Genomic DNA, 144,179 nt, shown 5'->3' with positions numbered 1-144,179 from the left:
TGTTCTTAGATTGAGAGACTAAATATAATACAAGTGTCAATTCTACCTAAACTAATTTACTTATTCAATGCCATTCCAATTCAACTACCAAAAACTATTTTATTGAGCTTGAAAAAAATAATGATAAAATATATTTGGAAGAACAAAAGGTAAAAAAATTATCAAAGGAATTAAAGGAAAAAATATAAAGAAAGGAGGTTTAGCAGTACCAGATCTTAAACTATATTTAAGACAATAATTATCAAAACTATCTGGTATGTCTGAGAAATAGAAAGGTGAATTAGTAGGACAGAGTAGGTCATACAACACACAATAGTACATAATTATGATTACCTTGAGTTTGACAAATGTAAAGATTTAAGCTTCTGGGAAAAAATACATTATTTGGTAAAAATTGTTGAGAAAACTGGAAAGAAGACTGGCACAATTTGAATAAAGAACAATTTCTTATGCTGTTTATCAGAATGGATTCATGATCTAGATAAAAAGTAAGACATTATAAGAAAAATAAAAGAAAATACAGCCTTAAGAATAGGAGGAGAATTTTTAATTAAAAGAGACCATTGTCTTTGTGTATACCCTTTATACCAGAAAAACCACTAAGTCTGTTTCTCAAGGTGATTAAGGAAAAAGGAAAAGAACCTATACATTCTAAAATATTTATAGGAACTTTTGATGACAAAGAACTGGAAATTAAGAGGCTGCTCGTCAACTGGCGAATGACTAAACAAATTGTAGTTTAGAATTATGCTGGAATACTACTGTGGTATAAGAAACACAGAGCTTGTATGTTTTTTATAAATATTTATAAATCTCCTCTATCTGTTCTCCAGATCAGTGGGCTTTTAGAGAGGTATGTATATTGAAATTGGGACAGTGGGTGAAGTGGGAACTTGAAGGGTGGGGAGAGAAGATAAGTTAGCAGAAATAGGGCAAAAAGAGAGGGTAAAGATGAAAATAATGAGTAAAAATAAGATGGATGGAAATTAACAAATAATCATAACTGTCAGTGTAAATGGGATGCTTATAACTATTCTGTGGTACAAAAGAGCTAGAAACTGCAGGAACCCCCATCATTTGGGGTATATAGTTACTATGCTATAAAAAATGATGAGCTCAATGATTTTCAAAAGGCATGGGAAGAAGTAGTGAAGAGCAAAGTAAGCAGAACCAAGAGAACATTTTATACAGTAACAGCAATATTGTTTTGAGAAAGACTAAGCAACTAAATAATTTTATAAATATGCAAATTAAAAGCAAGACATATAAAAGGTACATCAGCATATGAAGAACAGATGAATAGAATGTATAGAATAATTTTAACATATACACACACAGACATATTTAATAATCATCTTTGGAAGGAGGAGAGATAAAAGAAAAAAAAGAAAAAAGAAATTTACATGATAATTTTGTTTTGTATTTGGAGGAAATAGTAAGTTGTATATAATAGATTTATTGTACTTTTATGGAAATGCCTGTTTTGTTTTGTGAATTAAAAATTTTTTTAAAAAATCTTTGTCAAATGTTAGTCAAATGAAAGAAGACAGCTTAGAATTTAAAATGTGACAAAAATAAATTAAACTAAAAAAAGAAATATTGTCTAAGAAACTTTGAAATTAACAATTTCAAAGTACCTGGGGGGACATTTCTATGTATGGATATGGAGGGCATCTAGTTATAGAGCATAATTAGAAAATAATTTGTATTATTACTATGTTAATCATTACAGTTACATTCAATTATTCATTTAGAAGAAATGCAACTTTAATTATAATTAACAACATTGTCGAGAAAATTAGTTGACTTTAGAAATCTGTTCAATATAATGACAAGAAATATAATGGCAAAGAACTGAGGATAAGGTATTCTACTCACCTGCTTCCCTAGAGATGATGAACTCAAAATGCAGTGAGACATACATTTTTAGATGTGCCAATTAAGAATACATTTTGATGATCTATACAAACATGTAATAATGTAATGCATTATTTTTTCCAGCATTTTAAAAATTGCTTGTTGGTTTCTGATGTAGTAGGAGTGACAAATAAAGGAAAAATATATGTAAGAGTATGGGAAGGGGAACCAAACTGAGAAAATTAGGAATGTAAATATAAAATATATCCATTTATTTTTAAGAAAAAAAATGTTGATAAATTATCTAGTTCATTTATACTGAACAAGTGACATATAATACATTCTTAACAAGTTATTATCCACACTGATAGTTAGCTTTTTAATTGAGAAAACCTACTTTCTGCCAAAGGAAAAAGTTTGAAAGAGTAGAAAATGTTTGTTATTTAGCCACCAGATGGCAGCCTTAACTATCATTCTCAGCCCATTCAACTGGAACTATCTGGATTTGGGAATCCCAGACCCCACTCTGAGAGTTAATGCAGTCTAAGCTCCCAAACAAAAATGCTAAAAATAGGGGAGGGAAGGGTCAAGTTCTCCAGTGGTTTACAGAAATTGAGTAATATTCTGTCTCAACTTCACCTCTCTAGGTGATTGAATGGTCTCATTAGTCAAAGTGTTGTAATTGAAATGTATTTAACAAGTCTAAATTAACTCTCAAATTCATATCTACTGGCCATTGATTCTCCTTCCTGAATTTATTGTATTTCCTTGAACTAGGGATATACTAAAATCAGCTTGTACCATCTTTCAAGAAATGATTGCTCAATGTTTGGTATGAGCATTTATACATCAGAAATTAGAACATGCTACAAATCAGGGTGTAATTGATTGTCTAGACGTAAAAGTGACATGGAGACATATTTACAATCCAGATTAAACATTTTTCCTTTTTTCTTCTTTTCATTTATTATTTATCTATATTGAAAATTCTTTTCTTTTAAAAATTTGAGTTCTTAATTCTCTCCATGCAACATCTTCCTTCATCCACTGAGAGAGATGAAGAAATTAAGTGAGATCAAGTAATAGTCATATAAAAATGCTCTAAAACATTGAAATGATACATGTAAATCACATATGTGAAATCAATTATACATGTGAAATCATGCAAATACATTTGCCTTTTAAACATTTTACAAAAAAATAAAGAACAATACTCCTAATTTTTTTCATCTTTATAATCTGTTTTGTTATTTCTTTATCTCTCATAGTTTCACTGTGAGTAAAACAGGAAACTGAAGACTTCTTAGAATAATAACCTTGGGTAGTATAAACTCAGCATTAAGGATCTGTTTAATTATTAAGACTTTGGGAGAAGAGCAAAGCTTTACTCTTCCAGTAGAAAATATCTGAGGTGTAATCCCTTTTGACTCTTGTTCAACTGCCTAGAGAAAAAAAAAAAAATCTCACCAATTGTTTAATGGCCTAGAGATATCCCAGAAGTTTCCAAAATGGGCTAGATTCAGATCCCTATTCTCCAAAAACAGTCCAGGAGGTCAATGTCTCTGTGATTCCTGCTGAGTCTTGAGGTACCCCAGGGTTCCCCACCTGGTGTTTGCATTAATCTCCAGTCTGGAGTCTTTCTTCAGATCTTCTCAGTTTGGGCCAGGAAGACCCCTATTCTGCCCTAAGTCTTCTTGATTTTTCACTAGTCTATGTTTGCCCTGAGGTGCAAATTGGTTCTATTTGTGGAGAAATCAGGAGAGCTTGGAATTTACCAACCTTTTGCAATCTTCTTAGAATCCTTCCCCCAAACATTTTTATATTGCTTCATTGCCTTTTGGTAAACTATATTTTCTCTGATGGAGGAGCTAAGTGGTGCAGTGGCTAGAGTTCCAGAGTTGTAGTCTCATCTTCCTGAGTTAAAATCTGATCTCAGCTACTAGGTGTATGACCTGGGCAAATAATTTAATCCTTTTGTGTCACACCCCTATGGACTACTCTAACCTGGTAGCTCCCCTTAGACCTACTCTTAATGCCTGTCTGTCGACGGCAAGGCTAGGCCACACTTACCCGTCTTTGGGCACCAACCCGGATCCTACAGAGCCAGACCACCAGGAGGTAGGGGGTGAAGTGAAAGAGAACTTTATTCTTAGATAGAATATATTTATAAACACCCCTCCCCCCCAGGATCTGGCCCAAGAAGTAGGAGGGAAGCATGCTTTGAGAGCACTAAGGAGAAAGGCGTGGTACCCAGGGACAGACACTACTTTCTGGGGCTCCTCCTCCACATAGGCCTCACCTGTGCCTCGATACCTCTTATGCCTCAGGTCCTCCCACATGCCTGGAACTACATTCCTTGCTTCTAGAGGCTTTTTAACCCTTACATCTCCCCCTCTTTTATTATTAAGACCAAATGTTCTCATGTTAACAAATGAAAAGCTCTTCCATAAGCACACCTCTAAAGAATTTTTTTAAAAGAATACATATAAAACATCCTAGCAAAGTAGGCAAAAGCAAAAGAAGCAATAATACAAAAGCTACATAGAGCCCACGGGATACAATAGAAGGGGATGGGAAAGGAAGTATGTTAGATCCAATCACTAAGCTGGTCCGGCAAGGGTAGTCATCTCTCTGTTATGGTGCTGTTTCAGGTGTTTCTTGGGTCATATCCTCTTCTTCTTCAGCCCCTGTTTTAATAGGGGTGATTCTCCTTGTTCTTTTTTTCTGGAATCCAGCGGCCTTCCCCATCAGGATCTGCAAGATATAAATATCCCATCCCTCTCCCAAGTACTAAGGATGGATCTTACCAATGTCCTTCCTCATCCTTCCAAAGGACATTTTGAATGTTCTCTAGCACTTGAAGTGCAGTTTTCATGGAGCTCAGTTTTCTGTCCTGTCTATGAGATTGTGTCAAATGTATCATTCCAGGACAAAGGCTGATATCCCTATCCAGGCACAAAAAATTGTAAGTTTACAAGGTTTTATCCACATCTGTCTTGTGGGCCATTGGGGATTCTGTCTACTTCCTCCCCCTTTCTGTTTAACAAGGGTGGCCTTCAGAGTATGATGGGCCTGTTCCACCAGGGCCTGACCCTGTGGATTGTAGGGAATTCCCATAACATGTTTTATGGCAAATGTGGTGAGGAAGGTGGACATCTGCTTAGAGGTATAAGCTGGTCCATTGTTGGTCTTTATGGTATTAGGAACTCTGAGAGGAGAAGCAAATATACAAATGTTTAATGACCAAAGGAGTATTCTCACAGGAGGCCACTGTGGCCCAAAGGAATCTAGAAAAGATGTCAATACAGATGTGGATGGCCACACGGCTCCCATGTGTCATATCCATTTGCCACAAATCATTGGGGAATAAATTCCTGGGATTAACTCCTTTACTAGGTGGAGGAGGGAGAAACTGAACACATTGCTTCCCTATCTGTTGGGCTTGTTCCCAGGTGAGGCCATAAAGGCTATGTAGCAAAGTAGCGGGTAAGTGGAGAAATTCATGGGCACATTCAGAGTGTGGTGACCATGAGAAGGGAGCATTGTAAAGCATGGTCCACCACGTCATTGCCAGTAAATATGTCTCCTGCAACAGCATTGGTGAGAGTATGCATGCAGGATGAAAATGGGATGTTTCCTAGTCTGTAAAATCAGCTGCAATTCAGCAAGGAGGTCAGCAATTAAAGGATTCTGAGGCTATAGGACAGCATCCTCAATGCCTCTGAGCACTTGGACAGCATATAAGCTATCTGATAGGATGTTAATGGGCTCTGGGTATCTCTTAAATATATCCTTTTAAAATGTCACATAAAGGCTGCATCAAAGAAATAGGAATAGGGGCATGAACCCTTAACCACTGAATTTGTCTAATTAGTTTCTGAAATAGATTCAGAATATTCATCTTGTCTAAGTGTAAGTTAGGTATCTGATTAGTAACTGCAGAAGTCCCCATGAGGAGTCCCAGGTAAATTATGGGATAGTTATGTAGGATCTTTTCTGGGGCTACCATCAGTCCATGTTGAGAACATGAGAGAACACTTATGGTCTCTTTAAGCAGGGCAGAGAGATCTTTCCCTCTGCTTATTGATAACAGTATATCATCCATATAAGGCAGTATCATGGCATGAAGCCATGCCTTCCTAATTGGTTCTAGCACTTGCACTATGTATACCTGACATAAAGTAGGACTACAACACATACCTTGGGAGAGAACTTTCCATTGGTAGCACAAATCCGGTCCTGCATTGTTTATAGAGGGAATGGTAAAAACAAATCTTTTATTATCCTCTGGCGCCAGAGGGATGGAGAAGAAACAATGGGGTGGGGGAAATTATATGTGCAGGAAACTGAGATGGGTCTTGAAATTTGTTTAACTTTCTTCTTGTTGTTTTATTCTTAATTATAAGGTATGTTTCTTTGGGGATGATAAGGTGGGAAGATATCAAATTATTAAAAGAGAAGTACAAAAGGTTTGTTTTTTCCTAGGGAGGGGTGACACACACTTGGGAGACCAGTTGGATCCCATTCTGCAACCTGGTGTTCCCCTTCCTTCTTTGCTCTCAGGATTGTGGTTGGGGTATCTCAGCCCTTCAGATAGTGAGCAGGGATAGAACACTCTTCCTGGGGAACCTTCTTCTCCAGAAGGTCCAGTCTTGGCCTCCTGAATTGGTGTTGGACAAGAATCCTATTCCTCAGCTAGACCTGACCTTCTATCTCCCCATGACCCCTGTAGCTCTGAGCTGTTCCCACCAGGAGATGCTGCCATTTGATTCTTTTTTGGCCAAATCCAGCCAGTTAGAAGCATAGTTGAAGCAGTGAAGATAACAATTCATCATATGAAAAAATCATAACAAATTTCTACATTTCCTGTGGGACAAAGTGAAACAAAATCAACTCCAGAGACAAAAGATGTGGATTTCATGTTGGGATTTGGCACATCATATACCTGTGGGATCTTGGGTCATTCATTCATTCTCCCAGAACCTCAGTTTCCTTACCTAAACAATGAGGCACTTTTAGGAGATAGTCTCTGAGATCCCTTACAGCACTACACATATATTCTATGCAATAAGTCATATATAATTGAAGATTGACCTCAGGAAAGTGATTTGCTTTATTAACATTCTGTATGCTGAACATTGTGAGAAAGTGACTAGGTGGAGGTCCTATAAAAATGGTTTGGCACCAAATGGAGAGGGAGTAGCAATTCCTAGTTCAAACATGATGCTCAAGGTGCAAGGCACATGTGACAAACTCAGAAGGGCTTTCTTCTTGCAAAAAAGGTAATTTTATTTATAAGAAGGAGTTATAGACAAAATGAAAAGCTAATATAGATGCCAGGAGTGACAAATATGAAATAGATTTGGGAGACCATATAGTTAGCAAAGAAAGATTTTTGTTTAGTAATTTGTTTTTGTGTTTAATAATAATTTGTTAATAATAATAATTTAATAATAATTTTGTGTTTAATAATAATTTGTTTGTTTGTGTTTAATAATTAACAAGGGAAAAAAAGAAGTTCCCCAGTGGAACTCACCATTAACCAGGAGAAATGAGGTGGGAATACACAACTGACTGGCAGCCTAAATCCACAGTGGAGTTTATTACTTTTATAGCATTAGTTTTAACAAGGAGAAAGACATTTGGGGAGGGAAGGAGAGTAAGGAGAAAGACACCATGAAGCAGAACACTGAATAGGGATTCAACAAAGAGGGTATAGACCATGCGCAGATTTATAGGGGAAATTTAAGTGGAGGTGGGGTAAGAGGGGGAGAGGTTTAATATCATAACTTCACTTTCTGATTGGATACAATGAGGTAGGGCTTCCCAAGATCTCCACAGGGGTGAGACTGTAAGGCTGAGCTGATTCCCATGAATACCCTTCCTCATTGCCTCAGAAAACATTATGATCTTGTCGGTACTTCAGGCTTGCGTTACCAATGCTACCTAGTTACTCAGGACCGCATCAAAACCACTGCCCTGTATCCTCTCTGCTTCTATGACTGTGTGAGGGGATGGACATTGGATGAGCAGCAGTCTGTCTGGCCTTTCAGGAATTGGTGACATTCAAGAATTTGGCTGTTGACATCACCTGGGAGGACTAGAAACTTCATGACTCTAGTCAGAAGACCCTATACAGAGATGTGATGTTGTCCTGAAAGGGGACTGTGGGGACTAAATATGGATCACAACATAGTATTTTCATCTTTTGTTGTTGTTGTTCACTTGCTTACTTTTTGTTTTCTTTCTCATTTTTCCCCTTTTTGATCTGATTTTTCTTGTGCAGCATGATAATTGTGGAAATATGTATATAAGAATTGCACATATTTAACCTATATTGGATTACTTACTGTCTGGGGGACAAGGTTGGGGAGAAGGGGAGGGAAGAAAAATTTGGAACACAAGGTTTTGTAAAGATGAATGTTGAAAACTATCTTTGTGGGGGCAGCTATGTAGCACAGTGGATAGAGCACCAGCTCTGAATTCAGGAGGACCCTAGTTCAAATGTGATCTCAGACACAACACTTCCTAGTTGTGTGACCCTGTGCAAGTCACTTAACCCCAGCCTCAGAAAAAACAAAAAACAAAAAAACTATCTTTGCATATATTTTGAAAATAAAAAGCTATTAAAAAAGAGAGATGTGAAGCTGGAAAATTATAGAAATCTGACCTCCCTAAGTAAAGACAACTTCTTTCTTTAAAAAATAGATTTTTATTAACATCTTCTGTTCGTGACATTTAGATTTCTTTCTGCATTCCTCTTCTTTCCCACTTTCCAGATAGCCATCTTTATAATAATATACATATACATAATATAATATAATCAAGAATTTTTTTTAAATAAGGGAAAAAATACTGGCAGAATTGATTGACACTTTCAAAAAAACTAGGATTTTCTCTTCAGCATCCCATACCTTTAGATCCCAACCTCTGCATAGGTCTGGGAGGGGAAGGAATCTTCTCGTGCCTCTTCTTGAGGGACAAGTTCTCTTGTTACAGTTTTGCCACATTTTTGTTTCTATGTTTTTCCTTGGTTTTTCTTTCCAGTTACATTGTTATAATCACAATGTAGATGTTTTCTGTATCAGTTCACAGAAATATTTCCATTATACTTTGTATCCTTTGGCATGCTGGGGAGTCTGCTGCAGCCATGGGAGGAGATGCTGCAGTTGGTGATGTCACGACATTTCTGGGAAATGGAGTCCACAGGCGGAGCGCTCCCACCTGAATCTGGCGGCTGCTTGGGGAATGGCAAGCCCTAGAGACTTCTTTCAACTCATTCCTTTAGAAAAGCCCTAAACGGGGCAGCTAGGTGGTGCAGTGGATAGAACACCAGCCTTGAATTCAGGAGAACCCGAGTTCAAATCTTATCTCAGACACTTAACACTTCCTAGCTGTGTGACCCTAGGCAAGTCACTTAACCCCAGCCTCAGAAAAAAATAAAAAAAGTCCTAAAGTCTACAACAAAGGGCTAGAGAAGCCCCCTTTGCCACAGATATGCCAGCTTGCATGCCACTGTGTTGTCCGACCCTAGCTCAGGAGGTGCTCAGAATGGGGGCATTCTCATAGTGAATCATTTGGGTGGGGACAACTAGTACAATGAATTCCATCTTCATTTACTCAGCATGTTCTAGAACAAAGCCCCCCATATGGGGTCCACTAATTAAATGTGGGGATCAAAAAAAGCTTGGCAACCATAAAAGGTATCAAATATTCCCCCAAAATTTAGTTCTTAAATATGAAATCTCATTAATGTAAAAATTTGCTTTTGTCTTTAATGGTAAAATTATATGTATGACCACAAATTGTTTTAAAATAAATATCTGTATGATTTATTATCAGGATATGTTTGATTGGTATACACATTTATATATTTATATCCCCAGGGTTATGTCAAAATTTCTCAGAGGGAAAAGGGTTGAGTGTGAAAAAAGTTAAGAAGGTCTGTTCTAGAATGCCAGTAATTGTGCTAGATATTAATTAGGAAGCCAATGACAAAACCCATCTTAGCCTTAGTGTTCCTGCCCCAATGCAAATGAAGCTCTTGATAAGCACAGGACAAAATCATAGTAAACTCACATGTCAGTCTCCCCACTCATGGAGCTGACTTATCTGTGTTCTGCTACATGGAGTCATAGAACTAATAAGAATTAGTGAAACTATGTGGTGTGGTGCATAGACCACCAGCCTTAAAATCAGAAGGACCTGAGTTCAAATGTGGCCTGAGACACTTATTAATTGTGACCTACCTTCTTAGCTTCAAATCCTTCATCTATCAAATGAACCAAAAAAAAGGAAGTGACAAAACACCCTAGTATTTGGTCAAGAAAATACCAGATGGGTCACAAAAAGTCAGACAGGATTGAAATAAAAATATAATGACCACAATCTAAATGGAAAGAAACACCCTCCCCAAAAAATTGATGTTGTGTATCAATAATGACTAAATCTTGCCCTGGAGAATAGGTGAGAAAATGTGTCTTTTCAGCCATGGAAGAAATATTGTGAGATACCATTAATATGTTCTTTGTTTTGAATTGTCCCTTTAAAAAAAAAAATCTATCTTGTAAGCTGTAAAGATGGGCATCAGCCTAGATATTTATTCCACCCAATTTAAAATAAGCTGCCAAATGATATTTTTTAGAGGTTCCATTAAAGAATAGTTAATCTATGAAATTTTTGTTTTTATTAAATTCTACAGTTTGTTAGCACCCCATAAACTCATCAAAATAAAGCCATCCAGATTATTTTAAAAAGAAAGAAATTTAATCATTCCTTTAAAAAAAAACAAAAAAAAAACACTTGGTTTCCAATCAAGTTTTTCAATTAATTTCATTGTTTTTCATGGAAGCAATCTCCAACACAGCCAACATGAAAACAAAGAGATGAGAGAGAAAGAGAGAGAGAGAGAGAGAGAGAGAGAGAGAGAGAGAGAGAGAGAGAGAGAGAGAGAGAGAGAGAGAGAGAGAGAGAGAGAGAGAGAGAGAGAGAAGAGAGACATAAAGACAGAGACAAGAGAGACAGAGAGATATTGAAAGGAGAAAAGCATAAGCAGGGGTTAACAGGATGGCAAGCAATATAGAATTAGTCATTTTAACCATAAATGTGAATGGGGTAAACTCCCCCATAAAGAGGAAGGTAGAAGACTGGATTAAAAGCCAGAATCCTACAATATGTTGTTTACAGGAAACACACCTGAAACAGGGTGATACATACAGAATAAAGGTAAAAGGTTGGAGCAGAATCTACTATGCTTCAGGTAAAGCCAGAAAAGCAGGGGTAGCCATCCTCATCTCAGATCAAGCAAAAGCAAAAATTGATCTAATTAAAACAAATAAGGAAGGACACTATATCTTGCTAAAGGATAGCATAGGTAATGAAGCAGTATCAATATTAAACATATACGCACCAAGTGGTGCAGCATCTAAATTCTTAAAAGAGAAATTAAGAGAGCTGCAAGAAGAAATAGACAGCAAAACCATAATAGTGGGAGATCTCAACCTTGCACTCTCAGAATTAGATAAATCAAACCACAAAATAAATAAGAAAGAAGTCAAAGAGGTAAATAGAATACTAGAAAAGTTTGATATGATTGATCTTTGGAGAAGGCTAAATGGAGACAGGAGTACACTTTCTTCTCAGCAGTTCATGGAACCTATACAAAAATTGACCATATATTAGGACATAAAAACCTCAAAATCAAATGCAGTAAGGCAGAAATAGTAAATGCATTCTTTTCAGACTAAGATGCAATGAAAATTACATTCAATAAAAAGCCAGGGGAAAATAGACCAAAAAACAACTGGAAACTAAATAATCTCATACTAAAGAATGATTGGGTGAAACAGTAAATCATAGACATAATTAATAACTTCACCCAAGAAAATGACAATAATGAGAAATCATACCAAAATGTGTGGGATACAGCCAAAGCAGTAATAAGGGGAAGTTTTATATCTCTACAGACCTACTTGCATAAAATAGAGAAAGAGAAGGTCAATGAATTGGGCTTACAACTAAAAATGCTAGAAAAGGAACAAATTAAAAACCCCCAGACAAACACGAAACTTGAAATTCTAAAAATAAAAGGAGAGATTAATAAAATTGAAAGTAAAAAAAAAAAAAACAACAAAAAAAACAAAAACTATTGAATTAATAAATAAAACTAAATATAAATATAACAAGCTATTAACCAACTCCCTAAGAAAAAATCCCCAGGACCAGATGGATTTACATGTGAATTCTACCAAACATTTAAAGAACAATTAACTCCAATGCTATATAAACTATTTGAAAAAATAGGGATTGAAGGAATCCTACAAAATTCCTTTTATGACACAGACATGGTACTGATACCTAAACCACATAGGTTGAAAACAGAGAAAGAAATCATAGACATTACAAAAGGAGTTAGTATTATGTGTACACTTGGATCCTTTTTTTTTCTTTAGGGGACTGTGCCCTCTAATGGTACTACCAAGTCAAAGAATATACTCATTTTCATTATTTGGTGGAAACTTCATAGCTTCACCAAAAAACCAAACCTCTTCCCCTCCCTCCTTCTCTCCCCACAACTTAATTAATGTGTTTTTTCCCACAGCCCTTTCTACACTTTTTTCCTTGTTGCCTTTGTCAATTTTATGGGGAGAGGGGAGGTAGAGACTAAGAGTTGCCTTAATTTGCATTATCTTAATTATCTATTTGAAGAAATTTCACTTAAAATTTTTTAATGATATTCCCTCCCCCCACTGATCTGCCCTCTCACAGATGAAAAGGGAAAAAAATATATATAAAACTCTTGTAACAAATATACAATTTAGTACATGACGATTCTTACAATCCATATTTTGGATGCATTTCTTTTCTCATAGAATGGTAGATAATTTGCATTGCTTCTTATATTTAAATTGCTTTAAAATTGCTTATTCACATCCACTCACCATAGTTTTTGTTTAAATCAACCATGTTTAATCAGATTTTCAGTCCTGGTGATGATAGTCTTCCAGACAAACTCCTCTCTAATTAAGGAACTTTATCATGGAAGATTGTCTCCACCAGTTAGACTCCTGTTCTCAAGCCCTATTTCTTCTGAGACAGGGCAAAGTTTAGTTTGAGTTTGACCCCCAGATTAATTTGTAAATTAATCTGAATTTACCATAGGAGTTAGGTTTTGATTAAGTTTACAACAGGTATTGGTTTAAGTTTGCACCAGAAGTTGGGATAGTTTAGAATTAAGTTTTGATTTTCTTTTTAATTTTTCTCTCAAGGATTGTGAAGAAATGTGGATTTCAGTAGTGGTAAAAATTCAAACATGGCACGTCTCTGAGTTACTATAATATAGTTTAAAACTTAGCCTACATCCAGTCATATGAAAAGATGCTCTAAATCACTTTTTATTAGAGAAATGAAAATCAAAATGATTTTGAGGTATCACCTCACACAAATCAGATTGGCTAAGATGATAGGAAAACATAATAATAAATGTTAGAGGGAATAAGGGAAAACTGGGATACTAATGCATTGTTGATACAGTTGTGAACCAATCCAACTATTCTGGAGAACAATTTGAAACTATGCCCAAAGGTTATAAAACTTTATGTACTCTTTGATCCAGCAGTGCCATTACTGGGACTGCTTCCTAAAGAAATCATAAAAAAGGAAAAGGACCCACAAGTGCAAAAATTTTTGGAGCAGTTCTTTTTGTGTTGGCAAAGAATTAGAAAATGAGTAGATGCCCACCAATTGGGGAATGGGTGAATAAGTTATGGTATATGAAGATAATGGAATATAATTTTTTAATAAAAAATAATGAACAGGCTAATTTTAGAAAAGCCTGAAAATATTTACAGGAACTGATGCCGAGTGAGGCAAGCAGAGCCAGGAGGCTATTGTACACAATGACAGAAGGATTGAGCAATGAATAATTATGATGGACTTGGTTCTTCTCAGCAGTTCAGTGATCCAAGGCAATCCCAGTAAGCTTGGGATAGAAAATGCCATCCACATCCAGACAGAGAACTATGGAGACTGAATGTAAATTAACACATACCATTTTCACTGTTTCTTTTTTCTTGTTTTTCTTTCTTGTGGTTTTTCCCATTTGTACTAACTTTTCTCTCCCAACATGATTCATACGGAAATGTTAAAAAAAAGAATGTATAATCTAACTTGTTTTAATATGTAACTGGGGAAAATAAAAATTGTAAATATAAAAAACCCACCTTAGCTTAAAAAGGCCAAGCCCTTCCACTGCATCCAGAGCCATCCTCAATCATCTTGACCTATATCTGGTCACAGGACCCAGACGGTTCTGGAGAAGAAAGTGAGGTTGGTGACCTTGTACAACCCCTCCCACACTAAAATTCAATTCACTTGCATGCCATGCCATCATTTCCCTGAAGTTGTGGTTGTTTTTGTGAATGAAGGACAAACAACAATAAAAGGATGCAAATATGAAAAATCTTACAATTTTAATCTGGATTTGCAATTGTTATAATATAAGAATGATATTCTCCAAAAGGCGAGAATTAAACAAGGTAATAAGACAAAAATGTAATGTAAAAGTTTCCTAATTAAATGGAGAAGTGGATCTTTAGAAAGCAATAGGATTATACTGTTTTTTTGAAAATTATACATATATATTTGTTTAAAGTGTATCCAGCAGAGAAATTTAGGCTTTGCATATGTTTTAGTAATAAATTTTCAAAACTGGATTAAGGATTTTACATATAAAATTGATTTAATAAGTACAAATAAAATGAAAGTATTTCCCCTTTTTGAAATGTCTGTTAAATTTAAGACAGAAGAGTCACATCCTCAATTTTTTTTTAGACTCATATCAGGCACATAATTTAGGTAAAGGTAGAAACAATAAGTAGCATATTAAAAATGAAAATTATTTGAAGTTTAAGAATTAAAGAACCAAATTTAATAGACTGTATTAAATTATACTGAGTCTTACTACTGGCAGATTTTAGCAGAATTATCTAGGGATCTTTACAAGTGATTTGGAACCAGAGGATCAAAGTCTACTTCAAAGCTGCCTTAAGAATGCCCCAAAGAAGAAATTCAGCGACCATATGAGCTATCTAGGACTCAGAATGTGCTGATTAAATAGACTTTGAGAAAGGGTCACAAGGATACAAGGAGACTTGGTGTTAGTTAATATTGATGATATTATTGTATTGCTCTGGTGTTTTGTTTCAATTTTCTTGCTCGCCTTGATGATATGTAAATATATTTTCTCAAAAATGTAAACTAAGTAGTTTGATTTAAAACCTAATTTTTATACTTCTGATTATCAACATATGAAAACTTGTAAGGTTGGCTTAATAATAAATGATTCACAAAGGGAGTGGGTTGCCCAGTCTTCTCTAAATGGAAAGGGGGAATTGAAAAAATTGAAATTAGAACAGCAAATGATGGTGAGAACTGAGTGAAACACAGTGACATCCTGTGACTCAGTTCTGGAGCTAGTCTATTTCCCTTTCTATTCATTTATGGGTCCAGTACAACTTCTGTTCCATAAAAAACCTTAATTCGCTTGTGGGAATTGTGAGAAAATCTTATTACATTTGACCTAGCCCTGCAAGGCCAGGAAGCTGGATCATTTGGGCTTATTGCTTAGTGACTTCTAACTAAAGACCTAAATTATCTGACCTGGTCAGATATAAAGCCTGATGCAAGAAGTTTTCTCATGATTATACATCTCAAGCAATTCATATGTCTTATCTGAAAACTGGCCTTATGCTGATCAACATTTACTGTTTCCATGTTACTTTGATTATTCACAGACAATTGAGGATGAAGGGAGTGGAATGCTTCCTTTTCTGATTTCAGGGAATTGCACCTGTTCATTTTCCACCTTCCAATTTGGAAAGTCCCTAATCTTTCTTCCAATTAGAAATCAGAACACCTAATTTTATACTGTTTCCTTTTAATTAGTTGGCTGTATTTGATTGTTCTTATGTACAAAAGTCTATTTCCCACTGCACTTTAGAATCCAGGAATATGTTGAAGAGGTCTGATCCCAATTTGATAGGCAATTGGTATGCATTGCTTAAGTCAAAAAACGTTCAGAAGCTCAAACCTTTGCTTTCTCAGTAATTTCATCTTTCACCCACCACACTACACATTGTTTACATTCATAAGGTTTCTTTCCCATGTAGATTCTCTGAATTGCAGCCAGATGGGAGTTCTGTGTGAAGATCTTTCCACAATGATTACATTCAGAAAGTTTTTCAACAACATGGATTCTTTGATGTCTAGCAAAACTGGAGCTCTTTGTTAAACCCTTTCTACATTAATAAAACTTCTTTCAAGTGTGAATTCGGATGTTTAGCAAGACTGGATCTGATTCTGAAAGCCTTTCTATATTGATTACATTCAAAATGTTTCTGTGCATGTGGATTCTTTGATGTGCAACAAGATTGTCCATGTGACAACCTTTTCATACTGATTACATTCATAGGATTTCTCTTCAGTGTGGATTCTCTGTTGGGTACCAAGCCCAGAGCTCTTTGTGAAAGCCTTGCCACATTGATTACACTCTTAAGTTTTCTCCTCAATGTGAATGTACTGTACTCATGTACAGTAAGAATGCAGATGATTCTAAAAGTCATTCCCACTGATTGCATCCATAAGGTTTTTCTCCAGTGTGGATTCTCTGACGGGAACCAAAACCAATATGGGAAGTCTTTGTGAACACTTTCCACCTTCAAGTTTCTTCCATTGTATATATCCTTCATTTAGAAAAAGCTAAGAATGGTAACTAAAAGTTCTGCCACCTTCATGACACTCATGAAGTTTCTCTCCAGTGTGGAATCTCTGACATGCAGTAAGTTTGAAGCTCTTTATGAAAATCTTTCCACATTAATTACGTTGATGAGATTTTTCTCCAGTGTGGATTTTCTGATGTTTAGCAAGACTAGAACGGATTCTGAAAGTCTTTCCACATTGCATACATTCAAAAGGTTTCTCTCCAGTGTGAATTTTCTGATGTGCAGCAAGATTGCCCCGTCGTGTAAAAGCTTTCCCACACTGGTTACATTGATGAGGTTTTTCTCCAGTGTGGATTGTCTGATGTACAGCAAGACTTGAGCTCTGTGTAAAAGTCTTTCCACATTGATTACATTCAAAAAGTTTTTCCTCACTATGGAGTCTCTGATGTGCAGCAAGACGGGATTTTCGTGTGAAAGCCTTTCCACACTGATTACATTCAAAAGGTTTCTTTCCAGTATGCATTCTCTGATGTACAGTAAGACTAGAGCTCTTTGTGAAAGCCTTTCCACACTGATTACATTCATAAGGTTTTGCTCCAGTATGGATTCTCTGATGGGCACTAAGATGGGAGCTCTCCGTGAAAGCCTTTCCACATTGATTACATTCATAAGGTTTCTCTCCAGTATGGATTCTCTGATGGGCACCAAGATGGGAGCTCTCTCTGAAAGCCTTTCCACACTGACTACATTCAAAAGGTTTCTCTCCAGTGTGGATTCTCCGATGTACTGTGAGACTGGAGCTCTGTGTAAAAGCTTTTCCACACTGATTACATTCAAAAAGTTTCTCTCCAGTGTGGATTCTCTGATGTAAAACAAGACGGGAGTTCCGTGTGAAAGCCTTTCCACATTGGTTACATTCATAAGGTTTCTCTCCAGTGTGGATTTTCTCATGCTCAGTAAGACTGGAGCTGTATCTAAAAGCTTTTCCACATTGATTGCATTCATAAGGTTTCTCTCCAGTGTGCATTCTCTGATGTACACCAAGATTTGAGCTCTTGGTGAAAGCCTTTCCACACTGATTACATTCATAAGGTTTTTCTCCAGTGTGAATTCTCTGATGTAAAGCAAGATTGGCTCTCTGCGTGAAAGTCTTTCCACACTGATTACATTCATAGGCTTTCTCTCTAATATGGATTCTTGGATGTAAAGCTTTAACTGAAGATTTATCTGAAGCCTTTTCATATCGATTACATTCAAAAGACTTCTTTCCAGTGTGGATTCTCTGATGGGCAGCAAGATGGGAGTTCTTTCGGAAAGTCTTTCCACAATAGTCACATTCATAAGGTTTCCCTGCATTATGGAGTCTCTGGTGTTTAGTAAAACTGGAGTTGTATCTGAAAACTCTTCCACATTGATTACATTTGTAGCTTTTCTCCCTACTGTGACTTCTCTCATGTAAAGCCATATCTGAAACTTTATCTGAAGTCTTTCCACACAGTTTACATTCATAAGGTTTCTCGCCAGTATGGATACTCTGATGGCAAATAAGGAGTGATCTGTAGCAGAAAGTCTTCCCACATTCATTACATTTATAAAATTTCTCTTTAATTTCTCTCCAATTGAAGTCAGAGGGATCATCAATCATGGATCTTTGCAGACCACATTCTTCCACAAAAATGCTCAGCTTTGTAGTCATCTTGTTCACTTCAAGCCCAGTCTCTGTACCTGAAGAAAATCATATATACAAAAAAACACACAGACACAAAATTTCCTCAGTCAAAAAAAAGCTTTCAAACAGGTAGAATCCATCTTTGGAAATACCATTTGGTCACATCTATCAGATGGTTTATTTTAGAAAGAGCTTTACCAACACTGGATCATCACAACAAATCTGTGACACAGCCATGCCCAGCATTCTAATTATCCTCCACAACTCAGGACATAAACTCATATTAGCTAAGTGACCTAGTAACTAAGCATGATCTGTCCATGGTGCTACATGGCTTTTCTCTACTTCCATCTGTACCCTCATTTTTTTTCTTCAAATGCCTATTTTAAACTATATTTATAATTTTGTCAGTCTTGGGTCAGCTTCCTGCTATTCTATATTCATCAGTTTGAAAGCACTACCACAAAGCCATTCTTGGTAAATTTCATATACTAAAGTGAGAAGGCTTACTCTTCTTACTATCACATATTAATTTTCAGTGTTATGCCCAACTTTCCTTCTTTTTTAATCAGATCCAAAGACATTATGTTATTTGCTACACATGTATTATATATTTATATTATTTCATTATCTATCCTATCTATCATCTCATATCATATCCATTTATGATATCCAACCCTTGTTTATTTATTCCTTTGAAGCATAATGGATTTTTTTCTGGCTCATCACTTTTTCGGGATAGCCATTATCCATTATTTATTTTTTAAAAGTTCTTTCATACTGTATTTTGAGTCCATCATTCCGTCAGGAAATAAACAACAAGATTCACTATTGGTCTTTTAGTATCATGTCACATTCAATGTTTCATGAAACCTTTAGAGGCACTTTATTCAGTAAGTTTTGTGATCAACATATTTCTCTAAGAACAAGTATGTGCATGTTTGAAGCATAATAAGTGTCTTTGTGCAGTGACTCCAAGGCATTATGATTAGGCTTATGCCAATAGTGATTTTGGTCTTCATGAAGTGAGTAATCATCAAACTGACCACTTCTAAGTACAACATATTGTTTTGATTTCTCAACCTGTCCTCAGATTGTTTCCATGTTACCAGAAAAGCTTACATACAAGAACAAATCTATGGCACAATTATACATATACCTCATTTGATTTCTATACACTATACCAGCATATCTGCCTTAATCCACAATTATAATCACCTTGTAACCTCATCACATCAGTGCTATAATGACTGCCGTAGTATGGGGAGATTCACAATTTTGTGTTTATGAAACAAGTTCTAAGACTAAAAGATTTGGGGAAATAGTGCTCTGGAGTTCTGCTCACCTCTCCCTCCATCAGTCCAGACTGCTCTTTCCAGCTTTTTCTGACATTTTTCAATATTCCTCACAGCACCAAATCTTCCATTATATTCTTAGATCATTATTTAATCAGTCATTTCCCCATACAAGGGCATCATCTTTGTTTCCAGATGTTTGCAACAATAAAAAGCAGCACTTATTACTTATTACTTGTGTTGTGTAAAGAGATCTTTTCCCGCTTTCTATGATGTTAGTTTATAGGTCTAGGGTTATCATGGCGTCAAAGGGCACACAGGGGAGTGAATGTAAGGGCACAGGTCCAAAATATATTAGAGAATTCCAGCCTTTCATTGTAGAGGGCTAGGAGGTAAGAATCCATTTCAGGTGTTCATCCTTCCAGTAGCTGCCTGGCTCACCAACTTCCCTTTTTTATATACAATAGCAAAGACATATTTGTTAATAAATTTATAAGAAACATGGTGACTGAAGCAAATCAAAACTCAGCTTTATAATGGATCAAAGTCATACCTTTGAACTTAGGAAAAGAAACCCAGAGGAGACTAAAGGCTTTTGGTAGAAAGGGACTTGAGGACATTGGGATAACAAGTTTACTTTGATGTAGATCACAACTATTTACATCTCTGTTGGAGCAACCAAAATTTGAGCTTAATCATTTGCATCTGAGTAGACTGAGCTGGTTAGAAAGTTTATGGAAATACCAAAGAGTGTATTTTTTATTGGCTCTATGAGCATTGAAGGCATATCTATTTGTCCCTCCAGTCAATAAATTTGAAGATTTCATAAGGGATTCTCTCTGCCTGGTCCGTGACTCATACCTTTATTTCAAGACTGGAGCTGGACTTCAACCTTTCATCAGAATGCTTTATGAATCCTTGTGTCAAGGCTGTTTCTTAGACCCAAAATGCTGTTTGGTTCTACTTCCTAATGCATTCTGCTACTGCCTGTTTTTATGGGTGGATTCATCCCATGCACATTTTGATATGACAATAACAATGATATGATGTCGATGCTATGACAATTATATCAATTTTTATGACAATGACAATGTTATGATAATGACAATGAATTATGTTTTCTCCCTGACATCTTCTAGGTATTTTTCTTCTTTACTTCTGCCTCCATCTTTAAAAAAAAAAAAAAAAAAAAGTAGGGGGTGGGCAACTAAGTGCAGTGGCTAGAGCACCAGCCCTGAAATCAGGAGGACCTGAGTTCAAATCTGAACTCAGACACTTAACACTTCCTGGCTGTGTGACTCTGGGCAAGTCACTTAACCCCAAATGCCTCAGGGTAAAAAAAAAAAAAAAAAAAAGGAAGAAAGAAAAAAGAAATATAATAAGAGTGGAACTGTCCTCTCCTCCTCTCTATAACATATTGCAACAAGGTTCGTCTGCTGGCGCAACATCCCTTGTCATATGAATCCATGCTGTCCACTCTGTGGACCTTTGTCAAAACCATAACTTTCTTAGACCCTAGGGTACTGCTGGTCAAATACTGGGGTCTTAGTGGAAGGCCCTGAGAAGCTGCTAAAAGTTCTTATGACCTCTGGAAAGCCCCAGCTGAGCCGACCTGGAGCTGATTAGTGGAGGTCTCCTGGCCTGTGAAATCCTATTGACAAAATAGTGCTCTCTATTTGTATAAGTACTGGTCACTCTCAAGCAAAAAGAAACCTTGATTATGAGGAAGATTTTGGATTCAATTAATTAGGGCCTCCAGGACTTCCTAACAAATTGATTAATTATGCTTGGAGTTCTAAGGGACTTCTGTTACACACTGGAAATTTTTTGGCCCACATTTTGAAGGCCCGGTATATGGTAGTTCTTTTTATCATGATTATTATGATTTTGAATATTTCCTCACCAACCTTACTCTCCCCCCTAAACAGCTCTTCTTCTCCCTCCTAACCACTGATTTCCTCTTGAACTCAATTCCTTTCCAAAAAGGCCCTCCTTTGCTGGCTCAGCCCTGAGGCTTCTCCCCACACCCTCTGGATTTGAACACCAAATAGAGCTCAGGACAGCAGGGATTCACTTCTGCCTTCCTTTCTGCACCAAGGCTTAGTGACCACCAAACCATTTCCACTGTCTGCCTGGGGCCTGGGCGGGGACCAAAGCACAGCCACCAGCCCCTAGCCTGGATGCTGGTCTCTCACCCCCAGCTACTGCCCACATGCTGGTCTTTCACCCCCAGCCATTGCCTGGATACCGGTCTCTCACTCCTAGCCCATTGCTTGGATGTTGGTCTCTCACCCTCAGTCTTTGCCTGGATACCGGTCTCTCACCCAGTCTGCAAAAGTGGGTTTGTGCTTCAGGCCTCGGTCCCTACCTGGTCCCTCCTCAGCTTCCAGCACTCTCTTTGTCTGCTTCTGAAGCTGATGGGATCTGACCGAACTCAAAACTGGAGACCCCAAAGGCTTCTGATTCCCTGGGATTCCCAGGAGTCTCGACCTATCACACAGCTGGGCCACAGAGATGAGGAAGAGGACTCGGGGTAGAGGACTTCCACAAGCCTTGGCCTTTTCTGGCCGCTCTCAGGAGGCAGTGGCCTCCAATCCCAAGGCCTGCAGGGATGCAGAGCCCAGGCTGTCTGGGCCACACAGCATAGATTTTGTGACCTCAGCTGGTCCCACCTGCATCCAGGTCCCCCCCCCCCACCACTCCATGACTGCCTCCTTCTCCCACTCCCCACCACAGCTTTTCCAAACCTCTCAATTGCTCCCCAATTTTCTCTTTGCTCCTCCGAGCAGCATTAAGAGCCCTGAACTCCAGCCTGATGCCTGTGACCCAGAAGAACTCTCGAAGACCAGAAGGAGGAAGTAGCCACTTTGAGGTATCTCTGCCCGACTTCAAGGAAAAGCTGTATGAGCACTTTTCAGAGATTTTCTAGGAAAAAAAATAAGTTCTAACAGAATATCGACTGAATCAAAAGCTCTTAAATTGTGGATCGCAACTCCATTTGGGATTCCATAATTGAATTTGGGATTTGAAATTATGATTTATTGTCAGTAAATGTTTGATTTATATACTTACAGGCGCAGGGTTGCATAAAAATTTCCTGGGCAAAAAGGAGTCGCAAGTAGAAAAAATATTTAACGTCCTGCTCTACATAATCCCCAAGATTCTGTAAGGCTGGTTTGAGTTTTGACCTGAAACTAGCTACAATAGGAAAAGGGAGATTTCAGGAGGACCAACGTCCCAGCTTCCTATCATGTATCCTAAAGATGTCAGATTCCCCCTGCCCAGTCTGGCCTTCTTTTTACTATTAGTGATGAGGGAAACTGAGGCAGGACTGAGTCAGGATAACTAGGGAAACTGAGTCAGGACATAAAACAAACCAGACTAAAACTAGAGAGTGCAAGGACCAGTTTCTCCCTGATAACCCCTGAATTATTAGCTTAGAACAGCACTCCTCATTCAGAGAGACACACGCCTCCCTGTTTGAATCTCTGAAGTTGGGGGGCATCTCAGCCAGAGATGGACAGTCTTTAAGTCTGTGGTCATTTGTGCATTTAACTCAGCGTCTGCTGTGTTGCAGTACTCAAGGGGGCTGCTGCCCTGAGAATGCACCCCAAGGCAAGGGCTCCGAGAGAGACAAAAAATGGAGTTTGAGAGCTTCATTCTCTCTCTCTCTCTAGGGAGATTTCTGAGTAAATTATGCAATTAGACCAAGATGGGCTACTCCAACCATTAGAGTTCTGATCTCGAAATGCTGAAATAATAAGGAATTGGGGTAACAGGGCTGGAGAAACAGATCAGAGAGACTGCCAGTCCTAGGACAGGTGTCTGATTTCTGATTGCTTTTAAAGAATAATCCCAAAGACTGAATAAGGGATTTCAAAGTTAAAACATAAACCAGCCAATCATAGTCTAGCAAATTTAAGCAAAGAGTTTCCAATTTGGCCTGAACTGAAATAAGACATCAGTTATTCCCAATTTCCTGACCAGCTGAAATCTGAGTTTCCTTCCCCCCACTGTTTACAGAAATTATCAGATTATACATAACAGACTCATAAATTTAGTAAACAGGTCTATGCAACAACAGTTAAACAGGTTTATGCAGAGCAATAGTTAAAAGTTTTTCTCATACAGAACAATAGTCAGTTTTTTGCAGTCTCCCCCAGTTTTGAGTCGAGGAAGGTGGGTGGAGAAATCCCACGTGGCCCCTCCCTACTCTGTTAGAAGAGGCAGAGGGAGGGGGAAGCAGCTAGCTACAAGGTACTTAATGCAGACAATAGTGGCTGAGTCCAGGACAAAAACCCTACCCCCACCCTTCTTCTAGTGATTAGGGTGTGGGCATTTAGGGGCATTTAGAAAGGTCAGACTCTAATTGGAGATAAGCGACTCCCGAAGCAAGTTGGGGGGTTGAGCGATTAGAGAGAGATTAGAACTCTCCTTATAGAATTCAGGTGTTAATGTAGCCATTCTCTAAAAGGCAGCTTCTTAATTCTTAATTCTATATCCCAGACTTCCTGGACTGAAGCCAGAGAAATTCAGTCAAGAAAGAGACAGTTTAAGGAAACTGAGGCAGTAAAAAGAACTGTTGCACACCAGAAGAGAGAAAGATTCTAGCAAGGTGCCAAATAAAGTAGTTAAGGGGCACTTAAATAGTTTCAATCACTTTAATTCACCCCTGCCTGCCTGCAGTCAGGATGGGGGAAAAAAGGGAGAAATCAAAAGAAACTATTTTCACTCTCTTAACAATTAATTTGCCTGGATTCAGAATTTTGTTCCTCAGCCCCAATTACAAAGATCTCCTTTCTGAAGCTCTAGCCTGGCCAGGACCAGAATTTCGAAAGGGCATCTTTTATATGAGGGGGGCATCCAATCGAGAGAAACAGAGAGTGCGCTAGGAGCTAAAAGTCCTGGACCAAGAGAAAAGTCAGGAACACCCACCTGCAAGGTTACTGAGACAGAGAAAGGCTTGAACAGCTAGTTTAAATTCTGTTTAGGCTTTAGAAAGCAGGTAAGTATGCCCTGAGGCTTAGAAAGAAAATGGGCAGTTTTTAAATCCTTTATCCAGCCTAGAGAGCATGGTCAGGAAACCGAGTCCCATTTTAAAAGGTATGGGACAAGCTAGTTCTCTGAGAGCTGGAAGTCCTGGCTCCTTTAAGAACCAGGTAAAAGCTATGAGAGGGGTGTTTCTAGAGATCTTGAAAAGAGCCCCCAAATCTCCCCACTGTACCCCAAGAAGGGGACAGGATGGGAACATTTAAATGGCAGGTTAAGCCACATGGGAGAGGTTGGAAAAGAGAGGATGGGGGAAGGGAGAGATGTTATCTTACCCAGTGCTTCTCAGGTGGCGAAGGTGAAGGCTCACGCAGTTGGGTAGAGACACATCTCCAAGTTCGCCCCGATCCACTGACCGTCTCCTTGTAGCTACAGCCTGACCACTATGGTGGAGTGAGAGAGGGGCTCAAACACACATATCTCCCCCAGAAGAGATCAAGGAGACTGCAGGCCTGGGACCCAAGAGGGTTGGCCACGTGGTGGGGGGAGGGGTGAAGACGAGACACTCTCCAGAGTGTCTCCGGCCTGAGGGCAGGCTTTTCTGGCAAGACAAAGGGATTAGAATTTGCTTTGGCTCTAGAAGTGGCCTCTAGAGACAGAGTGAGATGAAAAGAGAACTTTTTCCTGAAAAGCAAGTAGTCTCCACGGGAGACTTTGCTCACACCCCAAACCTCGTCTGGGTGCCCTATGTTTCAGCGATAGAGTGAGACGAGGATAGGAACACAGATATTCTTCCCGGAAGCTGCTCGAGCTGCTAAGGACGAAAATTGGTTCTGAGAGACCTGAAAAGGTTAAGGTTAGTTTTCAGGGTAACAATTTTTGGGGTCCCCGTGAGGACCACCAACTAATAGGAACCCCATTTCTCGGCGCATAGATAATCCCATGAGGCGCAGTGTCCCCTGTAAAATGAATTTACAGGCCCGAAAACCTAGACTGATAAATAAAAGGTTTATTGTAGGAATTTGGAAGTAAAGCTCAGTTAGAAAGACGCCAGGGCCAGAGGTGGCCGCTGGGCGGGCAGGGACCCTCACATGGCTGGAAGGATACCATGTGTTGGCTGGGAGGGCTCCTGCAAAGAGGGCGGTCCAGCTTGTTTCTTTTATACCTAGAAGATGATGGGCGGTACCCAGTTCTCCTAGGGCTTTTCAGTTAGCCCAGGTCAGGTGAGGGCTGGGGAAGCTGAGCTGAGAGTGGGGGGGGCTGGGCCCGGATATTCAAAGGGTGCCTTTGACCGGGATTTGTGAATCAAGGTCAGTCATGGGTTGGGCAATTAGAAAGGAATCTTAAAGGGACCCCAACCCTCATCATTAGGAGACACCCTGCTTTCCAGAGTTAGCGTTCAGCCAGTCAGCTATGGTGAAATAACAATCTCTTCCACTCACCCTCTGTTGGAACTCTGTGACAGCTAAAACACAGAACGGCGGTCCCCGAGGTCGCCCTCTTGGGATTCTGTGACAGCTAAAAACCCAGAAAGGTGGTTCCTGAGCTCAGGCAGACACAGCTGGCCCACAGAGGAAGCCCTGCAGTGAATGGATCCTTTATCACCCGACAGCCCCTCTCACGCTGCCTTTGTCATACCATACTGATTCTTTTTCCAAGTCTCTCTCTCCTCGCCTGCCGGAAACCCGGCACACATCTCCCTCTCCCAGGGCAATAAGAAGCCTTTGCGTCTACACCTCTGTGGTCTAGCCATTCACTTTCAAAGACCTTTCATCAGAAAGCCAGGAAGCTGGAAGACCTTGTGGAGAGACAAACACTTTTGCTTTGAATAACTGATAAATGCCCAACTGGAGGGAAAGGGAGGGCATTGCTTTGCTGGCAGATTACGTTACCAGGGGGAATGGTCCTTACCAAGGCAGAGCAGATTCTGAACATTCTCCAGCGTGACCTCCTTATACAGCTCCTTCTGAGAAGGGTCCAGGAGCCCCCACTCCTCCTCAGTGAAGTCCACCATCACATCGTTGAAAGTCACCAACACCTAAAGAGTCAAAGTCATTTGATTTAGAGCTGAGAATCCAGAATTCATCTGGAAACTGAACCAGAGTTGGGATCTGCCCCAACTCCTATAGCCTTTCAGACTACCAGAGCCAAGACTTGAAACCATTATTTCAAGGCCAAAAACATGTTGAGAAAAGCGGTCTATGTTTGAAGTTTGTATTGTGTTGGAATAATAAAAGTGGAGCAATGTCTCAATATGAAATGCTCATCCCTGTGGAATCAGGGAGAAGGTCTGTGCTCTACCAGTGAGGTATGAGAGCGTGGAGGTGAGAAAAGATCACCCAAAGGATCTTAAGTGAAATGTTAAGAAAATTCTGGGAAGTTTGTGCGAAGCTGGCAAGTGTGCTGTGTATTCTGAGGAGGATTGCCAGTGATCACTGAGGAAAGAACAGAAAAAGGAATTACCTCACTGATTTCCTAAAAGGCTGAAATTGTCTTATCTAGAGAATCATGCAGAGGATCCTTAAAAAATAATAATCACAATCTGGGTCAAACTGAGTAGCCAAGTTGACTGATACTAGTCAGGTCTGTGGATGGTCTACACTTACCTGGGGTGGGGGTCTCTGGGTCCCAGGAGCCATTCCTTCTGATTCCAGGCCTTGAAGGTTGAGTTGGGAAAGAAGAAGCTGGGGTAGAAGTTTTCCTCTTCTCCTCCTAGGCAGAAATTGGCCCACAGCGATTTATAGACTGTGAGGTCCAAAAGGAGTTACCAAGCTCCTGGTCTTGTCCTCAAGGAACAGACGCCAAAAAATAGAGGAGGTCAGCAGGTGTTGTCAGGCTAGGAAAAGAAGGTTTGAAAATGAAGACTATGTTTCAATCTCACTTATTCCCTTCCCCATTTTTATAGAGAGAGCCAAAGGGCAGAAGAGGCTTGGGATCCCAGATGGGCTGAAACCAGTCAAAGCCTCAATGACCCCAGACCCAGAGTTTTCCCTACATCTGATGCTCCGGATGGGCATCCGACAAGAAGGCCGGACAACTGTGACCCAATGGCACTGGGACATTGGGATGTCATGGAGAACCTTAACAAATAGAGGGAGAAAGTCGTCCCAGGAACCAAGTCTGATCAGGAGGCCTGCTCCTGGCAGAACTGAAAGACCCTCACCAAGAGGTCAAATGGGAAAGTTGAGGCCCAATGGAAAAGCAGCCATCAGAAGCTGTGGGCAGGGCAAGTTCTTGCTCAGACCTACCTGGGACTTATACCTTCAGAGCTAGCTTCCAAAAGGCTGAGAGATCTTGGCTCTGAAAGAAAGCAAAAAGATGTCTGCTCCAAAGGAAAAAAGCAGATTTTAGCTCCCAAAGAAGAAGGCAGAGAGAGTTCTTCAAGTATTGGCTAAAATTCCATCTACAACAAGAAGTCTTTCTTGGTCCACCTTTTCTGTTTGATTTCCTGCAATTTACCGTACATACATATGTATGTATGTATGTACACACATACACATATATTTCATGTAAGAGAAAACAAATATTTAGTGTCTACTCTGTGCCAAGTATAAGTATTTTACAAATATTCTCATCTGATCCTAAGGATAATTCCATCACATAGGTCCTACTATCTTCATTTTACAGTAGAGCAAAAGGAGCCCAATACACCAGGAAGGGTCTGAGGCCATATTTGGCCTCTAGGCCTAGAACTCTAACCACTGTGCCTCCTATTTTATAAAGATGGAAATAGGTATGTATGTATGTATATGTGTGTGTATATACATGTTTGTAGTTATTTATAAATTGTCTCCTGTTTTCCGTTTCTATTCCTGGAATCTTAAGAGCCTATGAGTTGCCTTGTCCATATCAGATGCTTAATAGAGGCTTGCTGACTTCTTGACTTGACTAAACCCATTGAAAAGTAAACTTTGTGGGGGCAAGAGTTGTTTCACCTTACTTAGGATCCCCAGAATTCAGCACAGTGTCTGACACATAATCAATGCTTTTAAAAAGCTTGTTAAATGCCATGAGTGAGTGCCTAAGTTGGAACCATTTTCTTATTTTTTGCATTCCAAAATCTGACAGATTAACTATTTAAAAAATGAATCTTAAAGCAAGAATGGGGTCTGTTGAGATGTGTAAATACAATGTGTGATACTTTTATAATTTTCATAAATAATTTCATTACTTTTTTTCCAACAACTTTTCCCCCAGGCAAACAAGATTTTGCTCAAAGAGAAGGCTTCAAGGAACCTGGAAGTCTCCAAAGAACTTCCCACATAAATAGAATTTACAAGGTCTTTTGTACTTTTTCCACACAAAAAGTTATTCTTATTCTTTTTACATCAAAATATACCTAATTGCACATATATGTTTTTTTAAACATTGTTACCACATTCTCTAATAGCCTATTTCGTCATTTCAAAACATTTAGGTCAAAAAAAAGAGTTAATTCCTTAATGATACAATTGGCTCAACTTCTAAGAATTATTTTTCATATTAACAGCATTTTTTATACAGTGGTTTCCCACAATTACAATAAAAGAAAAATCAAAAGCATAATAATAATAATGTTTCCAGATTTAAAACAAATCTTAATGGTTTGACAAAAGAGCCGAAACAAAACTTTTTTGAATCAAATAACTCATTCACTTGAATGCATTTCTGAATCACATAGAAAATCACTTTATCCATTTATTAATTTGATACTCTAGACTGATTGTATTTAGATATCAGTATACTCATTTTGATCCAATGATGCTTTTAACTCTTATCTTTATTATTTCTAAACATATTGCCTTAATGTCAAATTTAAGGGTCTTTTACATGAAAATATGAGCCATCACAATTATCCTAAAATGAGAATACTAGTGAATTTAAATGAGACCACATTATACTTTAGTTTAGGGCAAACACAGTCTCATCAGAAATGGATTTATAATTACAAAGGTCATTTGCTGCCAAGACCTCAAAATGTAAAGCCCACTCCTTTGGGTTAGTTTCCTACCAAAGTTTTATTGGTGGAAGTCTTCCTATTTAGAGGGAAGAATGGTTGAGTCCCAGAGCAGGATGGGGAGTAGGAGGTGATGGACAAGTGAGGGAAGAGCTCCAAGGAATCACTAGCACAATGGGGATGACAGTGTGGAATTCTAGCCTTGTGGAGGAAATCAGTCCACTAGGAGCCGACCAAGGCATTCCCATAGCCATGGCATTGTGACTGACAGGGACCAGGAATAGGGGCAGAGAAAGGCAGGGGTCTGAGTTCCTGAGCCTGAGTGTGAGTGGGGCAAAAAGAATGATCCTGAGACTTTAAGCCACAGGCAGATATGGTCTCTTGGACCCTCCCAGAAAGGGCTTGGCCTACTGAGGCTCCCATAGACTCTTCTACTTCCCAGGGGCCCCAACTACCTAAGTAAGATCTGCTTTGAACTCCTCCTCCTAGTGGCTGGAAGTAGCAGGAGGTCTTTTAGTTGGGATAATTGCCTCCTAGAAATCCTGTGCTTGCAGGTCTCGGGTAGGCCTGGGCAGGCAACAAGAGGTTGGATGGCTTCCCTGTACTCTCAGTGACCAGCCTTAGCCCTTGATGCCCTCTTCATGCCCTGCTTCCCCCTTTTTTCCACCTTCATAGCCTGTTTCCTCCTTTCTTCCATCTTCCTGCTCTGCTTCCCCTTTTATTTAGCTCTCTAGCTCCCACCCAGAAGCCCTGCTCTCCCGATTGGGGAGAATTCTCCTCAACCAGCCCACCCTTATTTCCCAAGGCTGCTCTCTAGTTATCTTCATGCCATTATCTCCCATCCTTTTTCCTCTTTTAATTCTGGGAAACATAATCCCATCTGTTACACTCATATTCCCCACATTTAGCACTAAGGCTTTCGTAAAGTAAGGGGATAATGGCTGTGAAAAGTGAGTTTTTGAGAGAACACAGCCAACGCCATTTAATGATAAAGTGACTGTTCTTCTATCAATGTATTGAATGATGGCTTCAGAGCTCCCTGCCCCCAATCACTTTTAGAAAACTCAGGAGTCACTTAGTGTCCTGTTATTCAGTCTAAGGCATGAAAGGATTAGCAAGTGTCGATTCATCAAGCAGATCCAGTTTTCTTTGGACTGGTATAAGAAAGTATGCTAAAGACTTTTGTACCAGACCTTTCCAACTCAGCCTAAATTTATGTCCTTTTTTCTTTTGCTTTCTCTGTGCCCTAACCCATCTTTCCCTTTGCAGCTGCCTTTTAAGTGTTTGCACCATTCTTTAGAAGGGAGGTCCCTGGAGGACCGAGGGGGTAGCTGGGTGCATCGAGAGCCAGGCCTGGAGTCAAATAGACTCATCTTTCTGAGTTCAAGTGTGACCTCAGACCCTGAGTGATTTTGCACAAGTCCCTTCACCCTATTTGCCTCAGTTTACTCATCTGTAAAATGAGCCGGAAGGAAATGGTCAACTACTCCAAGATCTTTGCCAAGAAAATGACAAAAGAAAAAAAGAGTAGAGGCTATTCCTATTTTGCTGGCGTACTTAGTACAGGGACTGGCACACAGTAAGCACTTAATAAATGCTCCCTGACTGACTGAGGTCCAAGTCATTCCCTTTTTGTACAAAGTTCCTGCATTTTTCTGCAAATATAAAAGCCTTTGGGCCGGGGTCCCTAAGAGGAGTCTTGATGATGTCCTGCTGAAGCCCCTCTCCTGCTCCCATACTGCACCAGGGGATTCTAGGCCCTCCTCCTCCACTAGCCTTTCATCTGACCAGGCCAAAGGCCCCCCCACCTGCTAAGGGCCCCCCCGCCAGGGGGAAGCTTCTCCCCAAGAGTGTCCCAAGACAAAGGCATCTTTAAGTCCTAAGAATGTCCTATGGAAAAGTGGGTCTAAACTGTCCTGTCTTTCTCAAGGTGTGCATACACATGCTTGCTCATGTGTGACATGTTTGGCGCCCGTATCCTGAGGTTGCACGTGTATGTCTGCTGGCATAAGTGTGACATGCTTGGAGCTGGCATCCTGACTGTGCACACGTATCTGCTGGCACATGGAGCTTGTCTCCTATGAGTGCACACACATGTCTGTTGGCATGTGTTATATGTTTGGAGTCTGTATCCCGAGAGTGCAATACATGCATGCTGGCATGTTACATGTTTGGAGCATGTATCCTGAAAGTGTGCTGCATGTCTGTTGGCATGTGTCACGTGCTTGGAGCCTTCTCCTGACAGTGCAGGACATATCTGCTGGCATCTGTTACATGTTTACCTCCTGCCTTGCAGTGCGTGTCTGCTGACATGCTACATGTCTGGCGCCTGCACAATACATGTCTGCTGGCACGTGTGTGTTATATTTGGGATCTGGCAATGTGACAGTCCTGGCACACACGTTTGGAGCCCGCAATCTGACAGTGCTCACGCATCTGCGGATGCACTTGTCCTTCTGAATTCTTCTTTCAGACATTCAGCGGGAAGGCCCTTGATCTTGAACCCCCTCTGGCTCATACCCGCAGGGCCAGCCCACAGCAACACGCAGGGGAAACCAAGCAAACAGGGTCACGGGGACGTGGCAGCCCAGAGAGCTGGGGTCTCTCTGATTCCAGCAGGACTTCTGCGGCTCTGTGGCATCCAGGAACAACGCCAGGCTGGGCTGGGGGCAGAGGGGTGGGGAGGGGCTCCCCAAGGGGAGGGATCACCCCTCCCTCTGTCCCCAGCTGCTCCAATGAGAGGGCCCTGCGGAATCCCCCAAGCCACACGCAGACCCACGGGGACCAAGGGAGAGGCCTCAGCAAAACTGGGGGCTGGGCCCCACTCCCTCAGACACAGACCCAGAAGTCCTGTGTGCAACACGGATACACAAGCTGCCATCCTGCCCCTGCAGAGGCTCGGGCACCCACCCACGAGCAATCACACAGTCACACGTGCACATGCCGGCCCCTCCCCCACCGAGGCTCAGACACCCACGAGGTGCAATCACACAGTCACACACATGCACACGCCGGCCCCTCCCCCACCGAGGCTCAGACACCCACGAGGTGCAATCACACAGGCACACACATGCACACGCCGGCCCCTCCCCCACCCAGGCTCAGACACCCACGAGGTGCAATCACACAGTCACACACATGCACACGCTGGCCCCTCCCCCACCGAGGCTCAGACACCCACGAGGTGCAATCACACAGGCACACACATGCACACGCCGGCCCCTCCCCCACCGAGGCTCAGGCACCCACGAGGTGCAATCACACAGGCACACACATGCACACGCCGGCCCCTCCCCCACCGAGGCTCAGGCACCCACGAGGTGCAATCACACAGGCACACACATGCACACGCCGGCCCCTCCCCCACCGAGGCTCAGGCACCCACGAGGTGCAATCACACAGGCACACACATGCACACGCCGGCCCCTCCCCCACCGAGGCTCAGGCACCCACGAGGTGCAATCACACAGTCACACACATGCACACGCCGGCCCCTCCCCCGCCCAGGCTCAGGCACCCACCCACAAGCAATCACACAGTCACACACACGCACACGCCGGCCCCTCCCCCGCCCAGGCTCAGGCACCCACCCACGAGCAATCACACAGTCACACGTGCACACGCCGGCCCCTCCCCCACCGAGGCTCAGACACCCACGAGGTGCAATCACACAGTCACACACATGCACACGCCGGCCCCTCCCCCACCGAGGCTCAGACACCCACGAGGTGCAATCACACAGTCACACACATGCACACGCCGGCCCCTCCCCCGCCCAGGCTCAGGCACCCACCCACGAGCAATCACACAGTCACACGTGCACACGCCGGCCCCTCCCCCACCGAGGCTCAGACACCCACGAGGTGCAATCACACAGGCACACACATGCACACGCCGGCCCCTCCCCCACCGAGGCTCAGACACCCACGAGGTGCAATCACACAGTCACACACATGCACACGCCGGCCCCTCCCCCACCGAGGCTCAGACACCCACGAGGTGCAATCACACAGGCACACACATGCACACGCCGGCCCCTCCCCCACCCAGGCTCAGGCACCCACGAGGTGCAATCACACAGGCACACACATGCACACGCCGGCCCCTCCCCCGCCCAGGCTCAGGCACCCACGAGGTGCAATCACACAGGCACACACATGCACACGCCGGCCCCTCCCCCACCGAGGCTCAGGCACCCACGAGGTGCAATCACACAGTCACACACATGCACACGCCGGCCCCTCCCCCGCCCAGGCTCAGGCACCCACCCACAAGCAATCACACAGTCACACACACGCACACGCCGGCCCCTCCCCCACCGAGGCTCAGACACCCACGAGGTGCAATCACACAGTCACACACATGCACACGCTGGCCCCTCCCCCACCGAGGCTCAGACACCCACGAGGTGCAATCACACAGGCACACACATGCACACGCCGGCCCCTCCCCCACCGAGGCTCAGGCACCCACGAGGTGCAATCACACAGGCACACACATGCACACGCCGGCCCCTCCCCCACCGAGGCTCAGGCACCCACGAGGTGCAATCACACAGGCACACACATGCACACGCCGGCCCCTCCCCCGCCCAGGCTCAGACACCCACGAGGTGCAATCACACAGTCACACACATGCACACGCCGGCCCCTCCCCCACCGAGGCTCAGACACCCACGAGGTGCAATCACACAGTCACACACATGCACACGCCGGCCCCTCCCCCACCCAGGCTCAGGCACCCACGAGGTGCAATCACACAGGCACACACATGCACACGCCGGCCCCTCCCCCACCCAGGCTCAGACACCCACGAGGTGCAATCACACAGGCACACACATGCACACGCCGGCCCCTCCCCCACCCAGGCTCAGGCACCCACCCACAAGCAATCACACAGTCACACGTGCACACGCCGGCCCCTCCCCCACCCAGGCTTAGACACCCACGAGGTGCAATCACTCAGTCACACGTGCACACGCCGGCCCCTCCCCCACCCAGGCTCAGGCACCCACCCACAAGCAATCACACAGTCACACACATGCACACGCCGGCCCCTCCCCCACCCAGGCTCAGGACCCACACGGCAATCTCACAGTTCCGTGGGTGTGCTCCCCAGCCCCTCCCCTCTGTCACACACCCTCCAGGTTAAGCAATCCCACTCTGGGACAGATGCTTCCGGCCACGCAGCCTGTCATGCGCGCCCCCCACACACACACACACACTCCGGGCCCCGCCCCGTCTCACACTTGCAAGCATAACGGGGCTCTAGGACAAACATTGGCACCCATTCAGACACCGCCCCCGCCCCTCCCCCTGCAAACCCAGGCACACACACAGACCCCTCCCTCCCCCTCCCGCATACATCTGCGCACGAGCACACACCCAGTCCCCAATTCCTGTCCCACACAGCTGAACACGCTTCTGGACCCGTGTGCACCCACACGCAGACCCTCGTGCGGCCCCTGCCCCATCACACACATATGCACCCATGCAAACACGCAGCGGCCCCACCCCCTTCCTCCCTCGCAGACTCAGGGCACACACGGAAAAGCTGGCACGGACATTCCCACGCTCACTAACCCAAGCAGGCTCCAGTGTCTTCCGGTGCCCCCGGGGGGTAAGGCGGAGGAGGGGCGCCCCCTCGGGGCGCGCCTGCGCACTGACTCCCGCCCGCACTCACCCAGGGGGGCCCAAGAACAAAGGGCCGAACAAACAGTCCAGTCCGGAGCGAACCTGCGCCTGCCTAGTATGGACTCCCAGCATGCCCTGGGGCCCTGCAGCGGCAGCTGAAAAAGCAGGAGGGAGTGAATGACGTCACAGCGCAGGCGTTCTGGGAAATGGAGTCCGCACATGGGTCTCATCCTCCTGAACCCGGTGACCACGTGCTGAGCCGCGACGTCCGGGAGGGGTCTGTCCTTCAGCTCAGTCCTTTGTAAAAGCGCTAAGAATTCCGCCGCCCATGCTAGCGGTCCCTGTCCCTGCTCCCACGGCCACTTCGAAGGGACCAGGATCTGTAAGTTGGAAGGCTTCGGCCGCCCGGTGGCTGCTCCCCACCCACACAGCCCGTGTCTTCTATCCCCGCCGCGTGCTGGTGGCCTTGGCAGGCTCGGCACCAGGCTCAGCCTCCTCCAGGGTCTCCCCGCCTCCCGCCCAAACCATCCAGTCCCCGCCTGCGAGGAGACTGTCCCCAAGCCGGAGTCCTCCCCCTCCACAGCTTGGTGCTCCGGGGCTGCGGCTCCTCTTTCCGAGCCCATGGTGGGCTCTCTTCTCCGCTGCCGGAAGTCCTCCCTGAAGCTCGAATCCTTTCCGGATGGAGTATGTCCTCGCACTTTCCCCCCAACTGCGGTGCTTCAAACCGCTGAACGCCTCTGGTCTGGGAGGGCAGAGGACAGAGTTCCAGCTTCCCCGGCCAGAACGGGCAGGTTCCAGGGATCTCCATCTTTCTGCACTTCTGGGACCGGCGGCCAAATGGCCCTGCGTCCTCCGCGGCTCTGCCGCTCTAAAGCCTCTGGGGAGGCCGATTGTCGGCCCAGACAAGAGTGAGCTTCGTTCCAGTAACACGGTCCTGCTGTGTAAAAGGATCATCGCTGGTATCAGCCACATACCAACCCCTTGTCATACGGGATTATATCTCGCGACTACATCAGCCTAACTGGGGGGAAGAGGGAGTTCAGTTACTTAACCCTTACACAAGTCAACTTAAAATGTGGTCAAGATCAGTACCTACACTCCTGGCCGTAACACTAAGAATTGGGAAATGACCGCTGAACGTAGGTTTGATGGGACTTTGGGGTCATAAGTAGGGAAATCAGGAATGACCAGCAGGATGAAGACAGAGAGGTTTGGAGAGACTTGCATGAACTGATTCTGAGTGAAATGAATAGAACCAGAAGATCGCTGTACACTTCAACAACAATACTGTATGAAGATGTATTCTGATGGAAGTGGAAATCTTCAACATAAAGAAGATCCAACTCACTTCCAGTTGATCAATGACGGACAGAAATAACTACACCCAGAGAAGGAACACTGGGAAGTGAATGTAAATTGTTAGCACTACTGTCTATCTACCCAGGTTACTTATACCTTCAGAATCCAATTCTTAATGTGCAACAAGAAAATTGGACTTACACACATATATTGTATCTAGGTTATACTGTAACACATGTAGAATGTATGGGATTGCCTGTCATCTAGGGGAGGGAGTGGAGGGAGGAAGGGGAAAATTTGGAAAAATGAATACAAGGGATAATGTTATAAAAAAGTTACTCATGCATATATACTGTCAAAATTTTTATAATTATAAAATTAATAAAAAAACAATAAAAAAATTTAAAGGTCCTTGAAATATATAACATATATACCTGTTCAATACCCACTGATTATGAATATCAAGCAAAACATGAATGGGGGTGGGGTGGGGATAAGAGATAATGAAGAGTAGAGGATGACTCCTAGGTTGGGAGTCTGAGGGATTAGGATGATGATGTTGCCTAATAATATTACTATTAGTAATAATAATGGAAATAGTAATGGAAAGAGTGGGAAAGATTTAGGCAGAAAGAGTTCTGTTTTCCATGTGCGAAGTTATGATATTGGATATCTAGTTTGAGATGTTTAAAAGGCAGTTAGATATGTGAGATTGGAAGTCAACAGTTTCAGAAAATATGAGCATTATATCAGCATTATATCCATGGGAGCTGACGAGATCACCAAGTGAAATAGAGGGGGAAAAAAGAAAGAACCTGGACTTAAACATGAAGAACACGTATGGCTAGAAGATCCAGTAAAGGAGATAAAAGAAGGGGCAGGATTACAACTCAGGATTAGTCTGAACATGGATTTTTTTTTCTTTTTTTTTTTTTGGAATGGAAATCAGAGATGAAGAACATCTTTGTTACGCAAGGGAGACAAATACATAAGTTAAGATGATCTCTGTACTCTTGGAGTAGACAGATTCAGAAGGGAGAGTTAGTGTTTGATAAGATAGAATACAAAAATTTTCTAGAATAACTCTTGATTTCATAAAAATCCCTGGGAAATTTGGAAAGCAAGTTGCTCAAAATAAGACTTAGATAACTATCATTCAGCAAGCTACACAGCACCTTTAAAATGGATATACAACTTTAATTTTAAAGATCATATCATAAAAATAGAAAAGAAACAGATCCTAAATCTTTCCCATCTAAGGCAAGGAGATGTGATTTTTACCAAACAAAAAATAGTCAATTACAAAAGAGAAAAGGGATAATTTTAAATACTTGAAACTGAAAAACTTCTGAACAGACAACATTAAGGGATCTAAGAGGAAAAGGAAATAGTCAAACGGGGAAAAAAAATCTTAGCATCAAATTTTTCTGAAAAGGTTATTGTAATTGTTGTTTGTCTTGTGCTCTTAAAAAGAGGACCATGATGTCAGGGAAAGGATTCCATGAAGTGCAAGTGAATTGGATTTAAGTGAGGGAGGAACTGTGCAAGGTGACCTGCCTCACTTTCCCCTCCAGAGCCATCTGGGTCCAGTGGCCAGATTAGTGCTTGGGATGACTGGAGATGGTTCTGGATGCAGTGGGACACCTTGGCTTTTGGAAGCTAAGGGCTTCAACGGGTCTCAGTGTGACTGAGGCCACACCCACTTAGTGATTAAGGCTGGTGTAAGACCCTACTCAGTGCAGTTCAACAGCTGATCTGTTAAAGAGTCAATTTAGCCACCACAATGACTTACTTGATTAAGTCCATTAGTGGATTATTCATTGCCTTGCAATGAATGAGTCCAAAGGGGTATTGTATTAATATATCTAAAGTGAAGAATGATACAGATTGACTTTCTGGGAAAGAGGAAATCTGGGGCAAGTTATAAAGATAACTGTCCGAGGAGAAAACAGAAATATTAACACCTCCAAGGGTTTGTTTTGTTTTATACCCACAAGTGAATAACATTTATTTTGTTTAAGGAAAATCAGCTCAAGAGCTCCTTTACATGGGGATGGGGACTGATACTATCAAAGTCATAAAGGGAAAATGAAGAAGGAAATTCTCCTCTTCCTCCTCCTCCTCCTCCTCTTCTTCTTCTTTTCCTCCCTCCTCCTCCTTCTTCTTTCCCTTCTCTTTCTCCTTCACTTCTTCTTCCTCCTTTTCCTCCTCCCTTCTTCGTCTTTTTAAAAATAGCTTTTTTTCTATTTTTTACATTTATCATTTTAAATTTCATTTATTTTTAATACACATTGTTTTATTTTCAAATTATATTCATAGATAGTTTCAACTTCACCCTTGCAAAACCTTGTACTTTTTTCTCTCTCCCTTCCGACCCCATCCCCTAGATGGCCATGTGTATCATGCTGCACAAGAAAAATCAGATCAAAAAGAAAAAAAAAAATTAAGAAAGAAAAAAATGCAAGCAAACAACAACAACAAAAAAGATGAAAATACTATGTTGTGATCTATACTCTTTCTGGGTGCAGAGGGCTCTCTCCATCACAAGACCATTGGAACTGTCCTGAATCACCTCATTGTTGAAAAGAACCACATCCATCAGAATTGATCACTATAGGTCTAGCTGTACCTGATCTAGAACTGTATTATAAAGCAACAGTCACCAAAACCATTTGGTATTGGCTAAGAAATAGACTAGTTGATCAGTGGCATAGGTTAGGTTCACAGGGCAAGATAGTGAATAAAAATAGCAATCTAGTGTTTGACAAACCCAAAGATCCCAAATTTTGGGATAAGAATTCATTATTTGACAAAAACTGCTGGGAAAACTGGAAATTAGTATGGCAGAAACTAGGCATGGACCCACATTTAACACCACGTACTAAGATAAGATCAAAATGGGTCCAAGATTTAGGCATGAAGAACGAAATCATAAATAAATTGGAGGAACATGGGATGGTTTACCTCTCAGACTTGTGGAGGAGGAAGGAGTTTGTGTCCAATGGAGAACTAGAGACCATTATTGATCACAAAATAGAAAATTTTGATTACACCAAATTAAAAAGTTTCTGCACAAACAAAACTAATGCAAACAAGATTAGAAGGGAAGTAAAAAATTGGGAAAACATTTTTACAGTTAAAGGTTCTGATAAAGGCCTCATCTCCAAAATATACAGAGAATTGACTTTAATTTATAAGAAATCAAGCCATTCTCCAATTGATAAATGGTCAAAGGATATGAACAGACAATTTTCAGATGATGAAATTAAAACTATTTCCACTCATATGAAAGAGTGTTCCAAATCACTATTGATCAGAGAAATGCAAATTAAGACAACTCTGAGATATCATTACACACCTGTCAGATTGGCTAAGATGACAGGAACAAATAATGATGAATGTTGGAGGGGCTGTGGGAAAACTGGGACACTGATGCATTGTTGGTGGAGTTGTGAAAGAATCCAACCATTCTGGAGAGCAATCTGGAATTATGCCCAAATAGTTATCAAAATGTGCATACCCTTTGACCCAGCGATACTACTACTGGGCTTATACCCCAAGGAACTACTAAAGAAGGGAAAGGGACCTGTATGTGCCAAAATGTTTGTGGCAGCCCTTTTCATAGTGGCTAGAAGCTGGAAGATGAATGGATGTCCATCAATTGGAGAATGGTTGGGTAAATTATGGTATATGAATGTTATGGAATATTATTGTTCTGTAAGAAATGACCAACAGGAGAAATACAGAGAGGTTTGGAGAGACTTATATCAACTGATGCTGAGTGAAACGAGTAGAACTAGGGGATCATTATACACTTCAACAATGATACTGTATGAGGATGTATGCTGATGGAAGTGGATATCTTCAATATAGAGAAGAGCTAATCCAATTCCAATTGATTAATGATGGACAGAATCAGCTACATCCAGAAAAGGAACACTGGGAAATGAGTGTAAACTGTTATTTTTACCTTCTGAATCCAATTCTTCCTGTGCAACAAGAAATTCAGTTCTACACACATATATTGTATCTAGAATATACTGTAATATATTTAACATGTATAAGACTGCCTGCCATCTGGGGGAGGGGGTTGGGGAAGGAAGGGAAAAAATCTGAACAGAAGTAAGTGCAAGGGATAATGTTGTAAAAAATTACCCATGCACATGTACTGTCAAAAAAAAAAGTTATAATTATAAAATAAAATTAAAATTAAAAAAAAAAAGAATTAATCACCATATAATCTTATAGCTGAGTACAATGTTCCTTTGGTTCTGCTCACTTTACTCAGCATCATTTCATATAAGTCTCTCCAGGCCTCTAAAATTATCCTGCTGATATTTTCTTATAGAATAATAATTTTCTGTAACATTCATATACCATAACTTGTTCAACCAATTCCCTACTGATGGGCAGCCACTCAGTTTCCGGTTCCTCGCTGCTATAAAAAGGGCTGCTACAAACATTTTTGCACATGTGGGTCCCTTTCCCTCCTTTAATATATCTTTGGAATAAAGACTCAGTAGAGACACTGTTGGATCAAAGGATATGCACAATTTGATAGCCCTTTGGGCATAGTTCCATATTGGTCAAAACAGGAAATTTCTAATATGAAATATTCAAATTTCCAGGGAAGGGGCAGGGCCAAGAAGAAAGGGCAATAGACAGCAAAGGGCCATGAAGTTTAGAAAATAAATTGGTCAAAAAAAAAAAAATCACCTCCCCCCCCCAAAAAAAAATAAATCAGAATTTCCCCCCAGTATACAATGGTAGAAGAATAAGGTAACTATCCCTTAGGCTAAATGTCTCTCCAAAGAACCAATTTCTGTGTAATAAAAGGGAGTGATGAGGAGTAAACTGAGGATCTAAACCAAGATGGGTCAGTTCCTTTTCTCTCTCTCCTTCCTTCCCCAAAGTAACCAAGGGCGGGGTTCAGCAGCAAAGGAATTTGCTACTTAATGCTGTATGGAAACAAAGTCTTTATTGATAGTAAAGGGATAGACAGGCATTTGGCCTTCAAGAAGACCCAAACTGCCTGAAAAGGGGGACGCCAGTTGATGGGCATTTGGCTGGTATATACCAAATGCAAAGATTTCATTTTTCAGCCTTCCTTATATACATACATGATGACTAGAGTCATCAAAACAATGTTTGCACAGAGATGTTATCAAAGAGGTTCCAGAGATATTTGTCAATAATACAAGAATTCTCTGTTGTAAATAAGACAGGAATGTTCTTATTATTGTAAATAAGACCAAAATTCTCTATTGTTATCTCCTTCAGTCTCTCCCCAGAAAGGAATCATTAGAATGGGGGCTGAAAACCGAAACTAGCCCAAAGGAAGTTGGAGATTAAACAAGAAATATCAAAGGGGGCTACCACCCCCAACAGGAGCATAGTAATCTAAAAGTGAGTCCCTAGTTCACTGAGCTATATGATATAGCACTTGGAAAAGAGCCGTTGAAATCCTAGCAAAGTATCCGATAATTTCCAGTTTGCCAATCTTATAGTAGTGTAGTTATACTCAGTAATTTGAAAAGTGCAAGAGATGCCCATTCAGATAGATCTTGAAAAGATAGGATTTTTAATAGTGTAATTTGAAAGAGAAGGGAGAATATTTTGTGCAGAGAGAATGTTCTTGCCATCGCATTGAAGCAAAAGAAACCAGTTTATATTCAAGGGAATAGCAAATGGTCTGGATTGGCTAAAGCATCAGGCTCCTGTTCATCTATCCAATCAACAACCATTTGTTAAGCATCTACTATATATATAGCATTGTAGTAGACTTGGGGACAAAGCAAAGATAATTAAAATGATTCTTGTCTTCCTGGAATAACAGTATAATCTATATCTATAGATTTCAAGAGAGTATTAGCTGTATGAAATGCCATGTGAGGCACAAGAAGGCTCAGTTCTATTTGGATGATCAGAATAAATCTCATGGGAGAGTTGTCATTTGAGATAAACTTTAAAGATAAGTACAATTTTAAGAGGAAGGAAGTAGGTATTATTATTCCTATTTTACAGTTGAGAAAACTAAGGCAAACAAGTAAATGATTTGCCTAGAGTCACATAGCTGTTAAGAATCTTATGTTGGGGTAATGTGGGTAGGGCAGCTGGATGGCTCAGTGAATAGAGAACCAGACCTGAAGTCAGGAAGATTTATTTTTGAAAAGGATCAGGTATTCAAAGACATGTATGAATGTGTGTGTGTATAAATATGTATATTTATGCACATATACATATTTATCTATATAATGTAATGTTTACTCATTATTTTGGCTTCATTTTTCATCCCCAGACTTTCCTTTTTCTCTCCATTTCAACTAATAAGAACCAAGATGAAATCCTGCTCTGTCTCATACTAGACCAGTCTATACCCTAAGGGTCCCCCTCCCCAGCCAAAGTACACCCCCTGTCCAGGAGGATGGGGAACAAGATATTCTCTATTGGTGTCTAGAAAAATTTTCAAACACATTGGGTAAAGCCATACAGGCTGCAAAATCAGGCATTAGGTGCTATATGTACCAATGAAATGACATCAAAAACTAAGTGGCCCAGAAATATTTGTAACAAGGAGTCAAAGTTAATCAAACAATGGCTTTCATCTTCCAGATCAGATAAAAGATGGCATCTGGACCCCCCTCCTTTAATGTTTGGTAAGAGCTAGCTCTTTCTGACTTAAAATGAGTATCTTCTAAATAACTTGAATTTGTGATCTTGACTCAAGGAGAGGTAATGATCAGAATCGAAGATGCAATTGTCAACTATCCACACGTCTACATATTAGCCAAAAAGAGAGGATTTTTAAAAAAGTTAGATGCTAAGTGAAATGAACAGAATCAGGAGATCATGGTACATGACAACAGCAAGGTTATATTATGGGGAATGTAAAGATAAGGTGGAGAACTTACAGGAATGTTTAAATTCTTTTTATTCATTTTTTTATTATTCATTATTTCTATGTCTCTGTGATCTGCATAAGTATGGTGTATTAGCCAATATTTACCTAACCTTTAGATATATTTACTTGATCTGAAATGACATTTATCACTATTCAATGTTATCAATATTTAGACTATTAATTGAATGCTGTTAGCTTAGTGATCTAAATTTTGAAGATCTATTGGCACTCATGTCTAACATTCAATTAAGGGGAGAGGGCACCTATTTCTCAATGTTCCCCAACTTATGATGTAATCATTTGCAACAGAAACCTTCCATTCCAATCTCTCCAGATAGCAACAACCCATTAGATGCCTCTCCCTCCCCTTCTCAATTCTCTTACTTGTGATGTAATCTCTTGTATAAAAGCTGTGTATCTTTACTACTTCTTTAGCCCTCCTACAGTGAGCTTATCTTGTGGTTGGACTGCTCATTCTCATAAAATTTAATAATAAACAATCTTTCTGCTTTCTACTTTGACTCATCTCTAAGTAGTCATTTTGGGTAAGGATCGTTTACAACCCTCACAATATGATGATCAATTCTGATAGGTGTGGCTCTTTCCAACAACGAGAGCATGGAGGCCAGTACTAGTACATATATTTTGAAAATAAAAACTTTAATAATAAAAAATAAAAATAAGAAAAGCTAGAATTTGAGAAAAACTGTTAAGGAAACCAACGACTGATCAGTGATTTTATTCATCTGGGGAGCTCCTGGCCCCCTCTTCTGGCACCTTTCCTTTATTGCATGATGCACTATGGTAGCCAGGCTGGGAGGATAGAAAAAGAACCATCCTCAAATCCAGGAGTACTTGAGTTCAGGCCAAGCTCTCCCGTGGCATCCCAGGCCATCCGAAGTGGTTCTGATCTCTACTGGGCCACTGAACCCAGATGGCTCTGGAGGTGACCCTTGCCCAGCCCTCCCTCAACAACAAGATCTGGGAAAAGGCCCCCTTAGGAGTGGGGGTAGGGAATGGCAAGTCCAGAGTGCCCCAGAAATGGGGACAGTTTAGAGTGGGCACATCTGGTCTCCTCAAAGAAGGGGTGAAGGCCTTGGGAGGGGGGACTGGAGGGCGGCCACATGCTGTGAGGAAGAGTGTGGTGGGAGGGTGGGGAGAAGGCTGCTTCTTCTGGGGAATGGCTGGGCCGATGGGGGAGGGGAGCAGCCTGGGGAGTGGGGCCCAGGTGGGCTTCTTTCCCTGTAGTGGAGGCTGGAGGCCTGAGGTGGGATGGGGGGAAGGGGCCTGTGCAGCAAGGCTTTCCAAGTAATGGAGTAGGGCTTGGGAGAAGTGGGTGGGGCCACTAGGTCAGGGCAGGTGAGGCCCCTCCCAGAGATCAGAAAATGCCACAGCAGGACCTTTGGTCACTCCCCCCCCCCCCTCGTTTCCCCGACTTCTCTTCTGGAAGCTGCTTTGGAGGCCAAGACCAGGTAGTTCTGAGGGTAGACCCCCTCACTCCCCTATCCTTTCCATTGAGCCTCCTCTTTCCTGGCTAACATCCTGATCCTCCAGCTGTGGCAGGATCAGGCCTTCCTCCAGATGTGGCTTCTGGGGCTGCTTCACATCCAGGCTTTCCCCCCATCCCAAAGACCTGGGGTGCTATCTCCAGCTTTGCCGTTGGGCAGCTGCCCCATCTTCCTATCCCACCAGAGTATCAGAGGGAAGGAGAGCGCGGGGTCAGGGGTCACTGGGGCTCTGCCTGGTCTCAGTCCACCTGGATCCCTAAGCCCCTTCTGGCTCCTAGGAGGCTGCGCCAGGGGCATGAGGTCAAAGGGAAGAGTTGGGGGGGAGGCGAGTCCTCCTCCTCGGGCCCTCCCCACTGCCTGCGCTGAGAGCACTCTCTCTCTCATTGTGGGCAGCTCCGATCCAGCCTGGGCAGAGGCCCGTCCTCCCTCTCTGAGTACCCAGCCCGGAAGCAGAGCCATGGCCCCCGGCAGCCGGAGCCCCTCGTGCCAGGTGCGTGCAGTCCCCCCGGAGCTGAGCAGCCTGAGCGCAGGGAAGCTTCCTCGGTCAGAGGGAGGGGACCCGGCAGCAGGGCAGGAATCGTCCCCCTGGCACTGCCCCGTTCCTGCCCCTCCCAGGGCTCTCAGCCCCTCTCCTTTGCCAGGTCTCGGGTCCCATGAAGGAGCACCGAGAATGGCTCCCGGGCCAGGCTCGTTCTGTGACACAAACTGTCCGCCTGAGAAACAGAGGAAACCCGCGCCCGCCCTTCGGGACCGCCCCCCAGGGGGGGGACAAGCTGTGATCCTGGGTCCGCTTCAGCGCTGGTTCTCGAAGCCCGCGGAGAGTCCTGGGGGTCTCCGAAACCCTTCGGCGGGTCTCCCGATGCTCGTGAGTTCCGAGTTCTGGGACGATGGACCCCTATGGATATGGCCGCAGAAACAAACCCTCTGCGCTGATCTGCTGGTGCTCTAGGGTCCGGGAAAGCTCGTCCGGAAGTGAGACTAAGGGCGGGAAGCCCGGAGGCAGGGGCAGCGTCCCGGCGTCCCGGGGCCTGGGAAAGGGGCTGGTTACGTCAGGAGCCTCAAACGGGAGGTAGGGGTGGGTGCGGGCCAGCCTAGGGGAGGGGGCAGCCAGAGCCCGAGAGGGGAGAAGCAGCCTGAGGGACGGCGCGCAGCCCGAGTCCGGGCCCAGATCGCTTCTCAGAGCCCGCTGGCTGCAGGCGCCCTGTCACCGCGGGCTTCAACCTCCCGGGGGCCTCCCTGCGTCCCAAAGAAGAGAGGCGTTGGAGCACTTTCCCGGAGGACTTTGAGCTCTGCCTCAGTTTCCCTGCCTGTAAGAATGGGCTGAGGACTGCCCCACGGCTCACGGTGGTGGAGGATCGATCCCTCACCAAGCACTGATTAGGCGCCTTCCGTGCGCCGGGAGTTGGCCTGAACATAGCTGGAGGTCAGACTCCGGACAGGCCCTGCCCTCCTAGAGCGTGAACTCTAAAGGATAGCCCAGAACCGGAAGCAGAAAACGGAGTGGGGAGGACGCCTACGACTGCGGGCCTGGGTGGAGAATTACGTCACTCCCCGCCCCGGTCTCGCCCCTCCTCCTGTGGCCGCTGCAGAACCCCGGAGCATGCTGGGAAACTCGAGATGCGCAGGCGCAACTTCTCCGCCCCTTCCCAGTGGTTGGTTTAGCCCTTTGTTCTTGGGCCCCGCTGGGTGAGTGGGGGGCGGGGAGGACGTGCGGAGGGAGTCAGTGCGCAGGCGCGGCCCGGCTCCCGGCGCCGCAGGGGAGCCCCTCCTCCTTACTCCCCGGGTAGCCCGAAGACACCCGCGGACCCTGCTCGGGTTAGTGAGCGAGGGGGCGTCCAGGCAAGCTTTCATAAAGCTTGCAGTGTGGGAATGCGTGTGCGTGGGTGTGTTCGAGCGTGTGCCAGAGAGGAGGGTCTGGGGCCGCTGCGTAGGTGCATGGGTGTATATATGACGGAGAGGGGCTGTGGGCCGGAGAGCGCGTGCATGTAAATGTGTGATGGCACGTGCGTAGTGCGCGTGCCCCGGTGGGGGAGGGGCTGGTGAGTGTGCCCAAGAAACTGTGATTGCACCTGCGTGGGTGCGTGTGCTGTGATGGGGGAGGGGCTGGTGAGTGCGCCCGAGCCCCAGTGTGAGATTGCACCTGCGTGGGTGCATGTGCCGTGATGGGGGAGGGGCTGGTGAGTGCGCCCGAGCCCCAGTGTGAGATTGCACCTGCGTGGGTGCCTGTGCCGTGATGGGGGAAGGGCTGGTGAGTGCGCCCGAGTCCAGGGGGTGATTGCACCTGCGTGGGTGCGTGTGCCGTGATGGGGGAGGGGCTGGTGAGTGCGCCCGAGTCCAGGGGGTGATTGCACCTGCGTGGGTGCGTGTGCCGTGATGGGGGAGGGGCTGGTGAGTGCGTCCGAGCCCCAGTGTGAGATTGCACCTGCGTGGGTGCGTGTACCGTGATGGGGGAGGGGCTGATGAGTGCGTCCGAGCCCCAGTGTGAGATTGCACCTGCGTGGGTGCGTGTGCCGTGGTGGGGGAGGGGCTGGTGAGTGCGCCCAAGCCCCAGTGTGAGATTGCACCTGCGTGGGTGCGTGTGCTGTGGTGGGGGAGGGGCTGGTGAGTGCACCCGAGTCCCAGGGGGTGATTGCACCTGCGTGGGTGCGTGTGCTGTGGGGGCCGGTTGGGTGCTTGTGCATCGGTGTTTCCCGGTGGGGGCAGGGTGTCTGGGGGAGCGGGGCTGAACCCCCAGTTTTGCATGGGCTTCCCCCTTGGTCCCTGATGGTCCTGCGTGCTCCTGGGAGAGGGGGGAAGGATTTCAGAGCAGCTGCTTCTCCTGCTCGGCCAGTCACCCTGCGTGGGCAGAGAGGGGGTGATAACACTTCTTGGGAGCCCCTTCCCTCCTCCCTGCCCCCAGCCTGGCTGGGTACTGCCATGGGCTGTCACAGCGCCGGCATGGAGTCAGGGAGACCTTGGGCTGGTGGGGGAGGAGGGCCCCAGAACCCCTATGAGTGTGGGAGCGGGAGGGAGGCCTCTGCATGACGTCATCGGGACTCCTCCTCTTAGGGACCCCGGCCTGGAGCAATACGGAAACTTTGTACATTTCTGCCAGTTTCTAAGGGAACCAGCCTTCTAGGGGGAGGGCAGATGGGAGAGTCAGTCTGTGAGCATTTAGTAAGTGCTTGCTGTGTGCCAGTCACTGTGCTCAGCCCCAGGGATGCTTCTGCTGCCAGCACAAAGGAATAGTCTCCTAGCTGAAGTAGCCCAGCTTGGGGGGGGGGGGGGGTTGGGGGCTAGAGAAGACTTGAAGAGCAGCCGCAAAGGGGAAGGCCAGGAAGTGGCCAGTGAGGGGCTGTTGGCCCGGGCCTTTCCCCAGCGAGGACATTCAGAATGCACCAGTGGGAGAAGTGGCCACCACCGGCCTGGTCACGAGGCAGCCGTGGGATGCGGGGGAACGCGTCCCTCGGCATTAGCGCCTTCTGGGTCCACAGGAAGCTCCCCCTTCTCCCAGCACCAGCTTGAGGCCCGTTCGCACCTCGCACTCCCCTCCTGCCTCCATTTCTCAGCAGCCTCTCCTCCTGGAAGTGTTGCTCAGGCCATATTTTTCACCCAGTCGCATTCTTCCTGTTATCTGCTGCCTTTCCCAATTATTTATCTCCTGTCTTTGCCAATTATTTATTAATCAATATCTCCTGTCTTTGCCAATTATTTTAGCGTGGGGCCCACAGTCTGTCTACCTCTACTCTCAGTGGGAGAGCTGGGTGGGATTAGGATGAAATTTAGGGATGGTAGGGTGGAGAGATGGGAATGAGGACTCAGGTGGTGGGGGATATAGAATGGGGTTGGATCTCCTCTCTTTTTGTATGACAATCATTTATGACCTGTTTCCTTGGGCTGGAATCCGGTGCAGAGGAAGATACAAACGTCCAGGAGACACAAATACAAATACATTTCCTGGGCTCCTGCACATACCCTTTGCTGCCTTCTCTAGGAGAATACTGGGTAGAGAAGGGCCTTGGGCTGGGGAGTTGGTCTTTGTAGACCAAAAGGGAGAGGGAAGAGGGGAGGTTTGTTGTAACAAAGGAAGCCAAGACCAGTGGAGAAAGTATCAAAAGTTAGTGTGACCTTGAGTTTCTGCTAAATGGGTTTAACTGATTTTATGCTGTCTTAATTTTATAACTGCTGCATGTTTCCTGAGTTAAAACCCAAGGTAACTTGTTATTCCCACAAGGAATATCGGCCATGTCCTTGTGTCTTATCGTTTTACCTAATCTGACAATCTGACTAGCTCAGTTAGGTCCGCCAGATGCTGAGGGCTCCCATGAAACAGTTAACGTTCCTTAGTAGTCCGAGAGGGGTGGTCACTAGTCCCATGTGGGCACGCTACCTGCTTTAAAAAAAAAAATAACCAGTGTAATCTTTGTCTACCCTGTAACCAATCATATTGTCTTCCTTAACCATGTCTGTATTCCCCAAAACTATATTGAAGATGGTGAGCCCTGCTTTTGGGGTCTTTGATCATTGAGAGAGAGCACCAACCCAATTCATTAGTTGTTGTTGGCCAAATTAACAAACTGATCAATTGTCTCTCAGTTTCCCTTGATTTTCATGCAATACATTGGTCAGGGAAGGGGAGGTTCTCCTGAGTGGAAAGTGAAGTGATGCTTGAAAGGCTGAGGTTGAGTCCCAAGGTCCAGAAGTCAACAGCAGGAGGACTGCAGAGTCTCTAGAAGGGAGGGGTACCCATGGGGTTTTGCCTCCATTGGCTGGTCCCAAACTCCTTTTGCAGCACCTTTCTTTTTGGGCCGTCTGCTTGACTGAAATTCTCGCCACCAAAATTACCTGGACCTCTTTTCATAAAGCTTTTTAACAACTCCATAAAAGTTGCTGATGTTAAGTGATGAGGTAACTCTTGATATGCCGTGTTGCATGCATTTTCCAGGACCTTGGTAGCTACTAAGCTAGAACAAGCTACAGACAGGTCTCCCATGTTTTATTTATCTACTCAACAATGTGATGCACTCCATTAGTAGGTGACAGACATGTATCTGTGTGACAGACACTTCCATAGATGACAAAGAAACACTCTCCTGAGCTACACTACATAAAATTTGCATAGGCCAGTTAGGGCTTATAGGAAGGCTTGCAAAAATCAGGTGAGGGCACTGGGAAAGAAAAAGAAAAAGACTGTGAATTTAGGCTTGGGGTTAGAAAGGTCTTATGGAAGTCTTTAGCTAAGCTGCTTACACAAATCCAAAGAAAATTATCTGCTTCATTAGTCAGGTAGTTAATCAACATTTTCTAATCCCTTATTAGAGATAGAACAGGAAGTAAGTCTGAGTTTTCTTAAAAGTATTGGGGAGGGAAGGGAACCTTCAATACATTGACATAAAAACAGTCACTATAGCAAGGGTTCTCAAACTACGGCCCACCAGCCAGATGCGGCCGCTGAGGATGTTTATACGGCCTGCCTCGTTATGGCAAATGGGCTGAGGGGTGGAGACAGGGTGAGTTTTTGTTTTTACTGTAATCCGGCCCTCCAACAGTCTGAGGGACAGTGAACTGGCCCCCTATTTAACAAGTTTGAGGACCACTGCACTGTAGCATCAAATGGAGTCATTTTCTCAAAAATTCACTTTTGACAACGGTTATCCACTTGCTTTATGAAAGCTTCAGTGGCTACTTTTAGGGGATCTGAATGTAAAAGATGTGATTGTGTTCCCTGAGTTAAAAGAGGGAAGAAATTAGGAAACATAAAGATAGACAGAAAACAGCAGTCAGGTGATAAGGGTTGTGCTAGTTGAGAACTCTTCCCACTCAGAAAGCAGGGCATGAAGGTGGAAGAAAGGGGGGAAGCAGAGAGTGAAGGGTAAAGAAAAGGGGAAGCAGGGCATGAAAGAGAAAGAAAAGGGGAAGCAAGGCATGAAGGGTAAAGAAAAGAGAAAGCAGGGCATGAAGGTGGAAGAAAGGGGAAAGCAGGGTGTAATGTGCTGTTGTCTCCAGAAGCTGCCGATTGCTCTTTGGGAGATCTGCTGTGTCAACTCAAATCTCTGGGACAGATTCTTCTTCCTGTAGAGAGCCGACTTCCCTTCCTGCAGAGAGCAGCCTCAAGTCTGGTCCAGAAACAACTCCCTTTTTCCTCCAGAGCTGCCCTCTTTATCCTCCCAGAGAATGGGCGTGGGATAATGCAAGGGCTTCTGGGAAGAATTACTTCAACCAATGAACTTGCTCCTCCTAAGCATGCAAGCTCTTCCCCAGGAAAGGCCGGAACTAGAGAATTGTCAAGTATTGACTTAGCACTTAGAACCTAATATCTCATTATCTCATTAGCACTTAGTAAGAACCTAACAGCAGGGCATGAAGAGGGCATCAAGGGCCAAGGCTGGTCACTAAGAGTACAGAAGACCATGGAACCTCTTGTTGCCTGACCCAGGCCTACCTGAGACCTGCAAGCACAGGATTTCTAGATGGTAGTATCCCAGTTAACTGCTTGCAGCTGGGGGTCTGCCAGGAGGAGGAGTCCAAAGCAGAGCTTACATAGGAAGTTGGGGCCTTCTGGGAAGCAAAAAAGGCTATAGGAGCCTCAGTGGGCCAAGCAGGATCCAAGAGACCCTCGACACCTGTGGCCTAAAGCCTTGGGATCATTCTTTTGCCCTACTGATAGACTCGGGAACTCGGGCCCCTGTCTTCCTATGCTGCTATTTCTGGTCCCCCCCCATCAATTGTGATGCCATGGCTATGGGAATGCCTTGGTTGTCTCCTAGTTGACCGATTTCCTCTACAAGGAATTTCACATTGCCATTACCAAGGGCTAATGATCCTTTGGAACTCCTCCCTCACTTGTCCATCACCTCCTACTCTCTATCCTGCTCTGGTCTTAAACATTTTTCCATCTAAATAAAAAGACTTCCATAATAAAACTTTGGCAGGAGTCTAACATAAAGGAATGGGCTTTACATTTTGAGGTCTTGGCAGCAAATGACCCTTGGGAAAATTGAAATTCTATTATGATACCATTTGAATTGTAACTCCAGTTCTGATGGGACTGAATTTGTCTTAAATTAAATGACAGTGTTGTCTCATTTAAAATTCCATCTAGAAGTGGAAATCTTCAACATACAGAAGATCCAACTCACTTCCAGTTGATCAATGATGGACAGAAATAACTACACCCAGAGAAGGAACACTGGGAAGTGAATGTAAATTGTTAGCACTATTGTCTATCGACCCAGGTTACTTATACCTTTGGAATCTAATACTTAATGTGCAACAAGAAAATGGTATTTACACACATATATTGTATCTAGGTTATATTGTAACACATGTAAAATGAATGGGATTGCCTGTCATGGGGGGGGGGAGGGAGTGAGGGAGAGGGGGATAATTTGGAAAAAATGAATACAAGGGATAATGTTATAAAAAAAATTTGCTCATGCATATATACTGTGGAAAAAAAATTCTAAATAAAATAAAATAAAATATAATTCCATCTATTCTCCTCTTAGGATAATTGTGACATTTTATTCTCATGCCTTCATGTAAAATGCACTTAAAACTTGTCTTTAAGGCAATAGGTTCAGAATTAAAACATCATTGGAAGAAAATTATACTGATATCTGAATACTGATTTTAGAGTGTCAAGTTGAAAAGTAGATAAAGTAATTTTCTATATAAAATAATTCAGAAGTATATTCAGCTTAACTCATGTTATTTGATTGGCAGGAAGTTTTATTTCAAATCTGTTTTGTCAAAGCATTAAGATTTGTTTTAAATCTGTAACATTGTTTAAATTATGTTCCTAATTTTTCTTTTACTGTGATTTTGAGAAACTTATACAAGAAATTCTATTTGAAAAATAATTTCTAGAAACTGATCTAATTGTAGTGTTAAGAAATTAACTTTTTTTTTTTTTTTTGACCTAAATGTTTTGAAATGAATTAAGCTGTTAGAAAGTGTGGTAACAATGTTTAAAGACTGTTAGGTATGCAATTAGCCCCATTTTGCTTAAAAAAATATTAATAACTTTATATTTGGGAAAAGTACAAAAGACCCTTTAAATTCTACTTAAGTTGGAAGTTCTTTGGAAGTACTTCCTGCTACTTTGAGACCTTTTCTTTGAGTGAGGTCATAAAATCTTGTCACCTGGAAAAGAACTTCCTGGAAAAAAGTAAGTAAGTCTATAAAAATTATAAAATTCCACATAAAATGTGATGTATTCTACTTCTATAAATTTTTTTCATTATAGTTTTTATTGACAAAACATATGCATAGGTAATTTTTCAACATTGACCCTTGCAAAAACTTCTGTTCCAACTTTTTCCCTCCTTCTACCCCCTCCCCTAGATGGCAGTAGTCCAATACTATGTTAAATATGTTAAAGTATATGTTAAATATAATATATTTAATATATATAAATAAATGTAATATTAAATATATAATATATTTATATACATATTTATACTGTTATTTTGCTGCATCCACTTCTATGTTTGAACCAACTCGTTCTCAATTGACCCTGATCTTGATTCAAAATGGGACCTCTTCCATGAATACGCTTAATGGTATCACATCTTGAAATGCCAAAAATAGGAGGAGGGTTCCAATGCCCATGATTTAGGAACTCACTGGTGGCAAATATTGACTATGTACTAGGCACTGTGGCAAGTGTTGGGGGTAAACAGATCCTCCTTTTAGGGAGCACTCTTTCTATTGGGTTTAATCAAGTCATTAAGGCAACAAGTTTTTAGTAAGCATCTGGTGTGGTCCAAGCAAATCATAGGGTCTTGGGTTCCAAGAATGTGAAAGGAAAACAGGAGAAAACTTGCTAACAATTACATACATAGATATATTTCTGCACACAGTCAAAAGCTCATATGTCCAGTGGGCAGAGTTTTGGGCCTGGAGGCAGGAATGCCTGAGTTCAAATCTCAGATACTTCCTAGAGAGTTGGGCTCAGGCTCAACTGTAAAATGGAGGTAGGAGGACCTACATGACGAGAATTATTGTTAGGATAAGATGAAATAATATTTGTAAAGCACTTCTGCCTGGCACATAGTAGGCCCTTAATAAATATTTGTTTCTACCATATAAGATACGCATAGCATAGATCTCGGGAAGTCAAAGAGAAGGTAGACCAAGAAAGGTTTCTTGAGGAAAGTGGAATTTTTTTTTAACTAGTCCAGCTATGTTATTTTATTTTATTTTATTTATTAATTTTATAATTATACATTTTTTGACAGTATATATGCATGAGTAATTTTTTTATAACATTATCCCTTGTATTCATTTTTCCAGATTTTCCCCTCCCTCCCTCTCCTCCCTCCCCTAGATGACAGGCAATCCCATACATTTTACATGTATTACAATATATGTGTGTAAATCCAATTTTCTTGTTGCACGTTAAGTATTAGCTTCCGAAGGTATAAGTAACCTGGGTAGATAGACAGTAGTGCTAACAACTTACATTCACTTCCCAGTGTTCCTTCTCTGGGTGTAGTTGTTTCTGTCCATCATTGATCAACTGGAAGTGAGTTGGATCTTCTTTATGTTGAAGATATCCACAGAAAGTGGAATTTTAGTGGTGACTTGAATAGGAGGTAAAGACAAGGGAGGATGGGAACTGCAAGTGAGGCGTGGGGGAGGAGCAGAGTCCTTGCAAAACCTTGTATTCCAAAATTTTTCTGCTTCAAGGGCTTCTGGGAAGAACCACTTCAACCAATGAGCTTGCTCCTTCTAGGATTCCTAAGGTGTAAACTCCCTTTACAGGTCTGAGCCAGAGAACTGTCAAGTCAACCTGAGTTCTCACCTTGTAATTGTCCAGACAACCTGAGTTCTCACCTAGTAATCCTAACACCTGACCCTGATATCTGTCCATGCTCCTTGACATGCCTCACTGGTTCTGGGATGCTACATCCCCCCACCCCCCATTATCACTGAGCTGCCATGGCGTCAGCTGCAGGGAGAGCTCTGGGTCAGGAGTCATTCTGCCTGGTCTCTTCCATCTCAGCTCCCTTCTGTCTCTTGGGTTTCTGGGGCTTAATGGGCTGGACGAGAAGGAATGAGGGAGGGGAAAGTCATCTTCATGGGAGAACTTGCTCGGGTCTGACCCTCCCTGCTGCCCTCCGTTTTTGATCGGACTGTGTCCCTACAAGTGCCTGGTAGCTCCTCTGAGGCTCTGTTCTCTCTAAATCCCTGTAGCCAGACTCCTGTCTAGGAAGAAGGGGAAGACATCATCCTTGTCCTTCCTCCACCCAGTTTGCAGCAGACTAAGGCCTGGCCCAAGCAGGGAGCCCAGAACCAGAGGACATGGCCCCTGGGACCCAGAGAGCCCTGGCTCAGGTGAGTGCCATCCATCCCCAGTCCTGATCAGCATTCGCCAGTGTGGCCATCTCCATTGATGTGGAGGATGGCCTATGAGCCGCCATCTCTGGCTTGTTTCTGTGTAACCTTCACGTGAAATTGAGCAGTAGCCACACTTTCCCTCTGTCTTCTGTGTTTGAAATATATCAGCGTCACCTTTTTACCTTGAGCCCTGACTCCTCTCCTTGCTCCTCCATTGCTGCCCTCTCTATATATTTGTGGATCCTCATTATGAGGGAAAGGGAAAACTTGTTAGTCCCTGTCCATGGACATCCTGTCTTGGCTCTTCTTGCATGCCAGTCACCCCCCTGTCTCTGCATACCCAGTCTCCTTCCATTTCTTTTCTTCCTTTTCCTTTTCCTTTTCCTTTTCCTTTTCCTTTTCCTTTTCCTTTCCCTTTCCCTTTCCCTTTCCCTTTCCCTTTCCCTTTCCCTTTCCCTTTCCCTTTCTTTTTTTTTTTTTTTTGCTGAGGCAATTGGAGTTAAGTGACTTGCCCAGGGTCACACAGCTAGGAAGTATTAACCCTCCTCATTTCTTGTGGCCAGGCTCTCCCCTGTAGCAACTACAGGTCGAGGAAAACCCCTTCCCATGAGTCTTGTCTGAATAGGGCTGTTCTATGCCCAGCACTGTATCAGTTGTGAGGAGAAAAAACTACAGATAATGGAATAATCCCTCCTCTGAAAAGCTTACATTCTAATAGAGGAGACAAGTAGCCAGAAAACGAGAGAACACTTTCAGGAGAGTGAGGAAAAGCCACTTTATAAGGACTAAGAAGTGATTGTGAGAGGGCAATAGAAAATTCAGACAGATTTTTCAAGGAGTTTGGATAAGACAAGGAAGTGAGATAGAATGGTAGCTGAGTGGGTCGTGAGAATTTAGGGAAGGTTTCCTTAAGAATGGGGCAGACATATGTTTGAATCAGTAGGAACAGAACTAGTTGATAGAGAAAGGTAGAAAATTTGAGAAGAGGGAAAAGTGGTAGAGGTGATTGAGGATGCCCACTACTGGGGAGACAGCACAGGATGAGGGCATCAGATGCCCTTGTAGGTGGTTGGCATTTGCAAAGACAGAGCTCCCACTTTCTTAGAGAATGGAGGAAGGAAGCCCCCAGTAAGGTGACATGAAGAGCTTTTGAGAAGGAGAGAATGTAAGGAGTTACCCAGTATGCATTTAGATAGTGCCTCCTGTGTACCAGGCTCTGTGCCTAGTGGTGGGCATGCTGAAAGAGTGACTATAATGCAAATGAATGACTTAGGAAATAAGTGAAAAGGAAAATTCTTTAAATTCTTGGGAATCTCGAAAAGTCGGAAAATAGTAGTTCAAGTGTTCAGAAATTCAGTAATAGGAAAGGAAACTAAGTGAAATTTGGATTCCAAGTAGTACACAAATAAAATGTTTTCAGGAAGAAACCAAAAGGATGGAAATGTGAAACTGCAGTGTCTGCTCTCAGGGAACTCACAATTTAATGGGGGGAGGTTACAAACAAATAAGCTAGCAACAGATTAATAAGATGTGATTAAAGAAGGAAGGCAGCGGCAGAATGAAGGGGTTTCCTAGACGAGGTGAGATTTTAGTTAAGACTTGAAGGAACTCAGGAGGCCAAAATAGCCCTTTTGGAGAGCCAGAGAAAATCTCCAGAGCCTGGAGATGGATTGATCATCTTTCTCCTGGTATATCAAGGAGGCCTGATGAAAGAGAAAGTGGTAGAAAGTCAGACATATGAAGGTTGAAAAGTAGGGGTTGTCCAGTCTTGGTGGGCTTCTACAGCAAAAGAAATAGCAAAATTCAGTCAGTAGTCGATAAGTACTTATTATGCACCTACTGTGTACTAGCCACTGTGGTAAGGTGTGGGATTTCAATTACCCAAAAAAAGTATTGTCCAGGCCTCAAGAAGCTTACACTTTTTAAGGGGAAAACAGACCAAAGGGAAGCTGAAAAGGAGATGCAGACACTGGGATATAGTGGAGATGTCAGAATTCTGACATAGTGCATCCAGATGAGAAAAGGGGAGATGTGTGACCTGAGCCCTCACTGTCAGTGGAGATTTGCAGGTGTTAGTCTATAGTCTCACCAGAGAGGCAGAGGTAGGGATGAGGTGGATTAGCAAGGCTGAGGAGGTGTTACATGCTGATGAGATTATCCCAGGGATAAGCTTCCAGGAGAAATCCCACCTTAGCAAGAGGTCAGGTGAGAAATCAGGTATTTGAGCTGAACTGTCCAGTACATGACCTTGGTAGAGAATGAAGTAGGTGGGATGATGGAGAAGGAAAGGTTTGCTAGAGGTCTCTTCTGAGCAAATTAGGGTTTCAGTTATAAATTAGTTATCAGTAAAAGATCTATCTTCTTACAGACATTGCTCACATTGAGTAAATTTAATGCAATGAAGAATCGTGACTCAGAAAATGAGTGAAAAGGAAAGTTCTTTAACTTCTTGAGAATCTCAAAAAGTAGAAAAATAAGACTATCAGTAAAAGATCAGCCTTCTTACAGATATTGCTCACATTGAGTAAATTTAATGCAATGAAGAATCGTGACTCAGAAAATGAGTGAAAAGGAAAGTTCTTTAACTTCTTGAGAATCTCAAAAAGTAGAAAAATAAGACTATCAGTAAAAGATCAGCCTTCTTACAGATATTGCTCACATTGAGTAAATTTTAATGCAATGAAGAATGGTGACTCAGAAAATGAGTGGAAAGGAAAGTTCTTTAATTTCTTGAGAATCTCAAAAAGTAGGAAAATAAGATTAATTATCAATAAAAGATCAGCCTTCTTGCAGATATTGCTCACATTGAGTAAATATAATGCTATGAAGAATCGTGACTCAGAAAATGAGTGGAAAAGAAAGTTCTTTAATTTCTTGAGAATCTCAAAAAGTAGAAAAATAAGATTATCAGTAAAAGATCAGCCTTCTTACAGATATTGCTCACATTGAGTAAATATAATGCTATGAAGAATGGTGACTCAGAAAATGAGTGGAAAGGAAAGTTCTTTAATTTCTTGAGAATCTCAAAAAGTAGGAAAATAAGATTAATTATCAATAAAAGATCAGCCTTCTTGCAGATATTGCTCACATTGAGTAAATATAATGCTGTGAAGAATCGTGACTCAGAAAATGAGTGGAAAAGAAAGTTCTTTAATTTCTTGAGAATCTCAAAAAGTAGGAAAATAATAGTAAGCTCTTCAGTTGTTTAGAAATTCCTAATAGCAGTAAAAGAAGAGTGAAATTTAGATTATAAATAGTATGTTAATAAGATGTTTTAAGGCGCCACCCAAATGATGAAAATGTGAACATTTTTATCCACATGAAATAATAGAATGTTTGAAAAAGGGAATCATATTTTATTAGAAATGGAAAAAAATGAAATGGAAGAGCATCAGATGCCAAGGGCATTGGCCAAAACAAGTTCTCCGGGTAGCAGGTTGGCAAAGAGATGAACCTGCCTAAGTATTGGGGTATTTGCAGATCTGGCCACTCTTGTATGTCATTCGTTCATTTGCCTCTTAACTCATTCTCTTGACTTTTTTCCTTTAAAAAACTTTATTTTTATTGATATCCTGCTTCTACTATTCTCTTGACCTTTGATCCCCAATGCCCTTTGGTTTTAGGGATGTGTTTAGATGTTACAATTTTTGTTAATAAAATACCAATATCTGTTTTATGGATTAGCTTGTGTCAGTATCTCTTTTTTGGATCAGCTCAATCTCTGAAGTCAATTAATAGTACATTTTTCTTCATAAATGGAGGAACTCTCCTTTCCCCATTAAAGTGGCTCTTCCTTTTTTTATAAATATTAGACTTCATGGATATATTTCATTATCAAGGGAAAATAATCATCAAGCCAGTGAGCTATAACATCATCCCAATCCCTCACTATCAATCTTCCTTTACTTGAGTGGAGACAGAACCATACCGTTGATGGTGAGCGAGATCTCTTGAGAATTCTTTTCATGCTTTCATCTAGGTAAGAATTTATTTCAGCCTTTTCAGAAATTCATCGGGTCATTCCTTTTTCTTTCCTAACTCTCTTCAGTGATCACCGGTGGTGTTCCTTCCCCACAATACACAGTCTTTCTTCTCCCTCCTACCATAGGGAGAAGCATTTCATAGACAGACGTTTCTCCAGCTCCCCGTGTGATTATCATCACCTCAGATATAAAATGCTTTTCCCAGCATTCCCATGGGCTCTTCATGACTGCTTTCACCTGTTGGTTTTGGGGTTCGTAAAGGTGCTAGAAGTTTGGGGCAGATACTTCTGCACTTCGGTTTTCCCCTCTAAGTTGGTGAGAGCTGGACTAGATGAATTCTGGAGTCTCTCAGCTCTAAATTAAGTGACTTTTGGTGGTTTAGGAGTCGGTGACCTTTCAGGACGTGGCCGTGGACTTCACCCTGGAGGAATGGGGCCTGTTGGACCATTCTCAGAAGGCGCTGTACAAAGAGGTCATGCTGGAGACCTCCCAGAACTTGCTTTCTCTGGGTAAGGACTGTTTCCCCTGGTTATTCAGAATCTGTCATCAAAGGAATATATTTCTTATCTGTTGTTGAACCTTTATCAATATCAATTACTCCAAAGGCTGGGGTCTCCACAGGGTGGTCCTGCTGCCTGCTTTTCTTTTTTTTTGTTTGTTTTTTGTTTTTTGTTGTTGTTGTTGTTTTTTAAATAAAAGGTCTCTGGATTTTGTGATGGAAAGTTGGGATTTGCTTATGTAGCTCCTGAAATTATTTCTCTCTTATTTTACCTAGTTCAAAACTTAAACCAGTCTTATAGAATCTCAGAGATTAACTAGAGCAGGACGTTAAATATTTTTTCCATTTGCAATTCCTTTTTGCCCAAGAAATTTTTTTGCGACCCTGGGCATGTAAGTTCATAAATCAAACATTTACTATTAATAAGTCATAATTTCACAACTCCATATTCAGTTACAGGACCCCTATGGAGTTGTGCCCCATACGCTATACTTAGTGTACACTCTGTTGGAGCTGATTTTTTTCCTAGAAAATCTCTGAAAAGTGCTTTTCCTTGAAGATGGGCAGGGATACCCGTCTGCTTCCTCCTCCTTCCTCGGCGGCTCCTTCCTCCTTCTGGTCTTCAGAGAATTCTTCTGGGTCACGGGCAGCAGGCTGGAGCTCAGGGCTCCTAATGCTGCCTGGAAGAGCAAGTTTATCCTTCCTCTTCCTCATTTCTCTCAAATCCAGCCCAGTGAGACAGCAGGGGAAAGAGCGAGCACTTGTGTCTGCCTGCTCTGGGTCCAGGCTGGTCCTAGGGCCTTTTAGAGATCCTCCCCATTGCTTGCTGTTTTGGTGCTCTGATGATCCCATTTCTGAGATGGCAACGCTGAGGCAGGCGGACTTCACTGCCCCTTCCCGGGGGGAGGCCCCTTTCTGGCTCCAACCCCTGCAGCGAGAGCTGCCTCTAATTTCCAGAGAGCAGAAGCTATGCCATGTGCTGGCCTTCTGGGACAGGTGAAAAAAGTGGAATCTTCTGGTTCCCTATGGTGGCAGGGTCTGTGCCCCCATATCCCAGCAGGGGATTGGCGTCCTTGGAGTGCCCTTTCCCTCCATCCTCATCCCTCCCTTACTCCTTTTTCCCAGGGCTTCCAGTTCTCAGAGAAGATCTGATGTCCCCTCTTCAGCCTGGGAGAGCGGCGGGAGGGCCAGCGCAGGGAGGCCGAAGGAGCTCTGGTCCAGGTGAGTGAGCTGCTGGTAGATGGGGGAGGACCACAGCTCGCCCCAGAGAGAGATCCGACTTCTGGGCAGCGGCCCCTTGGGGAGTCGCTGACTCTCTGAGCTTCCTGGTCTAGAATGCGGCAGAGGCGGTGGACACCTTGGCCCGCAGCTCCTCCCAGGACCCTGACCCTGGGTCCTGGGACTTTGCTGAGAGCGTCCACATGGGGCTGAGGCTGTTCTATAGGCTGATTATTAAGCACCAGCTGTGTTCCAGACCCCAGGAATATGAAGACAGGCTGGGCAGCAGCCCCGCTCCCATACGAAGGCAGGCTGGGCAGCTGTCCCGTTCTCAGGACTTCACAGCTCAGTGGGGAAAGCACCCACCATGGCCAGGATAATCCAGAGAGGGAGGCTCTGAGGCGAAGGAGGCCTGGAGAGGACCCCTTGTAGGAAGAGAGCTTTCACTGGGACCTCGAGTGGAAGGGCGGCTGGAGCATACAGGAGTGTCCTGGTCAGGGAGCGAGGGGGGGCCCGTCCCAGCTGTTAGTGCTCATGTGGAGGGGGAGACTGGGGAGTGGGAGAGGGGCCTTAGCCAGTCTTGGACTCCAGTGATGGGAGGGAGTCTGTGAAGCGGGCAGTGACCAGAGGGACATGCATTCAGGGAGATGAATTTGGCAGCTGGGGGGCCAGACGGGACAGGAGGAGCCACAGGACCAAGACAGCTCTGGCCGTCCCTCTGGCGGGAGGTGACTGTGGCCGATCCGGGAAGTGGCCATGTCGGCGGGCGAGGGGATGTCTGCAAGGACTTTGTGTAATGTCAGCCATGGTGGATGTGAGGGTGTGGCGGTTATGGCGCTTGGGTAGGGGTGTTTGGGGTGAGATGGATGAGGAAGATGGGGATGTGGGGGAGGAACGGGCTCTTATGGTGGGGAGCCAGCCCCAGGGATCATCACCAAGAGCTCGAGAGGGAAGGCAGACGGTGTCCGAGGTTGCAGCATGGAGGGAGACCCCCTGGACTTGGCATTGGAGAGACCCCGGGCCACTTCAGAGAGCCCTTTCCTTTGGGCAGTGAACATGGAGCCTGGATGCTGAGTTTCGAGGGGAGGAAGCCGGAAGGAGACTGAAACCCAGGTGTAGATGGCCACTGAGGCCCGCAGAGAGGGCAGAACCCAGGCCAGCCCTCCTGAGGGTTTTCCAGGGGTGGGGATGCGGCCTTTGGTTTAGGGAAGGAACAGGTAGGAAGAGGGATGGAAGCTCTGGAAGACACTGGGCTAGACCAGGAGGTGGGATAGCCTGGGAGGATTTCTGCTCGGAGTGGCCTGGGGCAAAGCACCAAAAGGAGACATCTGATTTCTGGGAGGTGAAGGTTCAGAGCTTTCAGAGGGTCCTTTATAACTAAAATGCCGAGACTCCTGGAGGCAGCCATCCTAGGGAGAGAACTGGGGAGCAATCAAGAGGTTTGGAAAAGCTGCTGTGGGGAATGGGAGAGGGAGGCATTCAGGGAGAGGTCTAGGGCCTGGGCGCACGTGGGCCCAGCTGAGATCACAGAACCTGCGCTGTGTGGCCCAGACAGCCTGGGCTCTGATCCCTGCAGGCCTTGGGATCGGAAGCCACTGCCTCCTGGGAGCAGCCAGAAAAGGCCGAGGCTTGTGGGAGTCCTCCACCCCGAGTCCTCCTCATCTCTGTGGCCCAGTCTTGGTCTCCGTTCTCAGAAAATAAATGGTGAGCTGTGTGATAGGTCGAGACTCCCGGGAATCCCAGGGAAGGAGAAGCCTTTGGGGTCTCCAGTGTTGGGTTCGGTCAGATCCCATCAGCTTCAGAACCAGACAAAGAGAGTGCTGGGAGCGGAGCAGGGACCAGGGAGGGACCGAGGCCTGAGGCCCAAACCCACTTTTGCAGACTGGGCGAGAGCCTGGCATCCAGATAATGGGTTGGTGGCTGTGCCCTGATCCCTGCCTGGGCACCGAGCAGACAGTGGAAATGATTCAGTGCCCACTGCATGCTGGGCGTGGCACTAACCCTTGGTGCAGAAAGGAAGGCAGAAGTGCTGTCCTGAGCTCTGTTTGGTGTCCAAATCCAGAGAGGGTGTGGGGAGAAGCCTCAGGACTGAGCCAGCAAAGGAAGGCGTTTTTGTATGGAAAGGAATCGAGTTCAAGAGGAAATCAGTGGTTAGGAGGGAGAAGAAGAGCTGTTTAGAGGGGAGAGTAAGGTTGGTGAGGAAATAATAATCACAATAAGAAGAACTACCATGTTTAGGGCCTGCCAAGTGCCAGGTGATTCATCTGCGTCCTGTTTAAGCCTCACAAGCTTGGGAGGTAGATGCTATTATCATCCTTTTTTTAGATAAATAAAGAGGCGAAATGAGGCAACGGGATTTGGGGAACGTTGCAAATGAATCTTGATTTGAATTCAGGTCTTCTTGACACCAGACACAGGGCTCTGTCAGTTATGTGCTTAATTGTCTCATGGAAGAGAGTAATTTTGTGCCATAGAGAAAGCTTCAGAGAGGAGAGATGAAGGGATAAGAGATTTTGGAAGTCAGTCATCTGGGATTGGGGTGAATGGCAGACAAAGTGAGGGTAGGAGTGGAGTCATGCCAGTTGTATAATTAATTACTTGTATGGATCCCTTTCTCTTCTTGCAGCTATTCTTTATTTTTGTTTTTTTAAGGATTGAGGCAGAGATAAAGAAGAAAAATAATAAGAGGATATCTTGGAGCAAATGTGATGAATTATAACAAAATGACAGCGGGATAAATCCACCCATAAAAGCAGAGGAGGTAGCAGAAAGCATTAGAGAACAGAACCAGATAGCATTTTGTGTGGCAGAAAAAGCATTATGATGAAAAGTTGCATTCTGTAATAGCCTTTGGATCTGTGTCCTTAGACTCATTCCTCCGTCTCTCCTTTGACTTCTCGATGAGCACTACACTTAATTTTTTTTTTCATTTCATTTCATTTCATTTACTTATTTTTAAAAGCTTTTTTATTTTTCAAAACATCTGCTTGGACAATTCTTCAACATTAGCCCTTGCAAAATCTTGTGTTCCAATTTCCCCTCTTCCCCCCATCCCCTCCCCTAGATGGCAAGTAGTCTAATACATGTTAAACATGTAGAAATATATGTTAAACCCAATATATGCATACATATTTATACAATTATAGGAATACTAGACTTATAAAAGAATCCCAGGGAAAGGAAAAAGATCTACTTACACAATACAAAATTACAGCTTCAGTTTTTGTTGTTGCAAAGACCTAAAAAATTTCCCTTATGCTGGGAAATGACTGAAAACATAATGGTTTAATAATATAATGGAAGATTGTGGCACCAGAAGAAATGATCAAAGACAGTGTCAGAGACACCTGGGAAGAATTGTCTGAACTGATATAAGGAGAAGCAAGCACAACCAGGAGAAGGGTTTATACTAAAATGATAGGGATCAATGCAATGAACAGCCCTGACTCCAGAGCACTAGTTCCCTAAATCTTTTGGTTTTAGAACTTGTTTCAGAAATACTAATAGTGTTATGATGCTGGTCCTTCCCTCCCATTCCCCCACAATCATTTGTTCTCCTCATAAGGCTTCAAATTTATATATCAGATGCTTAGTATAATGACTCAGATGACTTTCACTCTACAAAGATCCAAATTAATATTTCATTATCCTTTGTAATTATAAAATTTTATTCTATTTTAAATTTTGGAATTATGGGCTTTCTATCAGAATTTTTTTTTTTTTTTTTTAACAAATCCTGCAAGATTTCAGTTCAAATTCATTTGACAGATTTTGTTGAATAGGAATAGCATTTTTAGTCCAATGTTACAACTTGAAAAATGTTGAAATTTCAAAATTGGGTTTTTTCCTTTGGATAAAAGTTTACAGTATTAGTTCAATACCGGATAAACCCAATTCTCAATTTGATTCTGCATTAAGTTGATTACTTATGATGACATAAATAGGACAATGATAACTAACATTTATATAGCGCTTGCTAGTTACTCTGCTAAGTGCTTTACTGAGATCATCTCATTTGATTTTCACCACTATTGCATTGGGAGTAGATACTGTTACATGCAGTTGACAATCGAAGAATTGGAGGCAGTTAAGTGACTAGCCCAGAATCTCAGTGCTAGCAGGACACCGAGGTGCAATTTGGACTTGGTTCTTCCAGACTGCTAGGCCCAGCTTTGTTTCTCTCTCTTACCAGATCCTTGCTTTATAGAAGTTCACATTATACACATTCCACCCTCTTGGGCTGCAGAGCCTCTTGTCTGCCTGAGCCAGGGAGGCAGTGACCAAGGCCTTTGCTCCAGACACTGAAGTCATACCAGCTTCTGAGGGGAGGAGGGGTCTATAGAATAGCCCATTCATGTTAAGTGATTTTGATTCATTATCTGATTGCAGTGTCAGTGTTCCCTTACACATAAATAAGGTGAAAAGGCTTCGGGGAATTTTATAAACTTTCTTGTTGAGATAGAAATGTGTTTTGTTTTGAGCAACAAAAATGATTATATATTAGTTACCACATAACAGATAATTCTCCATTGGCTAATGATAAGTAGTATACCAAAAGGTAACCGTAGTTGAATTTGAATTGTGTGTGTTGCTTTGGTGGTGGTTGTTGTGTTGCTGTTGTTTGGTTGTTTCAGTTGTGTCCGACTCTTTTCCATTTCCTTCTCCAGCTCATTTTACAGATGAGAAAACTGAGGCAAACAGGGTTAAGGGATTTGCTCAGTCACACTGATATTAAGTGCCTAGGGCCATTTTGAATTGAACATCTTCTCCAGGCCTTCTCTCTGGCACTATGGCACCAGCTCCCCTTGGATTATTCTTTTTTATATACCAGGTACAAGTATACACACACAACTCTAAAGATATAACTTCTTTGTACCACTGTACACTGGCTACACTGTTACAGAAACTCGCTGGACTGACTGATCTGGGTTCCCTTGACAAATGGAGGAACAGCCACATAAGCACAAGATAAGTTCATCCCAGAAAGTGGCCTTAATTCTGCAATGAGAGGCAATATAAGAAATGTTTTTGTAGACTCTCTGATGGTCCATTGTGTTTTCCAAATGGCTTGGAGTACATAAGTTGCAATAGAGGAACATAAACATTTGCTTATCCTGAGATAGTTCTTGCGAAGCTTATATGATGAGGTTCCAGCAACCATGGAAGGGAGCTCCCTGGGAGCAGGATATAGAAAACATACCGGTGACCATCCGTGGGGAGCTAATTTGTACTTGTATGGCAGTGTAGACACACTGAGGTCAGGTTCAGAAACCAGAACAGTATGTTGCACTTATTTAGAAGCGGTCAGTGATTGTGGTAATCGTTGCATGAACGCCAAAATCATTTTTTACTCCATCATGATGATTTGGAATTATTCCACAACAAAACTTATTATGCCCATGCGTGTTATCTTGGTAACAAAATTGGACATTTCTTTGCTGCATAAGGTGCCATCAAAGAGTTGTAGCTAAAACCCCTTGGACATCATCCTGAACCTCCAGAGTTTTCATGAACCACTAAATGGGCCATGGTACTAGACGACCAATAGTGAATCATGTTACTTCCTGACAGAAGGATCTTGGACTCAAGATACAGTGTGAGACATTCTTTATGATAATGAATGTGTATGAATATTTAACATATGTACACTAAAATGGCCTAATATCTTTGGATCTGAATAGAAAAGAAGAAAAGTTGGATGTAACACTGACAATTATCACGAAAGGTTAAGAAGAGTAAACCTATTTCTCAACTTAGCATATGAAATTTACCAAGAATGACCTTGTGGTAGTGCATCCAAAGTGATCAGTACAGAATAGCAGGAAGAGAACCTGAGACTGGCAGAGCTTTAAAGGTAATCAACCACACGCATTTGAAGAAAAGATAGAAAGTGCAGATGGAAGTGGAGAAAGGCCATCTAGCACCATGGACAGAGCATGCTCAGTCACAGGTGTGAGTTCTAGTCTTGGCTGCAGGGCTGTTGATCAGGATGAGCCATTATGAGCTTGTGGCCTAAGTTGGGAAGGGTAATGAGAATACTTGCCCTGCCTTTGTCACAGGTTTGTTGTGAAGATCCAGTGTTATTGTTTGTGAAGATCTTTGTGATCAAATGGCATTTCCACAGATTGAGTCTGTGTGTTTAAGTTTTAAAACTTTTTTTTTTTTAATTAGGGAAATAGAATATAAATCAGTTTATTTTCTGCCATCAGAGAAAAGAACATATATTTATGTGTGTATGTCTTTCTGTATATATGATTGTTTGTTTTCTTTAGATGTAGAGACCAGGTTTGAAGTGAATGAGATGACTACAAAGCTGAGGATTTTTGTGGAAGAATCTGGCCAGCAAAGATTCATGAGTGATGGTCCCTGTGACTTCAGTTTGAGAAAAATCTGTGACTCTAATATCACGGAAGATAAAAATCCAAAGAGTGACCATCAAGTTGATAAAATTGGAAAGGAAGTCAATCAGTCTTCAGTTCTAAATCACCATAATAAAATGACCTCAGGGAATGACTGTTTTCAGGGTAGTGAATCTAGCAAATGCTTTAATGAAGAGAGAGAGCCTTTCCAGTCCCATGAGAAGCGTCCTGAAATACAGCTATATCAATCTAATCAACAAAAAATGGCCTTCACCTCAAATTCAGACCTCATTAGACATCAAAAAAGTTTTACTGGAGAAATGCTTTGTGTAAGTAATAAGGATGGCGAAGTCTTCAATGAAAACTCTAAGCTCATTGGTCATCAGAAATCTCACATTACAAAGGTGCCTTATGAAAAAAATAAATGTGAAGCAACCTTATCCCATCACTCATCTCTTCCTCACCATCCTAGAACTCATACTGAACTGAGAACATATGTATGTAAACAATGTGGAAAAGTCTTTGGTCAGAACTCAGATCTAGTACAACAGAAGATTCATACCGGAGAGAAATTCTATAAATGCAATGAATGTGGGAAGGGTTTCAACAACACATCACTCCTTACTGGCCAACAGAAAAATAAACAACACACTGGAGAGAAAACCCATAAGTGTGATCAGTGTGGAAGAGCTTTCAGATACAGCTCCAGTCTTGTTTTACATGAGACAATCCATAATGGAGAAAAACCCTTTGAATGTAATCAGCGTGGAAAGGCTCTCACTGAGAGGGCCACTCCTGCTAAACAGAAAATCCAGACTGGAGAGAAACATTTTAAATGTATTCAGTGTGGAAATGCTTTTACTCATAAGGGCCATCTTACTTTACATCAGAGGATCCACATTGGAGAGAAACCTTGTGAAAGTGATCAAATTGAAAAGATTTTCACACCGAGGGCCCATCTTGCTTCACATACAAGAGTTAACACTGGAGAGAAACTTTATGAATGTAAACAATGTGGAAAGGCTTTCAGATGCCGATCCCGTCTTACTGATCATGAGAAAACCCACACTGGAGAGAAACCTTACGAATGTAATCAGTGTGGAAAGGCTTTTACACAGAGCTCCAATCTTGCTGTACATCAGAGAATCCACACTGGAGAGAAACCTTTTGAATGTAAACAGTGTGGAAAGGCTTTCAGATATAGCTCCAGCCTTGCTAAGCATCAGGGAATCCACACTGGGGAGAAACCTCATGAATGTAATCAGTGTGGAAAGGCTTTCAGAATTAGCTCCAGCCTTGCTACTCATCAGAGAATCCACACTGGAGAGAAACCTTATGAATGTACTCATTGTGGAAAGGCTTTCAGAATTGGTTCCAGTCTTGCTAAACATCAGAGAATCCACACTGGAGAGAAAGTTTATGAATGTAATCAGTGTGGAAAGGCTTTCACACAGAACTCACATCTTGCTGCACATCAGAGAATACACACTGGAGAGAAACCTTTTGAATGTAAACTATGTGGAAAAGCTTTCAGATCCAATTCCAGTCTAACGGATCACCAAAAAATCCATAATAAGGACAAACTTTATGAATGTAATCAATGTGGAAAACCTTTTACAAAGAGCTCCAGTCTTGCTGTACATCAGAGAATTCACACTGGGGAAAAACCATATGAATGTAATCAGTGTGGAAAAGCTTTTACACAGAGAAACCATCTTTCTGTACATCAGAGGATCCACACTGGAGAGAAACCTTATGAATGCAATCAGTGTGGAAAAGCTTTTAGAATCAGCTGCAGTCTTGCTAAACATCAGAGAATCCACACTGGGGAGAAACCTTATGAATGTGATCAATGTGGAAAGGCTTTCACACAGAGGGCCAATTTTGCTAAACATCAGAGAATTCACACTGGAGAAAAACCTTATGAATGTGATCAGTGTGGAAAGGCTTTCACAAAGAGCTCCAGCCTTGCTATACATAAAATAATCCACACTGGAGACAAACCCTATGTATGCAGTCTGTGTGGAAAGGCTTTTGAAAAGAATTCCAGTCTCGCTGCCCATCAGAGAATCCACTCTGGAGAAAAGTCTTAGAAATATAATCATCGTGGAAAGGTTTTTAGAATCAGCTGTGGTTTTAGTAAACATCAGAGAATCCACATTGGGGAGAAACTTTATGAATGTGATCAATGTAGAAAGGCTTTCACCCAGAGGGCCACTTTTGCTAAATATCAAAGAATCTGTTTTAGAGAGAAACCTTACAAATGTAATTAATATATTAATGGCTTCAAGCAACAATCATCTGTTATTTTCCTTTTGAGAATTCATATTGGATAGAAATCTCATCACTACCATGTATGAGAAATGGCATTCAAATGGTAGTCAAAACCTGTTTGGTATTAAGAAAATTCATTCTGATAAACATCTACATATGGATTCCATGTAGGAAGACTTTCAGCCAGAGAACATCTCTGTTTTATAATACAGGATTCATTATAGAGAGAAGCCTTATTCATAATGGAATGATAGCATATAAAAGTAGTGATTTTGGGAAAGGCTTCACCTAGGAGTCATGCTTGACCATACATTGGAGAATCATGTTGAAGATAAAACTTATGGATCTTATTAACAAGGGAAAGACTTAGACTTCTCAACAGAAGAGACCTCAACAGATTTCATACTGTGCATAGAAGCCTAAAAGTGCAATGAATTTTTCTCTGAAATCCTAATATTTGACCTTACTTCTCAATATTTCCTGGCATTCATACGCTGTAATTTCTTTAGCCATTACCCAATTAGTTGGTACTCACTTTGTTTCCTATTGTTTGCTGGCATGAAGAGTCCTTGTATAAATGTTTTGGTAACTGTTGGACATTAGTTTCTCTCATGCTTTTTTTTAAGCAATTAGGTGACCCAGTGGATGAAATGCTGGGCTTTGAGCTACAAGGCCTGAATTCCAGTTCAACTTTTTGGCACTTGCTAGTGGTATATGGTCCTTGATAAAGTCAAGTAATCTTTATCTAAGTTTCCCCATCTGTAGAATAGGGATAATAAGAGCATCTTTCTCCCAGGGTAGAGATGAGGATTAATTGAGGCAATATTTCTAAAAGTTTTGCAAGCATTAAGTCACAGAGGAAATACTGTTTTCATGATTACCATTCCTTGGATCATAAGTCTCATAGTAAAATCAGTTGGGTAAAACACAGTTTAGTAATTTCTTTTAATTCAAATTGACCTTTGGAATAGAGTAGAAGATATCAATTGTAATGGGATTAAATTCTGCCCCAGATGCTCTAGCTCTGTAACTGAGCAAGGAGCAACCTTTCTCGTGTCTCACTACTCATCTCTAAAATGAAGAGGTGGGATGCAGTAGTTTCGATGGTCCCTTCCTACTCTAAATCTGTGTTCTCATTAAAAATATGTTCATATGTCTCTTTCCCACAGGCTCTTCCTATATTCTAGGAAGGAGACTTGGCAGGGCCAAATCTTAGGCTTTATCAGAAAGCAGTAGTCATCAAAAAAGATTTTGCTCTACTTAAAAATAAAAATCTTGAGAAATTGAAGAAATTTTTAATATACAAAATATAAAGCATATTCAAAATATAATGTTGTATTCAGTCAATTCAAACATCTTCACTTTAGGTTAGTACTTACTAATCATTACACGATTCTAGAAATGGGAAGTATACTGACAGAAAATAAATAAGACCTAGCATCTCACATTGTAGACCAAGATTAGCTCTTAAAAAAACCCAAATTAGATATAAAATGTCATCTCAAACAAATCAGAGGAACCATAAATGAGATATGGTTATAGATAATAGAAGATTTCATCTCCAGTTAAGGGACAGAGAGGATAACAGGAAATATCAAATGTGACTTCAGACATTAGTTGTGAGTTTCAGGGCAAATCATTTAACTTCAATTGCCTCCAAAAAAAAAAAAAGATTTTTAGATTTCCAAAGGTGATTAGAAAATAACCATCAGAAATATTGTAGAGAATTTATTTTCCTCAGTTGTGTAGATTGGCATTTTTCATTTCATAGAAAGAAAAGCATCAAAAATTTGACAACCAATTAACTGTAAAACATATTTATGGCAAGTTTCTCTTATAAAGGCCTTGTGTTCAAGGTATAAAAAGAACAGGTAGAGATTATATACAGGAATATAAAGAATAGATAAAATAAACATTGGTTGATTTGTTGTTGGCCTTCACTCTCAAATAGGACCAAAATGATACCAAATTGGAGGCGAGTTACTGTGTCCAGTTGGAGCTCAAAAGGCCCTACCACAAGGCGGGCTCAAATAGTCCATATGAATATTTGGAGTGGAGATCCTTCTAAATTTGGGCATCTCATCTTCTTTTTGAGCTATTGCAATGATGCTTTGCTACTAGAGCATAATACCTTTGATGTGGGCACACTGTACTGGGTTGTCCTTTCATAGCATCTCCCATGTCATGCAATCAATTTCACAGTTCTTCATAATAAACATGGTCAAAAGCTATGGACATTTTTCAAAAGAAGAAATGCAAATTATCAACCACCATATGGAAAAGAAAATTATCTTACAGTCCCTAATCCAAATCACTAATAATTAGATTTAGGGACAAGTGAGTGGCTTGGTGGATAGAGCATTTTCAGATTGTTAAAGGTGATTAGAAAATGAGCATCAGACATATTAATAGGGAATTGTAAGATTCAGGGATAGGTGAGTGGCTAAGTGGATAGAGAGCATTGGCCCTATAGTCAGGAGGACCTGAATTCAAATGTGACTTCAGACACTAAATGTGAGTTTCTGGGCAAATCACTTAACCTCAATTGCCTCAAAAAAAAAAAAAAAAAAAAAAAATTCAGATTGCTAAAGGTGATTAGAAAATGAGTATCAGAAATATTGTAGGGGCTTTGTTTTGCTCAGTTATGTAGATTTGCATTTTTTTCTTTTTCATCTGGGAGAGGGCATATCAATAGAAAAGAAAATAAATGTAATAATTAAAAAAAAAAAGCTGAAGCAAAAATGCTCCAAGTCAGTAATTAGATAAATGCAAATTAAATCAACTCTCAGACTTCATCTTATCTGTATGATGCAGTTGACAAGGAAAATGAGAAAAAAAAAAGTGCAGGAAGGACTGTGGGAAAATAATTTTCTGTTGGCAAAGTGGAGAAGTCCTCTGCCAAATCATGAAATTAGGGATGCTTTCTGATTCATTGATACCACTAGATGGCATGTTCTCTTAAAGGAAAAGGACTCAAATATACCCAAAATAATGACATTAGTTCCTTCTGTCATGGCTAAGAACTGGAAAATCACATGTGATGTCCCATAATAGGGCTGTAGAGATACAGCATAAAAAGTACATTTTGGGAAAGGAACATAGTGTGGGAATTTGTTTTCCTTCTCTATGTGACTTCATTAGTAATCTTTTAATTGTCGACTTTTTCCACTTTTGGGTAGGAGAGGATAGCAGTGTGAGAGGGATTAGGAATAGCATTGACCTTTCTATACCTTCTATGTGCCAAAGTATGAAGGAAATTGATGGATTGTAATAATATTTACAATAGGATAGAAGGAATGAGAACAGATCTAAAAGTGCCATGTTGAACTTTTTATTACTCAAAAATAGTCAAGTTATGCATATTAGAACTTGTTTCATGTACAGTCTTTTCCCCTTCTATTTTATGTTGTTTTCAAGATGTTTGTTTTATTTCATGTTTGTGAATTTCAAAATTAAAAAAATATATTAATCATTTTTTTCATTTTCAATTTTGAAAGCATGACATGAATTGGCAAAATTATTTTCAAATGACTTTCTTTTTGTTAGTGCTTTAGAAGAATTCATTTGTGGTTATCAAGATTTTGGAAAACTCCCATCATCTATTGAAGGATAGCTCTTGCTACTCTTTTGAGTGTCAGTTTTCTTCATATCTTGAATATAAATGACTTTTCCTGTTCATTTTTCCTGTAATAGTTTATTTTCCACTCTATAATTTCTTTTTCAATTTGACCTTTATTTATTTTATTTAAACATTTAAATTTTATGTATTTAGAATTAGCTGAGTTTTTTTTTTTTAAACCTTCATCAGTGAAGGAAATAGTCATCTTCTTTTCTTTTATTAATTAGGTTTTAAAAAAAATGTTTTGGTTCAGAAATTTTTCTAGCCAGTTGTTAAAAGTGCTTGAATGTTTTCTTTTTTTTTTTTACTAGTAAAAATTCCATGTGCCTCTGCCACCCACAACTCCCATTATAAATATGTATAATTGAGAAAAAATTTCCTGCATTGTTCTCTCCCCAAAATAATATATTTGTAAAAGTTCTATGTGATGTTAAAAATATGTATATTCTTGAGCAGTTCCTATTTAGAAAATGCTGTTCCTATTTAGAAAATCTTTTTTGTTCTAGTCTTGTTGGGATATTGTTCAAGTCTCATTTTCTTTGTGCTGTGAAATTGAGATAGGGACATTGAAATATTGTCATTTTGCTACAAAGTTTTATAGTGCAGTTAATGTTTCTTTTATAAAATGAAATGTTAATCAATTTTAGTAGTGCTATTGGTTGGCTCTCTATAGTTCTTTTTATTCTGATGTAATTGTTTATTTCTTTCCATGTTTTCAATGATTGTTTCTGCTTATTGTGATAGCATGATTAAAACAGCTGTTTTCGGGTTTACCTAATTAGTAGTACATTTCTCCCTTATCTCTGCTCCCCCCAGACAATCATTTTTATTCTGTGTATTTAAAAAAAATGTCTCATGTAAGCAACATTCTATAAGGTTTTTTTTTTTTTTAATGTAATCTATCCCTGTTTTTTTATGAGATAGATTTATATCTCCCTCTCATCCCTACATGTTAATTAAGCCTTTCACTAGATTCACTTTTTTGCTTATTCATCGCTTTTTATTGCTTACTTTTTTGTAGATATTTAATTCTCCTCTTTTGTTCTCATTATCAGGTAGAATCTTCTCTTCAAACTATTTTATTTCTTTTAAAATTTATTTTTATTTTCTGGTCTTTTTCCTTGAAAGGATTTTCCCTTATTTCTCTTTTTTATTTATTTTTTTCTGACTATTCTATCCTTTAGTTTGGATTCATGACACTTGCATGAATTGGTCCTTCCTTATTTTCTTTATTCTTTATGACATTAATACTTTTGAGATATCAGTTTTGATTTCCTTCTTCTAAAGAGATTCTGCTGTTGCTTTGGGGATATTTTCCTTGAGCCCCTTCCTTTTTTCTTGTTATTTTTCTCTCTTAGAAATAGGAATTCTTAATAAGGAGGAACTTCCCAATTGTCGGAATCCCCCTGGACCTTGATCGTTCAGTCCATTCTTGACTCTTTTCTTCCCCATGGTCATCTTTCCCATTGGCCCTGACATCTCTTCTTTTAATCCATGCCTTTCTACTCTTTTGGGTATCAGTTGCTCCTAAAGCTGATTTCTCTTCACCTTAGACAAGATGAATGACCTTGTGTAAGCAGCAGATCTGACGAGAAGAGCTTTTAGAAGTTCTCCATCTCTTTTTAGATGATATTGCTTATCCAATGGATGCATTTATCAGTGGTACTCCCTCCAGCCACTGAAATGAGACGACTCCCCCCCTTTTTTTTGCCTCACCCTTTCTGCTGTAGGTGCTCTCATTTCTGAGAGACTACAAGAATCAGTTTCCTTTGTCTTGAACTTTTGACTTTATTAAGGTATATTATATATTCTCCCATCTATAAATTTCTTCCCTTCTTTTTAAGCCTCCTCCCAATTTGTAATTTAGTTCCACAAAAAACGCATCAGTTTACCTGGAGGATGGCATGAAATTAGTCTTCGATCCTTCATATATCCTTAATGATTCTTATATTAAAGAGTATTAAGATGGAAATTTGTCAATAAGACTTCATTTTGCTGCTTAAAATGCAACTATCCTTGTGCAGAGTAAAATATAAAAATAAAAGAAAGAGTGTGAAGGTCTGGGCTAGCTCCTCTGAAGGGCTCAGAATCAGTCCTTGTCAGGATAAGCAAAAGTCCTTGCCTCATGTTGGGTGCCAAAATGTAAAGTTCTTGTCGTCTCTCAATTGGAATCCTTCTCTGGGAGGAGATCTCTTTTCTGTATAATCTTTTCTCTGTGAGCAGGTTTCTTGGGAGCTCTGAATCTCCTCCAGCTCTTGTCCTTCCCCAATCCAGACTACTTCTCCGGGCCCAATGTTGTCTTCTTTTATCCTCCCAGAGAATGGGCATGTGAGAACTCAGGGACTTGTGGGAAAATTACTTCAACCAATGAACTTGCTCCTTTTAAAGGTTGTGTAAAACTCCTTTTCAGAAGTTCAAGGTGTAAACTCCCCCTAAAGGCTGGAACTAAAGATGTGAATTCTGAGCTAGAGAATTGCCCAGACAACCTTAGTTCTCACCTTGTAATCCTAACAAAAGAGTCCATTAGGTATCTTGAATTTGCTGTCAGTCTATTCTAATTTAGATGTCTTTTGGCATTCTTAAGTCTGTTTCAGTCTGAAGTAGATTATTCCCATTTATTTTTAGTTTTAAGCTAATGTGGACTCCAGAAGTTTACCATATATTCAAAACAACATTTTCATCAATCTTATTATGCTGTCAAAATAAAGTTTTTAAGTTCCTGACAAATAATTCCAGAAAGATTAAAAATTTTACATGAAAATGTATGTAAAGCTGAAGAGATGATAATTTTTGTGTGGACACGAGCTTTTTTATTTTTAATGTAATAAAGTACTGTTATACAGGTTTAGGCAATAAGAAAAATATGCTTTGAACTTCTATTAATATAAAGATTTGATTTGTTATAAATTGGTGGAAAGTGATATAATTCAGACAATTAAAATATCAAATAAGAAATAATGAGAAATAGTGATTTTTTTTTCCAGATGGAGAAAATCTTGAGTAGTAACTCTTTTCATCTTGGATTTCTTCTTTTTTGTAGCCAGATTTTTGTTGATTTGAAGGATTTTAACTTTGGAAGTTAGTTAGAACTAACTAGTATTAAAAGAAAACTGATTTCTGACAGGTTTATTAAAAGTTTTATGGATAATGCATATGTTGTACATTTTAAAGTTTGAAACCTAAAATTTGAGGCTGAAGATTGTACTCATTCTTTGTATTTCTTTTTGATGATTCTTTTATTTTATTATTCTGTATTTAGTTAAATATCTATAGAAACTTTTTAGTCAGTTTTAGATTTTTATCCACTAGCAGAAAATCTTTATGACTCAGTCCCATTGGATTACCTTATGAAATTTGACAAGTTTTGGATTTTTTGTCAGTACTTTCTAAGTCTTCTTCAGATTTAAAAGCTATGGATTCCCATGTTAATAGATCTTTTTCTGATCCTTTCCATTTTTAGTTGTGTGGGCTTCTTGTTTTTTCTTCTTTTAATCCATCAGCTTCATCCTTGTGTCATATTTATAGATGGAGATTTCCATTCCATCCCATTGTTTTGAAAAAACCATCCAACATTGGTGTAATTTATTTGTGAGACTGAGAGAATTCCCTGTAAACAAAAGTACACAGAAAATTGATAAAGCCAACTTGGAGCTTGGGTTAGGGTTAGGTTTTGCCTGTACATAATTGAAATTGGTTATTGTATGAAATTATTCTTTCCAGATCTCCTTGTTCCAAAAATTCATTTGCAATCATGAGGCTACCTGGGTTTTGAATTTTTTAAGCTTAGTCCAGCAGAGAAGTTAGACCCTGTCATCATCATTGCCATGATAACCTCTTCTTTGGTTAGATCAGTGATATATGCTTAATGATTTACTCTTCAGTTTCTATTCCCCTTCCCTGCTCAAGTGTAATTAATCTCCTGAAACATTATCATTGCCATGATAACCTCTTCTTTGGTTAGATCAGTGATATATGCTTAATGATTTACTCTTCAGTTTCTATTCCCCTTCCCTGCTCAAGTGTAATTAATCTCCTGAAACATTAAAAAAATTTTTTTTAAAACCAGGCAATCGCTATTATTGCCACTTCAAATAAATAAGCATCAGTCTCAAACTGATACTTAGTTGTAATAATAGATCAATAACCTTTTCTCAATGGGTATATCCATGTGGTCAAGGATAGATCTCAACATTCACAGGATGATGGGAGGACTAGTCAATGAGAGTCCCATCCAGCTATAAAGTGGAGAATGGGCCTTCCATTATAAATGCTTGGAACTACTCCTTTTCTCATTAGAACACATTATTTTATTCCCTCTTGTGGAAAACTAAGCTCCTGTTATTTGCATTTCTTTTCCTTTATATTTAATGGAATTTATCCTGATTACTTGCAGAATTTGTTTCATGTCAGTGGACAAACCAAAACGAGGTTTGCAGTCTATACATTTTTTTCTTTTAAGAATTTTGAGATCTTAATTCTCTTCTTCCCTGCCCATATTGCCTCTATTCAGAAAGCAAGGCATGCGATAGGAATTATAAATGTGAAATCATTCAAAACACATTTCCATATTAGCCTTGTCTCAAAAAGCTTAGCAAAGAAAATTTAAAAAAAAATTATATTTCAGTCTTTCTTGCCATTATAAAAAGAGCTGCTGCAAACAGTTTTACACATGTGGGTCCTTTCCCCTCTTTTATGATCTCTTTGGGATTCTAGATTCTGCCATACTATTTTCTAGATTTACCAGCAATTTTGGTCAGATGGTGAGTTCTTATTCCAGAAAATGGAGTTTTGGGGTTTATCAAACACAAGATTACTATTGTCATTGTTTTGTGTACCTAACTGATTCCATTGATCCACCACTCTTTCTTAGCTAGTACCAGACGGTACTAATTTAATATTGTGGTCTACTTGCTAGTATTTTTTTAAAAAATTATTTTATTATGGATATAAGAATTAAAACAGGCATTTCCAGAATAGTAGAATAGAAAAAAAGATGATTGCAAATAAATTAGAAATCTTTTACACACAACTTTCTATTCTTTTAAGATAAATAATAAAGTTATCATGTAACTTTCTTTTTCCTCCCTTTTTTCTTCTATACTCATTTTCCCCACCCTCGAAAAGGTTACTATTATTCACAGATAAATCATTCTATATAGATTTCATTCAAATAGAAACCCTTCTATTTGTCAGTTCTTTTCTGTGGATGCAGATAGCATCTTCCTTCATACGTTCTTTGTGGTTAATTTGTGTATTTATATTAGTTAAAATGATTTAGTTGCTCAAAGTTGTGTTTAAAACAATATTGCTGTTACTGTATACAACATAGTTTGGGGTCTGCCCATTTCACTTTTCATTATTTCATGCAAGTCTATCTGTTTTTCTAAAAATCATCAAGCTGAACATTTTATTGCATTCCACCATAGACATATACCACAATGGGTTGCCCCATTCATCAATTGATGTGGGTATCCCCTCAAGTAAAATTTTTGTATCTATATTCAGTTGGTCTATGTTTTTTTTTTTTTTTTCTGTTTTTGCCCTTCTTGGTTTAAGTATCAAAATTATGTTTGTATCATAAAAGGAATTTGATATGACTCTTTTGCCTATTTTCCCAAATAGTTTGTGTGATACTGGAATTGTACTTTAAAAGTTTGGTTAAATTCATTTGGTGGATTGTGAATCTTTCTGGTCCTGGGGATTTTTTTTTCCCTAAGGAAGCTCATTTATGATGGCATGCATCAATTTCTTTTCCTAAAACAGGATCATTTAAGAATTCTCTTTCTTCTGTTAATTGGGGCACTATTCATCCATTTCAGTCAGATTTATTGGCATATAATTGGGCAAAACAGCTCCTATTAATTGCTTAAATTCCATCTTCATTGATGGTACATATGTCTTTTTGATTTTTATTAGTGGTAATTTGGTTTTATTTTTTTAAAAAATAATATTGGTTTATATATATATTTTATTCATCTTCTTTGATTTTCAGGATTTTCATTTTGATGTTTAATTGAAGATTTAAAAATTATTGTTTCTCTAGTTTAAAAATTGAATCCCCAGTTTGTTAATCTGCTTTTTGTCTGTTTTGTGATGTAAGCATTTAGGGATATAAATTTCTCCTCAATATTGCTTTAACTGTATCTCACAAATTTTGGCTGTTGTCTTCTTGTTGTCTTTCTCTTTGATGAAATTAAAATTCTCTTTAATGAAATTACTGATTGTGACATTCTTTTGGCACACTTATAATTTTTAGTTTTCTCTTTCTCAAAGACTTTCTGTCTACAAGACCAATATGTTCTACTTGTATATGGATTGGACTTTTTTTTTTTTTTTTAAACACTGCTATTTCTTGCCTCTCTTTTTTAGATGAATCTTCATATCTGTGTATTCTCAATTAGTTATCCTTGTTTTTTTGGTGGCATTTGCCACAATGGAATTTTTTTTCCTATTTTGCATGTTATTTCTGTTGTATAATCCATAAATTTTGCTTTCATGATTCTAATTTGTCTTTTAAACCATTCAAGAACATCATGCTGCTAATCTGTCATTTCTTAAGAATTCATATGTCTTATGACATATATGTCTTGCAATACATTTATTATTTATTTATTTATTTATTTTTGCTAAGGCCATTGGGACTAAGTGACTTGCCTAGGATCACACAGCTAGGAAGTGTTAAGTGTCTGAGGTTAGATTTGAACTCAGGTCTTCCTGACTTCAGGACTGGTGCTCTATCCACTGTGCCATCTAGCTGCCCCTTACTTTTTTTTTTTTTTTTTTAGTAATAGCTTTTTAGTTTCAAACTATATGCATAGTTTTCACCATTCACCCTTGCAAAACCTGATGTTCCAAATTTTTTCCCCTCCCTTCCCCTACCTCTTCCTCTAGTTAAATACTTGTGTTAAACATGTGTAATTCTTCTATACATATTTCCACATTTATCATTGCAATACTTATTAAGAGATACCTGGACCCTTTCCCCTTTTCTAGAGGTTATTTTTATTTGTTATCCAACTTTCCTTTTGCTTTATTTTCTTATGTTCCAGATCTTTAATTGAGTTTTCCTCTTCCACAGATCTTTGGTAACTGCAGTTTTTTTCCTTGATTTTCCCCTATTATTCCTTTTCTGATTCCCTCCCCTGTGATAAGAGTGTCCCAGGACAATGGATTTCAAAGTTGTCCCAGCTTCCTCCCAGTTTGCTGACTGACCTAGACCTCTGCCCCAAACTAGTTTTTGGGAGGACAGAATTGATCCCAGCTAGCTTCTTCCCCTAGGTTTAGTCTAATACTGCCCATGCTTTTGTCCTGCTTCAGTTTCTTCTTTTCTTGTTTTTCTTTATTTTCTCTTTATTTTAGAGGTCATTTTTGCTCCTCACTGCTACCGTGTTCCTCACTGTTCTTAAAAACAAATTTTTACTGTTTTACTGTTTGGATCTCTGGGGCACTAGGAAGATGTGGATGAGGGTAGTGTATATCAGTGGTTCTCCAAGTGTGAAAATCTTGGAGGTCCCTTGAAACCCTTTCAGAGGATCTAAAAATTCATAATTAGCTCTTATTTCTAATAGAGTAAATATCTGTAAGTATAACACCACACAATCAAGAACTCCTTGGAGAGACTCTCAATATTTTTTAATAGCATAAAGATACCGAGAACAAAAGTTTGAAAACCATTGGTCTGTAAAGTTGAATTCTGTTGCAAGGGCACGGGTCAACTTAGATATTCATATAGTGCTGTAGGAAGTTGTTAAGTGAGGTAAGGATTAAAAATTAATCTTGTCTGCTATTAGTTCAGATTTTTATTTTCTATGGTTTTCATGTAACTTAGATCCCAGCTTCCTAAACTATGGATCGCAACTGTAAGGTTATAACTGGATATGGGTGGTCATGAAATTATGATTTTTGAAATGTTTGATTTGTATATCTATTTTATATTCTTGTATAACTGGGGTCACATAAAAATTTCGCAAGTGGAAAAAGTTTAAGAAGTCTTGATGGACTGTGGAGACAGCTGAAATTTCTTTATCTCTGTCATATAATTCCTATTTTGGAGAGGGTTAAAGATTGTGAGGATCAGAGAAAATATCTCATCTCCATCTTGTTGGTCCTATGGGAGGCTAGTTTCTTCTCAGATTGTTAAACTTTTTTTTTATTAATTTTTATAATTATACCATTTTCTTTGACAGTACATATGCATAGGTAATTTTTTTTTTTTTTTTTTTACAACATTATCCCTTGTACTCCCTTCTGTTCCGAATTTTTCCCCTCCTTCCCTCCACCCCCTCCCCTAGATGGCAGGCACTCCCATACTTATTAAATATCTTATAGTATATCAGATTGTTAAACTTGATTAGTTTCCGTCCTAATCCACTCCTGCAGAACCTCTTGTCATCTGCACACGGCTCAATGATCATGGCCTCAGTACTTTAAAGCTGGAAGTGTTCTATGAGTAATAACATTTTAGTTGGCAGAAGCAGCTGTGGGTGCCTTGGACACTTAGGAGCTGCCTGGCCCTTGTCATTTCACCTCTGCCTATGTCCTTCACTGTAGAATCTATGAGATGGTGATTCTATGCTATTTCCTAAGACTGGGAATGATATATATATATACACATAACCTATTTGCCAGGATTGGGAATGATACTATATATCTATGTCTATATCTATGTCTATATCTATATCTATATCTATATTATAAACTATTTATTTCCCAGGATTGGGAATGATATCACATGGAAACATACTCCTCTCTCCAAGTGAAACCCCTCTCTGGACATCCTTGCACTCATCTCTGCCCTTTGCTTCACAGAATTATCCTTTCACTAATAATCTTCTCTTCTCCAGTCTCCATAATCTCTCCGCACCCTGGCTTCTTCTCTTCTGGACAAACACAACCATACCATCCCCCTCCTTCAAGAGCCTTCACCTTCTGGGGCTAGCTCTCCTCCCATATTTCTCCTCCCCTTCTCAGTCTAATTCCTTGCTCCAGGGAGGGGCCACCTCCCACTGCCTGTTTTTCCTCTGTACTCTGGATTCTGACCTCCTCCTCCAAGTAAAACTGGCTCGGAGTCACCAATGACTTTTTTTTTTTTTTTTTTTTTTGCAATTCTGCTTCACTTTTTTTTTTTTATTAATTTTATAATTATAACATTTTTTACAACATTATCCCTTGTACTCCCTTCTGTTCCAAATTTTCCCCTCCTTCCCTCCACCCCCTCCCCTAGATGGCAGGTATTCCCATACATATTAAATATGTTATAGTATATCTTAGGTACAACATATATGTGGAGAACTGAATTTTGTTGTTGTTGTTGTTGCAAAGGAAGAATTGGATTCGGAAGGTAAAAATAACCTGGGGAGAAAAACAAAAAAAATGCTCACAATTTACACTCATTTCCCAGTGTTCCTTCTCCGGGTATAGCTGATTCTGTCTTTCATTGATCAATTGGAATTGGATTAGCTCTTCTCTATGTTGAAGATATCCACTTCCATCAGAATACATCCTCATACAGTATCATTGTTGAAATGTATAGTGATCTCCTAGTTCTGCTCATTTCACTCAGCATCAGTTCCTGTCAGTCTCTCCAGGCCTCCCTGTATTCACCCTACTGGTCATTTCTTACAGAACAGTAATATTCCATAACCTTCATATACCACAATTTACCCAACCATTCTCCAATTGATGGGCATCCGTTCATTTTCCAGTTTCTAGCCACTACAAAAAGGGCTGCCACAAACATTTTGGCACATACAGGTCCCGTTCCCTTCTTTATTTCCTTGGGACCAGTGATTTCTTAATTGCCAACTTGAGAGGCTTTTTTTCAGTTTCCATCCTTGCCCTATATGCAGTCTTTGGCATTATGGATCTCCCTCTCTTCTGGGTTTTGGGATACTGAGGGCCAAGTGCACACCCACAGATTGATAAAGAAGGTCAGTGTTCACCAGTTGGAGCCCCTATTCTTCACACTGTAAGCTGAAGGGGATCATTCCCAAGTGTTTTATATTCTCTCATTCTCAGAGGATCCAATCTCTTCATATATTTTCACAATCATATTGTTTTAGCAGTTTAATCTAACACTGTCTCATTGAGAGGGTACTTTGTGAATTTTTTAGAAAGTGTTTTCATGTTTTTCTCAGTTACATGTGAAAACAGTTTTAAAATTTCATTTCAGAAATAATTTCAGAGTTTCAAAACCTCTTTGTCTCCTTGAGAAGGCAAGCACTTTGAGAGAGATTATGCTCACATAGTCATACAATACATATTCCCATATTAGCCACATTGTAAAAGAGAAAAAAGAAAACTAAGAAGAATAAGAGCAAATAAAGATGTAATTTGATTGGTGTTCAGACCCCGCCAGTTCTTTTTGTGGAGCTGGATGGCTTTCATCTTACGTCCTTTGGAATTGTCTTGTATTATTGTATTGCTGAGAAGAGCTAAGTCACTCGCAGCTGGTCATTGTACAGTAGCATGTCTCTCTCTCTCTTGGCTATGCTCAGTTCACTCTGCATCAGTTAACACATCTTCCCAGGTTTTTCTGAAAACCCAGGCTGCCCTTCATTTTGTATAGCACAGTAATGTTCTGTCACAGTCATGTACCACAGTCGATTTAGTCATCTCCCAACTGGTGGATGCCAATCCAGTTTTCAGTTCTTTGTCACCACAAAAATTAAAAAAAAAAAAAAAAAGAAAAAAGAAAAGAAAAGCTGCGAGAGATATATTTGTATATATAGGACCTTTTCCTTTTTCGTTGATCTCTTTGGGATTTACAGACCTAAGAGTGATATTTCTGAGTTAAATGGTATACATGGTTTTATAGTTCTTTAGATGTAATGGTATAGTTCTAGATTTCTCTCCAGAATGGTTGGATCAGCTCACAACTCTATCAGCAATGCATTAGTGTTCTAATTTCTTCTGAAATCCATGGAGATCCATAATGCCAAAGACTGCATAGAGGAAAAAAGCCTTTCAAATTGGCAATTAAGAAGTCACTGGTAAAAATTGGGTTGGAGAATTTAAAATAACCCAGCAGTCTCAAACTCCTTTTGCATGGTTTTCTCCTTTTCTCCTGCATAACAGTAGTAGAAGAAATCTCGTGCAAGACTTCTGTCTCCCTACCATGTTTTTTATGCCCATAACAAAAAGTTGCAAATATGTCAGATAAGAAAGCAAGCTAACCTCTTTGCTGGTTTCTGTCAAATTCTATAAAAAACCCTCTGTCCTTTTGTTCGACTGCACACACTTTGGGTGCAAATCCTGTGGGCCGGTAGACTTTAATAAATTTTCCAATTAAAAATTTAAAAAAAGAAGTCACTGTTGACTTTAACTTTAACTTGGAGGATGAGAAGCCAATTTCTTTTTCCCATTCATATTCCTAGCTTGTTTGCTCATTGTTTAATTTAAAATTTTAATCCAAAAAACATACTCTTTCCTATGTGCCCTAATGAAATTTTACCTAAAACTGCTTTATAAACCAGCGTGCATGACCCACTTGATTGTATCCAAAAAAACTTTCCAGTTTTCCAGCAGGAGAGACTCACATGTTGTATGTGATTATATGTCAACAGTGAAATAAATATATCATCCCCAATGGGCTCTTTGGAAATTAAATCTCTCAGAGAGTGAGCTTCTTACACAATCTGCCCTCTCCAAATTTATAAGAATATGATTCACTGACTGGTTGAGTGAAAAAAATGTCCTGAGCTTTGGTATTGAGCTTTCTATTACCAGGCGTCCAGGAGAGGTCCACACCAGTGAGTGTGGCGGAGCTCTAGAGAGCCAAGGACGTGGGGAGAACTTCCTTCTTGCTTCTCGTGGCTGGACCTCAGCGCCTTTCCCAGCACTTTCTCATGTGGCTTCAGGCCTTTCTGCTTGGCTGAAGTCATTCCCAAAATGACCCAAAATGAAAAAAATCATTCCCATCTCTCTTTTTACAAAACATTTAAAGGTCCCCTAAATTCTCACTCTGATCATTAACTGATATATCAGCATTGTCGCACACCACAGACATCATGCTGCAAGAATTTTCCGGACCTTGCTAGCCGAGGAAGGAATAAGCCAGCACAAGTTATAGATGGACAAGAAACCCGCAGTTTATTTACTCATTCACAAGTCGTGCAGACTTCCAGCAAATAACAAAGAGAGATAAGGTTTTCTTAAATGAGTGATGCAAAAAACAAACAAAAAAACCCAAACAATTTTATTCTATTATGTTAATATCATATATAATATAATATAGAACATGGGATCTTTTAAAAAATTAAAGGGCATATTCCATGCAAAAATAAACATAAGAGAAGAAAATTGTAGGAATTTAACAGAAGTAGAAGAGATTAAAAAAGAGGAGAGGTACTTGATAGCGCAATGGGGTTAGGAGAATCTGAATTTAAATTTGGCTTCAGATACTTAGTACTAACTGCCTGTGTGACTCTGGACAAATCACTTATCCCTATGTGTACACAGCACACACACACACACACACACACACACACACACAAGGTCACTGAGAAGCACAAGGTGTATTTACTGATCTGGAGCCAGACAATCCTGGAGAATGAAGTCAGGGGCCTTAGGAAGCGTCACTAACAATAACGTGCGTGGAGGTGATGGCGTTTTTCAGAGGGATTTAAAATCCTGAAAGATGATGCTGGCAAAGGGCTGCTCTCAGTCTGCCAGCAAGTTTGGGAAAGACATCCCAGCCCACTAGATTTGAAGATCAGTTTACATCGCCGTCGTAAGGAAGGCGAAAGAATGTTCTCGTTTTACACGCCAGCAAGGCTCCACTCAAGGCTCCACAAGCCAGCCTTCAGCCGTATGGGAACCAAGAATTATCGGAAGTGTGGGCTGGTCTTCAAAGGGGCCGAGGAGTTAAGAGACCAAATCACCAACTTTGGCTGGATTAGGGAGAAAGCAAGCGAGTTCCAGAAAAACAAACCAAAAAACCTTTTACTTCTGCTTCACTGACTGTCTTTGTGTGGATCACAATAAAATGTGGCAAGCCGTCAAAGAGGTGGGAGGACCGGATCATGTTACTTGTCTCCTGAAAAACCTGTCTGCGGGCCATGAATCAACAGAACCAAATGTGGACTAACTCCTTGGGCTAATATTGGGGGAGAAAAGGATGACCAGACTCCATATTGCCACCTTGTTTATATAACTTATATGGAGAGTACATCGTGTGAAATATGACTGGACAGATAAAAAAGCAGAATTAAGGCCTTTGGACAGTGGAAGTATTTGTTTCTCTCTCTCTCTCTCTCTCTCTCTCTCTCTCTCTCTCTCTCTCTCTCTCTTTCTCTCTCTCTCTTTAATATCCCTTTTCTTGTCTAAATTCCCTATCAGGTATTATCCCAAACTCCTTTATACTCTCTCTGGGTCAAGGACCTTAGGAAGAAAGACTAAATATACATACAAACACAACACCTATTTCTAAATGCATATGTAGTTTTTGGAATCGAAGGGCCCAGGTCTCCATCACCTACTCATATGAGCCATACTCTTGTGTGAATGAAAAACACCTGCCACCTACCTGTTGGCCACATCTTATGCTACTTTATTCTGGCAGGCCCCCGACAATTCTCACTATAGGATGAAATGAGATCATATTTCTATGACCAGCAGAACTGACCCCCAGAGCCTTCCCTGTCTTTCCTCTCCTCCTGGATCTGGGACTCCGGCCTCCTGGCTGAATGCTGCATGAGGCCCTCTATGCCCTGGCTCTGCCTTTCCAGCTGCTTCTCCTCCCCTGGACCTCCTGCCTCCTTCCTCTCTCAGCCAACATCTGACCTTCTGAAAGGCAGACTAGGAAGTCCCTGGCCATGCCCTGTGGGCAGAGACCCCAAGTAGGAGAGGGGGCAGCAGGTAGGGTCAGGCTCATAGCACCAAAGTTTTGTGCTTTTTGCAGAAATACAGAGATTCCTTTTTTTACATGCCTTTAAGTTTCCAGATGAATAAACCTAACATGGGGAGGGGCAAAAGAGAGTCACGCTGACCTCAATGAGGGAGCATCTGGTGATTGGCTGGTGATCTCCGTTCTCACAGAAGACCAAAATGGTCTCTTTGTTAAGCTCGGTTCGAGTATCAGTGGGCTGCCAATCTTTGGGGTGGCTCCTAGGGCACATAGGCAAGGTAGAAGTCCCCACCCTCAGGGAACATACAGTCTAAGGTAAATTGTGCATGTGTCTGACAAGAGTACTATAAATGGGCCGTTGAAAAGAAGGGCCCTTGTGAGATGGCTTGGTCTGGGCAGTGAGGGGCGGCTGGGCTAGCCCTGCCCCAGAAGGAGAGAATAGGAGGCAGCTGAGGCACTATGATGTAGTCCATCAGGGATAGCTGAGCCTTCACCTGCAGTGTTCTGTATATCACTTTGAATTAAAAGTGACTCCCCAATGTTCAGCCTTCTGACTTTACCACGAGACTCATGACTTTAGTAACCATTTTAGAAGCTAGCATTTCCATAATGATTTATCTTGCTCTCCTAACACTCTTCATATCTAGCTCATGAACCCATTCCGACCTCATCTTGGTATAGGTCTGTGCCTGTGTCTGTGCCTAGTTTCTGCCTTACTGGTTTCCAGTTTTCCCAGCAATTTTTGTCAGATAGTGAGTTTTTATCCCAAACAGTAGTCATTGACTATCGTGTCTTGTATACCAAATCTATTGCTTTGATCCACCACTCTGTTTCTTAGGCAGTACCAAATAGATTTGATGATTATTTCTTTATAATAGTAGTTTTAAATCTGGTATAGCTCAGTCACTTTTCTTTGCATGTTTTTCATTACTTCCCTTGAGATTCTTGACCTTTTGTTCTTCCACCTGAATTTAGTTATTATTTTTTCTATCTGTATAAAATAAATTTTTGGTACTTTGGCATGATATTGAGTAAATACATTAATTTAGGTAGAATTGTAATTTTTATTATATTAACTTGGCTTACTCATGAACAACTGATATTTTTCAAATTATTTAGATCTGACTTTATTTGTGTGAAACGTGTTATGTAATTGTGTTCATATAGTTCCTGGGTTTGTCTTTTATATTGGCTACAATTATTTTAAATTAAATTTCTCAAACTCTTGCTGCTGAACTTTGTTATATAGTAATACAGAGAAATATTTGCTCATGATTTGTGTGAGTTATTCTATATCCTGCAACTTTGCTAAAATTGTTAATTATGTCAAATAGTTTTTAGTTGATTTAAGATTCTCTAAGAATATCATCATATCATCTGCCTAAAGAGTGCTAGTTTTGTTTCCTTGTTGCCTATTTTAATGCCTTCGATTTCTTTTTTTTTTTATTGCTAAAGTTAACATTTCAAGTACTATATTGAATAATAATTGTGATAAAATAGGCATTCTTGCTTCATCCTTGATCTTACTGAGAAGGCTTTGAGCTTATCCCTGTTACATAAAGTGTTTGCTGCTGGTTTTAGATAGGTACTACTTATAATTTGAAGGAAAACTCCATTTATTCCTATGTTCAGGTGTTTTTAATAGGAATAGGTACTGTATTTTCTCAAAAGTTTTTTCTGCATTTATTAAGCTAATCATATGATTTCTGTTAGTTTTGTTATTGATATGGTTAATTATTCTGATGGTTTTCTTAATACTGAACCAGTCCTATATTCTTGGTATTACTTTCACCTGATCATAGTGTGTTATCCTGGTGATAAATTGCTATAATCTCTTTGCTAATATTTTATTTAAAAATTTGCATCAATATTCATTAGGGATATTGGTTTGTAATTTTCTTTGTTTGGGCTCTTCCTGGAGTAGTTTTTAGCAACATAATTGTGTTATTAAAAAGGATTTGGTAGGACTCATTTGCCTGTTTTTTTTTTTTTTTTCAAATAGTTTATATAGTATTGGAATTAATTGTTCTTTATATGTTTGGTGTATTCATTTATTGGCTCTGGAAATTTTTTTCTTAGGGAATTTGTTGATGACTTTTTCAGTTTCTTTTTCTAAAATGGGGTTACTTAAGTATTTTATTTTCTCTTCTGTTAATCTGGGCAATTTGTGTTTTTGTGAACATTTATCCATTGCACTTAAATTGTCAAATTTATTGGCAGATAGTTGGATGCAAAATAGCTCCATTATTGTTTTAGTTTCTTCTTCATTAGTGGTTAATTCACCCTTTTAATTTTTGATACTAGTAATTTAATTTGATTTTCTTATTTCTTTTTTAAAAATAAAATTAAACAGAGGTTTATTTACTTTTATATTTTTTAAATTATAAAACCAGTTCTTAGTTATATTTATTAGTTCAATAGTTTTCTTACTTTGAATTTTATTAATCTCTTTTTTGATTTCAGAATTTCTAATTTGATATTTAGTTGGGTTTTCTTAATTTGTTTTTTTTCTAGCTTTTTTAGTTGCATGCCTAATTCATTGATCTCTTTTTTATTTTATTCATGTAAGCATTAAGAGATATAAAATTTCCCTTAAGAATTGCTTTGGCTACATCCCTAAATTTTGGCATATTGTCTCATTATTGTCATTCTCTTGGATGAAATTACTGTTTCTATGATTTGTTGTTTGACCTATTCATTTTTTAGGATTAGGTTGTTTAACTTCCAATTAGTTTTTAGTCTGTCTTTCCTATAGCTTTTTATTACATTTAATTTTTATTGTTTCATCATCTGAAAAAGGATGCATTTAATATTTCTGCCTTTCTGCATTGGATATTGAAGTTTTTTTGGTCACTTTTGTGTAGGTGCCACAGAAAAGATATATTCCTTTTTTTTTTTTTTTTTTTTTTTTTTTTAATCCCCATTCAGTTTTCTTTAGAGTTCTTAAAACTCTATTCACCTCCTTAACATCTTCCTTGTTTATTTTGAATATTTCAAGCTCTTAAAGGGTGAGATTGAAATTTCCCTTGTATAGTTTTGCAATCTATTTTGTCTTGTAGAACTCAACTCACCTTTAAGAAACTGGATGATATATTTGGTACATATATATTTAGTATTGCTATTACTTCATTGTCTATGATAACTTTTAGCAAGATAAGGTTTCCTTTGTTATCTCTTTTGATTAGAATTATTTTTGCTTTTGCTTTGTCTGAGTTCAGGATTGCTACCCCTTGCTTTTTTTTTTTTTTTTTTTTTTTTAAACTTCATCTGAAGCATAATATATTGTGCTCCAGCCTTTACCTTAACTCTTTGTATATTTCTATGCTTCAAATGTGTTTCTTATAAACAACATATTGTAGGGTTATGTTTTTTAATCCACTCTGCTCTGTTCTTCTAATTTTATGGGAGATTTTACATTCACATTCACAATTCTGATTACTCACTGTATTTCCCTCCATCCTATTCTCCTAACCCTATTTATACAATTTTCTCTTTTCACCCTGTCCTTCTTCACCAGTGTTTTGTTCACTGGCTTTATGTACTGGTGGCTTCCTTTGTGCACTGGGATAGCGTGGCCTTTTCCTGCCTATTTTGCCTGGTTCTCAGGCTGACAGGTTCTTCTGCCCTGACCTGGAGGTCTCACAGCTGGTCGGCTGTGCCACTGGCCTGCTGAGGCAGGACTGAGGGGTATCAATTGCAAATCTGTGATATGGCTCAAAGTTCTGCACTGGCCTGTGCTCCTCTTTTCTCTAAGTGAAACATCTTTCTTGAAGTCCTTCTTAAGCTGGAAAATAGTTCACTTCATTTTTTTTTTTTTTTTTTTTTTTTTAGTCTGTCATTCCAAAATATGTTTAGAGGCTTGATTTAACATTATTTCAGAGGGAAACTGGAGAGATCTTAGCAATTTCCCGGCTTCTCTCCACCATTTTGGTTCTGGGTATATCTCAAATGTCTTTAAAATTTTTTTTTACTTTTTATTTTGCCAATCTGAGATAAGTTTTCTGATTTTTTTTGTACTGATCAGTTTTGACATACCATCACAGTTCATTCTTTATAAATTTTATAGTCTAAACTGAGAAATTTGTCTATTTTTTTAAACTATCATAGAATAATATCCAGTTATATCCAACTTTTCTTCTATCTATAAAGACCAATAAATATTTTGCATTTGCTGTACACATAATAAATGTTTACATTATTTTGTCACTTATTGTATCATTAAGCATAATGATTTCCTTGGTGACCCCTTTTAATCTGACATTTTCTGTTTCTGTGTCTGAGACCAGAACATGACTACCAGCCATTTTATCTATTCCTCTGTGGTATAATAAATTATATTTTTGCTCATCATTTCTTTAGGATGCCTATTATCCACATATTAAAAAAATTATCTTCATTGATTCCAAAGTGTCATGATGAGATATAGAGTGATTTTTGACATTCAAGTAGGGATGACTTTTAATTCTGTCTTCTGATTTCTTAATCTGACATCAAATTTTTTCTAAACTGTCAGAAACATTAGACATATAGGTGCAAAGCAATTCCTAATGAATGGTCATAGGTATGCAATGCCCTCATTTGTTTTTTGTAAACTGTGCTACAGTATTCACTTTATTCCAAGGTTATCTTGTAATCTCATCACTGTAATAACCATCACGATGTAACCAATGGTTGTATTCTTCCATTACATATGGCAGGATCTTTGAGAAACATGATCACTAGGAATACATATGACATTGAAAATATCATGGACTATCATACATTCTACAAAAAGCAAACATCACCTTGCCTCTCTTTGCATGTTAAAGCTACTTTCTGATGTGAACTTGTTTTCTGTTTATTTACTGTTCTTCAGCCTAATGGATTTTTGAGGGAACTGTTGGGCAACGTAGGTCTGTCATTCCACAAAGTTTCTGAGAGTGAGAAAGAAAAAAGTTGTATCTAAAGAGATCTTTCCTTATAACGGTTGTTTTATCCCCTTAAAACACTGCTTGTCATTAACCAATAGAAAAATACAGCTGCTGTTTCTTTTTTTTTTTTTTTTTTTCTTTTTTATAATAGTGGCTAAGTCATGCACTTTGTTGACTGATTTGGCAGATGAAAACAAAAAACAAATTTTCATCTTTCAACAAGAGAGCTTGTAAAATTTTCCCTTCTATTTTCTACCCTTGTCCATGAGTGAAGAAACCCTATTCATTGTATTCTGGTTATAAATCAAAAGACAGCAGGGAACATCTTGAATAGAGAGTTGGAATTAGTAGTTGAATATGACTTCAGATACTTATTAGCACTGTGACCCTGAGCAAGTCACAATTGCTGCCATACTGTTTCCTTAAGTGTAAGATGGAGATAACTGTACTTATTTTTAGGCATTGTTGTGAAGATCAAATGAGATATTGTCCATAAAACATTTAATCTATTAACTTGCATGAAGCAGTCATTATACAAATGCTAATTATTATTTTTTGTTGTTGTTGTTGCTGCTTTTATTAATTCAACTTGACACAGATTGACTCAGGTGATGAATCAAATACCTGTAAAGTTTTGTTTAGAGAAAAATTCTAACTTTGAAATGGATTTTACACATTATGTTTTATTCAACATACTCCCAGCTGCAAATTATTTGATTTAAAATGTTATTCCTATTCAACAAAAATCTATAAAATAAGGAAATTTACCTAGCAATCATGCAGGTTAATAGAAAAGAATCTCATTAAATATCAATTGTGCAAGATAAAAAATACATAAATTTTAAAGACTATTTTAAGTAGAATATTAAATGACCAGGAGTTCAGAACACACTTTATTTTCATTCTTGAATGGAGTTTTAAAAACAAGATCTGGGGGAGCGCCTGCTCTGGAGTTATGATTGCTCGCTGCATTTACCAGTGTTGTTGTAAACTGGCTCTGCTCAGTTCTCTACATCAGTTCTTGGGTTTTTTTTTCATGCTGTGCTTTTCATTATTTCTTATAACTCAACATTTGTCCATTATATTCTCAGATCGTCAATTCTTCTGGCAATTCCCAATATTTGGATATCATCTTTGTTTCCATATCTTTGCAACAGAAAAGAGCAGCCATAATTTTGCTTTGTATAAATGGATCTTTTTTCTCTTTCTGAGGTTCCTTTAGCTTATAGGTGTAGTACTTATCATGGGGAGAGAATTTAGGGAGATTGTTCCAAAATAATCCGTTCACAACTCCACCAACAATGAATCAGTGTAGGATCACAGAATGCCGTCCTCTCATTTTAATGCTGTGTGAATATTTGTGTCAAAGGCTCTTACACAACACATAACGTGCTTCTGCTTTCTAATGCATTCTACTCTCTTCAATTTTTACAGATGAATTTATCCAATGCACATTTTATTATGAGAATTAATTAGGTATTCTCCAGAATTTCCCCTGATCTTTCTTCTTTGTCCCTGCCTCCATCCTTAGAAGATGTCCCTTAGAGAAGGGTGAGGGATCAATGTCAATAATTGATCCCTGAAATGGCATGACCCCACCACTCCTCACCCCATGTTGTCTCCTGCTTTGCTTATTAGTTCTAATTTCTCCTGTATGTGATGTACCCTTAAGAACAGCACTTGTCCCCTGCCTTTCTTTGTATTCCTCATGCTTACCACAAGGGCAGGAATAAGTGCTTAATAAATGCTTATTGACTTGAAGAAAATCTAGGAACATGTTCATAGTGTACAGGCTCGGCCCTTTTTGGATGTGTCAAGAGAGTTTTATGTCTCCAAATTCCAAATGATCACTGAGCTGTGATCCTCATTGCCGGAAGGAACTGAAAGGCCAGGAGTCCAGCCAACTTACAGAAGGGGATTGAGGTTTAGGTCATATTATTTAGAAGTATCTAAAAAGGATTTCCAAGACTGATCTTCCTGTCCATGAGGCTAGCACTCCCTTCACTACAGGACATAAATGCATCCTGATAACCGCCCTCACACATCTGCTTTTGGTTCCAGAACCCATGGTGCATTTTCTTCCTGAAAATAGGAAGTCAGGTCTTCTCTGGCAAGTGGAAGTCCTAGGCACAAGGAATATAGAGAAGTCGAGAATGTAGAGAAACTTATAACTTAAACCTCTTTAGGGAAAGGGCACAATGTAAGCAAAAGACCATGGGAGTCTTCAAGGATGGTAACCATTTGGTTATTTCCATGGTATTAATTGTTGGGGTCTTTGGAGGGCGATTGTGGGATTCTGCAGCTGATCGGGAATTAGAAAATTCTATCTTTGTTCATCTCTTTCACAGAAGGATGGCCCTTTCTGTAACTTCCAGTTATTTAGAAATTAGAGGCAGCTGGTAGTGCAGTGGTAAGCATCCTAGACTTAGAGGCAGGAATGCTTCTGGGCACATATGTGTGCCTCAGTTTCCTCAGCTATTAACTCGGGACAATGATAGTATCAAATTCACAGAGGTGTTGTGAGGCTCAAATGAGAAAATATTTGTATTATTTAGTACAGTGGCTGACACATAGTAGGTATACACAAATACTTATGGCCTTTCCCATCAGCTCTGTAGGAATTAGAGGAAAGAATGAAGAAAGACTAAGAATAAATATATTGTTGTATATATGTGTATATATTATATAATTACCTATTCGATATGAGACAACGATTATTAGCATATGTTTGGATAAATGTCTCTTCTCACCGTTGATGCTGGCTCAGTGTTTGGTGTTAAGATAATCTTAGGCAAGGATGAGAGGGTGGGGTGAGACAGGCCAAAATGACTTTGCCTCAGATCAAGGAGGAGAGAAATTGGTAACTTTGGACTCCAGGATATATCATTGGCAAACCATCTATTGGCAATTTGTCTATCTCTTTCACTTCTCCCCCTAAAGACCTTTAATTCATCCTGACTCCGGCTGACCCTGAGACCCTCCAAGAAACTATCCCGTACTCCACAGGAAGGGGATTGCTTTTTTGGCAAATAGGGATTCCTTTGCTGCCCTTCTTCCGGGAAAAGCTGCATGGGCAGTTTTCAGGATTTTGCAGAAAAAATTCTAGTTAGAGGCTGAACAAGATGATATAATCTCTAAGATTATCTCCAAGTCTAAGATTTGCTAATAGTAGATTGACTTTTGAGCTGAAGCTACCTAGAATAGGAAAGAAGCCTCTGCAGGGGCAACAGATGAAGGTGCCAGCTTCCCAGCCCACAATTCAGACACCTTTCCCGGGACAGCCAGACAGACCCTGTGGAGGAACCAGCCCTTTTGTCTTTGGAATAATTGGTAAAGTTCAAACTCTGCACACGAGGGTGGAAATGAAGATACTCCTTTGATGGCACATTCAGGGTGAAATGGTCCTTACCCAGGGACAGCAGGTCCTGGACATTTTCCAGTGTGATCATCTTGTACAGCTCCTTCTGAGAAGGGTCCAGGAGGAGTCATCACTCCCAGGTGAAGTAAAAAGCCATGTCCTTGAACGGCACTGACTCCTAAACCATCAAAAACTGATTAAAAGTGAAAGAAGATTCAGAGTTGATCTAGTCCAACTGCCAAAAGCTTAACAGGAAGGTACTGAAACCCAGAAGGACTTTGCCCAAACTCATATAACCTTTATGAGTGTCCAAGCCAGCATATGAACTCCATCATCACGAGGGGTCCAGTGCGATACTGAGAACAGAGATGATAATCACGTTGGAATAATAAAAGCTGGAGAAATGGCTTACTACAGAATGGTTTTCCCCATGAAATCACGTAGTGCTCTGTCCCTGAGGTGTCAGAATCTGGGGAGGAGAAAGGGAGAAGGGAACGGGAAATCCCCCCTCTCTGGAAGTGTTTTAGGTCATAGATTAAGAAGACTCTCTATAGTTAGTGAGGAAACTCCCAGAGAAAGGCATTTATTTCCCTGATTTCCTAAAAGGCTGAAATAAAGTCTTGTCTGAATGAAAGGATTTCTAATAACACTCTGAGCTGCACCAAGTGATCTGGATGTTCCAGCCAAGTGGAGAAAAGTGTTCTAGATTTTATTGGCACTAGGTTTGCTGTGCCATACATACAGCTTTGCTTTCCCTTGTTCATGGCACCTATTTCTTAATTTCTTATTCAGTTATATAGAAACAAGGAATTGAAATGAGGATTTGGATCGTTTTATTGCCTGGGGTTTGAGATTGAAGTGATTTTATAAGAAAGATACTGATGGGATATCAATGAGGAATAAATAATCTGAACAGTCCTGTTGACCTCTAGAATGCTGGGATTTAGGAGCCAAGAGAATGGCTGGAGGTTGGGGAACCTTTGACATTTGGGAGGGGTTGCCTACTTTCCATAGAGACTCTGGCCCCAGGCCTGTTTCTTATACCTTCATCCCTTCCTTATCCTCTCTGACTCAGGACCTGGGCTCTGGCTGAGCTTTGACCAAGACCCTCCATCCCATAACTCTGGCATCCAGAAGCTTCTCTCATCCTTGGAATGTCCTTCCTCCTCCCCGGGCCTCTCTGCCTCCTTCCTGGGCCTCTCTGCCTCCTTCCCATCTCTGCTAAAAAACAGCTTTTCTGCTCCCTGAAACTGCTGGAGCCTCCAGAGTGTTTCCCATGTATACAATAGAGAGCCTGTGTGGACACAGCTGCTCAAGAATGGAGACTGTTGGTTTTTTTTTGTTTGTTTGTTGTTGTTTTTAACCTTCCCTCACCTCCCCTCCAGGGGTGGGCACAGTACTTGGCACCTGGGAGCCATTCTCAGTGCTCATTGATGGGACCTGAGACCTGGCAAAGGAGAAGGACTCAGAGAGCCCCGGGAGCAGCCATGTGACCTGAGTGGGGCAGGAAATGGGCAGTGCCAGGGGGACAATTCCTGCCCTGCTGCCAGCCCTGCCAGGGCTTCCCTGCCTCTGACAGGAGGAAGCTTCCTCTGCTCCCTTGGGCCCCCCCTGCTCAGCTCCGGGGAGGGACCGCACTTACCTGGGACGAGGGGCTCCGGCTGCCAGGGGCCTTGTCTCTGGTCTTGGGTCCTCTGCCAGCTGGATTGGGGAGGATCTCAGAGTGGGGGACACTCTGCCTGTGCCTCCCTTCCCGGGCTGGAGGAGCCTGCTTGGAACTACAGAAGGTAAGGTCTCAGAGGCGCCCTCAGGGGAAGGTCAGGCTTGGAAGTGAACTTGGTCTGGACAGGAAGAGGACCCCCCCCCTCCTTCCCTTTGGCTTCATGCCCGCTCCTCCCCACCCCACTCCCAGCTTCCTCCACGGGACCAGGAGGCTGAAGGGGCTTTGAGATCCCAGGTGGGCTGAGGGCAGGCCGAGCCTCAGTGACCTCCCTCATCAGCTGCTGTGGGTGACAGACATTGGGGCAGCGTCCCTTGGGAAAGTTTGGCTCTGAAGAGGCGGTCTCCTGGCAGACCTCTCGGGGAGGTCGGATGGGGAAGGTGGGGTCAGGGGCAGAGACAGCGGGGCAGGAGTGGGTCCTGGCTCAGACCTCCTGGGACCTGCTTGGGCAGAGGTCTCAGGTCCCAGGAGGGAAGTCTGAGAGGTCTCTACCTCTGGGGGCAGAAGACAGAGCCCCTGCCTGGGGGAGTCCTAAGAGTCCAAAGCTCCACCTGCTCAGCCCTGGAGGCCCCCCAGCCCAGACCCTTCCCTCCAATCACATTCAGGACCAGGAACTCGGGCCCCGCCCATCTTTCCCCAAGCCCTGCCCCCACCACATGGACTGCCTTGGTTTCCGCCATGGCCCCCCAGGCTCCAGTTCCACCTGGGCCCCACCCACTGGCTGGTCAGCCCTGACTGCCCCCCCCCTTCTCTGGTCCCTCCTCTGCAGCAGAAGCTCCTGGCCTTCTTCTTGCAAGGAGGCCCCCCCCCCCCCATCCCACCCAGCCATCCCTCACACCCCCTAACTTTTTCAGGTTCGGGTCTCCATCCCCCTGCTGCCGGGCACCCTCCTAGCTCCCCTCCAGTCTGGGGCCATCACCATCTTGTTCTCAGTGACCTGCCCCTCCTTCCTCCCCAGCCCTGCTCTCAGGGGCCTTTGTCTTTTCTTACCTAAGGGACAGTCTCACTGGAAGTCAGCTGGACCCTATGGAGCTCCAGAGCTGAAACCGGAAGTCCGGTCCCCGGGGTCGGGGTATGTTCCAGAGCTCCCCTTGGCTACTACCTGGCGCAGCAACTGCAGTGCATCCCCTGGGAGTCCCACTAGTTCCCTCTCCACCCCTCCAGACCTGGTGCTATTAGGGAGGAGAGAGGGGCAGAAGCTGGGCATCCTGGTCCTGGGCACAGGGACGGCCGGAGGCCTGGATGGCAGCCGGAGGCCAGAGGGAGAGTTGCTGTTGGGGGTGAAGGGAAAGCAGATCCTTAATGATCCCTCATATATATATATATATATATATATTTTTTTTTTTTACAAAAAGTAAAGGGAATCTTTATCTTGCAAACAGAAGTGGTGGCCGGGAGGGACAGCTGCGTGACGAGGGCCTAAGGTCAGATATGACCTCAGACACTTAACGCTGTCACTGACTCTTGATTCCCTCCCGAGAAAATGTACTGGGCTGGAGAATGGGGCCTTAAGGCACTCACAACACAGAGCATCCAGTCCTCCCGATTGGAATGGGCCTGGTTACTGGGGGGGGGGGGGTTGGGCTCCACTCTCCTGAGCTGAATCGGAAAGGGGAGGGAAAGTTTAGGGATGAAAACCCAAGCCACGGGCACACACCTATTAACATACATGTGTGCATGTGCATATATAAAACCAACACACATGCTCATACACATGCACATGTCTCAACATACAGAGGCATATGTGCATACATGCATATACCAACACAATGCAGAGCTATGTGTTGCATGTGTCTCAACGGATTACTAGGTGAGAACTCAGGTTGTCTGGACAGTGACAAGGTGAGAATTCACCTAGTAATCCTAACAATATATGTAGACTTCACGTGTGCACGCACCAACACATAGGTATATATCAGCACACATAGATGTATACTGTGCATGCATCGCAACATACATGTGTGTAGATGTTTGCACGCCAACATATATAAGTGTAATGCAGGTGTGAACACATGTAGATTACAAGGTACACATATATCTGTATAAATGAACATATATGTACACCTCAACAGATATGTAGATGTACACATGTATCAATAGATGTATCTATGTGTGCATATCAACTTATATGTAGATGTAGCTAGCTGTGTGTGTACACATATATGCCAACAAATATGCAGATGTATATTTACATGTATAGACCAACACACATAGATGTGTACATGTATATAGCAACACATGTATGTAGATGTGTGTGTGTGTGTGTGTGTATAAATTGTTTCTATATCTTGGATCCACCAAACTCCTTTCAGAGAAATTTTGCTACAAAGATTTTTTTCCCCATTTCACCACTTCCTGTTTTCTCTTCCATTCTTAAATCTTTTCTGTTCAGAATCTTTTCGGGTTTCAGTACGAATGGAAATGGAGTGGTGGGAAATCAGCGCAGACATGGTGACTAAGTGGGATTTATGCGGGGAAAACGCCTTTGACAAAATACACCATCCTCCCTAGTAAAACACCTGGAAGCAGTTTGATAGAAACAAGGTACACACCAGTACCTCACACTGTATACCAAGATAAGGTCAAAATGGGTACATGATTTAGAAATAAATATCATAAAGCAGATTAGAGGAACGTGAAATAGTTGGCTTGACAGATCTATGCATAAAGGAAAAATGATGAAACGAGAGAGAGAGAGAGAGAGAGAGAGAGAGAGAGAGACAGAGACAGAGAGACAGAGAGAGACAGAGACAGAGACAGAGGGAGGGAGGGAGGGGGAAGGAGGGAAGAGAGAGAGCACATGCGCACATTGTGGGTTATAAAATGGATATTTTGACCACATTAAACTAAAAAGGTTTTTGTACAAAGAAAAGAAGTCAAGTTTATAAAAATATGAGTCATTCCCCAATAGATATAACAGGACAGTTTTCAGAAGAAATCAAAGCTATCTGTAATTCCTGAAAACTGATCCAAATCACTATTAAATAGAGAAGTGCAAATTAAAATTAATCTTTTCTTATGAAGATTTAGGGGTGTGTCTTGTACTGGGGAGTAGGGGATGGTAACTGCTGCCAAATATCTCTTTATTACAATGCAAAAATCATAAAGGTAAAAAACCCAGTTCTTATGAATGTGCTCAAGGATAGATTCAGGTCTCGGAGAAAACATGTAGCATCATGAGGATTCTAGCAAAGTTTTTTATAAGCAAAGTTACATTATCTGGACAAAGAAATCACTTAAATATTGCAATCTTATATTTCTCTTAGGCCAAAAATTTCAAGAGAAAGATTCATGATCTCATACTTCCTTCAGTGTCATAAATGTGGAACAAATTTAGTTAATACATCACCTAAAGAAATAAACTTTGTCCAAAAAACTGTAGAAGTAAAATAAAATAAAATCAGGTTAAAGATTAAACTACAATTAGAAGGCTCCCAAATAAGCTGATTGAGGAGGAGGATTTACATGTAGCAAGAAGTCAGGGGCAGTTGAGATTTGTGCAGATAATTTTGATATCCCCTACTCAAATAACAGCATTTACTCAGTTCATTTTGATTTGATAAGCATCAGTAAGTAGCAAATTAAGCAGAATGGGATTCAGTTTCAATTACTGATGTATATTAATGCCCACTGTTAGGATAAAAATATGTTAGGACCAAATAACCTTTTTTGTTTAAAGCAATATTGGTACTCATGGTATCATTATACCTTGTAGAATAAAATCTTGTAACTTCATTATAGAAAAGCACATTACATTTAATCCTGAAGTTTGCTGATTGCAGCTTCAAGACCTTTCACCGTTATGATTGCCCACTGCTCTGTTGTGACCTTTCCTTTCCTTATTTCACTGGCCAAAACACTGGGTGTTTGATTTTCTAGGAAAACCTCTACTGAGGTTAACTCAAAAGCCTCCTGAGAAAGTGGCTATGATTGATGGGAAAACTTCTCAACTAATCATACCTGTTTTTAGTATTAACCAATCTTATGTCTCATTTTAAATGTTTTTCTTGTTCTATTTTAAATGCTCTCCCAGATATATAAAAGTAGCAGGAAGGGTCCCTGAGCTTGAGAAAGAACTTGGGCTCAATTAATTAGGGACTCTGGATTCCTTAGGAAATTGGAAATGCTTCAAGTGGTTGAATATCCATTTGGAATTTGGGGGTCACATTCTGGCAATTCAGATGGGACTCAGGCTTCCTTTAGGCTGCCCTCCCTGATGGAGCCATTAATCCATTAAAGGACTACCTCCCCCCAGATGGGTTTTCACTGCTGGCTCCCGAGTAGGGTGGCCCTTGGAGATTGGCCTTCCCCTTGAGCTTCCGTTACCCATATTCTTTAAGCCCCAGGTAGCTTTTCTAAACCGAGGTGGTAAGTTTCCTTTTGCTTCTAAAAATTGTGGTCTTTTGACTTTTATTTGAAAAGGATTTCTTTTTTTTCTTTTCTTTTCTTTTTTTTTTTTTTGGCTTAAAAAAAGTAAATAACAATCATTCCCATCTCAAGTTCACTTAATTAAGCATGCTACATTCATTTAATCAGAAAAGTTGTGAAACTTGTTAGGTGAATCCTTAATTAAGAAAAATTGAAAAGCATCCACCCGTTGGATTTCCTCTTCCCATTTTTCTCTTTGGAAAAGAGGGACTAGAAAAATTACGTTTTGCAATAATAGTTTCATTTCCCTTTTTCCGCCAGTCAGGTATCTCAGTAGACTGACAGCAAGGTCTGGGAAACCAGCCAGACTGGGAAGCCTGCCAATTCCCACTATCTGCAGGCTCCTCTTACAAATTTAGCTATAGAAGCTTACTTAAAAAATGGATTCTAATATGAAACTCCCCTCCCTCCCCAATATATTAATTCAGAATTTGTCTCTGGTCTCTATGTATAAAACCACCATTTTAGCCTTTTAGTTATAACTGAGATACCGGAACTAGGATGTAACTTGTCGGTCACCTCCTTTACCAATGGGGAACCCTGTGTCCCCCTTAGGAGGCTCCCTAGCTCCATAAACTGATGTTTGAGTGAAAAATGAGTGTCGATCACTTCAAGGTTGTTATGAATGGCTAGCAGTGATCGAAGTCTTGAAAGCCAGGGTTGCCCACTGGAACAATTCAAGCTGTCTGAAGAAATTAACCTGTTATCAGGCTCAGTGACTGGCCCCTAGCCAAATCACTCTCTGACGTTGAGAGCACCTGTAAGAATACCTTGGCTCTTCCTTAGACTTCTGAGCCAGTCTATGAGCTATAAAAGGAAGCTATAAGAAGAAACCGGATTGGCTGTGAAGCGATTGCCAAGAAAATGGTTATGATTGAGAGGCAAGCCCCTAGACCAAGCAGAGTTGTATGCCTCATTTTATTTTTAGTTCTTTCCCAAGTAGATAAAAGTACCCAATTAATTAGAGACTCCTTGGACTCTATAATAAATTAAAAATGTTTGGAGTGCCTTTTATTGCACATTGGATTGGAATTTGGGGGGTCACAGATGTTTTTTTTTTCTGTATTCTCTAATTAATGTTTAAAGCTCAATAATTTTTCACATCCCATGAGACAAGATTTGACCAAATGAACAGTGGAGAAGAACGCTGCTGGCTGTAGGTACTTACAGGATAGCGGAGTTCTTGGTTTCAGTTCTAGATCAGAGGGGAGAACTGAAGGGCAATCTGAGGCTCACTCTCCAGGATTAGAGATGCTCACAATAATGATTCCTAGTAAGAAAAAAAAAGCAGGTAAAGAAGAACCCAACCATAGAAAGTTACTATAGGAATAGAGAAGGATCCATCTTCAGAGGACATTACTGAAGCAAAAAAGCTCCTCTTACCCCCCCAAAGTAATAGCAAATGCTTAGCTAACCAAAAGGAATTCATAAGAGAACTTAAAAATCAAATGAAAGAAATTAAGGGAAAAAAAAACTTTTAAAAAAAGAATAAGAAAAATGAGATTATGAAAAGAAAGCCAACCAATTGAAAAAGGAGATACAAAATCTTAAGGAAGAAAATGACTCCTTAAAAATTAGAATTGGGCAAGGGGAAGCCAGTGGAGTTATAAGATGATAAGATATAAGAAAGATACAAATAAGAAAAAATAAAAATGTAATCCATCTCAAGAAAAACAATTGATTTATATGGAAATATGTAAAAAAAAATGAATCTACATGTATAACCAAAAATATGTTGTTTTACATGTAATGAGGAAAAAATAAAATCTGAAGAAAACCTTATCTAGAGAGTAGACCAAGAAGAGAAAACAAGAATAATTGGACTACTTGAAAGTTATGGAAAAAAAAAAGAATCTTAATACAATAAATAACACAAGAAATTATTAAATAAATTTATCCTGAAATGTTAGAACAAGAGGGGAAAGTAGAAATTGAAAAAAAAAAAAATCAATCACTACCTAAAAAAGAGATCCTATGAGGAAAACCTGTAGGAATATCATAGCCCAATTCCAAAACCCTCAGGTCAAAAGGAGAAACCATTATGAGCAACAAGGAAAAAATGCTTCAAATATAGTAGAGCCAAATACAATCACATGAGACCTAGCAATGGCTACACAAAAAGACTGCTGGTTGCTGGTCTTAAAACATTATATTTCAAAGAGCAAAAAACTAAGATTGTGGCTGAAAGTATATCCAGTAAAATTAAGCATAAAGCTGAACCAAAAAAAAAAAAAAAAAAGATTTTTAAAGAATTGCCAGACTTTCAGGATTTTATTGTAAAAAGATCTGAATTCAATAGAAGAACTTAAATATAAGATCCAAGAGAAATAAAAGGTAAACATCAAAGACTAATTGCCAGGCACTCAAGAAGAACAAACTTTATTTTTTATATGTGGAAATGTAAACCATATGTCGAAGATTGTCATTTGTAATTGGGTAGTTTGAAAGAAAGACTGGGTAGGGCTGAGTATGATGGGATTTTAAAAAGCAAAACCATGTAGGAAAAGGTAAAAAAAAGTAATTATCTTAAACAAATGAGGTGCAAGAGGAAGAAATGACACAAAGGAATTTGATAGGAGGGGGAGGGCTGGTAGTTCTGGAACCCTACTCATTGGGAATAGGTTAAAGAGGCAGCAATATATATATGTCCTGAAGGGCATAAAAATGTAACTTCAGAAGGAAATAAAGAGGCTAAGGGGATAGAGAGACAGTGTAAGAGAGGAACTTTTAGAAGGAACCCTAATCACTTCAAATCAAGGTTAGAGAGAGAATGACATAGACATTTAAAAGGGAATGAAAGTCTTCTAAATGCATAAAAAGAGTGATAGGACAGGATAAGAGGAGAATATAAAAGTGTGTGTAGATCAATGGGAATAGGATAAAGAAAGAACAACATATAATTCAGATAGAAATGGGGACAAGGGGAACAGTTGGGAGAAAAGGATAAAAGAGGGATCCATGGAAAGGGAGTGGTTAAGTAATAGGAAGGCAAAGGGCCGAAGTAAAAAAGAATAAGAAACAATAGACACAAATAATAAAGATATGGAGTAGAATTTATTGAATAAAAAAAGCAGGAGTAGTAATCATGATTTCAGACAGTTAAAGAAAAAATAGGGAAATTACACTGCATGTCAACCATCTGGATTGTTTTAGATTATTTAAAATTACTAGTCAGTATAAGAAAAATATTATCCATCTTTAGAGAAACTGGACAAAGTACAGTTTTACATAGATGTATACGTATATATGTGATTCTGTGTATGTCTATAGATATGCACGTGTATATATGAATATAACTGCTTATTTGTAATCTTAGAGAAGGAGAGGAAAGAGGGGAAAAGAATAAAGGAATGCACAGCAAAAAAAAAAAAGCAAACTTACAAGGAAGCAAAGATGGACAGCTTTATAATATGTAATATTTTTATATAGGGTTGCTTAAAATAGAAATTTATTGCTTTATATTTTGAATCTTCTCTTAGGTTCTGCTGTGCACATGGCATTTTTTTTTTCTATTTTGTATTTAACTTTTGAACAAATAAATTTTTGAAAAAAAGAAAAAAAAAAAAAGGGTGATGTGGGAATACTTCCGGACCTTAAACTACATTGTAAAGCCTCAGTCATCAAAACCATCTGGAATTGGTTTTAGAAACCGGAGAGATGTAAATGGAAAAGACCAGACAAAGGAGATTCATTGTTTGATAAGAAAACATTTCTTCGGTAAAACTCCTGATTTGATCAAATCTGGGAAAGCAGGAAAGCAGTCTGTTCCAAAGTAGGCTTAGACCAGCATTTTTTAGATAGCTTTAACTTTAACTTTAAAATGGATTTGCAACCACTACATTAAAGATCATACTATATTAAGAGAAAAACTGATATTAAATGTACATCAAAACAAAACATATATGCTATATTAAAAGTACACTACAAGAAACTGATATTAAATGTGCATAAACTACATAAAAATAAAATATGCATACTATATTAAAAGTACACGAGAGAAATTGTTATAAAATATACAGAAACGGCATAAAAATAAAATATGCATACTATCTTAAAAGTATACGAAACTGACATAAAATATACAGAAACGGCATAAAAATAAAATATTCATACTATCTTAAAAGTCTACGAGAGAAAGTGATATAAAATATACAGAAACTACATAAAAATATGCATACTATCTTAAAAGTATATGAGAGAAACTGATATAAATATACAGAAACTGCAGAAAAATAAAATATGCATACTATCTTAAAAGTCTACGAGAGAAAGTGATATAAAATATACAGAAACTACATAATATATAAGTATATGAGAGAAAGTGATATAAAATATACAGAAACTGCATAAAAATAAAATATACTATCTTAAAAGTATACGAGAGAAAGTGATATAAAATATGCAGGAACTACATAAAAATATGCATACTATCTTAAAAGTCTACGAGAGAAACTGAAATAAATATACAGAAACTGCAGAAAAATAAAATATGCATACTATCTTAAAAGTCTACGAGAGAAAGTGATATAAAATATACAGAAACTACATAATATGCATACTATCTTAAGAGTATATGAGAGAAAGTGATATAAAATATGCAGGAACTACATAAAAATATGCATACTATCTTAAAAGTATATGAGAGAAACTGATATAAATATACAGAAACTGCAGAAAAATAAAATATGCATACTATCTTAAAAGTCTACGAGAGAAAGTGATATAAAATATACAGAAACTACATAATATATAAGTATATGAGAGAAACTGATATAAAATATACAGAAACTGCATAAAAATAAAATATACTATCTTAAAAGTATACGAGAGAAAGTAATATAAAATATGCAGGAACTACATAAAAATATGCATACTATCTTAAAAGTCTACGAGAGAAACAAATAAATATACAGAAACTGCAGAAAAATAAAATATGCATACTATCTTAAAAGTCTACGAGAGAAAGTGATATAAAATATACAGAAACTACATAATATGCATACTATCTTAAGAGTATATGAGAGAAAGTGATAAAAAATATACAGGAACTACATAAAAATATGCATACTATCTTAAAAGTCTACGAGAGAAAGTGATATAAAATATACAGAAACTACATAATATATAAGTATATGAGAGAAACTGATATAAAATATACAGAAACTGCATAAAAATAAAATATACTATCTTAAAAGTATACGAGAGAAAGTAATATAAAATATGCAGGAACTACATAAAATATGCATACTATCTTAAAAGTCTACGAGAGAAACAAATAAATATACAGAAACTGCAGAAAAATAAAATATGCATACTATCTTAAAAGTCTACGAGAGAAAGTGATATAAAATATACAGAAACTACATAATATGCATACTATCTTAAGAGTATATGAGAGAAAGTGATAAAAAATATACAGGAACTACATAAAATATGCATACTATCTTAAAAGTATATGAGAGAAACTGATATAAATATACAGAAACTTCAGAAAAATAAAATATGCATACTATCTTAAAAGTATACGAGAGAAAGTGATATAAAATATACAGAAACTACATAATATGCATACTATCTTAAAAGTATATGAGAGAAAGTGATAAAAAATATACAGGAACTACATAAAAATATGCATACTACCTTAAAAGTATACAAGAGAAACTGATATTAACCCCCTCTCTGCTGAGGGATGATGTGATTTTAATCAAAGGAGATTTAGTCAATTACAAAAGCCAAAAGGCGTTGTGATTACTTGAAACTGAAAAGCTTTGGAACAGAAACTATCCGGATAATGTCAGAGAAGGGAAAGTGATCAAAAGGGAAAAGAACTTTTGAAACAAAGTTTTTCCGGAACAGTTTTTTTGTATCAGATACAGAGACAATAGATACCTTGTATGTGTGTGTGCGCGTCTGCCGCTCTGGGTGTGTGTTAACTCTTTTTTTGGCTTTGCGTCCCCAGGCTTTCCCTTTGCTCTCCGGGAGAGCAGACATCTGGCTGACGGGCGCCGGCCCTCGCCCTGAGGCTCCCCTCCCGCCCACCACTCCCTATTCCCAGATAAGGAAGAAAGGCCCGGAGGGTCTCTGGGGCTCTCCTCCCGGAGGTTGGAGCTCCCTCCGCCCGCAGCAGCACTCTCCCCTCCGCCGGGCTCGCTGCCATCCCTGTGCCCCGGACCGGGTTGCCCAGCTTTCTGGCCCTCTCCTCTCCCCTTTAGGGCCCGGGTTTGGAGGCTGGGCCTCCCAGCACTTGGGTTGCTCAATCTGGTCGCAGCCGAGCCCCTGCTCTTAGGGCTGTGGAGCGGGAAGAGGAGAGGAGCTTTGTACCGTCCGCTGTCAGTGCTGTGGCCCCCGGGACCCCCAGGAAACCGCTGGCTTCCAGGGAGTCTCTCAGGGCAGAGAAGGGCCCCTTGTTGGCAGGGCTGGGGCATGGCCTGCGAGGTGGGCAGACCCCTCCGGTGGCTGCCAGGGGACCCCCACGTGGGGACCGCTGAGCAGCCGCATGGCCAGTGTTTGCAGGAGGAGGAATGGGCTCCCGGCTGTCGGGAGCCAGGGACGGCTGAGGGGGGGGGTGGTCTGGGAGAAGTGGGGGGGTGCAGGGTGGGCACAGCCTTGGGAGGGAGCAGAGTGGCAGGGGCAGGGCCTCCTTCTGCGGAGGAGGAGGAGGGTCTGCGTCCCAGAGCTGGGGAAGGGAAGGAGGGGGAAGTGGTGGAGGGATTGGGGAGGAGGAGCCGGGGCCCAGCTGGAATCTGAGCCCCGGGGTGGAGTTTGGAAGCCTGGGGGGAGGGCAGAGGGGAAGAGGGGTCATTCCAGTGGCCCAGCCATTTCACGTGATGGAGGGCAGGGCTTCGGGAGCAGAGGTAGACTGGGTGCTGTGGTCCTGGCCCGGGAGTGATTGGAGGACGGGGCCCATCCTGGGGGGCCGGAGGGCCGGGAGGGTGGGGCTCCTGGGACCCTCCCAGCCCGGGCTGGCTGCGAGCAGGAATGTTGGAGCCCACATCTCTCTGCCTTCCTCACTGGCAGCTTTGCTCCCTGTGCAGAGCCTGCACTTGAGATCTCTCTGCCTTCTCCCTCGGGGCAGAGATCTCTCCCTCTCTGGAAGTCAGCTCCCAGGACCAGGGAGGGCCCCGAAGCTCCTGGGCTGCCTCTCCACCGGGCCTCAGCTTCCCCTCCTGGTGAGTGAGGGCCAGGTGTGCCCGATTGCTGGCCCTCCAGGCTCAGAAGGAGGGAGAGCTGGGGGGCGGGGGGGCTCAGCCTGCTCTCATCCCAGCTGGGATCCCAGGCGCCTTCTGTAAGGAGACGGGGAGCAGTCCAGGTGGGGGACAAGTGTTGGAGAGCAGCTTCCCCTTCAGACCAAGTTCATTCCCAGCCCTCCCTGCTGCCCTCCTCCTGTGCCGGGGTCTCCCCCCGGGGGCAGGGCCGTTGTGCCTTCTCTGAGACCTCTAGCTCTGTAATTCCAGGTAGGTCCAGCCTTGGAAGAGGGGGCAAAGACAGTCTCCCCCCCTCCCTGCCATCCTTGTTCCTCCCCAGCCCGGCTGGCAGAGCACCCAAGCCCGGAACCAGAGACATGGCCCTTGGCAGCCAGAGACCCTCGTCCCAGGTGAGTGGAGTCCCTCCTCGGAAGCATCAGCCCAGGGGAGCCCAGGAAGCTTCCTCCTGTCAGAGGGGCAGGAGTTGCCCGGGTTCTGCCCGTTTCCTGCCGTCTCTGCCCTGAATCCCTCTTTGCCAGTTCTCAGTGGAGTCAGTAAGCGTGGACAGTGTGGCTCCTGAGTGCCCAGGCCTGTGCCAGTCTGCTAGGGAGGCAAAGGAAGGGCGTGGGGGAGTCAGTGCCGGCTCTCAGGGAGATCCCAGTGTGAGGGAGAGTGAGCAGTTGTGTCCACACAGGCTCTCCCAGAGGGAGGCTCCTTTAGGGACCAGGAAAAGCTCTTTTTCCGGAGCTGAGAAGGGAGGGGAGCCGGGAGACCCAGGTGAGGAGCTGAGAGAAGGGGGATGGGGGCGGGGGTCTTGGTTAAAGGCTCAGCCCCAAGTCCAGTGTCTGTTTCAGGAGGAGGAGAAGAACAGAAAGGGGCTTCTGCTTCCTGCCTTGAGCCACTTAGGTGGGATCTCATTGGGTCCTGTTGTCAGAATTGGCCAGTCCGGGGAAGGCACAGCATAAGGCAGCCCAGGTTCCTGCCAGACGGGGACAGGGCAGTTTTCAATCCACTTAACAGTTTGACCGGCATTATTATTGATGATGGACGTTTGGGTCCTTTAGTTTGAGAGAGCACATGTGTATTCACTTATGTTTCTCTGTATACGTGTGTATTTTTTTCCTCTGGAGTCATTGACCCAGAAGGAGGCCGGCAGACTTTGGGGAATGTCAGGTAGGATCCTTCTGCAAAAAAAAGCATGAAAAATGAAAAAAAAAAGGGGGGGCATTTGTTTTTTGGGAATAAAGCTGAGCTAAGGAAGAGGCAGCTCCCACTCTCTGAGGTCTCCAGCATGTAGCTTTCTACCTGCCCCAAGAAAAGACTCTTCTTTCTCAATGGCCTGATTAGCATTTGTTTGTGGGATGGGATGGAGGAAGAGCTGGAGTGCAGCCGAATTCCTGGAACCTTTCCTGAGCCCTCTGAATTTTCACCTTGTCATATGGGGCTGGGAGAAGTTCCCGTCTAAGGGCATCAGGCTTTAAGGTCTAGAATTACCCCGAGACAAAATGGAGTCAGTTATTTTCCCCGATTCCCCTGTGGCCGGTCTGTGAGATGGAAGCTCTTTTTATGTTATTTCACAGTGGAGGAAACTGAGGTAGATTAAGTGTCTTATTCAGGGTCACACAGCTAGCAAGTGTCCAAGGCCTTATTTGAATGTGGATCTTCCTGATTCCAGATTTCTCTCCCCTGAGTTGTGAGATTCCCGTACCAAGGGATGGGTTTGGGGAGCACGGGATAATCTTCTTCTTCCCCCACAAGAAAAAGGGCTGAAGTTTTTCCAGAATGTCTAAAAGGGACCAAAAGGACTTTCAGGAAGCTGCAAGGGGCAAGCTGTTGAAAGGGTATATACATTTTTTTTTTTTTTTTTTTAGGGTATATACATTTAAAACCTCTGCCTTTGTTTCCTTCTCTGTAAGAACACTGGTGATAATAGAAACAAACCTAAAAACTATTTTTTGAGGATAAATCAATCACTACTCACAGGCCTGCTAAGTACCAGACACTGGGCTAACCCCCGGAGTTGGGGGGAGCAAAAGACAGTCCCTATGCTCAAGGAGTTACCGTCTATTGGGGTGAATGGCATGTAAACAAATGTGTGCAAAGTAATGATGGCAAGGTAAATAAACAATTAACTGAAGGAAAACAGGAGAATTAAGGGGGATTGTGGAAGGCTTCCCGGGAAGGTGGGACATCCAGGAGGCAGAAATGAGGAGGGAGAGCGTTCCAGCCACGTTGGGAATAGAGAATGGCTCTGGAGCCCAGAGGAGGCCATGGTCACTGGATCCAAGCGTGGTGGGAAGAAAGGCATAAGAAGGCTGAACAAAGGGTGACATGTAGCTGATGAGAGGCTGGATGGAGGAAGCCTTTGGGCCCAAGCCTGGAGTCTCTGGAGTGTCCGGAGCTGGGGACTAACGGGGAGAGCCAGCAATCGGGCTCTTCCCTCTGTTGGCCAAATGGGGGATGCCTTGGAGTGAGGAGTTTCCTGAAGCAGACTGACCCCCTAGCCAGCCGTTATAAGAGTCCAGGGTGAGGTGATGAGGGCCCACACCAGCACAGAAGGGGATGAGCATGGCCATTGTTGGATAAGGGGGGAGACATGGGAGTCAAGGCCGATCCCTGCGCTGAGAGTTTGGGGTACTGGGAAGACATGTCATCCAGATGGGCGCGACAGACTTTAGGGGGAAAGATGATGAGTTCCATTTTACATAAATTCAGTTTAAGATATCTATTAGATGTTCTTTCAAGATGTCTGAAAGTGGGAGGAGAGGTAGTGCTCAGTTTCACTGCCTCAATTTTCAAAGCAAAAGAAGAGATAAGATGCTTAGAAGAGGGTATTTGGGTCATTAAGGATCATTTAAGCACCTACTATGTGCCAGGCATTTTCCTAACCCCTGGGAATTCAGATGCAGAAAATGAGAGTTTTCCCTTCAGGAGCTTACCCTGTAAATGAGGAAGTCAGCCCAGAACAGAAAGCTGAAAAGGGGAGATTGGGGAATGGCAGCTCCTAAGTCAGGGTGGAGAATTGGGTCAGAAGTCCCAAAGTAGTGCTTTCCTCAGAGAATTAGAACATGGATGTGAGGGAGGGAGCTGAGGCTGAAGAGATCTTACAGGATGAGTAACAAAAGTTGGGGAGAGGTGAGCTGAATTCTTTATGGCCTCATCAGTCCATGGAATGAAGGATGGGGAGAAAAGGAGTTTGGGAATGACTTGTATTGGGAGTAATTTGAAGAATCAGAGAGCGATTTTTAATCAGCAAAAAGTGATTGCCTATACTAAGAATAATACTCCACAGGGAAGGATCATGACTCATGGCACCTTAAGTAAAAGAAAGGTTTTATAACTTCATGGGGAGCTCCAAAAGTGGAGAAAAAATCCAATCAATTCTCTGATTGTTCAGAAATTCAGCAATAGCGATAAAGGAAGTTAAGGATTAAATATGGTGCATAATAAGTGCTTAAATGTTGCCTGGGGAGTGGAAGTGTCATAGGGGATAGAGCACCTGCTCTGGTGTCAGGAGGCCCTGAATCTGGTCTCAGTTAGTAGCTGTGTGACCCTAGCCAAGGCACTTCATAAGCTGGCTTCCCTCAGTTCCTCATTTCTAAAATGAGCTGGAAAAGGAAGAATGGCAAGAAAATGCCAAGAAAATCCCAAGTGTGGTCACAAAGTCAGATGCAACTGAACAACATAAATCAGATAATTTGAAATTTGAAAGAATTTTCCAAATAAAGAAAAAGTGAAAAGAGAATTTTATCCACATTATAGAGAATTATAAATATATATCCACATTATAAAAATAAAACTAAGTAATAGAGTTATTGACTAAGGGGACAAGGGGCAAGAGATAGGAGTCCAGAATTTTATCTACATTATAGAGAATAGTAAAAATAGAACCAAGTAATCGAGTTATTGACTAAGGGGGCAAGGGGTGAGATTATGAGTTTGAGAGGCTCCAAAATAATTGCATCTCTGAAAAAGTGAATTGTATCATTCTACTAGAAATGGAAGAAAACGAAATGGAAGAGCATCAAACACCAAGTGCAGTGGCCAAACACGAGTTCTACGTGTAATAGGTTGAAAAAATGGATGACCCCTCCCAAGTATCCAAGGATTTGCAAATGTGGCCCCTTCTTGTCTGTCAGTTAATTCTATTAATTCTTTCTCTTGATTCTTGATGCCCAATGTTTTAGAGGTCTAGGGATTTTTTTAAAGATACTTTATTGCTCATAAATATCTTGTCCTTATCATAGTTCCTCATTTCTATATGCTAAATATATTACTGTAAATAACTAAATGTAAAAATTAAGGATTAGGTGCCATTAACAAATAAAAGTTACCATCAAGCAAAGAAAGAAGCTGTTTTGCCTTTGATACATCATACTTAGTGTCACTTCAAGCCCTCAATAAAACAACAAATCGGTCTTCTTCACTTGGCTAGAAACATTTCCATACTATCTAGATTATAAGTGCTATCTCTTAAGAATTCTCTTCAGACTTTCATCTAGATGTGACTGTTTCAGCCTTTTAGGCAGTTAGCTCCATAATTGCTTTTTCTTTGCTCTCTTTAATGATCACGTATTACAGTTTCTCTCCAGCTTGCCAGCTTCTTAGAGATTCTTCTTCGAATTTTCTTAACATTTCACTTAAGACACTTCCTTCATCACCTTCTCTCTTTTTCCTCCAAAACTCCTGGAGTTCACTGATAGGGCAAAGGCCTCCTCCATGATTTCATAGGGAGAAATGCTCCATAGTAAGACATTTCTTCATTTTTTATTATCCCAAAGTGATTTTCATTTCAACTATAAAATGCTTTTTTCAGTATTTCATTGGGCCCTCGGTGACTATGGTTTCAAATGTTTCTGACACTTATAAAGATTTGGACAAATCCCTTCTGTGCTTGTTTCCTCCTATAAGTTGATGTGTTTTGAAGTCTCAGCTCTAAATCTTGTGACATTTGATGGTTTAGGACTTGGTGACATTTAAGGATGTGGCTGTGGACTTCACCCAGGAAGAATGGTGCCTCTTGGACCATTCTCAGAAAAAGCTGTACAAGGAGGTTATGCTGGAGAATGTCCAGAACCTGCTGTTCCTGGGTAAGGACCGTTTCCTTTGGTAATTCCGAATTCGCCATCCAAGGAATGTCTTTTTTCTCTCTTCTGTTTGTTGTTTGAGCCTTGATCAAAACTACTCTAAAGACAAAAGTACTGATCTCTCCCTGGATCCTCCTGCTGCCTGGTTTTCCTCTGCTAAGTCTTTAAATTATATGATGGGAAGCTGGTACTTTCCCTTGATGCTCCTGGAATTGTCTCTTTCCTATTTTACATAGCTTCGGGTCAAAACTCAAACCTTTAAAGATTCTCGTTGATCTCAAAAGTTATCTAGTTCAACAAAATTCCCCAAAACTGTTCACACAGCTTTTCCTTGAAGATGCACAGTGAAGGGAATTCTAGCTGCCAGGAGTGGGCTTATTTAGACTTTGAAAAGTTACTGTTATCAAGCCTAAATTGGTGGCTCCTTGCTCCTAATTCTTCTTGGCCTAGCAAGTTTATCCTTATTCTTCCTTCATTATTCCCTCCAATTCCAGGCCAGTTGGTAGGAGAGGAAGGGAAGGGTCTAAGCATTTATCATATACCTAGTATGTGTCATTTATAAATAAGTCATTTATAAATATCTTCTCTTTTTTTGATCATCGCAGTGTCTAGTTTGCTACTGTTATTGTCCCTGGTTTACAGTTGAGGAAACTGAGGCACATATAAACGAAATAATTTCACCAGTGGCTGAGACTGGATTTGGAATCAAGTTTTCTTAATTTCAGGACCATAACTCTTACCACTGTGCTACCAGCTGTGTCTAATTTCTAAATAATGAAAAGTGTTGGATGGAGTATGTTCATCCTTCTAGGAAAGAGTTGAACAGAACCAGAATTTTCCGATTCCCAAATGGCTACAAGAACCGGTGAGCTCCTATCCAAAGCCCAACAATCAATACCATGGAGACCATCCTGGAAGAATCCTGAGAACTGTCCTGTTGTCCTTGATTACGTGGCCTTTTGCCCTAAAAAGGACAAATTACGAATTTCTCTCCATCCTCATCCTCTCTCATGTTCCCCATGCCTAGGGCTTCCAGTTGCCAAAGAAGATTTGATCTCCTATTTCCAGGAAGGGGGAACACCATGGATTCTGGGGGGGAAAGGCCCAAGGAATTTTTGTCCAGGTGAGTGAGAAGAAAGCAGTTGTGTGAGGGCTGTTGTCATGTGCACTTCTGTGTTACAGTGAAGTCAGGGCTAGCCTTGGAGACAGGGCAACCTGACCTGAAATTCTTTTTATAGATACGGGGGTAAGTCACTGAATCTCTAAGTCTCAGTTTCCCCATTTGTAAAATGAAGTGGTTGGACTCCATGGCTTTCAGTTCCCTTCCACTGATAAGTCTATGATCCTAAAAGAAGTCACTATTTGGAACTTTGGGGCTGTTGAAATCATCCCCAAAGGGCTTGGGCTTTTCCTCGATTTTCTTCAAGTCAGCAAGCATTTATTAATAAGCCAAACCTATGCTAAGCACTAATGACACAGAAAGGCAGGGGACAAGCCCTGCTTTCAGAGATTTCCCTCTCTGGTGGGGACCATAATATGCAAACGGCTGTGTTCGGACCTGCCGCGTCCAGGAGATATTGGAGTTAATCAGCAGAGGGAAGGCACTAAGGAGGATGGGAGAAGACTTACTGTAGAATGAAGAGTTTTAGGTGGAGCTTCAGGGAAGCTAGAATGGCAGGAGGAGCAGCCAGAGCAAACATAGAGTCGGAAGATGGAGCAAAAGGAGGTCTGTCCCACTGGCTAGTGTGCATGTGGAGGGGGAGACTGGGAAGGTGGGAGCAGGGCTGCTGGGTTAGGAGCCTGGACAATGGGAGTGTGGTACCCCAAGAGTAATTGGAAAGAGAATAAGAAGATCAGAAGGTGAGGGGAGAGATGAGAGTTTAGCTTTGGACTTTGTAAGAGGAGAGCCAGAAGAGAGTATTCTTAGCAAAACCTAGAGAGAAGAGAGCCAGTGATCAATCTTAGAAAAAAGAATAAAAAAAGACAAATGGATGAAGAAATTAGGAGATTATTGGTAACTTTGCAGAAAACAGTTTCAGTTGGACAATGGGGTGGGAAGGTAGAGTACAGAGTTTTGAAGAGATTCAGAGGAAAGGGGTTGGAAGCACCACTTGTAGACGGCCTTCTCTGGGCAGTTAGCCATGAAGGGAAAGAAAAATAGTAGTCAGTAAATCATGAGGGTAAATGGACTGAGTGAAGCTTTTTTGAAGATCAAGAAGACATAATCTTATTTATGTCAGGAGGAGAAGAACCAATAAATGAGAGAAAAAATGGGATGACACAGGAGTTAAGAAGCTGGAATATACTGGGATTGTTATTCATGTAAAAGGTATTTGCCTTGGCCATGTGAAACCAGAGCAATGGAGGAAAAGAAGGTGTTTGATTTAGGGGAGATGAGAGAACTCTTGGTAACTGTCCACTTTTTTCTGCCACTTGGGAGGTAGGTGCTATTCTGCTTCTTTTCGAGATAATAAGATGGAGGCTAACACTGGGACTTACCCAATGGCACACAGGTAAAAAGTACCTGAGACTGGAGTTCTAGTCAGTTTTTCCTTATATAATTGCAGGCATAATTCTCTGTCCATTGGGCTACCTTATGGTGTAAAATAACTTTATACCAAAGAGGAAGTTTCGGGGAGGAGAGGTGAAAGGGTAGGAGGCTTTTAGAACAGTGTTGCAGCCAGCCATCCAGGACTGAGACTGGGATGGATATAAGATAAGGCGGAGTGGAGATCAAGCCATTTCACTGATTAATTACTACTATTGCTCCCTTTCCCTCCCCCCATGTAGTTTTTATTTCTAAGGATGGAGGCAGAGGCAAAGTGGAAAGATCAGAGGATCAAGGAGAAAATATAATGAATTCTCATAATAAATAAAATGTGAATGGGATGAAGTCATGGGTTAAAACAGAGAAAAGTAGCAAAATGCATTAGAAAGCAGAGACTGACTAGAGATTTTTAATGTGTCAATGAGTGGTCACAGATATACAGAGAGATAGAGTTGCTCATGTTTGTGCTCTTCCAATACAGAAGGCAGACTTTTGGAAAAACATGATCAGTAAGACTTGCATGTTACAGACCATCTTGGAGCCATCATGGACCATCACACACATTCTGCAAATCGAGACTCACATTGCCAATCATTGACACAAGACCTCATAAAGCATAAAAGGGGAAAGATGGCCTTCTGTAATATGTTATGGAACTGTGATTCCCAACTCACCCCACTCTGTGACGCCACAATAACTACTAAAGAAAGGAAAGAGAGAGATTTTCCCAACTCAGAATTAATAATTGCTTTTGGTTGTTGCAAAGATCTTGGGGAAGCTGGGTGACTCGGACAGAATGCCAGGAGTCAGAAGACTCAACTTCCTGAGTCCAAATCTGGCCTCAGACACTTACTGACTGTGTGATAAAAGGGAAGTCACTTAATCTGATTTGCCTCAGTTTCCTCATCTGTGAAATGATGGAGAAGAAATGATTCCGCTTTAGTATTTTTTTTTCTTTGTGTCATTTCTTATAGATATTTTCTTATTTTGATTCTCCCAACAATACTTAAATGTTATTTTCTCTGAGAAAACAGAGGCAGGTGGAGGTTATGACTTGCTTAAGGTAGCAGTGTTACCAATTACCCAAGGCAGAACTCAAATGCAAAATTTTGTGATGGCCAAGCCCAACTCTGTATCCAGTGTGCTGCCAGTTGGCTTTGGATTGATAATCAGAATGTAGTGGAAGTGCTTCCTCACACATGGTCAAGGTAGAAAATTGTAAGAAAGTTTTGTAATCTTTCTTGTTGAGGGATTGAAATTCAGTTTTTGTAGTCCCCAAACAAGTAAAAAAAGGTTATTTATATATATATATATATATATATATATATATATATATATATGTATGTATGTATGAAATATATATAAAATATATAGAAAAGGTATATTGCAGTATATTGAATGGACAAAACAACTTTTGTAAGATAAAGATCTCTTCAGACTTCTTGCTGTCATTGGCACACTGGCTATACTCTCTTGGAAAGTCTGACCTGGGTTGCCAACCAGTTCCCTTGAAAATCCTCTAAATTAGAAAAAGAGTAACATAAACAGAAAATAGGTTCAAATCAGAAAGTGGCCTTAATGTTGCAATGATCGGGAATGTGAGGTCTCTATCTGTAGCATGTGTGTGATAATCCATGATGGTCCCAACATGGTTGTAATGTGCAGTCCTAGTGATCCATGTTTTTCAGAGTATGCCTTCTGTGCTGGAAGAACACAGACATTAGCTTGATGTGGCCATTATAAGTTAACCTTAGAATGAGGCATCTGCTCTGGTAAAGAAATGTGCACACTGTGACCATTTGTTAGTAATTGAGTTGCCCTTGTATGCGAAAACTTTCCGGCGGTTTGGAAACAATTTGATGTCAAGTTGAGAAATGGAAGAATTTGTTATCCTTAGTCAGAAGTAGACAGAGTTGATGTTGTCACTGCAAGAATTCCAAGACCGCTGGAAGCCTGAACATTTGGGGATCTGAAGATAAAGTTTTTGAAAAATATGTGGATAATAGCTATCTTGAAAGAGTAATAGGCCAAAACCAAGTCTATTATGTCTGAGGAGAATAGAAAAAAAATGGTTGGTGGTCATGTTGTGATCCCAGACACGGAAACACCAAAAAAAATTAGATGTAAAGGATTTACTGGGGTAATTATTGTGCTTAATGGTTGAATAGATAATGAAATGAGGTGAACATTTATTAAATGTGCAACAAATGCAAAGTATGTATGTCTCAATAGATTATAAGAAAAGTTGTATATAACTGAATATGATTACTTGACAGTTAAAAAGAATAGATCTGTTTCTCAGCTTAGCATATAAAATTCACAAGAATGACTGTAATAGTGCATAAGAAGTGATCACTACAGAAAAGCAGAAATATTGCCTGATGTTGACAAAGAGTAAAACTTTAAAAAAAAGACATTTGAGGAAAATATTAAAATTGTAATGGGAAAAGTCCATCTAATGCTGTGGAAGGAGTTCATCTCATCAATGAGTTCTAGTCACAGCTGCAGAGATTTGGCTCATGTCACTCAGTCATTCTCAGCTCATGGCCTATGATATGAAGTTGGGATGTGCAAGTCATAATGCATCAGAGACTTTCCAGGGGAACTGATTATTGCTATAAGGAAGGAAAGGGATTTCCTCCTTCCTGTTTGAAAGATCTGGGGCTTGTCCCTCAGCCATCCTGAGCTTGTGAACTGAGTTTGAAGAGTTTTATAAGGATTTTGTTCTCCCTGTATTGTAGGTCTGTTGTGAAGAGCCAGAGTCATTGTATGTGAAGCTCTTTGTAAGCCATTTGAGAGCTAATGTCATTTTCAAATGATAGCTTGTGCTTACTTACCCTGTAAAACTTTCTTTTTGACTGGGGAAAAAGAAAAGTCAGTTTCCTTTATTTTATCTGAGGCAAGAGAGTATAAGTATATTTGTGTATCTTTATATCTATCTATATTTGTTTGTTTGTTTCTTCAGATTCAGTGGCCAGCTTTGAAGTGAATGAGATTCCTGCAAACGTGAACATTTCTGTTGGAGAATCTGGCCAGCAGAGATTGATGAGTATTGGTCCCTGTGACTTCAGTTTTATAGAAATCTCTGACTCTGATATCAAAGTAGATAAAAATCCAAAGAATCCCTGTGAATTTGATGAAGTTGGAAAGAGTTTGACACAATATTCGGTCGTAAATCAATGTAAGACATTGACCCCAAGGAATGACTGTTTTCAGTACGGTATATATAGAGAATGCTTTACTGAACAGGTAGAGCTTATTCAGTCTCATGAGAATCTTCCTGAAATGCAAATCTATCAAGGTAATCAATGGAAAAAGCCCTTCAGCTTGAATTCCGACCCAGTTAAACATCAGAAACGTTATACTAGCAAAAAGCTTCATGTAGGTAATGAAGGAAGAAAGACCTTTAACCAGAACCCTAAGATCATCAACCATCAGAAGAATCACATTCGAAAGAAATCTCATGACAGTAATGAGGAAGCCACAACAACCTTCTCATCTCTTCCTTACCATCCTACTTTTCCTCCTGGAATGAAAACATTTGCTTGTAATCAGTGTGGGAAGAGCTTTTATTGGAATCCAGATCTTGTTAGACATCAGAAGATTCATACTGAAAAAAAGCCTTATAAATGTAATGAATGTGGAAAGAGCTTCAGCTACAAATCCCTCCTTATTAGCCATCAGAGAGTTCATACTGGGGAGAAACCTTATGTGTGTAATCAGTGTGGGAAGGCCTTCCACTACCGAGCGCTCCTCATTGGCCACCTGAGAATTCACAGTGGAGAGAGACCCTATAAATGTATCCACTGTGGAAAAGCTTTCCAAAGCAGCTCTCGCCTTTCTTCCCATCAGAGAATCCACACTGGAGAGAAACCATATGAATGTAGTCAGTGTGGAAAGGCCTTCACCCAGAGCTCTCATCTCGGTGCCCATCAGAGAATCCACACTGGGGAGAAACCTTATGAATGTACTCAATGTAGAAAAGCTTTCAGATTCCGTTCTGGTCTTGCCTCCCATCAGAGAATCCACACTGGAGAGAAACCTTTTGAATGTAATCAGTGTGGAAAGGCTTTCCAAAGCAGCTCCCGTCTTGCTTCCCATCAGAGAATTCACACTGGAGAGAAGCCTTATGAATGTCATCAGTGTGGGAAGGCTTTCACCCAGAGTTCCCATCTTGGTACACATCAGAGAATACACAGTGGGGAGAAGCCTTATGAATGCAATCAGTGTGGAAAGGCTTTTAGGTTCCGCTCTGGTCTTGCTACACATCAGAGAATGCACACAGGAGAGAAACCTTATAAATGTAATCAGTGTGGAAAGGCTTTCCAGTGCAGCTCCAGTCTTGCTAAACATGTAAGAGTTCACACTGGAGAGAGACCTTATAAATGTAATCAATGTGGAAAAGCTTTCCGATGCAGCTCCAGTCTTGCTGCTCATCAGAGAATCCACACTATAGCAAAACCTTATGAATGTAATCAGTGTGGAAAGGGTTTCAAAAAGAGTTCCAAACTTGATATCCATCAGAGAATCCACACTGGAGAGAAACCTTATGAATGCGATCAATGTGGAAAGTCTTTTAAATATAGCTCCCATCTTGCTGCTCACCAGAGAATTCACACAGGAGAAAAACCTTTTGAATGTAGTCATTGTGGAAAGGCTTTCCAAAGCAGTTCCAGTCTTACTATACATCAGAGAATCCACACCGGAGAGAAACCTTACGAATGTAATCAGTGTGGAAAAGCTTTCCAATGTAATTCCAATCTTGCTGCCCATCTGAGAATCCACACTGGAGAGAAACCTTATAAATGTAATCAGTGCGGAAAAGCTTTCAGATATCGCTCTGGTCTTGCTGTCCATCAGAGAATCCACACTAGAGAGAAACCTTATTAATGCAATCATTCTAAAAAGACTTTTACTTTGAGCTTCAGTCTTGCTTGTATTAGAGAATACACACTGAAGAGAAATTTTAGGAATATAATCGGTGTTGTAAAGCCTTCAGGCAACTGTTATCCCATATTTCCCATCAGTGAATTTATAGTCAATAGAAATCTTTTTACTGTAATGAATGAGGAAAGGCACTGAAATGAAATCTAGAGCATGTTCAAAAATGAGAAAAAAAGCCTTTTGAGGAGAAGCGCTGTATGGATTCAGACCAGAGATCATCTCTTTCTTTTCATCAGAGGATTCCTGATGGAGAGATGATTCGTGAATGATGCCAAGGAGGGTAAGCTTTTCTCTGGAAGACAGATCAGAAGACTGCAGAATATTCACAGTGAAATGAAGGTGCCTAAAAAATTGATTGTGGAAAGGCGTTTCTTCTCTTAAGAGTTGATACTTGACTGTACTTTGGGAAAAAAAAATCATGTTAGAGATAAAATTTATATATCTAAATAATAAGAGAATATTTCTTGCTGCAGCACAGACTTTGTCAGACCTCCCAAAATAAGAGACCTCATTAAACACCCCAAATTTCATACTGTGAATAAAGTCCTATAAATGTAGTGAACTTTTCTCTGAAATCCTGATGTTTGTCACTACTTCTCAATAGTTCGTGGCATTCATATACTGTAGCTTTTTCAGCCATTTCCCAATTAATTGGCCCTCACTATGTTTCCTGTTGTTTGATGGCACAAAAAGTCCTCATGTAAACATTTTGCTGACTGTTAGACATTTATTTCTGTAATGTTTTCTTTAAGCTGCTTGGGGGCACAGTGGACATAGACCTGGGTCTGGAGCCTGTAGACCTGATTTCACATTGGTTCTCTCTGACACTTACTAGTTGTGTGAACCTGGGCAAGTCCCTCAACCTGTTCCTCCCTGAATTTCCCCATTTGTAGAATGGCGATAAGAACATCTACCTCCTAAAGGTTGTTGGGAAAATTGAATAAGACACTATTTGTAAAATGCTTTGCAAGACAAATTGCTATGGAAATGCTAACTTTTTAATGATTATTAATACGTGGGTCAAGTCTCATAGTCAGTCGGTTAAAACAAGAACCATTTAGTCACTTCCTTTAATGCAAATTGACATAGCAGAACAGTGGAAGGCATTAATTGTGATATATAGCACACTAGGCTTAGAATCAGATGCTCCCCAGCTCTATAACTCTGGGCAAGGAATGACCTCTCTGTGCCTTACTTTATTCGTCTCTAAAATGGGATTGGTCCCAGCTTCTATAGCCCCTTCCAACTTTAAAGATGTGTTCTCATCACAGGTACAATTATCTGTCTCTTTCCCACAGCCTCTTCCCATATCCCAGGAGGAGGTGCAGGACCAAATCAGAAAATATACAAGAATGCAGTAATCATCCAAACTATTCTTTCCTACTTAGAAATAAAGATCTTGAGAAATTGATCAGGCGTGTAGTATCCAACAGAAGATGAATATAGTAACTTTATGTTTGATTAAAGATCTTTACTTTTGGGCTAGGACTTAGCAACCTCTACAAAATGCTGGGGACACGTGAAAGTTGTTTGGCAGAAAATAGATGTGGATTTTCGTAAAACAGAAGGAAAGCTAGAAGCAATGAGGACCGCTCCAAAAGTATGTTGAATTTTCAAATTACTCAACTGGCAAATCAAGCTATCCATATTAGAAATTGTTTAATGTGCAGCCTTCCCCTCCCCTTCCCCCCTGTTGGATGGCATAGAAAAATGTATTTTATTTCATGTTTGTGAATTTTAAAATTAAAAACGTCAAATATTAATAGTTTCCTTTTTGTTACTTTCACCAATTTTCAAGGCATGCAAAGAAATGCTGAAATGGTCTTAATGTGACATTCTCTTATCAGGGCTTTGGAGCATGTCATTCATTTCCAGGCCTTTCAGTACTCATATGTTGGTAATGCTTCTAAGAACACATGGGGGTAGTTCTTTGGATGTAAATGATTTTTCTTGGTTGTTTTTCATGTAATATTTGATATATTCTGTATGCTTCAGTTTCTCTTCTAATTTGATCTTCACTTATTTTATTCAAATGTTTTAATTTTATATAGTTAGAATTAACTGTTTCTTTAAAAATTGATATCTTAAACCAAGTTGTAGCCACAGTTGTAAAAACTGTACAAGTGTATTTCCTTTTGTTTTAATTTTTTTTAATAGGCAAAAATTCCCTTTCCCCCTTTTACTCACATCAAATTAAGAAAAGAAAAAGACCCCATTGCCATTATGTATAATTAAGGACAATATTTCTGCATTGTCCATATCCAAAAAATTCTTGCTTTGCACTTTGGGTTTGTCATCTCTTATCTGATGGTAGGGAGCACATTTCATTACTTATCCTCTGGAATTGTGATTTATCGCGATGTTAATCAGGATTCTTTAGTCAGAGTTTTTTTTTTTTTAATTTTATTTTGTTTTTTATTAGTTTTTATAATTATAACATTTTCTTTGACAGTACATATGCACAGGTATTTTTTTTTTTTTTTTTTTTTTTTACAACATTATCCCTTGTACTCCCTTCTGTTCCGAGTTTTTCCCCTCCTTCTCTTCACCCCCTCCCCTAGATGGCAGGCATTCCCATACATATTAAATATCTTATAATATATCCTAGATACAATATATATGTGCAGAACCGAATTTTGTTGTTGTTGTTGTTGCAAAGGAAGGATTGTATTCGCAAGGATAAAAAATAATCTGGGAAGAGAAACAAAACAAAACAATGCTCACAGTTTACACTCATTTCCCAGTGTTCCTTTTCTGGATGTAGCTGATTCTGTCCATCATTGATCAATTGGAATTGGATTAGCTCTTCTCTATATTGAAGATATCCACTTTCATCAGAATACATCCTCGTACAGTATCATTGTTGAAGTGTATAATGATCTTCTGGTTCTGCTCGTTTCACTCAGCATCAGTTGATGTAAGTCTCTCCAAGCTTCTCTGTATTCCTCCTGTTGGTTATTTCTTACAGAACAATAATATTCCATAACATTCATATACCATAATTTACCCAACCATTCTCCAATTGATGGGCATCCATTCGTTTTCCAGCTTCTAGCCACTATGAAAAGGGCTGCCACAAACATTTTGGCACATACAGGTCCCTTTCCCTTCTTTAATATTTCCTTGGGATATAAGCCCAGTAGTAGTATGGCTGGGTCAAAGGGTATGCACATTTTGATAACTTTTTGGGCATAATTCCAGATTGCTCTCCAGAATGGTTGGATTCTTTCACAACTCCACCAACAATGCATCAGTGTTCCAGTTTTCCCACATCCCCTCCAACATTCATCATTATCTTCTCCTGTCATCTTAGCCAATCTGACAGATGTGTAGTGGTATCTCAGAGTTGTCTTAATTTGCATTTCTCTGATCAATAGTGATTTGGAACACTCTTTCATATGAGTGGATATAGTTTCAATTTCATCATCTGAGAATTGTCTGTTCATATCCTTTGACTATGAATTGGAGAGTGGCTTGGTTTCTTATAGAATAAAGTCAATTCTCTGTATATTTTGGAGATGAGGCCTTTGTCAGAACCTTTAACTGTAAAAATGTTTTCCCAATTTGTTACTTCCCTTCTAATCTTGTTTGCATTAGTTTTGTTTGTGCAGAAACTTTTTAATTTGGCGTAATCAAAATTTTCTTTTTTGTGATCAATAATGGTCTCTAGTTCTCCCTTGGACACAAACTCCTTTCTCCTCCACAAATCCAAGAGGTAAACCATCCTAAGTGCCTCCAATTTATTTATGATTTCGTTCTTTATATCTAAATCTTGGACCCATTTTGATCTTATCTTAGTATGTGGTGTTAAATGTGGGTCCATGCCTAGTTTTTGCCATACTAATTTCCAGTTTTCCCAGCAGTTTTTGTCAAATAATGAATTCTTATCCCAAGATTTGGGATCTTTGGGTTTGTCAAACATTAGATTGCTATTTTTATTCATTATCTTGCCCTGTGAACCTAACCTATTCCACTGATCAACTAGTCTATTTCTTGCCAATACCAAATGGTTTTGGTGACTGTTGCTTTATAATATAGTTCTAGATCAGGTACAGCTAGACCACCTTCACTTAATTTTTTTTTCATTACTTCCCTTGAAATTCTTGACCTTTTGTTATTTCCATATGAATTCTGTTGTTATTTTTTCTAGGTCATTAAAATAGTTTCTTGGGAGTCTGATTGGTATAGCACTAAATAAATAGATTAGTTTAGGGAGTGTTGTCATCTTAATTATATTCACTCGGCCTATCCAAGAGCACTGAATGTCTTTCCAGTTATTTAAATCTGACTTTATTTTGCTGATAAGTGTTTCGTAATTTTGTTCATATAATTCCTGACTCTCCTTTGGTAGATATATTCCCAAATATTTTATACTATCGACCATTGTTTTGAATAGAATTTCTCTTTGTATCTCTTGCTGTTGGATTGTGTTGGCAATGTATAAAAATGCTGAGGATTTATGCGGATTTATTTTGTGTCCTGCAACTTTGCTAAAATTCTGAATTATTTCTAAAAGCTTTTCAGCAGAGTCTTTGGGGGTTCTCTAAGTATACCATCATGTCATCTGTTTTGTTTTTTTTTTCTTAAATTATTTTTATTATATAAATCCCGCTGATTCTGCTCACTGTACTTTATTAGTTATCACAAGTCTTCCCAAGTTCAGTGAAACTATCCCCTTAATATTTTCTTAAAATAGTTATATTCCATCAAATTTATATACCTTTGCTTGCCTAGCTATTCAATTGATGAGAATCTCCTCATTTTCTAATTGCTTATCTCTGAAAAAAAAATAAACATTTTTGAACATCATTTAAATTGTTGTGATTAAGATTAGTTCCTTCTTTAGTTTACCTTCTCATGTTTTTTTTACCTTTTCCTTATGTTTCCGGATTAATGAGACATATTTATGTGCCCAGATCTTTGTCTTTCTGTGAATGTGTGGTCTTTCCTTTGATCAGTTTAGATGAGGTATTCAAATGCCACTTGTTTCCCCCATGTGATCCTCCTTTTTGAATAGACTTTTACCTACACATCTCATTTTGATGAGATAACTTCTTCCAATCTTATTCTTCTTCCCTTTTCACTCTTTTAAAATGATCACACCTTAAGAGATCCACTCCCAGATCTTTTAACTACTCTTATCATTCCTGATGAAAAGTTTCAAAGGGGATGGGTATATCATCTCCCCATATTTATTCATGTTTAGACTTTAATGATTTTTAGTTTGTAGTTTTCTTTTTCTTTTCTTTTCTTTTTTTCTTTTTTTAATTTTTTTTGGCACTCTTGTCTTTGAACTTCAAAATTTCTGTTGCCCTGGGTTTTTTTTTTTTTTAATCAGCAATGGTTGGAAGCCCTCTCTATTATTAAAGGGGCACCTATTCCATTTGTGGGGTTTGTACTTCTTTTTGGAGGATTATTTTTGGTTGTCAGCCAATTTCCTTCTAGAGTGTTCCAAGTTCTTTGCTTCTTTATAGTGATGGCTGCTAAATCACATGAGATCCTGACTGACTCCTCAATGTTTAAATTATTTCTCAATATTTGGATATGATGGTCCTGTGAATTTTCATTTTTGGGGTTTCTTTCTGGAAGTGATCTATGGATTCTTTCCATACTATATACATATAGTAGTAGTAGTAACAGTAGTACTAGGAATAATGATAATAGCTAGTTTTTATATTCCACTTACTATGTGCTAGGCATTATAGTAAGTAGTTTATCATAATCTCATTTGATCCTCCTAATAAACCTAGGGATGCTAAGAGGCTGCTCTTATCATCCTCATTTTAAAAAGAATAGTATTTTATTTTTTTTCCAATTATGTGCATATCTTATTTTCAACATTCATTTAAAAAAACTTTTTAAAATTTTAAAAAGCTTAAAAATTTTGAGTGCCCCTCTTTACTTTTCCCTCCTCTCCAGGATGAGAAGCAATTTAATATAAGTTACAGATATACAGTCATGTAAACATTTCCACTAGTCATGTGAAAGAAGAAATAGAACTAGGGGAAAAATGTGGGAAAAAAACCCCAACAACAAAGAAAGTGAAAATAGTATGCTTCAATCTTCATTCAAATTCCTTCATTTCTTTGTCTGGATTTTAGCATTTTCCATCATGAGTCTTAGAATTGTCTTGCGATATTGCTGAGAAGAGCCAAATCTATTATAGTTGAGCATCACATGCTGTTACTGTGTACAATGATCTCTTGGTTCTTCTCACTTCATTCAGCATCAGTTCATGTAAGTCTTCAGGATTTTTGGAAATCTGCCTCCTCATTGTTTCTTATGACACAATAGAATTCTATTACATTCGTATTCCACAGTTTATTCAACCATTCCCAACTGATAAGCATCCCCTCAATTTCCATTTCTTTACCACCATAAAAAAGATGTTAAGAATATTTTTGTATACGTGGGCTTTCCCCCCCCCCCTTTTTTTTGTGATCTTTTGGATACAGACCTATTAATGATATTGCTAGATTGGAGGGTATGTATGGTTTGATTGTTCTTTGGACATAGTTCCAAATTGCTCTCTAGAATGGTTGGATCAGTTCACAATTCCACTAACAGTGTTAGTGTTCCAATCTTCCCACATCTCCAACATTTATTATTTTATTTTTCAGTCATATTAGCCAATCTGATAGGTATATTGTGATTTGGAGAATTTTTTTCATATGACCATGGGGAGTTTTAATTTCTTCATCTGAAAACTGCCTGTTCATAATTATCATTTGGGGAATAACTCATTCTCATAAATTTGAATCAATTCACTGTGTACTCGATAATTTTAGCAGAAACACTTGCTGAAAAAATTGTTTCCCAGGTTTCTGCTTTCCTTTTAATCTTGGTTTTATTAGGTTGGTTTGTATAAGACCTTTTAAATTTAATATAATTTAAATTATCCATTTTGCCTTTCATAATGGTCTTTATCTCGTATTTAGTCAAAGTCTTTCTTCATGGATCTGACAGGTTAACTATTTGCTGTCCTCGTTTGCTTATGGTATCACCCTTTAGGTCTAAAGCATGTACCCATTTAGACCTTATTTTGGTATACGGTGTGAGATAATGTTCCCCTAGTTTCTGCCACGCTGTTTTCCAGTTTTTTGAGTGGTTTTTGTCAAATAGTTTTTATTCTGGAAGCTGGAATCTTTGGGATTTAGTAGATTACTATATTTATCTACTACTGTGTCTTGTGTACTTAATGTTCTACTCATCTGCAACTCTATTAGCCAGGACCAAATAGTTTTGATGATGGCCACTTTATGATGAATCTGGTATGGCTAGACCATCTTCCTTCATATTTTAAAAAAAGTAATTCCATGTATATTCTTGACCTTTTATGCTTCCAGATAAATTTTGTTATATTTTCTAGTTCTATAAAATAAGTTTTTTGGTAGTTTGATATGGCACTGAATAAGTAAATTAATTTAGGTAGAATTGTCATTTTTATTATATTATCTCAGACTACCCATAAGTAATTGATATCTTTCCAATTGTTTAGATCTGACTTTATTTGTGTGAAAAGTGTTTTGTAATTGTGTTCATACAATTCCTGGATTTGTCTTGGCAGATAGACTCCCGAGTATTTTATATTGCCTACAGTTATTTTAAATGGAACTTCTCTTTCTATTTCTTGCTGCTGGGTAAAATCCTCATTTTACAGATAAAGAAACTGAGGCATGCTGAGGTTTAGTATATACTGGAATATTCAGTTCCTGCTGGTTCTTTGTTCTTTTTCCAATATTTCTAAACACTGAAATTCTAAAGGGGTACAGAGTGCAATATTCTCCCACAGTCCTTCAGTTCCAGTCAATGAAAGGTCTCTTTCAGAGACAAAGGTGAGATGGTTAACAGTAAATAACTTGAACTCATGAAATTCCAGTTTCCTTCAGTTTTTCCTGAACTTACCTGCCCAGAGCTCAGTCTCTACTTTGCCATTATTAGGATCTTCAGATAACAGCTATCTTAATGGAAATGTTCCCTCCAGATGTCCTGATTCTTTAGTCTGTGTAAATGAAACGATTAGGTGATGTCAGGAGTCTTGGCTTTTTCTAGTGATATCTTCAGTAGTTTTGATGGCCTTTCTGCAAGACAAGTTTCTCTCTGCATTAATACATGTTGTAAATTCCTTTCCCTATTTGGCAGATTAATCATTTCTATCTAGTTGCGGTCTTTTAATTTCATCTTGACTTCCTCACAGAGCTTATTGTTAATTTAAGAATATTTGAATTACAGCATCCCTTGGTTTATAATGTGTCTCAGGTGTGTCCAAGATTTATTTCTGAGGAGATCCCAAAGTGGAAGCTGCTTGCCTGGAGAATTGCTTTGGAGGAGCCGGCCTTCAGTATCCAGGGTGGATTAATTGCCTGGTTGAATGCAGGGCTGACCAGATCCTTCTAATACAGCAATTAAGCCCTTACCTCTTCCTAACAGAAGTTTCTTAGCTTCAGAGTCCTTCCCCATGTGATTCAGAGTCTCCCATAGCTTCTCCTGTTGGTAAAAAGAATGAACAGTTCCCATGTGAAGGTTGAATCTGTGTTCTAACCAGATTCAGATGATTAAAATTTTCCTCAATGTTTTTTTTTTTTTTTTTTCCCTCCCGAAGAGAGGAGAGAATGAAGGGAAGTTATTTCCAAAGGCTCAGAGAAGAGAATGGTGGAGATAGGAGGCAGTTCTGGAAGTGGTGATCTAGAGCAGAATGATTGAAAGGGCCACTGGAAACAATGCCTGAAGGAATCTTGGTTATAGGCAAGAATAAAGTTTTGATGATCTTTTGGAGGTCAGAGGAGTGGGAGAGGAAAACTGAGCACTAGGGACTGTGGGAAGGGAATACCAAAAGGCTGAGGGGAAGGGGATTGTGGTATTTGGTTGGGCTTTCTGAAGGGAGGATTTAAGGAAGTCACAATAAAAAACCATTCCCCCCCCCCAAATTGCTAATTTTGTTTTTTAAATAGATGTTCTGAGGACATTTTGAGCTACTACCTGAAATCTTGGTGTTACTTCATTATCATTTTCTTTCATATTATTACTTTTAATATGATTTGTCCTTTGACCCACTTGTAATTTAGCATTTCATTGTTAAGTATTCCATTTTGGTTCTGTCTATAATGATAATGAAATAACACCAAAAAAAAAAAAAGTTTAATTAGCTGAATATATGCTTAGCAATGAGAAAGCCAACAAAGAAAATTTAAGGAGATATTAAAAGCCAAAGAAGAAATAGATTGAAAATAAATATAAATAAAATTATAACCCAGTTTTTTAAAAAACACTAATAAAATTGAGAAAGCTTTATCCAATCTGATTAAAAATAGGAAGGCAAAAAAATTACAGAAAATATCAAATGAGCAAAGTGAAATCACTACAAAACTGAAATAATAAGCATAACTACATATAACCCCTTAAACGTAATCATGTGATAACAACACACACACAAAAAGAAATAACTTCAAATGTATAAAATATGCAGAGTGATACAACTCTTCCTCTACACCTTATATAATTAAGTCTCAGAATTATAACTGGCTACAAAGTTGTTACTAAAGGAAAAATATTTTCTCATCTTACTGGATTCACAGTAGAACTCAGCAAATTTTTAAACAAAGTACAAGAGTCCTGGTGGATGGAGCAATGGCCCTGGAGTCAGACCTGAATACAGATCCAACCTCAAACACATTATTTACTAGCTACAGCAACTTAGGCAAGTTAACCCTAAATGCCTTGCCAAAAAAAAAAAAAAAAAAAAAAAGGAATCTACTAGAATTAATACCCATAATACATAAATTATTCTTTAAAAAGGGGGATTAGCACTCTATCAGAATCATTTCATGAAACAAAAATTAGAACTAAGACAACCCAGCTTTTGGGATAAGAACTCACTATCTGACAAAAACTCCAGGGAAAATTGGAAACTAGTATGGAAGAAATTAAGGCTCCATCCACACCTACCGCCATATACCAAGATAAGATCTAAATGGGTTCATGATTTAAACATAAAGAGTGATATAAGCAAATAGGAGAAACAGGGTAGAAACAGTCTCAGATCTGTGAAAAAGGGAGAAATTTGTACCTAACAAAGAACTGGAACTCATAATTGAACACTAATTAGATGATTTTGATTATGTTAAGTTAAAAAAGTTTTTTGTACAAACAAAACTAATACAGACAATATTAGAATAGAAACAATAAATTGGGAAATCATTTTTACATTTAAGGGTTCTGATAAAGGCCTCATTTCTAAAATATATAAAGAATTGACTCAAATTTATAAGAATTCAAGCCATTCTCCAATTTATAAATGGTCAAATGATATGAACAATTTTCAGATGAAGAAATTGAAACTATTTCTAGTCATATGGAAAGGTGCTCCAAATCAGTATTGATTAGAGAAATGCAAATTATAACAACTCTGGATACCACTACATACCACTACATACCTCTCAAATTGGTTAAGATGACAAGATAATGACAAACGTTGGGATGTGGGAAAACTGGGACACTGATACATTATTGGTGGAGTTGTGAATGCATCCAGCCATTCTGAAGAGCAATTTGGAACTGTGCTCAAAAAGGTGTCAAACTGTGCATACCCTTTGACCCAGCAGTGTTACTATTGGGCTTATATCCCAAAGAAATTTTAAAGGAGGGAAAGGGACCTGTATGTGCAAAAATGATTGTGGCAGCTCTTTTTGTAATGACAAAAAACTGGAAAGTGAGTGGAGTTGGAGTTGGCTGGATAAAATATGGTGTATGAATGCTATGGAATATTGTTGTTCTGAAAGAAATGAAGAGCAGGATAATTTCATGGAGACCTGGAGTGACTTACACGAACTGATGCTGAGTGAAATGAACAGAACCAGGAGATAATTGTACACTGCAACAAGAAGATTATATGATGATCAATTCTGATGGACTTGGCTCTCTTCAACAATGAGATGATTTAGACCAGTTCCAATGATCTTGTGATGAAGAGAGCCATCGACACCAAGAGAGAGACTTTGGGAACTGAGTGAGGATCACAACATAGCATTTTCACTATTTCTGTTGTTGTTCACTTGCATTTGGTCTTCTTATTCATTTACTTTATTTTTTGATCTGATTTTCCTTGTGCAGTAAGAGAATTGTATAAATATGTTTATATATATATTGGATTTAACATATATTTTAACATGTTTAACATATATTGGATTGCTTGCCATCTAGGGGAGGGGGTGGGGAGGAGGAGAAAATCTGAAAAACAAGGCCTATGTAAGGGTCAATATTGTCAGATTATCCATGCATGTGTTTTGAAAATAAAAAGCTTTATATATTTATATACATATATATATGTATATATATGTATATATATATATGTAAGAACTAGGAGAAAAGCAGAAAAGAATGAAACCCAGAAAAAGAATTATAAACCAATATAATTAATAGATACTTTTTATGAATATTCAGAAATTTTATATAAAATCCTATTTAACAGGCTGCAGATTGTTAGATAAGTGATCATCCATCACACCAAACTGGGTTTATAAGTGATATAAAGAAAATTTTAATATTATGGCAACAATTGCTGTTAATCATATTAAAAATAAAAACATCAAAATTAACATGATTATCAATAGGTGCAGAAAATGCCTTTGACAAAGTACAAAATTCTTTATGCTAAAAGAAATCCTACAAGATATAATCACAGACTTTTTGATACGACGAAATATAATAATCTTTTAAATATGAAGAGCATCAATAACCAAAAGAAAAAATATGAAGTAAGGTTGCACAAGCATTTTAAAATAAATATTTTATTAAACAAGTATGTCCATTCTCAATGTTATATCTACTGGATATAATTTAAAGTTGCAAAGACAGGTACATGGAATTAAACTATCCCTCTTTGTAGATTATATGACAGTAGACTTGGAAAAATCTTAGGGAATTATCCAAGATACTGGGATAGTCATTTCAGCTGGTTACAATATAAACTCTCAAAAATCAACTGTATTTCTATATAATAATGAAATTCAGGGGACAATGGCAAAAAAAAAGAAATTTCATTTAATATAATAACAAAATGCATACATTATCTAGGGATCAATTTACCAAAGCTTACCAAAAAATTCTTGCATAATTTCTATTTCTATTTCCTAAAAGAAATATTGAACAAATTAAGATGCTGGAGCAATATTCAGTGCCCATGTCTGGGCCAGGCCAATTTTATAAAAATCACTACTACCAAATGGAGTGGACAGTTTTAGTGCTGAATTAATCAAATTACTAAAGAGAATCTTTACAGAATTTGACAATAAAATTCATTTAAAAAACATGATCAAATGAGGAAGGTATGAAGGGGGTGAAATACTCCTAGACTTAAGATGATATTGAAAAGTGAAATTTATCAAAACTATATGGTATTGATTAAAAATTATAAAAACAGCAACAGAACCGATGATATAAAGGATATAAGGGAGAATCAGAAACGATGGAGCTCAGTAAAATGGAACTCAGAACCAGTGTTTGATAAACACAATGAAAAATACAAATTGTTTAGGAAAGGATTCCATATTTCATAGAAGCTAACAGAAAAATTGGAAAACTGTTGCAGAAATCAAATTTAGGTCAATACTTTTTTTTTTTTTTTGCCACATTTTACTATAAAATACTTAGCAGAGAAGCAGATTATGTACCTTACTATGAATAGAAAATGTATTCTGAATCAAAAGGAAAAGGGCAATTACAAAAGATAAAATAGATAACTTTATGTAAAATTGAAAACTGCACACACAAAATTAATTCGCCTAGGGTAAGAAAGGAAGTGGTCAAGTGGGAAAATGTCTTTGGTATTCTAGAAATATATATAATTAACAATATACATATGTATGTATATGTGTGATCAATAGCCACTACTGAATAGATGTGATGAAAAGATATAAAGAAAAGATTTTCAAAAGAATTTAAAAATATTAACAGCTATATGAAAAAATATTCAAATTACTAATGATAAGATAAATAGGAATTAAAACATCTCTGAGATTTCATTCCTCACCTTGCATCTTAGTAAAGATTATAGATAAAAGATCGTCAGTAAACAATGTTTGAGAGATTTGGAAGAATTGGGATATCCATGTATTGCTGGTGAAGCTGTGGGTCAATACACCCATTTTGGAAAGCAATTTGGAATTATGCAAATAAAGTGACTAACATTCACATTCTTTCATCCAGAGATTTCATAATTAAGCATAAATATACAAGGGATAAAAAAGTGTCATTTTAGTAACAAATTTCCTTGAAAATTAGAATAAATCAAATAAAAGTCAGTGACTCATTGAGATAACATGAAATATTAAAACAAAATGGAAATGATGAAAACAATAGAAAAGCATGTAAAGTGTGATACAAAAGAACAGTAATAACAAGTGACCTAGAAAACAGAATGAGGAGGGAAAAAAATCAATCATTCGACTCTTTGGACACCATAATCAAAAAATTTTGAAGCGCATAAGAATGCTATTTCAAGAAATCTTAAAAGAACACCACTCAGATCTCTTAGAACCACAGGGTAAAGTGGAAATAGAATTTATTGTTCACTTCCTGAAAGAAACTCTCACATGAAAACTTCCAGGAATATTATAGTCAAAATTCAAAGCTTTCAGATCAATTCTGCAAACAGAGAGAAATAATTTAAATACCAGGGAATCATAGTCAGAGTCACTCTCATCATTTATTTTTGCAGGAATTAAAATTGCCCCACGTATAATAAGAGACTGAAGCAAAGTTCTGAGCCAATATTACTTTATTAAAGGGTCCCTAGTTCCCTCTAAGTGGACCTCAGATCTTCCTCAGAATCTGAGATGCTTTCTTACAAGGCTCTGTTTTTATAGACCTAGATATGTAGGCATTCTAGAGCAGCTATACAAATAAAAGATAATTCCACTAAACTAAAATAAGCAAAATAATATGTCAGCACAGGTTGGATGAATATCTTCACTAACTAGGTGGTCACAAAACGTACATAAGATGGTCACCTGCTCATGTTGGAAAAGAGAATGGCCCAGAGCTACAATAATAAATTGGAGAACTGTAATTGACTCACCTCTGCCACACTGGGCTTGGTCAGTGTGACAAGGAAAAACAAGGGTGTAGGGACTCTAGCTAACTTCCTATGATTTAGCAAGTGAACTTGGAATATGTGTCTCCCAGTGTTGGAGCCTAATATACAGCATTTATAATTACATTCCTATAGAGTCATATCAAATTGATTAATATTGATTGGAATAGAGTAGGGGTCCAAATGAATTTTCTCAAACCTTGTAACAATATTCCAAAAGTCAAAGTATGGCTTACAGCCATAGGTGTCTTGCCTGGAAAACCAATAAAACCCTTCAGGGGAAAAATGGATCTTGTATTGAAATGGAGGACTTCCTCATAAAAAAATAGAGCTTCCTGATAATTTTGAATTTCAAATATAGGAGTTCAAAGAAACATAAATAGGTAACCATATACAATAAAGAACAAAGTAAGAATAGATTGCTTACATTCTAATCCGGAGAGATTGTACATTTGAATAATATTTTATTGTATTTCAGAGTTTTCTTTCTTATAAGGTGCTTTTCCTATAATCTTAACTCAACTTGCTTTTTCTTCTGTCTTCTCCAGTGTCATTGCTTGATCCCCAGTAACGGGGGATGGGGGAGGGGGGGAAGGAATGGAATTTATATTCCTATATCCCTGCATATGGATGATTAGCAGAAAGAAATTTCTTCTAATCAAGGAAATCAAATTTACAAATTTGATGAGAGTAGTATCTATGCATTTATTTATTTTAAAATAGTATTTGCAATTCATGGAATAAAACAAGCATTTCCAAAACACACAGTAAAATAAAAAGATAGTTATACAGAAATGCAAATCTATCATGTACCACTTGCTATTTCTTTCAAATATAAAATAAAATAATCGTGAACAGTTTTTCTTCTTTCTCTTCCCCACCCTAAATATGATCATCATTAGACACAAATAGGAACCACACTCACACAAATACATACATACATACATATATATGTATAAATTCTTTACATACTTCTATTTATCAGTCCTTTCTCTGGTTGCAGATAGCATCTTCATATGAAAATGCTTTATAGTTAATTTGGATATTTATAATAAATAAAATGACAACCAAAGTTGTTCATAAAACTGTATTGCTGTTATTGTATACAGTGTTCTCTTTTCTATTCACCTTGCTCTTTATTATTTCACATAAGTATTTCCAGATTTTTTCCAAAAGCATTTAATTTATCATTTTTAATTGTATAATACTATTCCATCATAATTATGTGCCACAGCTTGTTCAGCCACTAACCAGTTGATGGGCACCCCTACAAAGTGATCTGTTCTAAATATTTTAGAACATATAGATTGTTTTCCTTTTTCTCTAATTATCTTCAGAAATAGATCAAATACTGGTATTTCTGGGTTAAAGGATATAACTTAATAACTTTTTGAGCATAATTCCAAATTGTGCTTCAAAATGGTCGGCTCACTTGAAATTTCACAAACAAAAAATTGGTGTTCCATTTTTCCTAATATTTGTCACTTTCCCCTTCTATCATTTTAGACAGTTTAGTAGGTATAAAATGATATCTCAAGGTTGTTTTAAACTGCATTTTTCTAATCAATAGTGATTTAGAGCTTTTTTTATATGACTATAAATTGTTTTGATTTCTTCATTGGAAAACTGCCTGTTTATATTTCCTCTGGTAACTATTACTACTTTCTCTTCTTGTACCTCAATTTTTTGTACATCATTTCCATGACGGCACACTTGCTTGGGTCCTGGACAATGGGTAATGCTCTCAAGCTTTCCTTGTCACCAGTGGAGTGAGACAAGGTTGTGTGCTTGCTTCTGTGTTTTTTAGCGTGATGTTTTCAGCCATGGTGAGGATCAGCAGGGCATCAAGATCAGCCCTGCATTGATGGTATATTCTTCAGCTTTACATTTTTTCCCCAAATGATTGTGCACTCAAGCAACTCCGAAGCTGAGATGCAGCAAAGTGTGGATCAATTCTCTACTGCTTGTTCTAATTTTGGCCTAATAATTAACACCTCAAACCATAGGTACTCCATCAACCATCAACACAGCATCCAAGTGTGGAGCCTTTGGTTATAGCATTTGTTCTATTTATTCTAGAGTATAGAATTTTGAACGCTGCAGATAAGTTCACTTACCTTGTAAGTCTTCTTTCCATTGTCCACATTGATCATGAGGCTCACATACATATTACCAGAGCTGGCTCTGTGTTTGGGAAGCTCTGAAGCAAAGTGTAGGAGGGAAGAGGTGTTGGATTGACCACCAAACCAGAGCTACCAAGCCATTGTGCTGCCCTCGTATGCCTGTGAAACATGGACAGTGTACCAGCACCGTCCAGGAAACCAAATGTTTTCCGTATTAATTGTAGGAAGATTCCGAAGGGCAGGATAAGGGGCCACACACTGAGGTCCTTCCTCAATCAACACTGCCAAGTGTTCCAACTCTGCTGCAGGAAAGCAGCTCTGCTGGGCTGACTGCATTGTTCAAATGCAAAATGTACGCTTGTTATGGAGGACTCACGCAGGGCTTGTGCTCACACAGTGGTCAGTCAGGAAAAGGGATACAAGGACACTCTTAAGGTCTCTTGTAAGAACTTTAATTATGTGATATGGGAGACCCTGGCCCAGGACCACCCAGCAAGATGTAACCTCCTCAGAGAAAGGGTTGTCTTGTGAGTTAGTAGAACTGAAGTAACTCAAAAGAAACATGGGATGCAAAAACTAAAGAAGTGCCCCAAATCTTCATATAAACTTTTTGTGCCCAACCTTCTCTGATCCTTCCAAGTTCATGTTGGGCTGATCAGCCAGTTGGACGCCCAGTAACTCGACTTGATAGTGACACCATTTAAGTCCTCTTTGAGAATGAAAGACAATAACCCACGAGCCTTTGACCATTTATCAGTTGGGGAATGACTCACACAAATTTGACAGAATTCTAATTACTCTTTTCGAATTTTCATCCATCTTATTTTTACTCACTATTTTCCTTCTCAGCCTCTCTTTTTATCCTATCCCACCTATCTTATCTTTTTCCTTTAGTCCCTTATTTCTTATTTTATCTCCCCCCTAAAAATTTCCTCCTTTATCTCCTCTACCCTCCTGTTCTTATTCTATATACTCCTTTAAAAGTCCCTCCTCATTCTCTATTCCCCAGTTTTCTCATCTCTATAGAAGTTCAGAAGACTGAAGTTTCTCCAGAAGTATACTTTGTTTACTTTTCAACCCAAATGAATATAAGTTTTCAACATTACCAGCTCCCCATTCCTACCTGTTTCCTCTGTATTAGTTTTTTCTTATATGTCCCATTATATGAGAAGAATTGTTTTTTTTATCATTTCCTACTCAGTTTTGTTTTTTAGAATCACCATATCATATACAACTCAGCCACAACCTTTCTTTCAAACTGCCTTAATAATAACAGTTTTAAAAATACTGATAACATTTTCAAATGTTATAAGTGAAAAATTCAATCTTTATCAGTGCCTTATAATTAGTTTTTTTTTTTTTGTTTGTTTGTTTTCTTAGATTTCTTTTCTTTTTTTTTTTTTTCTTTTTTCTTTTTCTTTGCTGAGGCAATGAGGGTTTCGTGATTTGCCCAGGATCACACAGCTGGGAAGTGTTACGTGTCTGAGATTAAATTTGAACTCAGGTCCTCCTTACTTCAGGGCTAGTACTCTATCTATTGCACCACCTAGCTGCCCCTCCTATATTTCTTCTGGATCTTTTATAATGAGTTCTGGTCTTTTTCTTACAAGTATCTGAAAATCTTTCAGTTAATTATTAAATGTCCATTTTTTCCTATTCAGGATTCTATTCAACTTTACCAGATAAATTATTCTTGGATGCAACCTCAGCTCCTTTGCTTTTTTAAATATAATGTTTCAAGATCCATAGTCTTTTAGTGTAGAACTTTCTCTGTCTTGTGAAATTCTGACTTTTCCTGCTGTTTTTAAATGTTTTTTTTTTAATTTTTTTTCTAGTTGCTTGCAATATTTTCTCTTTAACATGGGAATCTTGAAGCATAGTTATGACATTTCTGTAAATTTTCTTCTTAAGATCTCTTTTAGGTTATGATTGGTAGATTCTTTCAATTTCTTATTCTATAACTTCAAGGCAATTGTTTTAAATAATTTCTTGCAACATTGTATGGAGATTCATTTTTTGATCATAACCTCCAGATCAATTGTTTTTTCCAGTGAGATGTTTCAGTTTCTCTTCTGTTTTTTCCATAATTTTATTATATCTTGGTATCTTATACTTGATTTCACTTGCCCAATTTTCATCTTCAAGGAGTTATTTTCTTCCTTAAGATTTTAAATCTCCATTTCTAACTGGTATAATTTTCTTGGACTGCTTATATTTTTTTCTATTTTTTCCTTGTCCTTTCTTAATCTGGTTTTTGAATTTCCTTTTTAAGTTCTCTTAGATTTCTTTTTGTATTTGTGACCATTTAACAATACTCTCTACAACAGGAGAAAATTTTGGTGATTTTGTACGGGAAATCTGGAGAGCTTGAAAATTTTAATTAATTTCATATGCATTTAAGTAAATATAATGAGACATTGTTCAATAGATTTTAAGTTCCTGGAACATTCTTGGTTTGATGGTAATAGGAATGGAAGCCAAAATTTTGTTTTGGTGTTTAGTTATCCTCACTTCACTTTATTCTCAGGTATTCAGTGACTATTTATTTTTTTATTTTTAAAATTAAAAAAAAATTAGTGACTATTTTTATGGTGATTAAAACAATACAAAACAAATAAAATAACTTTTTAATTGACTGCTGAGCCAGAGCTGACTGTGCATATAGAAAAGATTAATAGGAGAATTTATTCCATTTCTCTTGATTGGAATGAGGAAGAATTGCTATAAATTTCTCAGCAGGAAGGGAGATAGCAGGTGTTTCTTTGGGAAGTCTATTCCCCACTTGGCTCCCATAAACCCATGGCACTGTGCTCCTGTTTTTCTACCTCTATTGTATTTTCCTTCTTTCCTTCTTTTAGATGAACAAGTACAGGAGACAGAAAGCTAAGACCTTGGTACCAATGAAAGGTATGGGAACCCATTTTAAATTCCAGGAACTGGAGTCCATAGTAGTGTTTGCCATCTGCTGATTCCAGTGAGGAAGAAGTTCTGAAGAGAAATCCTCTTGACTCAGTTCAGCAAAGAATCAATTTTTTTAAAAATAAAATTTATTTTTAAAAAATTTTTAAAAATTTTTATAATTATAACTTTTTTTTGACAGTACATATGCATAGGTAATTTTTTTTTTTACAACATTATCCCTTGTACTCCCTTCTGTTCTGAATTTTTCCCCTCCTTCCCTCCACCCTCTCCCCTAGATGGCAGGCATTCCCATACATATTAAATATCTTATAGTATATCTTAGGTACAATATATATGTGCAGAACCGAATTTTGTTGTTGTTGTTGTTGCAAAGGAAGGATTGTATTCAGAAGGTAAAAATAATCTGGGAAGAAAAACAAAACAAAACAAAACAAAAAACAATGCTCACAGTTTACACTCATTTCCCAGTGTTTCTTTTCTGGATGTAGCTGATTCTGTCCATCATTGATCAATTGGAATTGGATTAGCTTTCCTCTATGTTGAAGATATCCACTTCCATCAGAATACATCCTCATACAGTATCATTGTTGAAGTGTATAATGATCCCCTAGTTCTGCTCGTTTCACTCAGCATCAGTTGATGTAAGTCTCTCCAAGCCTCTCTGTATTCATCCTATTGGTAATTTCTTACAAAACAATAATATTCCATAACATTCATATACCATAATTTACCCAACCATTCTCCAATTGATGGACATCCATTCATTTTCCAGTTTCTAACCGCTAAAAAAGGGCTGCCATAAACATTTTGGCACTTACAGGTCCCTTTCCCCTCTTTAGTATTTCCTTGGGATATAAGCCCAGTAGTAGCACTGCTGGGTCAAAGGGTATGCACAGTTTGATAACTTTTTGGGCATAATTCCAGATCAGCAAAGAATCATCTTGTTGAGATAACCTAGGAAGCAAACAAAGGAAGTGTGTGTGTGTGTGTGTGTGTGTGTGTGTGTGTGTATTGGATTCTTTGCTTCTCACCCTCTATGGGGGGAAGTGGGAGGAAGGGACCTCTGGTGATTTGGCTTTTGTTCCATTTTTTAAAAAAAATTAATAAAAATTAATTTATGTCAGTTCCTTATGAATTTCAAGAAGGTATTAAGTATTCATGATGATATTGTGGCCTTGCTCATTGGATCAATCATATTGAAGAGATAACTGGTTGAGTGATAATTGGAGGAATATACGATAATTGGGCCCTTAGAGCAGCAGTTTTTGTCAAATAGTAAGTTCTTATCCCTAAAGCTAAGTTCTTTGGGTTTGTCCAAATATTATATTGCTATAGTTTTTGTTTTGTGATCCTAACATATTCCACTGATTGGTTATTCTCTTTCTTAGCCAGTACCAAATTATTTTGATGACTGCTGCTTTATAATATAGTTTTAGCTCTGGCGAGTCTCAAAGTCTTGTCTGAAGCACATCAATCAGGTAAAGGAACTGGTCATATGTTTATTCTGGAGAAGAGGTGAATCCCAGGGATAGCATGTCAGTCTTCAAGTATCTTGAGGTATGAATTCAGCCTATTATAATAATTTCAGAAAGAAAATGAAACTTCCTAAAACCAGAGCTATCCGAAAGAGGCCGACAGTGAATTCCCGCTCAGTGGAACTTTTGAGCAAAGAGTGATGACCAGTTTTGGGGAATGTTGTGGGAGACATTCATGCTTAGGTTTGAGCTGAACTTAATGGCCACTCTTCCAACTCTGAGAATGAGTGATTCTGTTAGTTGTGAGTTTCCCTTAATTTTTCCTCTTATGATATGATTTAGATATATTTCATGCACTTCATTATCTCAGCTACTTCTCTCTCAGAGCTCTTTAGTCTGTCTATTTAATATGTGGAGCCCATTACTGAACATACTCCTGCAGACATGGCTGAGTAGAATGGAACATGCTCACATGATTGCTTCTCATGTGCTGGTTTGTTTCCTTTACCTTCAGATAAGATCAATTAATTATAAGATATCTATCACTCAGTGGGCTGTGACAATAAAAGTGGGGAGACAATAAAAGAGATGTAAAAACAAAAGAACTTCAAAGGCATCATTGAGGAATGTCATATGTCATCAAGTATGCGCAGCCTCAAGCATTTTTTAAAAATATATTTTAATAAATAACTTTTTTTTCAAAATACATACAAAGATAGTTTTCAACATCCACCCTTATAAAATCTTGTGTTCCATATTTCTTTCCCTCCTTTCCCCTCATATCCTTCCCCTATACAATCCAATCCAATATGTGTTAAACATGTGCAATTTAAGAGAATTTTCTATTCACCTTCTGTTTTAGACCAAGCTATATTTGGTTTTCTTCGGCAGGGTCAAGGATTTTTGTTCACAGTGTTGTTGCTGAAAATTCAATAGGTATCTATAAATCCTATAATCAAATCAAAACCTTTAAAAATAAAAGAAAATAAAACATAATTTCCCTGTCACAGTTACCAGGTGAATTGAAGCAGCCTCTAGATAATTTGAATTCTGAAAATTATTTCTGGTAGATTTCTCTGCCCTCAGTCCTATGACAGATTTCTAGGATTGCATCGTAACTGGTGAGAATGAGCCAAGGAGCAGGGCGGAGAACAGGCTGGCATCTTAGACCTGCCATGTTTACACGACCATCCACCATTTGGTAGCAAGGCTTCCAGATTTTTCTGGGAAAATTTACCATTAAATTAGTCTCAAAACAATCCTCAAACTGGGAAAGGGTTAGATTAAAACAAAGACTATATAAATATCTTAAAATCAATTTTAAGAAAACAAAGCAATGCTGAACTCTTCATATACATTTTCTAGGACAGAATCATCCTTATGGTCAGGAGCAGCACCAGAAAAATCACTGATGTAACTAGTATTGTCGCTGGTCCTTGCCACAGATCAGTGTAGCTAAGAGTCCCTCAACTTTTCCCCCACATGTTATCGTGAGGTCTAAATCTATAACCGAATTCATCTGTCTCACCACCCTCTCTCAGTGTCACTAAGCACACTCGCTATACCTTTCCCAAGTGTGGGCCTTTTAAAGACTGAGAGCATTCTATTGTTTTCCATGGGAATTGAATGAAGATTTTCTTTCATTTTTATTCTGGGACATAAAGAAGGGATGGAAGATTCCCCAGTTTTAAAAATAAGTTCTCTGTCACTATGATTATAAACATATCATTTTGTTTCTCCTAAGTGTAAGCAAAAGTTTTATCTAAATGATTATTAGTCCAAATCATTTGGGAAAAGGACAGAAGTCTTGGCAATTAAAGAATACTAAGTGATATCCCTTAGTTTTTCCAAATCTTTCTAACAGGCAAAATTTTCAGTCCCAAATACCCCTGCAGAGTATTGACAAAGAACGGGCTAAAGAGGATCAACTGGGATTATATCCAAAAAAGTCTGTTCTTGTTGAACAAATCATCCTGAAGGATGTATCCAAGAAACTATTGAAGTTCAGAATCCTGCTGCTTCTTGGCAGTTGTGATGGTTAACCAAAGTGATAGACTGAGGAAAATAGAACATCTAATCATGATGATCAATCATGTGAGAAGGCAGTGCTTGCTTTCAGAGTCTATTGTACCACTCAGTAATTCCAGCATCAAGGAAAAATTGAAAATCCATTTAATACAGTACTGATTAGCATAACCATGAGCATAGAAAGGGATCCATGATCAGTAGCAATAATATGAATGAGGCCGTTAAAACACAGAAAGTCATTTAAAGTAAGGACTTTTCTGTTGGCTGTAACAATCACAAAAATAACTGACATCACAATCCCAGATTTTGAGGTCTTTATAAAGCAGAAAGTTGCTTGTAAGGACTTTTCTGTTGGCTGTAACAATCACAAAAATAACTGATCCCGTATTTTGAGGCCGTTAGTAGAAAGTCGTTTAAAGTAAGGACTTTAATCAC

The 144,179-nt window shown here is 39.9% G+C and overlaps 2 protein-coding genes and 2 long non-coding RNA genes across 18 annotated transcripts; 2 read left to right on the top strand and 2 right to left on the bottom strand.

Annotated features, from left to right (window-relative positions):
* Positions 1 to 14,310: 14,310 nt before the first annotated feature.
* Positions 14,311 to 35,236, bottom strand: LOC141564569 (uncharacterized). Of its 6 annotated transcripts, XM_074307196.1 has the most exons (6): positions 35,049 to 35,187; positions 27,779 to 27,830; positions 27,137 to 27,366; positions 26,442 to 26,568; positions 25,973 to 26,048; positions 14,311 to 18,302 (listed from the first exon to the last, which is right to left on the bottom strand). In XM_074307196.1, exons 4-6 carry the CDS (start codon positions 26,463 to 26,465, stop codon positions 16,729 to 16,731), a joined length of 1,674 nt encoding a protein of 557 aa, XP_074163297.1. In that variant the 5' UTR covers positions 26,466 to 26,568; positions 27,137 to 27,366; positions 27,779 to 27,830; positions 35,049 to 35,187; the 3' UTR covers positions 14,311 to 16,728. The 6 variants fall into 6 exon arrangements, with proteins under 6 accessions (XP_074163297.1, XP_074163292.1, XP_074163295.1 ...); XM_074307191.1 differs by lacking the exon at positions 25,973 to 26,048 and having other exon boundaries at positions 35,049 to 35,236; XM_074307194.1 differs by lacking the exon at positions 25,973 to 26,048 and having other exon boundaries at positions 35,149 to 35,219.
* An 11,290-nt stretch (positions 35,237 to 46,526) lies between these two features.
* Positions 46,527 to 122,870, top strand: LOC141564566 (uncharacterized). 10 transcript variants are annotated; one of them, XM_074307182.1, is made up of 6 exons: positions 46,527 to 46,622; positions 54,987 to 55,127; positions 59,496 to 59,622; positions 60,738 to 60,833; positions 114,643 to 114,738; positions 119,129 to 122,870. In XM_074307182.1, exons 2-6 carry the CDS (start codon positions 55,095 to 55,097, stop codon positions 121,051 to 121,053), a joined length of 2,277 nt encoding a protein of 758 aa, XP_074163283.1. In that variant the 5' UTR covers positions 46,527 to 46,622; positions 54,987 to 55,094; the 3' UTR covers positions 121,054 to 122,870. The 10 variants fall into 10 exon arrangements, with proteins under 10 accessions (XP_074163283.1, XP_074163284.1, XP_074163280.1 ...); XM_074307183.1 differs by lacking the exon at positions 114,643 to 114,738; XM_074307179.1 differs by lacking the exons at positions 114,643 to 114,738; positions 119,129 to 122,870 and adding an exon at positions 67,103 to 72,264.
* On the top strand, positions 61,376 to 64,496 carry LOC141564571 (uncharacterized). The gene is made up of 2 exons (XR_012488654.1): positions 61,376 to 62,534; positions 63,483 to 64,496. It is a non-coding gene; the product is annotated as an uncharacterized LOC141564571 (long non-coding RNA).
* LOC141564570 (uncharacterized) lies at positions 91,957 to 108,014 on the bottom strand. Its single transcript, XR_012488653.1, has 4 exons — positions 107,234 to 108,014; positions 102,513 to 102,614; positions 96,839 to 96,974; positions 91,957 to 95,374 (listed from the first exon to the last, which is right to left on the bottom strand). It is a non-coding gene; the product is annotated as an uncharacterized LOC141564570 (long non-coding RNA).
* Positions 122,871 to 144,179: the final 21,309 nt, after the last annotated feature.

Source organism: Sminthopsis crassicaudata, chromosome 3 (genome assembly GCF_048593235.1).
Source record: "Sminthopsis crassicaudata isolate SCR6 chromosome 3, ASM4859323v1, whole genome shotgun sequence".
Taxonomy (NCBI): Eukaryota; Metazoa; Chordata; class Mammalia; order Dasyuromorphia; family Dasyuridae; genus Sminthopsis; species Sminthopsis crassicaudata.
Note: the sequence above shows the minus strand (reverse complement) of the source record. Positions and strands in the feature narration are given on the sequence as shown.

Excerpts from the sequence above, each read along its gene's own strand:
- LOC141564569 (XM_074307191.1), bottom strand. The coding sequence starts at position 27,169 with ATGGCTCCTGGGACCCAGAGACCCCCACCCCAG. Across the intron at positions 26,569-27,136 it reads CCCAGAGACCCCCACCCCAG|GTGTTGGTGACTTTCAACGA; the intron begins GTAAGTGTAGAC and ends TTGACTCTTTAG. Across the intron at positions 18,303-26,441 it reads TCAGAATCTGCTCTGCCTTG|GTACAGAGACTGGGCTTGAA; the intron begins GTAAGGACCATT and ends GATTTTCTTCAG.
- LOC141564566 (XM_074307177.1), top strand. The coding sequence starts at position 108,172 with ATGGAGGGCAGGGCTTCGGGAGCAGAGGTAGACTGGGTGCTGTGGTCC. Across the intron at positions 108,514-113,491 it reads GGCCTCAGCTTCCCCTCCTG|GACTTGGTGACATTTAAGGA; the intron begins GTGAGTGAGGGC and ends TTGATGGTTTAG. Across the intron at positions 114,739-119,128 it reads CCCAAGGAATTTTTGTCCAG|ATTCAGTGGCCAGCTTTGAA; the intron begins GTGAGTGAGAAG and ends TTGTTTCTTCAG.